The sequence below is a fragment of the Carcharodon carcharias genome, chromosome 11 (genome assembly GCF_017639515.1).
Source record: "Carcharodon carcharias isolate sCarCar2 chromosome 11, sCarCar2.pri, whole genome shotgun sequence".
In the NCBI taxonomy this organism is placed as follows: Eukaryota; Metazoa; Chordata; class Chondrichthyes; order Lamniformes; family Lamnidae; genus Carcharodon; species Carcharodon carcharias.
The window spans coordinates 101063725-101207903 of NC_054477.1; the positions used below are offsets into that span (position 1 = coordinate 101063725).

General features: G+C 46.8%; 2 protein-coding genes across 2 annotated transcripts; both read right to left on the minus strand.

Moving 5' to 3' along the window:
* Positions 1-11886: 11886 nt before the first annotated feature.
* Positions 11887-50508, minus strand: LOC121284369 (collagenase 3-like). Its single transcript, XM_041199794.1, has 10 exons — positions 50357-50508; positions 49980-50218; positions 49743-49891; positions 31049-31174; positions 29866-30027; positions 19182-19302; positions 18940-19073; positions 18465-18624; positions 12431-12534; positions 11887-12174 (listed from the first exon to the last, which is right to left on the minus strand). The coding sequence occupies exons 1-10, from the start codon at positions 50471-50473 to the stop codon at positions 12074-12076; spliced, it is 1413 nt and encodes a 470-aa protein (XP_041055728.1). The 5' UTR covers positions 50474-50508; the 3' UTR covers positions 11887-12073.
* Positions 50509-130053: 79545 nt separating this feature from the next.
* On the minus strand, positions 130054-140624 carry LOC121284097 (collagenase 3-like). Its single transcript, XM_041199172.1, has 9 exons — positions 140446-140624; positions 139500-139648; positions 135748-135873; positions 135083-135244; positions 133600-133717; positions 132849-132982; positions 132250-132409; positions 132054-132157; positions 130054-130154 (listed from the first exon to the last, which is right to left on the minus strand). Exons 1-9 carry the CDS (start codon positions 140595-140597, stop codon positions 130054-130056), a joined length of 1206 nt encoding a protein of 401 aa, XP_041055106.1. The 5' UTR covers positions 140598-140624.
* Positions 140625-144179: the final 3555 nt, after the last annotated feature.

Sequence of the window (144179 nt, forward strand, 5' to 3'; positions counted from 1 at the left end):
AGGTCAGTGAGCCAGACAACAACAGCACCACCCTTGTCAGCGGGTTTGATGACAATGTCTGGGTTGGACCTGAGAGAACTGAGTGCAGTAAGTTCAGAGAGAGAGAGCTTAGAATGGGTGAGAGGATCAGAGAAATTGAGACGACTAATGACAGTTCTCAATGAAAAGATCAAGAGAAGGTAAGAATCCAGAAGGAGGGGTCCAGGTGAGGGAGAATATTGGAGGTGGGTAAAAGGATCCTTTGAACGGGGAGAGGACTCCTGCCCAAAGAAGTGAGCCCAGAGACGAAGACGGCAGAAGAAGAGTTCAGCATCGTGCCGAGCCCGAAATTCATTGAGATAAGGGCGTAAGGGTATGAAACTAAGTCCTTTGCTAAGCACTGAACGTTCAGCGTCGGACAGGGGAAGGTCAGGGGGTATAGTGAATACACGGCTGGAGCTGGGATTGGAAGATAGGGTGGGGACGGAGGGACAGGCAGGGGTGGAGGGTCCTAGATTGTTGTCGATGAGTTGTTGGAGCTTGCGTTCCTTAGCAATTGAGAGAAAGAGAAAAAGTTTCTCGTTGAGGTGTCGGATGAGACGAAGAATAAAATGAAACTGGGGGCACGTGCAGCTTTGAAAAAGGGTACGGCATTGCTGCTGGAGGGAGAGGTCGAGAGTGTTCATATGGTGGCGCATGGCACTGAGTGTGGATCTCAGAATGTGACGGGAAATGGATCTTCCAGTTTTCCATGTATCTTTTTCTGAGAGCATAAACTGAAGATTTAAACATACGTATCACAAAGGCTAAATTGCTTGTTTAACTTCTTTCAATAATCTCTGGGATTTATTTCTTTATTTTAATTGACAGCATCATTCCATTGATGTAAAATATCAAAAATGGAACCCTTGTTACCAACAACTTTTCTATATCTGGCATAAAATCTTTTGTATTTCCATTGTCTTAGGTCCCCATTTCAAAATCCATTCCCTAGCCGCCAACTTCATCTTTCTCTCTGGCAGTTGCCTAAGTTTTAACTAGCATGTTCATAACTATTTGTTCCTGAGATGAGCTGCTGATCTGAACCAAGTTCCTGTCTCTAATTGACCTTGAGAAAGTGGTGCTAAGCCATCTTCTTGAATACAACCGACTGGTTTTCTAGGACATTTCAGTGGGCAGTTAAGAGTCAACCACATTGCTAAGGACCTAGCATTGCATACAGACCAGGCTGGATAAAGACAGAAGCTATCCTTCCCAAAAGGACATCGGTAATTCAGATGGGGTTTTACAAAAATTTGAATCATAATTACTGGCATTAGCATTTTAATTCCAGATTTATTTAGTCAATCAAATTTAAATTCCTCTCTTGCTATGGTGGAATTTGAACTAATATCAATGGATTTTTAGTCCAGGTCTTTGAATTACAAGCCTAATAAAGGTAAACACTCTGGGGAGAATTTTCCCCATGTTGGATGGGCTGAGCTGGAGCAGGCATGGGCGGGCATGGGCTCGATTGCCGGACGCAATAATTTTACACAGGCCGGCCAGTTAAGGCCCGCCCAGCATATTCCTCGACTCCTGAGGGCAGTGGGAGTGAGCAGGCAGCGGTGGGCCTGCATAGTGGCCCAATGGGGACCAGGTGGCCTGTTTAAATGAAAGCCTGGCGGCCTTTACAAGGCCAGCTGGGCAGGCCAGGCCAGAGGGTAGGGCTACGGGGCAGTATGTCCCCCGTTTCTCAGGTGAGTGCCTGGCTGCCCTCCTGGAGGAGGGTGGGAGATCCTGATTCGAAAGGATGGGAGGTGGAGGCCTCCCCGCCTGACCAAACGCACATGGGAGGAGGTGGCCGAGAGCTCCCATGATGTGGTGCGATGCACATGGGTCCAGTACCACAAAAGATTCAACGACCTCCTGTGCTCGGGAAGGGCGAGTACTATGTTGTCTGAAGTCACTTAATGCAGCCGTCACCCTTGCTCCCAACCACCAACCCCTCCCCACCCCCACAAGTCTGAGTACAATAATGGCTTTGAATCCTTCCTGGCGTGTATCCCTCGCTGGGTGAGCCAGCGGGTATTACCCACGGCCAGTTCACCCTGAGAGGGTTGAGTATGGATGGGTTCTGCATCCGCCGCATGTGTGACACTGACACCCAGAGTATAGAATGTGGGTGAAACTCAAGGATCTGCACCCAGGTAAACTGCTGGAACTGGGAAGCATGTCAAAGTCAGGGTGCTAACATGCTGGGATGAGAGCTTCCAGGTGGCAGGGCACTAATCCATCTGCTGGCCTTTACGCTCCATGTGCTTGTGCCTCCTTGCTTAGCAAAGTAACATCTTGTGGTGCCACATGTGAAGGAGGCAGCATTTGGGCAAGTGGGGTTCAGCCCTGGCTTCTTTGTGTGAGTGTGCGGCAGCTGCAGGGTTGCGAAGAATTGGAGCCCTGCAATGTCCCACTCTGACTGGGTTGGCAGGGATGTGATGGGAATCCAGTTGCAGGGTGGACTAATCAATGCTCTTCTCTCCTTTTCAGGAGAAGACTGCACACAATTCTGCTGAGCAGATGCAGACTGGCGGAGGCCAGGCCCAGTTGACGATTCTGACTCCTTTTGAACAGCAGGTCATAGATCTGGAGAGGCGCCATGCGCCCAGGTCCACCAGTGGCAGTGAGGCTGGGGTGCTATAGGGAGGTATGTTTGCCGAGCACTCAGGGCACCACGTGTGTCCCAGCAGCCATGGCACTGCTGAATGCTCCGTGAAGTTTGCAATATGGGTCGACCATTTATTATGGATGGATGGATGAGCGCATAATAATCCAGGGGACCGGCATGCACCTTAACATTGTCAGCAATGTAACTTATTAAATGTCCTTGCTCTTCCTTTCAGCATCACCGGAACAGGGCCGGGAGGAGGAGACAGTGGGGCTACCTCTCACAAACGCTGGAGGTGCAGCAGGATATGTGTGAGGATCTGGCAGGGATACATGAGGCTATGCGAGGTATGGTCCCCGTGCTGGAGGAGTCCACGCAGAGCATCGCCGAGGCAATAAGCCTCATCGCCGAGCCCCATGCTTCCTCCATAGGGAGAGTGGCAACTCTGTTGGAGAGGCTCCTCCAGGAGACCAATCAGGGCCTCCTGGGGATGCGCTCTGACCAGCAAGCCCTCGCATTGGCATTGACCTCAGCTGGTCATTGCCAGTGTGGAAGATGGTTGGGCACCAAGTATGCCAGCTTGGTGCCCATCCATCCAGGATGAGCAGGGAGGTCTGAAGCAACCTCACATCAGCACAGCAGCTGCCTGTCGTCTCTGCAGGCTCCTCCCAGGGCGCACAGGGCGAGGGCAACAGCTCCTCCGCCCCTCTGGCAGTGACCGTGGCATCCGATGAGGCTGCAGCGACTGGGGAGATGCCAGCTGTGGAACTGGCCGCTCCCTCCCAGGTTCCCTCCATCAAAGGCTTCATGGGCCAGAGGACAGCTGCCAAGGTTTTGAGGCCAACAGGACAGCAGAGTGAGCAGGCCTGCCTCAGATGCCAGTGCCAGTGAGGGGGGAGCACCTAGACATAGCACCAGTAAATGTAAATTTAAAGCACCTTAGGCACACAATGGGTTTCTCACTGGGGCTTTTATATTATCCCATAGTAGTTTATTGAAGACTTGGTGTGATGTACAACACCTTTTTGCTTTGGTTTATGAAGTTACATTTGTTGTCTCAATAAATTTTGACATGTTACCATGCCTCAAGCTAATTCCTTACTTCTGCAATGGGCGGAAACCCGTGATGTTATGAGTGAATTGTTTGACATTGAGCTTTATTGACAAGGATCTTAGTTAATGTTATTATCCAGGCAGATTTTGCTCTCAGGTATCGAGTATGGAGCCTGCAGCCCTAGTGTGTGTTGAAGGTGCTTATGTGGTGTCTAGCTAAAAGTTCTTTGGATTAAAGCCTCCTGGGTGTCCTTGCCTCCCTGGAGTATGCCTAGGTCAGTGTCTACCCTCTCAGCGTTCTCCTGTGCATGCTCATCCTCGGACTCACTGCTGGACTCATCATGTGCATCCGGAGCAACTGTGTCCACGTCTTCCTTGTCCACTGTGTCGTCCTTTTCTAGCACCAGATTATGGAGAGCGCAGCATGCAACCACCATCACCGAGACACGATCTGGGGAGGGTGTTGGAGTGCGCCCCCTGAACAGTCCAGGCATCAGAAGCGCATCTTAAGAAGACCGATGGCTCTCTCCACCATAGCCCTTGTGGTGCCGTGGCTCCTATTGTACCGCTGCTCAGCTTCTGTTCTTGAATGGCAGAGAGGCATCATGAGCTACCTTCTGAGGGGATAGCCCTTGTCACCCAGCAGCCATCCATCCAGCCGGGCTGGACCACTGAAGAGCCCCGGCACCTGGGAGTGTCTGAGGACGTAGGCATCGTGGGAGCTGCCTGGGTACCTTGCACAGACTTGTAGAATCAGCATCCTGTGATCACACACTATCTGCACATTCATGGAGTGGAAGCCCTTCCTGTTGATGAAGGCACCAGGCTCACCTGCTGGCGCCATGATGGCCACATGTGTACAGTCTATTGCACCCTGGACGCAGGGGAAGCCAGCAATGGTCGTGAAGCCTCTGATTCACTGTGTCTGACTGGCCTCGTCCAGCGGTAGTGGATGAAGGTCAATACACACCTGAACAGAGTGTCTGTCACCTGCTTGACACAAGGGTGGACAGCTGACTGGGAGACTCTGCAAAGATCACCTACCGACCCTGGGAAAGAGCCAGAGGCATAAAAGCTGAGGGCAACTGTGAGCTTCAGAGCCACTGACATGGGGTGCCCACCCACACAGTTAGGGGAGATCTCAGGCCCAATCATCTGACAGATATAGTTGACTGTCTCCCTTGAGAGACGGAGCCTCCTTCGGCACTGCACTTCAGACATATTGAGGAAGCTGCTTCGCCGCCTGTAAACCCTGGCAGCAGGATAGTGACATCTTCTGCGGTCCCTACCTCCTTGGACTTCCTGTTGGCCCTGCACCCCTTGTGCCTGCGCCTATCCTCCCAAAGGTAACTCCCCTGGAGGCTCAATTTGGACTCCTGGCCTCCTCCCCCTTCTGGCCCTTCCTTCCTCCTCATAGGAGGTGCCTCCACTGGATAGCAAAACTCCCATTCCCAGGCTAAGGGGAGGCTCCCTGAAAGCTGCAGGCCCAAAAATGATCTTTACTGTAGATTCCTGACCTGAAGGCTGTTACCCCTGTCCAAGCAGCTGGTATGAGTTTTGAAGTATTCCTGCTCACTCAGGCAAGTATAGGTAACTTTCATACTTAAATACCTGAACGATAACATTCTCGACCCCACTCACCCCTCTTATCCCACCCATGGATGAGATTTATACAAATGTCTCCTACCCGCCTGCCCGTTGCGCCCATGCAATGTCCTGAAGATGGCACAAGCCCTGAAAAATTGCAGACAATTGCTGCCTCAAGGGCCTTAACTACATGAATAATTAATGACGGGAAGCGTCCAAGAACATCGTGGCGCGTGGTGACGTCGGGACGCTTGCCTGATGTCACTGTGCGTCATTTTACAGGTCGGCATGTGGGGCCCGCCCCAGCATGTCAACGGGAAAATTCTGGCCTATCGTACCGTTCCCATTTACAACTTCCTCAGGATGAATGAGTCATGTACTGACCCACAGTCATATATTCGTATTTTTCTGTAATGCATTTGCTGTTTGCTTTTTTAATTTCAATCTTTCTGCTCTTTTAGTCCAACTCCCAGCTTTCTAATAATGTTTGGATTTGGACAATGCTGGCAAAGCTTCAGTTACCAATCACTAGTTTGCCTAATATTGTGGTGAACCTTATCCATGAACTGCTGTACTTGTGATTGTCAGTGCTCTGACAGTGATTTTAGATAGGGAATTCTAGAACTTTGATTCAGTAGTAATGAAGGATTGTCAATGTATTTCCAAGTCTGTGTTGGTGGGAGAACTTGGCCGTTACACTGCTCACATGATGTTGCTTCCCTTATATTCTTGGCGATAAAAGACATTGAAGTGTGTCTCGGTGAATTGTTACAGCTCATCCTGTTCTTATGGACAGGAGAGAGGCAAGCTGAACTTCTTTATCCTTTCACCATCTATTCGTAAGCAGAGGTGTTTTTGAATTATTTTTAAAGTAGGCTGTGGCATGTTTCCACAAACCCTCAGATTGTGTGATCCAATTTTAAAGGTAACACACAGCAAACTATCTTTATAATTAACTCAGGTTAGTTTATTCACATTCAAACACACACACACACACACACACACATACATACGCACACACATACGCACACATGCACACACACACAGATACATATGCACACACATACGCACGCATACACACACACGCACACACATACGCACGCATACACACACACACATACATATACACACACAAACACACATGCACACACATACGCACGCATACACACACACACACACACACACACACACACACACACACACACAAGGAAGATTTATGATTTATGATGATGGCCAACAACTGTAAAATTGGTTCATGTGATTTCCAGAATACAGATGGTCAAAGTCCAGAATGAGTTTCCTTCAGGTAAGTCCTTAGTTGGAGACAGGAATGCGACAGTCATTTTGCAGCGAATTATGTTGATACACTTGGGGATTTCTATGCTTAGATGCTTGACAGGCTTTGATCAGATAAAGGCTTTGAGGAATTGAGACACAGTAAGCAGCTGCTTGGTCAGCTGGGAGTCCTGCTATAGAACTGTTTGATTAGTTGGTAATTCAGTAGGCTGAGGGTTTCTCAGTTCTCAAAGGAAGTATAGAGGTTTCAAAATTGTCTCTCAAACATGACCTTTCCCCACAATGATTTCAAAAGGGATGTTTAGCTAGTGTCTGGGAGTGGCTTTGGCTTCAGGACTGATAATGTCTCAGCCATTAGCTTTGAAAGAGTCACCTTCCATATTGAGGATCTTGTGTCAGAAAGACATTGCCTGGGCAGACCCTCTGATTCCGCTAGAGGGGTCAGCTTATGAAGATGCAAATGACAACCATTGTTCCTCAACGCTCCCTCTTTGAAATGGACCTTGGCAGTTCCAATTGCAAGATGGGTCTGTTAGCACCTTGGAAAGAATAACAAGTTTTGATCCATGTAAATCCCCTGGCTTCATGATTATAATGTCTTTACAATTAGGTGTGAGATTCCATAATGACGAGAACAGAATCATTTTGTTCTTGTAATTCCTGCTGGAAGCTTCCAGAACAAAGCGTCAATTTTGATGTCATATGACTTGTAGCAGCCATCTTGGGTTCAGCAGAAAATCCATTTTAAAAATAACAAAAAGAAGAGTAATGTCTGATGTATAGTTTGGATTTCTTTCATGCCTTATTAACATAACACTGTGGATAGGAATTACTGTAGCTATAGCATGTCAGTATTGGAAGGGATAAGTATTGAGTTCAGGGGAAGGAACACTATTCAAGAAGATTGTGTTGTGTTTCTTAAATGTTGCCCAAAATGACTTGGACCTTAGATTTGGCAGAGAGGCTTTCAGCTGTCAGTAGGTGAGACTTTCTTTACAGATTAGTCAGCTTTTATCTTGCCCTTGTAGTAACCATGTTGATACAATTGGTCCAGTTAAGCTTCTGGTCTATGGTGACTTCCAGGAGGCTAATGGAAGGGGATATGGTGAGCATAATGATCATGTCCAGAGGAGCCAAGAGGAAGTGATTAGGTCTTTTTTTGGTAGAGGTGGCCAATTCATACCATTAAAATGGTATGATTATTTCTGCCAATTGTCAGCCCAAGCCTGAATGGTATCAAGCCCTCCTGTAGGGAGACATGAGCCATTTCTTTATCAGAAGAATTAAGAATAGAACTGACCACTATGGAATTTCAATGAACAACCCGCCTCTGAGATTATAACAGTGTAAAGGTCATTGATGAAGCAACTGCAGATAATTGGGCCAAGGAATGTGACAGTGAAATTGTGACGATGGCAACCTGAGGATGTAATAATTGTCCTTTGACATAATGCTCATCTTTCTGTTTGTCAAATATGATTCCATTGGAGGATTTCCCCTTTCAGCCCTCTTCACCTCAATTTTTCTAGGGATACTCAATTGAAAGTTGAATTGATGTCAAGGAAAACTACTCTCACATTTGTTCTGACACTCAATCTCTGCATCCACATTGGATTGAGGCTATGATATGTTTTATAACTGAGCGATTCTGGTGAAACCTAAGCTGAGCCTCAGTCAGCAGGTCATTAATGAGTAGATGTTGCTTGATGGCACTATTGGTAAATTCATCCATCAGTTTGTTAATATCTGGCAAAACTGTTAGTGCCGTTATTGTCCTGGTTGAATTTGTCCTGCTATTTCTGGCTAGAACAAAACTAGGATTTTTTTTTACCGTTTTAGGTATATGCTCATGTCGTGACAACAAAGAAATAACTTGTTCAGGAGACAATTTGATCTGGTTTATAGATACTGAGGATTACTGTTTGGCTGTTTTCAGAACCCATAAGCTTTTCTGTACCCTGGACAGTCAGCTGCTTTTAAAATGCAACACATATTCAGCGGATCTTTTTTGTTTTGCATTCCTATGCTTGAGGAGAACTCCAGAAGGAGCTAAATAGGATTGTCCATTTGGCACTTCTGGCTGAAGATGGTTGCAAATATATTGCAGCCTAGGCTCTTGCACTCATGTGTTTAGATTTACCATGGTTGAAGATGGGGATATTCATGGGGACACGTCCTCTTCCCATTAGACTTTCTATAACCATTATCAACTGGATATTTTAGGGCTACAGAGCTTTGCTCTGATCCAATTGTTCTGGGACTGCTTAGCTCTGTCTAAATTCTGTTGCTTTTGGCGTTTAGAAAGCGGGGAGCTCTGTTGGAGCTTTGCCTCAGTCTAAGACATGCTTTATAGACAAGTGCCCTAAAATCCCAAGTAACTTTTTCTATTCATTCATGGGATGTGGGTGTCACTGGCTAGGCCATCATTTATTGTCCATCCCTAATTTCCCTTGAGAAGGTGGTAGTGAGCTGCCTTCTTGAACTGCTGCAGTCCATGTATTGTTAGGGAGGGAGTGCCAGGATTTTGACCCAGTGACAGTGAAGGAATGGATATATTTTATACACTGCTGCCACTGTGCATCAGGAATGGAGTAAGTGAATGTTTGCGGATGGGGTGCCAATCAAATGGTTGCTTTGTCTTGGATGGTATCAAGCTTCTTGAATGTTGTTGGAGCTGCACTCATCTAGGCAACTGGAGAGTATTCCATCACACTCCTGACTTGTGCTTTCTAGATGATGGATAGGCTTTGGGGAGTCAGGAGGTGAGTTACTTACCACAGGATTTCTAGCCTCTGACCTGCTCTTGTAGCCACATTGTTTATATGGTTAGTCCAGTTCAGTTTCTGGTCAATGGTTACCTTCAGGGTGTTGATACTGGGAGATTCAATGATAGTAATGCTATTGAATGACAAGAGGCAATGGTTAGATTCTCTCTTGTTGGATGCTGTCATTGCCTGGCACTTGTGTGACTTAAATGTTACTTGCCACTTGTGAGACCAAGCCTGGATGTTGTCCAAGTCTTGTTGCATTTGGACATGGACGGCTTCAGTTTCTGAAGAGTCGCGAATGGCGCTGAACATTGTACGATCATCAGCAAACATCCTCACCTCTGACCCTATGATGGAAGGAAGGTCACTGATGAAGCAGCTGAAGATGGAAAATAGAAATAGTTAACCCTGAGAACCGGGGATTTCAAGTTAGTGTATATACTGTGAGAAAAGTTACCTCTCTTCCAGTTAGCATCTGAATGCAATTGTGTACTGGAACTAAAAATGCTTAACTTGTCAAAGGAGAATACAAGGGGGTTATGTGCTGATGACCACAAGAGTAGTGATCGTTTACTTTTACCCCCTTTTGTTGAATATGGCATTAAAAAATAAGTGATTTCCGCAAATTGTCTTGGGGACTTGACTCTTATCTATAGGAATTGATGATCAGACAAAATAAACAGGTTGCAATTTAAGGGTCAGTCTGGCTTTTCTCCCCAAGCAATGTTCATTCTAACTACTTGACATGGCTATGGTATCCTCCATTGAAAATGGAATCACCGCTATAAAATATATCACTATTATTAGCCAGTAAATAAACATTGAAAACGAGTACATCACAGAAATTGGTTGACACGGAATTGAAGGGATTTATTTTGAAAATCAAGTATATAGAAGCTTGTGTTTTTGTCACAAAAGATCAGAACAATCAGTTGGGACATGGCTGGGTTGCAGTCAAGTAGAGGAAGGAAACCATCCAGAAGGGAAAGATTGGATGGAAAAAAACAGAAGGGAAGACATTAACCCTGCCAGCCCAGCAGATTCCAAGTGCCATGCCCACCTGTGCCAGCCCTGCTGATCAGATAGGACAAAACCAGGAATGGTGGTAGAGGAATCTGAGAGGGTTGATTATAATCAATCATAGGATTGATTCCTCATGGACCTCATATTATCACAACTTTGTGGTGAGGAACTAAAGATTTGCCGAAATCTATGAATTATAAGGTATCTTTCCATCTGGCGATTGCCGCTGCCCACAAAGATTTCTGTGCCACGGCCATTTTGAGTTATGTCAGTCAGGACATCCGATCCCAGCTGCAGCAGTGATGGGTCAAACCAGACATCCCCATGGAAGGCCCACCAGCGCAGGGCAAAGAGAGGACATGTCCCATTTTAAAGACATTATCTGCCATATTCCATTAGGCTATTAAAGGTCTCAAGTCTTTCAGTGGGTTATTGAGTGGATGAGTGGGTGGATCTGTAAGTGGGTCGGTGAGTGGGTGAGTGAGTGGTAGGTGAGTAGATGGGTAAATGAGTGGATGAATGAATGAGTGGGTGGTTGGATGGGAGCAGGTAGTCAGGTCAGGGGGCAAATGTGTTGGGTAGGATGGGTAGTCAGATCAGGTCAGGGTGGGGGTGATTGGGGGCCAGTTGCAGTTCTCAATGCAGTTATGCTGGCTAATCACTTAATTATATTAAATGTTAACCAGTGTAACATTTCCAGGGTAAGTATCCAAGTAAATCCAGTGTGTCTAGCCTACGTCTGCTACCCTGAGCTCAATGTTAGAGACACTTGCCAAAATCAGCCCAGTATATTTTTAAATTTCCCAGGCAATTTCAGTGCATGGTCTTCTGCAGGGTTCTGACACACAACAGCAACTGAAGTCTGGATTTCGCTGCTCTGGACCTCGGATGATTTGGGCCTTTGTTCCTGCCATTTGCACTAAGGCCAACATGCCATTGTTTTCCTTAATTGCTTGTTGTACCTGCATGCTAACTTTCCATGTCCTTGATCCAAGTCCACTAAACAGCAACATTTACAAGTTTCAAACCTTTTAAAAAATATTCTGCTTTTCTATTCTTACTACCAAAATGGATAACTTTACACTTCCCCACAAGTTGCTCCATCTGTCACCTTGTTGCTCACTCACTTAACCTGTCTTTATCTCTTTGCAGCCTCTCTGTGTCCTCTTCACAGCTGTATTCCCATCTAGCTTGGCTGCATCAACAAATGTAGATACATTACCCTTCATCTCTTCACCTAAGCCATTAATATAGATTGTAAATAGCCAGGCCCCAGTTCCGAAACATTTGCAACACTGCACTAGTCCATTTTTGGGTGCAATTGAATTCCAGGTCTTGGAATTGACAATAAATGAAAGATTTTCTTAATAGAAAAAGGAAATGGTTTGAAAAATACAATTTAGGACGAAAGGTACTGTTCAGAGAGAAGAACCCAATAATGAACAAAGTCTCCAATCCTACTTTTGCTGTATTTATATGTGTTGAAATCTAGCAATAAACTGAAAGGCCATTTCCCAGTCCATGCTTTCTAATATATTTATTATTGATTAATCATTTCAGTTAAAGTGCTAAAATGTAAGATGCAGTAAAAAAAACTTGTAGCATTCAGGTATCATTTAATTATTTCAAATCCTATAGCAGCATCTCTTTTTCGAAGGTCTAACCTAGAAATTTGGATTTTAGCTTAAAATGTACATTCTGTAGTGGGTCAGAATTCAGATACTTAACACCCCAGCCAGATGTTAGAATTTAAAATGCGAACAGTTTCTTTTCTCCAGTTGTCATACTCATACACTCGTGGTCCACTGAAGAAGTAAAATAATTCTAGGAAGAAACAGAAAAGCACTGCTTTAATAAATTTGGAATGAGAATACAATTGGTCTTTTAATCCTATTTGCAATGATCTCTGTGTTTCATCAACCGTCCAAATGGTTATCATACCATTTATTGAGCTAATTATACAGAACTCTCAGTTATCCAGCAGAATTTAATTAACAAGTGGCAATTTTGAATACATGACAGATTATCCTATTGTCCATTTTAAGTTTTAAGAAACTCTTGCTACTATGGATACACTTACCATTATTCTGTAAGACAGCATCTATTTTGTCATTGATTCCTGGCCAGTTACTACTTATCCATTTTGGATAGCCATAGTCCATAGTCTTTATTTTTTCATTGTAACTGAACAGCAAAAAATAAAATACCTTTAGTAAAAATGTCTCAAAGCATATTGTGTAATATTACTAGGTAGATAAATAATATTACACATGATTATTTGAAGACCTATGCTCGAGAAAGCTCTACTACTAAAACTTGGCATTCCACTTCACAATTAATACCATTCAAGCTTTGGTTTGTACATTGATCTACTCTATTAGAACAATGCAGAATTTCTGAGCTTAAATTTAATGCAGGAGTAATACTGTATTTATTTGAATTTCCAATTCAACAATAAGGGCAGGGTGCATCGGTTTTGATCCCACTTCACCTATCATACTACTTCCTTCTTATAACCATTGTCTAAATACAGTGATTCCCAGGGAGCAAAAGTCATAGAATTAGCTCTGCAGCATTGTAGTATATTTGCAGCCCATGCTCCTTTTGAGTGCAGCTCTCCATTGGGATCACTGAATTTATCTTTGCTTTTTTTTAAATACAGTTGTAAAATAGTAAACATAATGGCTGAGGTTCCATTGTTTCATGGTTTCCGCTGTATCTTCGACAAAGCGGAATTTTCACGCTTTACAAGGATGCATCCTTGACTCTGCAAATTCATTAGTGGGAGCATAACATGGAGTTCAGGTATCATCTTTGAGTGTGCAAGGGATGTATAGACCAGAAATTGAAAATGATTGTACTGTGGATATTGGAAATCTGAATTCAAACATAAAAAAGCTGGAAATACTCAGCAGGTCAGCCAGCTTCTGTGGTGAGAGAACAGAGTTAATATTCCAGGTTGATGACTTTTCATTAGAACGGGGAATAGTTAGAGCTAAGGGTGGTTGGCAAAAGGGACAAAAGGAAGGTCTGAGATAGGGAGAAAGACATGCTTACTCAACATACTGTATCATATTATTTGCTCTACTTTGCACATGTGCACATAAATGGAAACAAGTATTCATAATGGAATTCCAGGGACTTATGGGGCAGAGTAAATCTGGTCTATACTCAACATTGAGCACAATAATTTCAGCCTTCCTCCCATTCTGTTTCCTTTTATTTGCATGTTTCGATTTTGCTCTTATCTTTTGCTTTCAGGAAGCAGCACACCTGCTCTTAGCACATCTTTTGTTCCTTTGTTTCTTTTCCTGTCCCATCACCACTCACTTTGGCCTTGGAAGACTAACTCCTGTCATTCATCCTCATTTGTCTTTCACCCTATCTCAGACCTTCCTTTTGTCCCTTTTGCCAACCACCCTTAGCTCTAGCTATTCTCAGTTCTGATGAAAAGCCATCAACCTTGAATATTAACTCTGTTCTCTCCCCACAGATGCTGGCTGGCCTGCTGAGTATTTCCAGCTTTTTTATGTTCTGGTGTCTTTCATTCATCCACTACCAAATCCAGTCCAATGACTCTGCAAAAATTTAGATTGCATCGCTGTAGTATAAAATGAGTTTATTATCAGGAGTGCCAAGGTTGCTTCGTGAGGAAGAAAGGAATTAGTGCTGCTAAGCGCGGTAATACAAGTCAGATCATTTTTCACTTTGATTTAGAGCTTTTTGCCAGAAGGTTCCTTTTATACACAAGCTATTGAAATGTACGTCTATGTCTAAAAACTGTTTCATTTTGTTAACACTTATAGGAAGGAGAGAATGCACAAGAAGCCAGTCAGAGGAACAGAGATACTGGCAGAGATTGTAGGGCTGGAGGATGTGGAAAGCTGGAGGGACAAGGCAATGAAGGGATTTAAAAACGAGAATGAGCATTTTAAATTTAAGACAGTGGAGGATCAGGCCAGGATTTTACAGCCCCTCTTGAGCAGCGGAATGTAACAGTCCTGACAAACTGAAAGGAGATTTAAAAGGCTCACCGCATCTGCCAGGGGGAAACATGCCACAGAGGGGCCATAAAATCCATGCCCTAGTGTATATTAGCAAGGGCAGGGGTGATTTGTGTGTGAATTAGATGGTGAATAGAGACAAGAGGCATTGTTTTAGATAAGCCATTGTTTCTGGTGGTTGAAAATGATGAATTGGCATTGAATAGTCGACTCTGGAATTAACAAAGACATGGGTAAAAATTTTCCCCTCATAGGGGGGGAAGTGCGGGAGCGGGCGCGCCTCCGATCGGAGCCCCCAATCGGGGGCACACCGCCATTTTACGTGAGTGGGTCAATTAAGGCCCACCCAGCATGACATCCGCCAGGAAGCGCTATGTGCTTCCTGTGTGGGTGAGGGGGGATGCCCTCAGCCGGGAGTGCGCTCTTTCATGCATGCTCACAAAAGAGTGCACTGATCTCCCTGAGGCTAAGTGCTGCCTGAGGGAGATCAGCTCCAAATTAAAATTTGCAATAAAAATGATAGGAAAATTTTCCTGACATGTCCCCTTATGTGACACTGTTACATGAGTTGGGACATGTCCATAACTTTAACTGAAACCTTTAGTAAGAATGTAAATACCCTCATGAAACCTCATCCTGCCCATGGATGAGGTTTCATGCTTTTTCTGAAGCCCGCCAGAGCTCCCAGCCTGCCCACCAACCTTAAGGTTGGACGGGCAGGTCCACTAATGATTTTAATTAGTGTCTCAATGGCCTCAATAAGCCATTGACAGGTCGGCAGGTTTGCAGCTGAAAATGGAATTGACGTGGGGTGATGTTGAGAGTGCCACCCAACGTCATCCCACATCATTTTATGCTTCGGCAAGTGGGCCCCGCCCCCGCTCACCAATCGGAAGATCCAGCCCATAAATAAAGGTTTCAGCAGCAGGTGGGCTGAGGTGGCTGATGTTATGCAAGCAATCATTGTGGTGAACAGGATATGAGGTCAGGAGCACAGCTTAAGTTAAATAGAATTGCTAACAATATGGTTTAAACTGAAGCAGCAGCCAGAGATGGAGATTGAATTAATGGCGAGAGAAAACAGTTTGTGGCAAGACCCAGAGATAACGCTAACAAAGAGATTATAGCTCATCCCAGACTTCATGTCAGACAAACAGCCTTACAGCACAGATCACACAGAATCACAGAATCACACAGTGCAGAAGAGGCCCTTTGGCCCATCGAGTCTGCACCGACACGTGAGAAACACCTGACCTACCTACCTAATCCCATTTACCAGCACTTGGCCCATAGCCTTGAATGTTATGATGTGCCAAGTGCTCATCCAGGTACTTTTTAAAGGATGTGAGGCAACCCGCCTCCACCACCCTTCCAGGCTGCGCTTTCCAGACCATCACCACCCTCTGGGTAAAAAAGTTTTTCCTCACATCCCCCTAATCCTCCTACCCCTCACCTTGAACTTATGTCCCCTCATGACTGACCCTTCAACTAAGGGGAACAGATGCTCTCTATCCACCCTGTCCATGCCCCTCATAATCTTGTACACTTCGATCAGGTCGCCCCTCAGTCTTCTCTGCTCCAATGAAAACAACCCAAGTCTATCCAATCTCTCCTCATAACTTAAATGTTTCAGCCCAGGCAACATCCTGGTGAACCTCCTCTGCACTCCCTCTAGTGCAATCACATCTTTCCTATAATGTGGTGACCAGAACTCCACACAATACTCCAGCTGTGGCCTCACCAATGTTCTATAGAACTCCAACATGATCTCCCTACTTTTGTAATCTATGCCTCGATTGATAAAGGCAAGTGTCCCATATGTCTTTTTCATCACCCCACTAACATGCCCCTCCACCTTCAGAGATCTATGGACACACACACCAAGGTCCCTTTGTTCCTCAGAACTTCCTAGTATCATGCCGTTCATTGAATACTTCCTTGTCAAATTACTCCTTCTAAAGTGTATCACCTCACACTTTTCAGGGTTAAATTCCATCTGCCACTTATCTGCCCACTTGACCATCCTGTCTATATCTTCCTGTAGCCCAAGACACTCAACCTCACTGTTAACCACCCGGACAATCTTTGTGATTTCCGCAGACATAGTGGAGGAGTGGAGAAGAGATGATGGAGGTAAAGCTGTGTGTTGTATCGGAGGATTTTATGGAACCTTCAAGAGTGGGAAGCATGGCGTGATGGGTGACTGGATTAAGTGGGAGCTGAAATTTCCCAATAGCGTGTTGAGACGCCGAGATTACATCAGCAGCATGTTTGTGGCGTGTCAACCCTCATGCCGGCCTGTGGTAGGTTCAAACTAGTAATACATTTGCAGCCATGAATGTGCAATCTTTAGCGTGAAACATTTTTAATTACATCCTACCTTCAAAATAAAATCAGTGGCGCACAAGAATCTCAGGGCACCCGGTTCATCTTTGTTTCATGGTGGTGTGCACCAGTCAGCTTTGTGCAGCTGTGTCTGAGGTCAACGGTTTTCCTTGTTGAACACTATGGCACAAGGGAGGGACCAGGAAAATGGCAATTTGCATGAGGCTTGGGACCCGCAAGGGCAGGTCAGGGGGTAAGGGCAGTGTGGTTGTTGTCTGAAAGCTTGGGGTCTGGGTGCATGGAGGAGTGGAAGTGGGGTCCAAGGGAGGACAGAGGGCTGTCCAGGGCATGGAGGAATGAAGTGGAAAGGGCTTGGCTTCCTGGGTGTTGGGGTGGGGTGGTGGGACAGTCAGTCAAGATTCATATGTGGGTCCATCTCAGGGTGTTAGGTTTCTTACAGGACTTTGAGTTCACCCACAAAATTTCAATCAGCCCCAATGAGAGTGATCTTGGACAATGTCCTTTATAATGCATAGAATTTAAATTTAAATGTTAATTGTATTTGTGTGGGAAACAAGAAAAAGCAAGAAAGCAGTAATGGTACACAGTTCCAGGTCCAATGTCAGGGATGGTATACCATAGTTAACATTCAGCCCTATATGTGCAAGATGCCTTCCCCCATCCATCCCTCGCCATGTCTTTGGATGATGTTGCCAAGGGGCAGCATGTAAAAGAAGATGAGGAGAGGACCAAGGATTGATTCTTGGGAGATTCTAGAGGCAAGGGCGTGAGAATGCAAGGTGGTCTGGCTATGGGCAGTCCCACTAAGATGGAAAATGAAGGAGAGGCACTGGAGAAAATGATGCAGGTGAACAGTCAATGAATGCAGAGAAGTAAATGTGGATCATGAGGAAGAAATAAACACACCTGGCGTGGAAGGGATTTGTGATTTTATTTAGGGCCATTTCAGTGCTAAGGCTGGAGGAGAAACTTGATTCAAAAGACTCAAACATGGAGTTTCAGGGAAGATGGGCACAGGTTTAAAAGTGATAAAACATTGCAGAATTTAGAAAGGGAAGGCGGATTGCAAATGGATGGTTGTTTACAAGAATGGAGGGATTGAAAGTAGATGTTTTTGAAGAGGGATGTGCTCATACCATTTTTGAAAGTGAAGTATAAAGTACCTGAGGAAAGGGACTAATTTATAATATCACCCAGCATGGGGCCAGAAAGGCAAGGGCGATGGTCAACAGTATAGTGGGAATGGAGTCAAGGAAGCAGGATGGTTTCATAGATTAGAAAAGTTCTGAGAGATGGATTCTGATAGAGACTATCAGAGTGACAAAGAATTCCATGAGCTCCTTGTACTTCTTGTGGAAGGTGAGGATAGAAAGAGGAAGGGAGAGGCGTTTAAGCAGACAGTCATGGAGACAAGAAAGTGCAGGGTTATTTCTACACTACAGGATAGCCCTGGGGGAGCAGTTGGTTTTAACAGACGATAGTGAGGCTTGATTAGCTCTTGATTAGTTCAGATGGATCTAATAATAGATAACTAAACAAACTGTGGCCGACATGCTCAGATCTGTGCCCCTTGCGTGTGACAAAACAAAGTTGGGGTCACACCACAGAGAATAACCAGGAAATGAGAGAGTAAATGTTTTACTGGGGACAAGAGCATCAACAAGGAGTGGGAGCGATTGAGGACATTGATAGCTGCAAATGTTTCCTGGTCAATGCAAGACTAAGGGCTAAACAGCTAAAAGCAATAAAGTTAATAATACATGCCTCCAATACATATCTCCTACAAAGAATATTATTTTCTTTGTCTGTTGAATATATATTACTGCATCTATTTGCTTCACATATGTTGGAAGTCCAAATAGGTAAATAGGTTGAGATGAATTTTGGCCAAGTTCATAATGGGTGTAGGTCCAAAATTTTGATCCTGCAAATGAAAAAAATATATATTTTAAGAAATATAGGGTGGAGTGTATATCAGTTAGGTACAACAGCCAACACCCATCTTGTATCCCAAGATAATTTTTTTTTAATGTCATTGTATTTTTTGATCTTGGAATTAGTCAGATGGACCACAATAGTCTTTGCCACTACTTCATAGTTGTTTCATGCATTGTAGAATTAAATAGAAATTCTTACATAATATCCTGTGATCACAGTCTCAATCTTTCTAAGTGCTAGCTTTATTACACTGTTTCAATTCATCACTAACATGAAAGCAAAATAGAATAACTTGCATCACCTTTGAAAAAATAAATAGTATCGTCTTCAGGAATTTCACAAACAGCATCAATATTTGATGGGAGGCTGAGCCAGACATCTTGGATAGAGGTAAACTTGGCATCTGCCATTTGTTGGTATGTATGCCAGAAGTATCTAACCAAAAGTCAAAAGACAAATGCCAACAAATTAACTACTTGGATTCAGTTACAGTGTGAATGTCCACATTATGTGAAGTAAATACATAAAAAGTAAAAACTTTACTCATTTTTGAAGAGCAAAATTTCTCCATGTGCCTTTGTGACAGCATCAAATGATATGGAGGGATCACATTTATCTGGTATTTGTGATTCTGCAGATTTTTGGTTATATATTTGCATGGTTCCTGAAGAGGAAATGAAGTGTTTAGAACAATGGAAAAAAATAAAGTTACTACCAAATTATTGAAAATGGTGATACGACTTGGATTTATATCACCATTCCTTCACTATCACTGAGGTAATATCCTGGACTTCCCTACCAAACACCAGCATCATTGCAGCTAGGGCTGCAGTAATTCAGGAAGAAGGCCCAGCCCCATCTTCTCAGGAAAACTAGATGGACAATAAATTTGGTCTTGTCAACATCACCCATATTCAGAGAAGAAATATTTAAAACATTTTCCCACCTATTATAACTGACGGATGCATACATATGACAGTCATTCTGGATTGTGTGCTGATGCTTTGTTATTATTGCATGTCATCTTAACTTCTCATTTCTTTAGTTCTTCTTATTGGGATAGACAGCCCATAATAACCATGACAGGCTCTAAAGGAGAAGGACCTGCTAACTTTAAAACATGAGGAACAAGTCCTTTAAATCTTGGGAAGATAAATAATAAAGCAGAACAGTATAGGAAATAGCAGATTTGTTTCAAAATCAGGCTTCAATATCAAACTCTGCTGCTCTGCCTTATCATCCTCATTTTTCATTGTTTAGTTGCCATGAAGAAATATACTGAAGCTCTTTACCACATCATTTCATCTGCTCAAAGTTATATATGGAGGTTGTTCATCAGGGCAAGATGGTAAGATGCCTTCCTCTTTTCTTTCTCTAGGTGTAAAAGAAGGTTCACTCAACTAAGTTCTGTGATGAGGAGCTTATCTTATGAGGAAAGGTTGAACAGGTTGGGCCTATAACCATTGGAGTTTAGAAGAGTGGGAAGTGACCTTATTGAAACAAAAAAGATCCTGAAGGGACTTGATAATGGAGGGTGGGAGGGTGTTTCTTCTTGTGCAGTAGACTAGAACTAGGAGACATGGTGTAAGAATAAGAGGTCCCCCTGTTAGGACAGAGTTAAGGACAACTGTTTTCTCTCAGAGGGTCAATAGTCTGGGGATTCTCTTCCGAACTATTGGCCAACATTTTTACCTCAGCAGGTGGTCATGCACCCAACCCACTCAAGCGTAAAATGACGCACATTGACGTCAGGCAAGCGTCCTAACGTAACTGCGCAGCACATCTGCCCACAATTCAAAGGCCTATTAAGGCCATCAAAAAGATAATTAATTTAAAATATTCACTGCCTGTCCAACCTTATGGTTGGCGGGCAGGCAAAAAGGCCAAGTGGCCTTTGCACTTTTTGGGAAACCTCATCCATGGGTGGGATGAGGTTTAAAACAGCGCAGTGAGTGCCCTGATAGATTCCAGCATCTCAATAGTCTGGATTTTGCAAGTGTAATGTTGGCAAAATTTGTAGTGTTCAACATCATTACTCCTCCGAAAGAGACAGCAATTTCTGGAGCCCGCACATGTGCAGTTAAATGTGGAAATCCAAAGGTTGCTGTTAGTGATTCTACACTTCTCCAAGGGGTATGCTGCTGAACTCATTGCAGAGTACAATCAATAATAAATCAGTGAACTGATGAAAACTCTGACCATTACATTCTTAATCTCAATGTAAAACCGTTGGAAAATTTAATAATTATTGCTCAACAGCCTCACGGCATGATTGCACACCTATGTGTTTCACAACAGCATATATAAGGCGTGTACTTGGCATGCTGCGCTTTGAGGGGAACTTGGAGGTGAGTGCACAGTAATGTTGCACAGTGCTCATGAAGGACGCCTGAAGTCGTTGGACTTCAAGGTTAAGGTGTGTTGCAGGGAGGGGCGCAAGGGCTGCCCTGCGGTTGAAGGTAGTGCACAAGCATGTGTGGGGTGGGGGGGGAGGGAAGCAGCCAGGCATTAAAGAAACCTTGTATAAAATGACCATTCCTCCACAGCTGAGACAGTTGAGGCAGAGTTTATCTACCCACTCAAGCAATGCAGAGGCATGAAAGTGCCACCGAGTGCTCCAGGGTTTTTCACCCCTTGGGCACAGACTGCAAACTAAAGAACATTTTAGTGGACTGCTGAACAATTGGATGACTGGACACATTGCACAATCTCCTTGCTAAAGGCAGCCATGGAGCAGTCACTAGTGGAGGCGTTCATAGCCCCTTATAATGTCATCATCCTAGTTTGGACCAGTATTCCCCCATGGTTCAAGCTAACAATGCAGCCTTGCAATGTGGGTTAGGAGAATGCCTGTGCCTGAGCTGAGAGCACAGCATGCAGTCCAGTGGGCAAAGCTGCTGCCAATTGGTCGGGTGGAGTGGGGCAGAGGTGGGTGGGGTTTCGGGCAGCCATGCAGCACACTAAATCTCTGCTCATCCAAGAGGTGGCCAACACTCTCCATGATGCATTAAGAGGCCTTCAAACTTAACCAAGAGAGGTTCTTAGAACACCCACGTGTCTCTAACCCACCTGTCTCTCTCTCTTTCATCTTGCAGGAGGAGTACATCAGGAGCATGGAGCCTGGTGAACTAGCTATATGCCTCGTGGTGTACAGAGAGCGAAGACGATGGAAAAGAGAGCAATGGAGGCAACTGGCTGCACAGAGGGAGGAACAGCACCCTCAGGAAGAAGGGGCAGCTGGGGCTCCCGCACACGCCACTGAAGAGCCACAGTGAGCCGTCGCTAGTTGGCGCCTAACTGGACTCACAGTCTATAGACACCGACTTTCATTCATGCAGATGACCAAGAACCAATGTTGCCGAAGACTGGTCAGTCACGTCTGCCAGCTGCTGCAGAATTTGGTGCCAAGGGGGCATGGAGAGCATCCACTGCCAGTGCCTGTGAAAGTGACCGCAGTGCTCAATATTTATGCCAGTGGCTCCTTCCAGGGATCCACAGGTGACATCTGTGGGATATCACAAGCCTCCACCCACAAATGCATCCATGAGGTCACGGATGCCATCTTCTTGAGGGCGCACAACTTTGTGCATTTTGCCTGGGACCGAGACAGCCGGGATGCAAGAGCAATTGGGTTTTCCCAGATCTCGCGTTTCCCACAAATGCAGAGTGCAATTCCCTGCACTCATGTGGCAGTCAGGTCTCCATCACAACACACAGTCAACTATGTCAACCTCAAGAGATTGCATTCGCTGATTGTGCAGCTGGTATATGACCACCACAAATGCATCCTGCAAGTCTGCGCACAGTTTCCAGGGAGTGTCCATGACTCCTACATTCCCAGTCAATCAAATATCCCTGATGTCTTCCAGGCTCACAGAGGCTGCAGGGATGGCTCCTCAGGGTCAAAGGCTACCCGCAGAGGAAGTGGCCAATGACACCCGTACATTGGCCTCAGACTGCAGCAGAGTGAAGGTATAACAAGGCTCACGCTGCAGCTCGCAACTTAGTGGAACAAACCATTGTGATGATTGAAAATGAGGCTCCTATGCCTGGACTGGTCTGGTGGAGCCCTGCAATATAGTCCAGAGAGGGTGTCATGCATCATCGTCGTTGTCTGCTATACCCTTTACAACCTGGCGCTGCAACAGGGAGAGGAGGTGGCTGAGCAGGAGATAGAGGAGCTGGATGTCTCCTCCGATGAGGAGGAAGTTGACGGTGATGAGGTCCTCGAAGGCAATGATGACAGTGATGATGCCCTTGCCTTGGCCAGAGGAGGCAGGCATATTTGGGAGGCCACATAGCTGCTAAATTTGTGGAAGATGATGACGACGACATGCAGTGAGGAGACACCATAGATCCTCGCATTGCATCTGTGAATGTTTAAATCCAGTCTGGCTTATGGCAACGCACACAATGCTCCTGTCATGGAGCATTAATAGTCGCTTGATCGCAGGAGGATGATGATGACATGCAGTGAGGACGCTCCGTTGATCTTCATATAGCCTCTGAGACTGTCTGACTCCTGACTGGCCGAGGGCAGCTTGCTTGCGCTCTGTGATCAGGGTTATATCATAGAGACACAGCCATTAAACTTTAAAAACATCTGATCCTTTGTCCTTCAGCACCTGACCCCTTCAGGAGCACAGTGTCACTGGTCACAAATGCTGAAGAGATGGGGGGAGCCAGCCCCACATTAAAGGTGCTGAGAGTACACAGAGAGAATGATGGAAATCTGTGACGCCTGCCCATAATATTCTGACAGCAATGACAAGCACCATCGAGTGCAGGCATCAGTAATGTTTCCAGTGAGTGTGAGGTTGGACTATCACTTTGATCTGAAGGCTGCACAAAGCCCAGGGAAGAGGCCCTGGACTGAGACTTTATCTTGTGCAGAAAGGTTTCACATCTGAGTGACACGAGCAGTGCTCATCAGAACAAGGAGCCATAGGCAGGGAGACATTGTTGCAAGTTTATTGACAATAGTGAACATTATGTACAAGTGATTAACACTCGTGCCCAGGCTGTGTAATTACATCTTCTTAAATGGTTATGGTACTGGGTTTGTAACTCCAAGATCAAGAGTTCAAATCTCACAATGGCAAACTATGAAACAATGTAACTTCATCTGAAACAGATGGAAACGGGTTTGTACTTGAAAGAGTTACATCTTCTTATACTTCCTAACCCTACCGCCACCTCTTGGTACTCTGCAGAAATCCACAGCAGAGGTGGAGGCAGCCTACTGGCTGCTACAACCTGTCTGTGATGACTGTCATGGGTGTCCTATGGAAGGCTGAGACCTGGAGGGCTCAGGCCTGCTTTTGGGGTCCTGCTGTGTGGCAGTGGCACCCTCCTCAGCCTGTGGAGCTGGAGCTGCTGGGGTCACAGGGAGGGGGGATTCGGATAGGCAGGACACTCCTGGGCCAGAATTTTTAGCTTGGCCCAGATAGCCAAGTGGTTATGGTACTGGGCTTGTAACCCCAAGATCAAGAGTTCAAATCTCACAATGGCAAACAATGTAACTTCATCTGAATAGGAACAGATGGAAACAGGTTTGGCCTAAATAGCCAAGTGGTTATGGTACTAGGTTTGTAACTCCAAGATCAAGAGTTCAAATCTCACAAGGGCAACCTATGAAACAATGTAATTTTTTTATCCCAATTTTGTTGATTTGGTTTTCATTTAAAAGATTATCAAGAGTCCAAATCTTACAATGGCAAACTATGAAACAATGTAACTTCATCTGAAACAGATGGAAACGGGTTTGTACTCGAAAGAGTTACATTGAGAATAGGGGCTTGGCCTAAATAGCCAAGTGGTTATGGTACTAGGTTTGTAACTCCAAGATCAAGAGTTCAAATCTCACAATGGCAAACTGTGAAACATGTAACTTCATCTGAAACAGATGGAAACAGGTTTGTACTCGAAAGAGTATCAAGAGTTCAAATCTCACAAAGGAAAACTATGAAACAATGTAACTTCATCTGAAAACAGATGGAAACATGTTTGTACTCAAAAGAGTTACATCTTCTTAAATGGTTATGGTACTAGGTTTGTAACCCCAAGATCAAGAGTTCAAATCTCACAATGGCAAACTATGAAACAATATAACTTCATCTGAAACGAATGGAAACAGGTTTGTACTCAAAAGAGTTACATCTTCTTAAACTTCCTAACCCTACCGCCACCTCTTGGTACTCTGCAGAAATCCACAGCGGAGGTGGAGGCAGCCTACTGGCTGCTACAACCTGTCTGTGATGACTGTCATGGGTGTCCTTGGGAAGGCTGAGACCTGGAGGGCTCAGGCCTGCTTTTGGGGTCCTGCTGTGTGGCAGTGGCACCCTCCTCAGCCTGTGGAGCTGGAGCTGCTGGGGTCACAGGGAGGGGGGAATTGGATAGGCAGGACACTCCTGGGCCAGAATTTTTCCCTTGTCAGGCAGGTTCGGGGGTTGCAGGCAGAGGTGGTCAGGAAGCCGACTGCCAGCCGCGATCGGCTCTGCACCACGATTTTACACGGGTGGGTCAATTAATGCCCACCCAGCATAAGACACGGCTGTGGAACGAGCGAGAAGGGGCAGGCGGGGGCAGGTGCTCACTGTCCACCAGGTCCAATGGCAACCCAGCAGTCAATTCAAAAGCGGCCACAGCAGCGGCAGCCATTCCAAGGTTGCCAGTGAAGGACATGGACTTCATGATGGAGAGCGTAACGGGTGGACACGGCAGGCAGGAGAGCAGGTTGATGGGGCAGTCAGCTCCACATTTCTCTGAAGAATGTCTTGCTGCCCTCCTGGAGGAGATGGCAGCATGGAGACAGATCCTTGTCCTCACCTTACCAAAAATGCCTGGGAGGAGGTGGCATCCAGGGTGAGCTCCCATGATGTGGTGAGGCGCACATGGGTGCAGTGCTGGAAGCGCCTCACTGACCTCCTGCGATGGGGAAGGGTGAGTACTGTGTTGGATTGGGTCACTTAGCACAGCAGTTAGGAGCACCCCCCCTCCTCCCCCTCCCCCCAACCCCCCACACACACACATACGCACACACACACACACACACACACACACACACCCTGCCCTGCTGGACCTCAGAGTTCTTAGAGTGTGTGGCAAATGTCAATGAGGCAGCATCTGGGCAAAGGGGTGAGCCCTGGCTGCTTGGAATGAGTGTTTTGTGGCTCCAGGGTCATGAATCGACTGCAAGGCGTTCCTCAGGTGGGGTTGGTCAGGCTGCAATGGCGCTGCAGGTACAGGGTGGACTAATCAATGCTCCTCTCTCCTTTCAGAAGAAGACATCCCATAACAATGCAGAAATGTTGCGGACTGGTGGTGGACTGTCTGACCTACTCATCATCAGTCGACAAGAGCAAGAGGCCCTGGTGCTGGAGAGGCCCCGTGCGCCTAGGTCAACTGGCCGCAGTGAGGCTGGGGTGCCACAGGGAGGTAAGAGTGCAGTGCACTGAGGTCAGAATGTCTGTCACAGCAACCATTCCACTGTATTCTCTATATTGATGGAATCCCCATTGATAATGGAAAGACGAGGGCACCCTGATCTGGGTGCCAGGCATGCATAGTAACAGTGGAATGACTTCAACTAATGACAGGTCCTTGTTCTTCCTTTCAGGCTCACCGCAGCCCATCAAGGTGAGGAGCCTGAAGGCCCATCACTGACCCCAGAGGACAGCAACCATCACAACGCGCCTGTGTCACACCATCTCAGCCAGGCAGGCACCAGCGCAGATACCAGCACCTCAGTGGGCATTAGATCAGTGGCTACTATCTTGGTGCACATTGGTGAGGGCACTTCAAACTCGCCTGAGGTGCTGGCGGAGGCAGAGAGTACCCAGGGCACCGGCAGTTGGAGGACTGCTGTGGACCAGGGACGTGCTCAGTCGGTGGCTGATGATGAGCCTCTGGAGTCGTCCCTGAGGCAGCAGGGTGTGTGGGGGGGATCTGGTGGAGATACAAGAGGGAATGCGTGCCATGGTCTCCTTTATGAAGGAGTCCTTGCAGAGTGTGAGCAATGCAATGACCCTCATGGCCGAGCGCAATGCCTCCTCCATGGAGAGAGTGGCGACCTCATGGAGAGGCTCCTCCAGGAGAACAATCAGGGATTCCAGGGGATGCGCTCGGGTCTGCAAGCCCTCACACCAGCAATGACTTCAGGTGGTCAGTGTCTGTGTGAAAGATGGATTGAATACTCAGTATCCCAGCTAGGTGTCCACCTATCAATGGTGAGCAGGGAAGTCCAAAACAACCTCATGTTGGTGCACGATCTGCCTGTCATCTCTACCGGCTCCTGTCAGGGTGCTCTGGATGATGGCAACCACTCTACTAGTGGTACTGGCTGCTCATTCCCAGGTAGGGCCAGCACAGGCTCCACGGGCCAGAGGACATCCGCCAAGGTAATCAGGACCAACAGGACAGCAGAGTGAGCAGACTGTTCCCAATGCCAGTGCCAGCAAAGGGGGAGCACCTAGACATAGCACCCGCAAGTGAAAACTTAAAGCACCTTAAGCACAACACGGGCTAAATATTCATTGGTGTGATGTATAACATCCCTCAATTTCATTTGTATTATGTATGCCAGGGACCATACCATTAAATGTGTTTTTGTACAACAAGCCTCTGGGTGCTTTATTAGCTCTGCAGGTGAACGGTAACCCATGATGTTATGAGTGACTTGTTTCTCATTGAACTTTATCGAAATGGCACATAGTGCATGTTGTTCACAATGCAAATGTTCCTGTCAGGTATCGAGTATGGAGCTTGCAGCCTTGGCATGTAGTGGTGGTTCTAATATGGTGGGCTATCTGAAGGAGCATTGGATCAAAGTGTCCTGGGTATCCCTGCCTCCCTGGAGGTTGCCCAGGTCAGCAACTATCCCCTCAGCATTCCCCTGAGCATGCTCGTCCTCGGACTCACTGCTAGACTCATCGTCTGCTGCCACAGCAGCTGCACACATGATCTGGGGGTATTGGAATGCGCTCCCTGAACAGTCCAGGCATCAGAAGCACATCCTGAGAAGACCTATTGCTTTCTCTACCACCGCCCTTGTAGAGGCGTGGCTCCTGTTGACCACAGCTCAGCCTCTGTTCTTGGGTGGCAGAGGGGCATCATGAGCTACCTTCTGAGGGGATAGCCCTTGTCACTCAGCAGCCATCCATCCAGCCGGGCTGGACCACTGAAGAGCCCCGGCACCTGGGTGTGTCTGAGGATGTAGGCGTCATGGGAGCTGCCTGGGTATCTTGCACAGAGTTGCAGAATCAGCATCCTGTGGTCACACACTATCTGCACGTTCATGGAGTGGAAGCCCTTCCTGTTGACGAAGGCACCGGACTCATCTGCTGGCGCCTTGATGGCCACATGTGTGCTGTCTATTGCACCCTGGATGCAGGGGAAGCCAGCAATGGCCGCGAAGCCTCTGGCTCGTTCTGTCTGGCTGGCCTTGTCCATGTGCTAGTGAATGAAAGTCAATGCATGCCTGTACAGAGCGCCTGTCACCAGTTTGACACAACTGTGGACAGCTGATTGGGAGACTCTACAAAAATCACCCACTGACCCCTGGAAAGAGCTAGAGGCATAGAAGTTGAGGGCCACTGTGACCCTCAGAGTCACTGGCATGGGGTGTCCACCCACACAGTCGGAGCTGATCTCAGGGCCGATCCTCTGACAGATGGATGTCACTGTCTGCCTTGAGAGATGGAGCCTCCTTCAGCACTATAGCTCAGACATATTGAAGTAGTTGCATCGCCGCCTGTAAACCCTGGCAGCAGGATAGTGATGTTTTCTGCGGCCCTTCCTCCTTCGACTTCCTGTTGGCTTTGCTCCCCTTATGCCTGCGCCTCTCCTCCCACAGGTGGCTCCCCTGGAGGCTGAATAGGGACACCTGGCCTCCTCCCCCTTCTGGCCCTCCCTTCCTCCTCAGAGGTGGTGCCTCTGGTGGAGACCACAATCCCCATTCCCAGGTAAGGGAAGATTGTCTGACACCTGAAAGGCCCCAAGTGGTATGACTCCTCCAGAATCCCGAACTGAAGCCTCTTATTTCTGTCAAAGCAGCTCTGAAGCGAAATGAAGATGTCCTATTCATGCAAGCAAACAGCAGCCATTGGCAGTTCATTGCCTGTGGAAAACTTAGACCGCAGGTCTGGTTGGAGCATATGATAACATTGCATCGTCAATCAGTTTCCATAAGCACACTTCCCCTAACAAACTCATTCTGTAGATTCTGTTGTGAGGAATTGTGGAAGGATTAGGGTGAAAAATCATTCCAGTATAAACTGATCCTATTATTCCTACTCCAAAAAAGCACATTTACAAGGGAATTTTTTTTATATATACTCGTTCATGGGATGTGGGCATCACTACCTAGGCCAGCATTTATTGCCCATCCCTAATTGCCCTTATTCAAAGGGCATTTAAGAGTCAACCACATTGCTGTGGGGTCTGGAGTCACATTTAGGCCAGACCAGGTAAGGACATTCCCTAAAGGACAACCAGATGGTTTTTACAAAAATTGACAATGGTTTTGTAGTCATCATCAGACTTTTAAGTCCAGATTGCTATTGAATTCAAATTTCACCATGTGCCACAGTGAGATTCAAACTTGGGTCCCCAAGAGCATTACCCTGGATTACTAGCCCAGTGACAATACCACTATGCCACCACCTCCCCTTGGTACAAGGGAATTCCTATGGGAAAGTGCATTTTGGACTACGGAGCAACTGAGGGAAAGGCAACACCATAACAATTGTCACAAATGCATTCAGGAAGGAAAGCAAAGAGAAACAGTTGAGATATAACCAGGCGATTTGACAGCCTTCTCACTGTGCTTCTTTAAACTCACGTTCATATATAATTCAGCGTCTAGAAACTCTCAATGCTCAGTTTATATGGGTGAGTAATGGGAATAGTGATAACCAAGTAAAAATGACAGATAATGAGTCCATGATATTGTCATGTTATTTTCGCATCAAGCACATGAATCAGTCCTCAGATAAGGGACATGTGCAGCATGTATTTTGGAACCATGAAAATTATGACTGCAAGTTGAATAAATGTTAGGGATCTTTTGCAACAGATATCCAACTAGCTTCCCTATTAGTTATGCCTACTCAATATGCAAAAATCAGGAAGTAACAATTGGAAAATCAATAGTTTTGAAAAATAGGTATTCATTTAACAAGCGTTATAACTTTTCAATTTGTTATATCACAAAACTATTTGGTCATACCATACAGGTTTTGTATTGCTCTTATATCATCCCATGAAAGAGACAACATATTTGATTGATGGTATTTATATGTGGGATACATCACAGCAGATCGATATCTGGAATGACCAAGTCCCAGTGCATGACCAAGTTCATGGGTAGCAACATGAAATAAGTTGACACCTGCAGAGGAAATAATTAATTGCATTATGAACAAATTCAAAATATATAAAGGTCGATAAGAAGTAATAGCCTAGATAAGGCTTATCCAAATCAGCAGAAGAATATGTAACATGTTGATATGACATTTCTCAGTCTGCTATATTAACACAAGCATTTATTTGAAAATAATTAGTAAAATCATGCTGGCAATAATTTCTGGGTGAGTTGAGGTGATAATCAGAGTGCACATTTTTAAATATACCTTTACCAAGAAAATATTCTAATTTTTAAAACACATCTATGCACAATTATTTATATCCTTGCAAAAACTGAAGCTTGTGTGTTATTTTCTCACAGTCTCACATAGTATATAGAGCACAGAAACAGCCTATTTGGTTCAACAGGTCCATGCCAGTCTTTATGCTTAACACCAGACACCCATCCCCCCCTCCCCTTAACTGGATCAATGCCTTAGCTGCTCCTTGTGATAGTGAGTTCTCACAATATCTTTTGCTCATGCTGCACTTTAGTTATATCATGTTTAATGTGTGACTTGCACTGAATAATAATACATCTACAGCTTGGAATTTTTACTGCCTTTGTTTCCTTTATTTCTTCCACAATCATGGCATCTGCTCCAATTAGCATTCATCAAAAGAGCTGCAATGCAAAACTGACATAAAATCAAAATTTCCAAATTAACAGAAATTTGCTCCTAACAAGATCAGACCCAACTAAAAGGGTTTCAAATTAGACAATAAAGCAATTTGAGAGTGAGAGCCACAGATTAAAGGAGGCTGGGGAATTCAGATTGCTTCTAGCACTTGGCAGTGCTTCCAAGAAAGAAACTTTCCACTCATCTGGGCAAAGGATCAATGCACATTTTATTGTGGAGGTACTTAGCTAAAAGAAGACTTAAATAGATTAGCAGAATCAATTAGATTAGTCTATACCTGTGCAAGTTGGTTAGACCCCAAAATATTTAGCCCTCACTATAAATCCTAGATTTCATCTGCCTTTAGTGAATATTCAGTATCTTTACCATAGCGCCTCACTGTCCAATTTTCCTCCCGGTCAAAGTGAATATTCCCTCCAATACCCGGTCCAGGTGAAAACGCATGAGCCAAAGTCCCGCCATGCCCATCAAATGGAAAATTGTCACCATGAACTAACAAAGGGGTGAAATAAGAACAGAGCAACGTCAGAAAGTAAACAGCAGTTAGGATGGTCTATAGACCAAGACATTGCCTTGAATCACTATACGGTTTGATTGATGACAAGGAGAAAAATGTTAGTATTCATTCATTTTCAGTATTACGGTTGCATTCAGTTTATTCTGCCTCAAACTGCATAGTTGTATTCATTTGGTGCAAAAACTAAATGGACAGAACCAAACTACTTAGGAATAAGTTTAATAACAAAAGCAACTTATATTTACATAGCATCTTTAACTTAACTAAACAGCCCAAGGTGCTTCACAGGAGCATTATATATAAAAAAAAACACCAAGCCACATAAGGAAATATTAGGGTGAATGACCAAAAACTTGATCAAAGATGTTGATTTTGAGGAATGTCTTAAAAGAGGAGGTGGAGAGTTTAGAGAGGACATTCCTTGACTTATTTCCCAGGAAACTGAAGGCATGGCCACCAATGATGGAGCAATTAAAATTGGGGTTGCTCAAGGGGCCAAAATTAGAAGAAGTCAGGGAACTCAGAGGGTTATGCAGCTGGAGGAGATTACAGTGATAGGGAGGGGAAAGACCATGGAGAGCTTTGCAAGCAAAGAAGAGAATTTTAAAATCAAGGCATTGTTTAATCAGCAGTCCATGTAGGTCAGCGAACACAGGGGTGATGGATGGGTGTGAATTAGAGATTTGGATGGCTTCCAGTTTATGAAGATGAGAATGTGGAGGTCTAGTAGGCAGTGCTTTGGAATAGTCAAGTCTAGAGGTAACAAAGGCATCGATGAGGGTTTAAGCAGCAAAGGAGCTGAGCTAGAGGTGAGCTAGACAAAGTTGAGGAAGTGGAAATAGATAGTCTTGGAGATCTATGGGTCAAAGGGCCAAATATGACATCAAGTTTGTGAATAGTCTGTTTCAGCCTCAGACAGTTGCCTGGGAGAGGGATGGAGTCAATGGTTAAGGAGCAAATTTTGTGTTGGGGACCAAAGATAATGGTTTCTGTCTTCCCAATATTTAGTTGAAGGAAATGTCTGCTTATCCAGCACTGGATGTCTGACAATTTAGAGACAATGGAAAGTCAAGAGATGTCATGGGGGGGTGGGGGGTGGAACTGGGTATTGCAGTATACTTGCAGTCTAGATGTCACTGTGTTTTTGATGTGCTAAGGGGCAGTGTACACATGGAAATGGAAGGATAGATCCTTGGGGAAGACCAACAATAACTGTATGGGAGCAAGAAGAAAACCCCTTGTTGGCTATTCTCTGGCTACATTTAGATAAATAAGAATGGAACCAGGTGAGAGCAGTCTCACCAAACTGGACGTGCATGGAGAGATGTTGGAGAGGGATGGTATGATCAACCATGTCAAAGGCTCCAGACTGGTGGACAAGAACAATAGGGGTTCATTTAGTGTTCAAATAGGGTCACTTTTGACTGTCACAATCAATAGAATGTCATTTGTGAATTTGATGAGGGCCAGTTTGACTGTGGCAGAGGTGAAAATTTGATTGGACAGATTCAAACATGGAATGTGAAGAAACAATGAAAAAGTTGATCTTCAATTGTGATGGGATAAATGCAGCTTCTTTTTGCATTGCTGTATTGCGAACACAGTTAGGGTTTTAAATTAAAAATGTCTCTATGAATAAGTCTAACATTACCAAAATTCTGATGAAGACCAATGTGGAAATGGGGCAGATCTCAGTTTGGCTGTAATTCTGCTCCATTTGTACCCATAGGCAAAACTCCTGTGGGGTGAGAAATGGGTGTATCTTCTGGTTATCACCTGATATCTACAGGACATGATGAAGAAGTTCCCAGGATCCTGCTGGAATTCAGTCCAGTGTGTCCTTGGTAGGCCTCAATGGACCTCCCATTAGCTCAGTGTGGGCATAAGTACCATAGACACCTTTTGAAAGAGCCCAATTGTTCAGCATGAAAAATTAAATGATCTTAGAGGGAATCAATTATCCGCACCACATGTGCCCCCAGCTCCATTCCAAAGAAGAACCATTGGACCTGGATTATTGGTCTCTTCCTGAACCTTTCTCCCATCATTGGGGCAGAATTATTTTATAAGTTTCTGATGAGAAGGATGCAGACATCTGGCAATGAAACACCCAAGAATGTATATAACTCCATTACGGGATTTGGAACAGGGTCGTGTTGTAGAACTTGGCTGGATACAAATACATCCACTGGGAATCTAGCTCCAGCAGATTTTTTTGGGTTGGTAGCAGATTTCTCATTTATCTGTCATTAATGTTTGTCCAGGCCCTAGAGACACAGAGTGGGTCTTCTACATTGTGAATCCACACTGTAGGTGGCTGTGATTGTGAGCCCTTAGTGTGCCTGACCACCTTTGGAAGTCTATTCTATGAATCACTTCCACCTCTTGTCAGGCAATCACAAACCTGGGCAGAAGGCAAAGAGCTGAGGAAGCCCTGCAGGGAGTTCCTGTTCCTGATGTTGCCTCACCATATTGACAATGGCCATATTGGATTCAAGCCATGGTGAATGTCCCAAGAAATTCAGTGTAAGGCTGGGGCCAATGCATTTTTGGTTCCTGGAGTTAATTTTGAGGAAGTTAAGTGAACTCAGAAGCATGCTGGAATGAGCTGTTGATTTTCAAGGTTGATGTGATACAAATGTTCTCCCAACATTTCCAGTTGAATAATTTGTATTTCTTTCTTTACCGTCCTCTGTTTCTCTTTGCTCTTCATTTTTCTCCTATTGTCTTCTGTTCCCATCAAGCAGTTCAATCTGGCCCAATTTCTGCACGTGGGGGGAATTATACCCATGTAGTGTCTCCAGCTAGTCCAATATGACTTTGGCAGAAGATCCATGTCAATGCTGGAGAAAGGACTTAAAGATTGTTTGAGCTGTTTGCCTGAGATTTCTGCAAATCCTCTGTCAAAGTTACAATGGATGAACAAGAAAGCCCTTTTGTAAATTCACACCCTTAAGTGCTTTAGTTGGTCTGCTCCTTTAAAAATAGGGCAACATTCAATTGTTAAGGGACAATTTAGGCAAGGTTTTCCATTTGGGTAAAACCCTTAGCAAAGGTACATAAAAATTCAAAGGCAGGTGGGCTGTCTTCAATGTTGCTTTTGGAATCAATATAATTAATGGATTGGACACAAACGCCAGGCATCAGGAATGTTAGGAATTCAGAATTTTCCTTTTGGGGTGGGCAGGACCAATAAAGTTTTGTAGGATTTAATACCTGCAACAGGCTAAGGTAAGCTTTCTAAATAAGTGGCTTGTGAGCATAGCAGCAAGCTGGCTGGCAAATTTTGGAAGCCTAAGGCAGGTCAGGAAGCCCATAGTGCTCAGATGACCTATCAAATTACTACTAGTGAAGTAAGACCAAAGAGGTCTGGTTTTGTATCCAATGATGCAGGCCTCAAAGAGCCCGCCTCTCAAATCCTCCCTGAAAGCCAAGACACGGATTAGTGTAGTGGGAGGAGGATACCTGTCTGTCCCCTTCCATTAGATCCATCTACAGTGAGGCCTGGTCTCGGGCCCAGTGATCATGGGAATCATCCCCGAACTGCCAGTGACTGGAATTGACTTCCTACTCATGAACGATTTGGCTGGTAAGGGTAGCAAGGCGGTCATCTCCTCTATAATTTTAGACCAGCCAAATGAAGAGAAAGAAACCGAATGGCTACAGGAGGACATCTAAGGGATTTTCCCAGGCTGTGTAGTGAGTGGATCCAATGGCAGAAGTCAGGCTAGCAAAAACATTCTTTAGAAGTCTGACTGAAGGGGAGGATGTGCTTAGCCGAACCTCCCTGACTAAAGCCCAGCAGATGGATCGGAGGTCAGGCACATAGCACAGACTGCCTGCTCAGAAGCAGAAGCCACCCAGGTCCCAGAGTGAGATAGTAATGCAGAAGTGGAGACCCCGAGGGAGGCCTGCAGATGGAGAGTGGGCAGTGTTCCACCAGATTGCTTGCCCCAGAATACTGCCAGGAAATTCTAAAAATTTCCCATGCCATCCCAATGGCTGGACACGTTGGCACCAGTAAAACTTTAGCCCGCATCAATAAGCATTTTCACTGGCCACTCCTGTGGTCCATTGTGGCGGAATACTGCAAAACATGCCATGCCTGCCAGTTTGCAGGAAACCCCCAGGCCGCTATTAAACCAGCCCTCCTCAAGCCCAACCCATCATTCGGTGAACCCTTCGATCGAATACTGATAGATTGTGTGGGTCCCCTACGCAGAACCAAGACCATTCCCCTCTGGAAGATCGCAGTCAAGGCCGTGATTGAAGGGCTGATCCAGTTCTTCACCTGGTACAGCCTGCCGAGAGAGATCCAATCGGATCAGGACACTAACCTTCGGCCCCAAGTGTTCCAGGGAGTTATGCACAGCTTAGGTATAACCCAGCTGAGGTCCTCAGCATATCACCCTCAGTCCCAGGGGGCACTAGAGCAATATCACCCAAACCCTGAAAACCATGAATAATGCCTACAGCACTGAATATTCCCATGACTGTGATAAAAGTTTGGGCTTCCTGTTGTCCACCACCCAGGACTCCCCAAATGAATCCACTGGCTTCACTCCCTTTGAATTAGCTTACGGGCATGAGATGCGGAGCCACCTAAAACTGGCTAAAGGAGAAATTCCTGAACCCAGGGAGGACACCTCCATGTTGGAGTGTATCTCCAACTTCCAAGAAAGATTTTTCAATGCCTGTGCAATGGGTAGAGAGCTTCTGAAAGTTTCTCAACAGACAATGAAAAGGTACGTGGACAGATGTGCCAAAAAAAATTATTGAAGTAAAGTACCTGATCCACACCCCAGATAGGTGGAAAAAGCATTGGCTATACCACATTAACCTGTTAAAAAGTTATTGCAGTCAGGAGCCTGTGGGTATTTGCCAGTAGGTGGAAGAACGCGAGGACAGTTAGGAGGTATCCACTGAGGAGGAGTGACTGGAGGGTCTCCCAGTTGATCGCCTGACTGCCAGGCTGGCAAATACAAGGGTCTTGAAGGGCCTAATGCCCAATCAGTCCACTTGACTCAGGAACAGGGAGAGAAGGTGGGAGTCCTGCTAGAACACTTTAGAGAGCTCTTAAGGGACCAGCATGGGCATATTACCCTAGCATTCCATGACATGCACATGGGAAACACCCCACCAATCAAACAACACCTTGCTGGCTGACCCCCGACAAGCTGGCTTAGGTCTGACAGGAAATCCAGTACATGGTGGACAATAGCATAATTGAGCCCAGCCAGAATAGTTTGAGCTCTCCCATTGTGCTCATCCCGAAGCCAAATGGGTTAAAGCGGCTTTGCATCGATTACTGGAAAGTCAGATCGGTAATCAAGGCTGACTCCAACCCAATCCTATGCCTTGAGGATTGCATAGACACCCAGCCTACCTGAGCAAGATTGACCTTTTAATGGGGTACAGGCAAGTCCCCATGACACCCAGGGTGAGGGAAATCTCTGCATTTGTTAACCCAGATGGCCTGTACCAATGTAAAGTCAGGCTGTTCAGCCTTAAAAATGCCCTACTACCTTTCAGAGACTGACCAACATTTGTGGCCTCAACAATTGTGCAGTGTACCTGGATGATATGATCATCTACAGTGATACTTGGAGAGATCACATGATCCACTTGGAGGCAGTGTTCCAGGGTCTGAAGAGACCCAATTTGGTGGTGAACTTAGAAAAGAGTGTTTGCCCAGGCCAAGGTAACTTACCTGGGAAATGTGTTGGGACAAGGGAGTGTGCTACCTTGTGAGGTTAAAGGGCGGTCCCTAATCGATTTCCCCGCTCCCAAAAACCAGAGGAAAACCAGGTGTTTCCTAGGAATGTGTGGGTTCTATAGGGAGTTCGTTCCAAACTTAAGCACTCTAGTCGCCCCCTGAACTGATGCCCTAAAAAAGCACTCAGAGGTGGTGTGGACAAAGGCTTCCTAAGGGACTTTTGAAAAACTGAAAGCTGACCTGATAAATGAGCCAATACTAGCAGCCCCTAACTCCAGTAAGCTTTTCGGAGTAGTCATAGATGCCAGTGATCCAGGGGTGCAGGTCATCTTGCTCCAGGAAGTTGAGTTTGACATCAAGTGTCCCATTGGCTGTTTTTCAAAATATTTCAACCCACACCAGAAAAGACGCTCCACAGTGGAGAAAGAAACCTTATGTCTCCTCAAAGCACTCCAGCGCTTTGAAACTTAGGTTCACCAGGGCTCCAGGAGACCTTAGTCTACACCAATCACAATCCTCTGAAATTTTGGAGAAAATTCAAAGCCACCAGTGTGTGGCTGTGTCACTGGAGTCTGCTCTTACAGCCATTCAACCCATGATCACCCACATCGCCAGAAAGGACAATATCCTTGCGGATGCCCTCTCAAGGGTTTTAACCTCAAAAGAAAATGCAGCACGGAGCTGCCATTGTCCTTGCCAGCTGTGTGTCTGATGTGCCAGTACAAATGAGAGAATGTATGTATACTTCTTCACTTCCTATTCTTCCTTCATAAGAGCACATAAAAACAAAAAAGGAAATAGAATTCATTTTATTCCTCCAAGGCAGTGAGTGATGTCACAGAGCTAAGACTTCACATTATATTCTTATGAAATATACATTCTTCAACAGGGCTACTTCCTAAAATTTCTAAAATGGGACAAAGGCTATAAAAAGGCTGAAGCTATGTCTGCCTGAACAAAAGGAACTTTCTGGTAAAAGGTTTCTGAATAAACAGCTTTCTGAAAAGCTGACACCTCGTTATCTTGAAGAGATGCTAATAGCCTCCTGTGGCTGCAGAGGTCAATTTCACAGGGAATTATGCAAAGGTCATCGACATTTCCTGAGCCTGGCCTGGCCAATGAAGACAACCAATGTGCTAGGACAAAGGATCCAGTGCCTTTCCTTTCAATGCTCTGGGCAATGCAATGTTCTGGGGACCTGGGTACGAATCCCACCATGGCAGAGGGTGGAATTGGATTTCAATAATTATCTGGAATTAAAGTCTAATGATGACCATAAAACCATTGTCAATCATCATAAAAACCCATTTGGTTGGCTAATGTCAAGAATCCAGAAAAAGGAATATACATCCTTTGTCAAAGCCAAAGATGACAGGTATGAGCCATGTGACATGACTCCCAAGCTGGAGGAACTTGTAACACTGTTTTACTGTACTGCCAATTAGTCTACCATCTTCCACCTAGCAAGCAGCAGCTCAGAACAAGGGCTCGGTCCAGGAGAATGCATGGCCCTCATCTGTACTGTTTCTACTGGAACTTCTGTACCAGCACCTAGAATACTAATTCATCTCTATGTGCCTATCCCATCATGGGAGTCATCTCTACTCAGTACGTGGATTATCTAGCATCAGCCTTCAGCCTGCTGACCTCTGTGAAAGAATACACCATTGGATTTAATTCTGGACTCTTGACTTGCATGAAACAATAATTCTTTGCTCTGTGGTCTTTGTCCTGTAAATCTTTCTTTCTCTAGCCCTCTCTTATTGTATGAATGCACCAGAGACTATGTACTGACACATCCTCTCCTGTGTTTTGAGTGTGCTCAAATAAACATACACTATAAGTTTACCCAACTTGAGTTTGCTGTGATAGAAATTGGATCACATCAAAACTAAGGGGTTGGTAAATACACCACCACTTATAAAGGGGGAAATCAATACACCTTCCTGTTTACGGATGGGTGGTGAGAGAGGAAATCAGGGCTGTTTAAATTAAACCCCCTCCTGTCCGGAACGCTTACACAATAAAAGCAAAATATTGCAGGTGCTGGAAACCTGAAATAAAAACAGAAATGTTGGAAAAACTCAGCAGGTCTGGCAGCATCTATGGAAAGAGAAACAGTTAACGATTCGAGACCAGTATGACTCTTCTTCACTTACACATAAATTAACCCAGTGGAAGCCCACATGAAATGTAATTGCTGTCTGCATACTTCAAAGCTAGGATGAACAAGATGGATGTAAAACAGTCCAAGATCATTGCGAAGCAGACCGGGAGGTGGTGGGAGCAAGTCAGAATTACTCTGAAGCAGACTTGGAGGAGTGTGCAGCAGGACAGGCTCACTATGAAGCAAATGAGGGTCATTGTGAAACAGACTAGGAGCAGTGTGCAGCAGGTGGGGAACACTGTGAAGCAGACTGGGAGGACAGTGAAGTAGGTCAGGATCACTGTGAAGCTGGTCAGGATCATTGTAAATCAGTTCAGGATCACTGTGAAGCAGGTCAGGATCATAATAAAGAAGTTCGAGATCACTGGGAAGCAGGTCGGGATCACTGTGAAATAGGTTGGTAATCAGTGTGAATCAGGTCGGGATCACTGTGAATCAGGTCGGGATCACTGTGAATCAGGTCGGAAATCAGGTCAGGATCATTGTGAATCAGGTTCGGAATCAGTGTGAAGCAATTAGGATCACTGTGAATCAGGTTGGGAATCAGTGTGAAGCAGTCAGGATCACTGTGAATCAGGTCGGGAATCAGTGTGGAGCAGATCAGGATCACTGTGAGACAAGTCTACTTACGCTCATTCAGAGGGAAAAATTCTGTCCTGGGCTTCGGATCCTGAGCAGCAACTGATGTCACTGCAGCACATCCGTGACATTGAGAACTTTGTGGATAGCACAGTTATAGATGTGGTCGCCCCTTAGCTTAAGAGAAGGTAGGGACAGAGAGAATGGGTGACAACCGGACAGTCAAGAAGAAATAGGCAGGTAGTGCAGGTGTCCCCTTAGTGCATCTCACTCTGCAACCAGCACTCAGTTCTGAATACTGATGAAAGTGTTGGTTTGTCTGGTGATTGCAGCCAGAGTCGACTCCTTGGAACTACAGTTGGCTCAGCTGTAAAGGGGGGGGTAAAAGGAAAACTGGAGGTTTGATCATTAGGTGAACAGACAGGCGTTTCTGCAGCCACAGACGTGAATCCAGGGTGTTATGTTCCCTCCTTGGTGCCGGGTTCAAGGATTTCATTCTGTTCAGAGGTGAACAGCCAACAGTCGTGGACCGTTTCAGTATCAACACCATAGGAGGAAAGCAGGATCTGGTCCTGCATTCAGAATTTAGAGAGCTAGGTAGGAAGTTAGAAAGCAGGGCCTCAAAAGCAATCTCCAGGGGCAAAATTTTCCCCCTGTCAGGGAGGATGTGCAAGAGCGGGCGTGGGCGGGTGGCCCTCCAATCGCGCCCGCAATCAGGGGCACACCGCCACTTTTTGTGGGCAGGCCAATTAAGGCCCGCCCAGCATGATGTCCGCACGTAAGCGCTATGCGCTCCCTGTGTGATTGGGGCAGGAATGGCAAATGTGGATTAAGTGCTACCTCAAGGAGATCGGTTCCCAAGGTGAAGAAATTATTTTGAAAATTTCATTTACCATCCATGTCCCCTCATTTGCCAATGTCACATGAGTTGGGACATGGACATAACTTTAAGTAAAAGTTAATCTTAACTTTTTAATTCAGTCATGAAACCTCATCCCGCCCATGGATGAGGTTTCATGCTTTTTCAGGTAGCCGCCAGTGCTCCCGGCCTGCCCATCAACCTTAAGGTTGGATGGGCAGGTCCATTAATTGCTTTTTAAATGGTCTCAATAGGCCTTTGGCAGGTTGGCGGGCGCACAGCTGACTCAGCTGCACCCCCGCCAACCTGAAAATGCAAATGAGGCAGGGTGACGTCAAGAGTTCCGCCCGACGTCATTCCGCATCATTTTATGTGTCGGTGAGTGAGCCCCGCCCCCCGCTCACTAACGGGAAAATTCTTGCCCAGATTGCTCCCGGTACCTCACATGTGAGTATAAAGATAGAAGCATAGAGCAGGTGAATGTGTAGCTAAAGAGATGGTACAGGAGGGAGGGCTTTACGTTCTTTTGACATTTGGGTCCCTTTTCAGGAAGATGGGACTTGTACAGTCCAGACCTAGACAGAGCCAGGATGATTTGCAAGTGCTATTGGAGAGAATTTAAACTAACTTGGTAGGAGTGTGGGGAACCAGTTGGTAATGTTAGAGGGAGGTACCAAGGTGTACAGAATACCAGGAGAGACTAATAGTACTGAAGTAGGAAGTAATAAATTATTAGGTGGGTTCAGCAAAAGAGTGAAAGGAATAAAGCCTAAATTAGGATTACAGTGTCTGTATATGAATGTACAGAGTGTGGTAAATAAGATTGATGAGTTGCTGAAACAGATAGCTAAGTGAAAATACGATGTTTTGATGATAACAGAGACCTGGCTCAATGAAGGGCAGGGCTAGTTATTAAATGTTCCTGGGTGCAGGATGTTCAGGAAAGATGGGAAAGGAATAAAAAAGGTAAAATGACATTGCTCGGTGTAGCCTATAGGCCACCAATTAGTGGGAAGGATATAGAGAAACAAATTTGCAAGGAAATTACAGCAAAGTGCAGGAATTATAGGAGGAGTTATAATGGGGGAACTTTAATTATCCAAATATAGACTGCGATAGTAGTCATGTAAAAGCCAGAAATGGAAAAAAGTTTCGAGAGTGTGTTCAGAAGAATTTTCTACAGCAGTATGTTTCCAGTCCAATGAGAAAGGCATTGCTAGAACTGGTTCTTTAGGATGAGGAGCAGGATGTCATGTCTCGTCAGCGGGCGTAAAAATGCGAGATGACGTCGGGCGAGCATCCCAACGTCATCACGCACTTGCGTGGTATTTTCCTCTGTGGGCCCGCGCAGAAGTTGGAAGCACAACCACTGACAATTGAGAGGGCAATTAAGCCCATTAGCGGCACAATTGCCTCTGGTTTTTCATGGCCTGTCCAACCTTCTGGTTGGAGGATGGGTGAACCAGCCAGGCGGCCTTTGCATTTTTCATCAAACCTCATCCAAGGGTGGGATGAAATTTCCGTTATGAAATAAAATAAAAATAAAAATAAATATCTGCGGACAGCATTTTTATCAGCTATATTTTCAGGTGATTGCGATGCATGGACAGTTTTTTAAAGAATGTGATGGAATACCCCCCACTTGCCTGGATGAGTGCAGCTCCCACAATACTCAGGAAGCTTGACACCATCCAGGACAAAGCAGTCTGCTTGATTGGTGCCCCATTCACAAACATTCACTCCCTCCACCACTGACGCACAGTGGCAGCAGTGTGTACCATCTACAGAATGTACTGCAGGAATTCACCAAGGCTCCTTAGACAGCACCTTCCAAACCCTACCATCTAGAAGAACAAGGGCAGCAGATAGATAGGAACACCACTACCTGGAAGTTCCCCTCCAAGTCACTCACCATCCTGACTTGGAAATATATCACCGTTCCTTCACTGTCGCTGGGTCAAAATCCTGGAACTCCCTCCCTAACAGCACTGTGGGCATACCTACACCACACTGACTGCAGCAGTTCAAGAAAGTAGCTCACCACCACCTTCTCAAGGGCAAGTAGGGATGGGTATAAATTCTGACCCAGCCAGCGAAGCCCATATCCTATGAATGAATTTTTTAACAAACCTGTATTTGATGATTTTCAGGCCTGCAGCTCCCTGAGGCAGCTGTCTGCCTTCAGGGAGCTTTCTCACCTACACCCGTAGAAATGTCATCGCCTGCCCTCTCCCCTCCCCCACCCCGGCAACGCAAAGCTTTTAAGTGCACATTTCACGCTGGCTGTTAATTGGCCAGCCAGCTTGAAATCACGGTCGGGGGCTGATCGCAATCAGGCACTTGTTTCCTGACCGCTCCCAGGCCCACCAATCGCATGCAGCCACCAAAGGTAAAATTCAGGCCGAGGTGGGCAAGTGGATCAAGAGACAATAGGGAAACATTTAGGGGACAGTGATCATTGTGTTATAAAATTTAACTTGGCTATGGAAAAGGACAAGGCAGAATCCACAATAAGAATAATTAACTGGGAAAAAGCAATCTTCAATGGGATAAGAATGGATCTGCACCAGATAAATTGGAATCAAAGATTAGCAGGCACAACTGTATGTGAACAATGGCTGCCTTTAAAGTAGAGATATACAAATAGTTGTTTGGTAGTACTGAACTTGAGTATTGCTGATAAAAGAGACATGTCTAAGCGAGTGTCCTGACAAGTGCAAGACAAAAAGCTTAGACAAGTCTCTTTTTTCAGCAACACTAAAGTAGAGATAATTCAAGTTCAGCGAAGGTATACTCATATGCAGGGGAGAGGTAGGGCAAACAAATCCAGAGCTCCCTGGATGATGAAGGAAATAGAGACTGAGATGAAACATAAAAGTGTCCTTATGACATATGTCAAACAATATAATGGAGAACCAGACCAAATATAGAAGATCCAGAGGAGAATTGAAAAAGCAAATAAAAGAATCAAAGAGAGAGCATGAGAAGAGACTGGCAGTGAACATAAAGGGGAATCCAAAAGTCTTCTATCGGCATGTAAGTAGGGAAAGGGTGATAAAGGGTGTGGGCTGATTAGGGACCAAAAAGCGTCTTTATCTATGGAGGCAGGGGGCATGGCTGAGGTATAAAATTAACACTTTACCTGTCTCTAATCAAGGAAGGAAATGCTGCCCAGGTCATAGTGAAAGAGGAAATAGTTCAGACACTAGAATCTTTTAAATCCAATAAGGAGGAGTTATTGGATAGGCTGTACTTAAATTTGATAAGGCACTAGCCTGTAATAGATATATCCAAGGATACTGAAAGGAGAGAGAAAAAGAATTGCAGAGGCACTGCTTATAATTTTCCAGTCTTCCTTAGGCTCAGGCTGGTGCCAGAGGAAGGGAGGATTGCAAATATTACACCCTTGGTTAAAAAAGGGTGTAAAGGTAAGCCCAGCAATTGCAGGCCAATAAGTTTAACCTTGGTGAGACGGCAGCTTTTAGAAATGATGGGTTAGATTTTAGAGGGCGCCATATTCCCCACTCCCTCATCAGCCCACCTGAAACCCGGCTGCCCAGCAGTAATATTGCCGTAGATGCAACCTTAATTGTTCCAAAGTGGGACTTCCATCGCCATCTGGGAGAAAGTTCCACCTGGAGAGCTGCCAGCCAATCAAATTGGACAGCAGCTCTATAGTTGCAGCAGCACCAGGGTCAATCAGTGACCACTGCTGGTATTACAGGTAGTCCCTGAGAAGAAGTGATGAAAGCCTAAGGTTTTGGACAAACCCGGTTCCAGCGATGGAGGAAGCAGGGCCAGGAGGGCCACGTTTGTGAGGTTGGGGGTACAGTTAAAGACGGGGTACAATCTTGGGGGCGGGAACCCCCTTCCTGCCTGACAACAGTTCATGCAATGAATGTTGCTGGGCTACCCGCCGTGCCTCTGCTTTTCCTTGTCACATGTTAAATAGCAGTGGAGGTGGAATGAGGCCCATAAAAGCCATTAATTGGCAACTTAAGGGCCTCATTAGGCCTAAGGGTAGACTAGCTGCCTGATGCCTTCCTCGCCCACAATAATATGGGGGAACAGGTCAGGGGTGGGCAGGAAGATGGTGGGAAGGGCATCAGCTTTATTTTACAAACCTCCTGCCTTCAAATACCTCCACGATGAGCCATAAAATCAAACATGATAATTCAGGTTAAAATTACTCGTTATTGGGCAAATACAGTTTAATTAAGGAAAGCCAGCATGGATTTGTTTGAGACACATCATGTTCAACTGACTTTCTTGAGTTTTTGATGAAGTAACAGAGAGTGTTGATGAAAATAAAGCTGTTCATATGGTGCCCATGGACTTCCAAAAGTCATTTGATAAAGTGCCGCATGATAGATTTATGAGGAAAGTTGGAGCTCATAGAAGAAAATGGACAGTCACAACAGGGATATGAAATTGGGCTGAGTGACAGGAAACAGAGCAGTGGTGAACGGTTCTTTATCGGACTGGAGGAAAGTTTATAGTGGAATCCTCAGTGGTTGGATTTTGGACCCCGGACCAGAATCTTTGGGTCAGCGTGTGATGATGGGCCCCACTCGCCGATGTGTAAAATGACATGCGGCGATATCAGGCCTGCATCCCGACGTCGCCACACATCATTCTGGTCTTCAGTTCTGCAGGTGCGCACCAGTGTTGGTTGTGCATTCTCTGAACTGTCAAAGGCCTGGTTAAGGCCATTTAAAAACTAATTAAAATAATTAACGAAGCTGCCCATCCAACCTTAAGGTTGGCGGGCAGGCAAAGAGCCCAGGCGGCCTTCGCATTTATCATGTAACCTCATCCATGGGCAGGTTGAGGTTTCATGAAATGTTTATAAATTAAATAAAAATTTTTATTGAAACTCTTTAACATGTCCCAGCTGATGTGACACTGTCACATGAGCTGGGACATGTCTTAACGTTTTTTTTCCTTTATTTAAATTTTTAAATATCAAATTGATCTCCCTGAAGAAGCTCCGAGCCTCAGGGAGATTTCTGCACTCTTTCACCCACATAAAATGGCGGTACGCAGCCGATCACGCTGCCCACTCCCCCTCAGTCCCCACTCAGCCCCCCGACGGGGAGAAAATTCTCCCCCTGGTCTTCATGATATATATTAATGAATTTGATGCACAGGATACAATTTCAAAATTTGCAGATGATACGAAATTTGGGAGCATTGAACTGTGAGGAGGTTAGTGTAGAACTCCTAAAGGACATGTTGATGGAATGGGTCGACAAGTAGCAGATGAAGATTAATGTAGAGAAGTGTGAAGTAATTCATTTTGGTAGGAAGAAAGCAAAGAGACAATATAAAATAATGGGTACAATCTTGAAGGCACAGGAGCAGAGACCTGGGTATATATGTGCATAAATCACTGCAGGCAGCAGGACACTATGAGAGAGCAGTTCATAGAGCATACTTCACTCTGGACTTTTTCAATAGGGGCATAGAATACAAAAGCAAGGAAGTTATATTAAAACTGCTAAAAATGCTGGTTCAGCCTCGACTGGAATATTGCATCCAATTCTGAGCACCACACTCTAGGAAAGATGAGAAGCATTAAAGAGGGTGCAGAACAGACTCATGGGAACGGTTCCAGGACTGAGGAATTTCAGTTACATAAGAAACATTGAAGAAGTTAGGACTGTTCTCCTTGGAGAGGGAAAGGTTGAGAGGAGATCTGATAGAGGTATTCAAAATCACGAGGGATCCAGATGGAGTAGATAGGGAGAAACTTGTAGAAGGATTGAGAACCAGAGGACACAGGTTTATGCTAATTGGCAAAGAAGCAATGGCAACACAAGGAAAATCACTTTCACCCAGCAAGTGGTTAGGATCTGGAATGCACTGACTGACAATGTGGTGGAGGAAGGGGCAACTGAGGCTTTCAAAAGGGATTTGGATCATTATCTGAAAAAGAGCACTTGCAGGTTATGGGCAAAAGGCAGGGGAGTGGCACTAGGTGAATTGCTCCTTCAGAGGGCCAGGACAGACATGACGGGCCGGATGGCTTTATTCTGTACTATAACCATTCTGCGAGTCTGGATGTTTTACTGCATTTTGTGTTAAACAAAGATAATTCTCACTTTTTGTTTCTTTTCAAGGAACAGGCAGCTCATAGTAGTTGAGAAAGTGGGTTTTGCCATCTAAACCTTGTCTTTCTCACTCCCATGAGGCAGAATCTCTTAAAATCTTGGGGAAGGAGGATTCTGGAGTAAAGGACGCAGTTAGGCAGGTGGCAGCTGCAGATTGCCAGAAATTCAGTTTCTTTTTTATGCTTAGCCCAGCTTCCATGACCTGTAAGTAAACTCTGTCATGAAATCTTTATTCCAAGGTTGAATATTCAGTGAATTACTTAAAAACTTAGCAAATTGGACCTTGAAACTATACATCCACATCGTGTTGCTGCCGGGCTGATTGACAGGAACTAAGTTTGAGTTATCCTGCATGACAGGATAGTGAGAAATGATGTGCAGGATGCCTCAGACCAACATATTTACGTTTTGTTTCAGTCTTTTTGAGATCAGAACATCCCTTGCCACCAGAAATGGGAGCTGAAAATGGGATGGGGACTCAAGTGGGTGAAGACCGAATGTCACAGATCTCCACCCCATTTCCCACAGATTCCTGTCTGATTACGAACCTCGGGTAGATTGTAATAGAAAGTCTTGACTAATATCCATAATTTTCCTAATCCCGGTTCAAATTTCTGCATAGTTTCTAGTGAACCAGTAGCTGTTACAATAGTGACGACAAAAGACTCCACAATGGGCGCAATCAACAAACTGGGGCCATCTTCTGTAGTAAAGTTATGGTGCAGATTTCTGCTCAAGTTTCTTGCTATAATCACAAGTATAACATCTTCCTCGGATCACACAATCAGACAGCATTTTAGAACATAATTGTTTTTCTCCCTTTCATTAAAAAATATTCCATCCTACAATTATTTTCATATTTTCAAATTACTTTCATTATTCCATTATATAACTAAAATTCATAACCTGGTGCATTTTTTATTAATAAAAACAAAAACAAAAAACTGCGGATGCTGGAAATCCAAAACAAAAACAGAATTACCTGGAAAAACTCAGCAGGTCTGGCAGCATCAGCGGAGAAGAAAAGGGTCATGAGGACTCGAAACATCAACTCTTTTCTTCTCCGCCAATGCTGCCAGACCTGCTGAGTTTTCCAGGCATTTTTTATTAATGCAGTTGAAATTAGGTTTATCACAAAAAATAAGTATGAAGGCAGGATTTTCCCAGAGGCTTTGGGATCCCGATGTCCGGTCTAAATGAGGGCCCCAAGCCTGCACTTGCCGGAAGCCAAACCAGGTTGTTATTTCCCGGAGCAGGCTCCTAATTGGCCTCCTCCGAGCTCACCATCCAATTAAGGACAGCAGGCAGGCTCCCGAAGCTGTGGGCCCAGTCATAGGGTGGGCAGCTCTAGATCCTCGGCAGCCCCACTGAGATGCTGAGACAGAGGTGCCCCTCTGAGGCATAAAAATAATTAAATGTTACAAAGGGACCAAGGAGGCAGGCCTGGCTGATCCAGCAGCAGCATATGGAGTTGGCAGATCCTTCTTTATGGGATGGACCTTCCAGCTCCAAAGGCCCTCTCAATTGACATAAGTAGGCCACCTCCATTAAGTGGCTGAATGCTGCCAGGTGCTCTAAATGGTCTATAAATGTTGAGGGCTTGAAAGTGCAGATTGGCTTCCCACTGCCTTCCAACAGGAGCAAATTTGCATTCTGGCCCGCCCTGGGGCTACAGCTCCACTGGCAGAGATTCATCGGGAGGCCATCCAGACATGGATCCTACTATTTTCCCGGCCCCTTCACCCATATCCACTCCGCCACCCGGATCCTGCAAAATTCCTCTGTTGGATCCACCAGGTTAAATATCCTGATTTAAAAGATTAAAAATGACTTTAAGAAATATACAGCACCATTTACTAATTTAATTGGTATACATTAGTTAGCACCTCAGTGAATTGAATATATTTTAGCATTTATTTTTCTTCAAAAAAATGGTTGATACAATACCTTCATGCCTAAAATAAACCAGTTTGAAGAAACTTCTCAAAGAGCCACAAACAGGCACAATTGGCAAAAACTCGCCCAACTCATTAATTCAAACTAGGGGTGTGGCCAGTTTCATGGACGGAGCTGGATTCCAGCACAATGTTTTTTAAACCAATGGAAGAAACCACAGAAACTCAATCTGCACTGGATGTAACACCCTTTTGAAATTCAGTGACCTTTCACACTAGTTTGGTCAATTATGGGTGAAGAAAGTGTGACCTTTGGGTGATAGCTCTGCCCAAAAGTTTTTATTATTGTCATTAATTAGAAAATACCAAAAATGATGCACAACAATCCCAATTTCAGAGATGATTTATGATATGGTATGATACGGCTTTGTGTGTGATTTCAAATGATCACTTTCAACTGCTAAGAGGACCATTATGAAATCTATCAGCTATTAACAGCAGGAAGCCAAAGTGTGCTCTCATCTCCTTAAAAAGTGTCATCATTACTACCGAGGGTGCTATTAAGGTCCTTAAAAATTAGTATTTGGGGAAGCGAAATAGTTTAACAAAGCTATAAATTATTTTTGTCCATTATATCACAAACAACCAAAAACACTCTAGGCTTTTGGCAATGTCAGAGTGAATATTGTCACTATAATTATTAAAAAATGCTGTGAGTGCATTAAACAGGTCTGACAATGCCTCTATAAGAAATTCCATTATTAGTAAATTACTGGTAATTTCCCTAGTCTTTTATTCAAAGGTTACCATTTTCTTCAACAAGATCATCACAATGATCCTTGAAATTATTGCACTGTGCTTGAGGTAAATACTCCAATCACATAGGGCGAGCCTTTGCAACTACCAATGAATCCATAATTACCCTCTCAGATGACATTGTTGTTTTTGAAAATGTTGCTAGTTTCCTCAAAAGACACAAAGTACTCAAATTTAACTCAATTGTGACAAACACCGAACAAGGATATACACTATCAATAATAATAATACTTACTATTAAATGATAACTAAATTTCAGATAGACTCAGTCCATAAGATATATATGTTTTACTAAACAGTCTATGTTACTGTGAAGTGAATTTAAAGAAAATGAATAAAAAATGAAAGATAAGTTACTCCCTTGCTAATGAGCAACAAGTTTAAAAACAATAACATACCACGTTGTTCAAATGAAATCATGATATCAGCTTCAATATGATGGACTCTGACAAAATTCATTGGAATTGCTTTTTGCCAAACATTCACAGCCCTCCATATGGCATCTTCTATTTCAAAGTAGCTTAGTTGAGGTACATAGTTCACTATTCTTTAGGAAGGAAAAACATAGTTTTATCATTGTAGTTTTTTGTTTGTTAATCTAAAATAGAAAGAAGTACATTGCTTGAATTCTTTACCTGTATGTGACAAATGGTTTTCTCCATCGAGGTCTTCCTGGATAGAGTCTATATTGAGCAAGATCAGGAGACCCACATCGAGGCATTTTCATTATTTCCATAGTTTCCTGGTTCAGTTTCCCTGTTTCCTGCAGTCCATAGAATTGTTGCACTTCTTTAATCTTTCCAGATAGGGAGTCCTTACTTTCTAAGAGACCTTCAGAGCCATCTCCCAAGGTATAAAACTGTTTAATATATTTCTGTTTGAAAGAATAAAAGATCAGATCAAATCTATTTCATCGATCCCTCTCTTCTGTGTTTTAAAAAGCAAAATTATCACAATATAAAACTCATCAGCCTCTCAACACATTTAAAAATGTTTGCTAAATGTTACAAACCTGTGCATAGTTCAAGTCACTTTGAGATATTTCATTAGTTTCACTTTGAGGAAAGACAGGCAAAGAGGAAACAATGTTCACAAAAAGAAAAGAAAGTGAAAAACAAAGACTTTTCATCTTCAGAGCTGTTCCTAATGAACTAAACCATTTCTTACTGAGGCTGGAAATCTTCCTGCAGTCAATTATTTAAAACCTTGATGATTCATTTCTTGTTAAAGAAAGTTTACAATTTAATTGGGAGGGGAATGATGTAAGAATAATTGGGTGTATAATTCATTAAAAAAAGCATTGGCCCAGGCTGACATACTCTTGAATGCAGGTAAGTCCCCTAAATTGGGAAATATCCTACACATATGATAATTATAAACATTGTTCATGTGCAATTAGATGGTTTTAATAAAGCCAAGTTGATGCACTGATGCTGCAGTACTGATAAAACTTTCTTATCTGTAGGACAAGCATTCCTTTTCAATCAGTAAAAGCAAGTTGGCAACAGAAGAAGCCAGAAAGGATTTTTTTTTTAAAATGACCAAAAGGTACACAAAAGAATCTTTCTTGATTCATCATTGAGTAGTTGAACATTACAGCCAAGATAAGTTCCAGATTTGACCCCCACTCTTTCTTTGCTTAACTAGTTAACAGCAACCATAAAGGCCTCAAAAGGCCAAAGTGAAGGAAGGAAAAGACAGTCAGGACTCTTTCTGCTCCAGATTGGAAATGTGTATTTGTTGAATGAAGACAGAATCAAGTTTAGCTGCAATATCTCCCAGGGGAGAACAGCTTACCAAAGCGCACTGCGAATATTTGCATTTGGATGATAATGCTTGGGTAAGGCACTGTACCCCAGAAGGGAATCAACATTTTCTTGCAAGGAAAAATAGTTGCTGGTGAATATTTGGCAAATGAATTGTAGGCTTTATTCAGCATTAACTAACTGTGAAGTAAGCATTGTGTTAATTCATTATTTAAATGATACCCAAGCAGCAGAGTCTCAGGAGTGACAACATTTGGACACACCCTCCCATCCCCAGCCCCTTGCAGCTATATTTCTGTATGCACAAATAATAAGGCCTGAAGGTTTTGAACCCCAAACATTGGGTCTTAGATCTTATCATAATGAAGGCAGAGCTCTGATAGGAAGTGGATGCTCCAAGTTTAAGCATGGGCCTGGGGAGCAACTCACAATCCACAGCAGGGCATGTGGGAATGGGAAACTTCAAATTTTGGATTGGGGCCTCTGAAGAGGGATTGGAGGACTGGGGTGTGAATACCCTGACCTCAGAATGAGCATCAGGAGCTGGGGGAGAGTGATCACTGGGTTAGTGTCAGCATTAGGTGCCATAGTGGGGTGGGTGAGTTGTATCGGGCAGGATTGATTGCATGGGTAAAGAATGCCACTTGTTTGTCCTTATCCAATATGGAGGGCAGCACACTTCTGGCCAGATGGGCATTATATGCATGTCATATGAGAAAATGGGCCTTTCACTAAACATCTAGAAAACTAAGGTCCTCTTTCAACCAGCTCCCACAGCACACCTCCCTGCATCAAATAAGATCGCAGATCCTGCAAAATGTGGGCCATTTTCCGTATCTTGGGAGCGTCCTCTTGATAAATGCAGACATAGGTAACAAAATTCATCATTGTTTCCAATGTGCCAGTTCAGCCTCTGGCCACCTGAGGAAAAGTATATTTGAGGACCAGGACTCAAGTATGAGATTAAGGTCAGCTTCTCAAGCAGCAGTGAACACAGTGCACCTATATACTTTGAAGACTTGGACAGCTTATAGCAGGCACCTCAAAGCATTGGAGAAGTACCATCAGAAGTGCCTTTGCAAGATTCCTCCAAGACCAGTGGCAAGAAAGGTGGTCCAACAGGGTTTTGTCCTCTCCCAAGGCAACATGCACAGTATCGAGGCACTAATCACTGAAAATCAGCTCTGCTGGATGGGACATGTCGTTCATTTGCCTGAAGCCAGACTCCCGAAGCAACTATTCTACTTTGAATTTGGTTGGTACAGGAGACCATCAGAAGCAATTTAGGGATGTCCTCAAAGCATCCTGAAGAGATCAAACATCCCTGCCTGCTGACCCATGGGAGTCCCCTGGCTATATTTATTCCAGAAGGCACTGAACACATCAAGAGACTTCATCAGGCAGAGATGAAGTTGACGCATTGGAGGGAGTGCACAAAACTCCAAATGCCTCATCAGCCCAACCTTTCTGCATGTGGCAGAGTCTGCAAATCATGCATTGGACTTTTCAGCTATTTCAGAACCCATCCAACTGGAGTGAAAGTAAATCATACAGAATCCCAAGGGGCTGCCTAAGAGAAGAGGCTATGCACAATTCCTGCCTGTCATTTTGTGACCCTAGGAATGTGGGTGATTAAATGGCCTTTTTAACCTCTATCTCTCATGTTCAGGGTTCTATCTTATATATGTTAAAAAAGATAGTGGATTTGCAACATCACATGTCACAATGTGCTGAGATGGAGTCTGTGGCATCAAAGAACAAAGAACAAAGAAAAGTACAGCACAGGAACAGGCCCTTCGGCCCTCCAAGCTTGCGCCAATCATATTGCCTGTCAAATTAAAACATTTTGCACTTCCGGGGTCCATATCCTTTTATTCCCATCCTATTCATGTATATGTCAAGCTGCATCTTAAACACCACTATCGTACCTGCTTCCACCACCTCCTCTGGCAGCGAATTCCAGACACTCACTACCCTCTGCGTAAAAAACTTGCCCCGCATATCTCCTCTAAAGTTTTCTCCTCTCACCTTAAATCTATGTCCCCTAGTAATTGACTCTTCCACCTTAGGAAAAAGCTTCTGACTATCTACTCTGTCCATGCCACTCATAATTTTGTAAACTATCAATCAAGTGCCTTCTGAAAGCCCATATAGACAACTACCATTGACACTTCGAGCTAGATTTTCACCATCGAAGCGGGAAACTTGGCAGCCCCATCTCTTTTAAAAGGGCACCCACCTGCCATATTTTCATTCTGGGGAGGCAGGGTTGGAATGGAGTCTGGCCTGCTGCCTCCAGAGTCAGTTCAGAGGCAACCACAGAGGCGGGTGAGTGCTAAAGCGAGCTGGTTAGAAAGGAATGTTGGAATTGGTCCTGCCTGCCATTTTTAAAAGCCTGGGTGTCCTTTCAAAAGAGATGGGGCTGCTAAGACAGGAAATTTCCTGACTCAACTTTCCGCTTCGATGGTGAAAATCCAGCTCGAAGTGTCTATGGTTGTTGTCTATATGGGCTTTCAGAAGGCACTTAATTGATAGGGTTACAAATTCAACTGGGGAGTTGGCCCAACTCCACGAAAATCTGGCTGTCTCAGGGTAAGGGGTTGATCATTTAGAATTTAGGTGAGGAGAAACTTCTTTAATCAGAGGGTGTTGAATCTTTGGCATTCTTGACCCCAGAGGGTTGTGGATGCTCCATCGTTGAATGCATTTAAGGCTGCGATAAACAGATTTTTGATCTCTCAGTGAATCAAGGAATATTGGGAGCATTGACTTGAGACAGAAGGCCAGCCACGATCATATTGTACGGTGGAGCAGTTTAGAGGGACCATATGGCCTAGGCCTGATTCTATTATTTATGTTCTCCCCTGCTCACATTGCTTATGGTTGCCTCAAAAAATTCAACCAGGTTAGTCAATCGCAACTTATATGGGGCCAGAAAGATCAAGGAAACTTGAGGGAAGAGATTTAAAGGTGCACAAGTGGAAGAAATTGCTTCCACCCATATCTTCCTCATTTGAAATCAATTTTACACATTCGAGCAGAGTAAGTATAACAGAAACAGTGAGGAAATTTGCATCCAATGTTTTCATGGCTCCAGCAGGACTCGATCCACCATGTTCTCCAGAGTTGTTATTTATACTTACCTGGAGATCTTTCAGTCCCACGCATAAACTGAGGATATTTAACTCTTTCTCAAGTAGCTGTTTGATATAGCATGAATTACTTTTAATGAAAGTGCCTTCCACAACTATGCCACGCTGGGAATCTAGGAACTAATTCTCAACTTCACCACCCAGCCAATGGAATGAAAATTGGTCAGATCCTCTAAAAGGCAGGCGCCTGAATGATGAAGCTAAAAATTACCCTCCAAAATTACCCTCAAGTCTCACTTGAGGTTTGAGGCTTCCTAATTTGTATTTGTATCTTCTAGTCTGCAGTCGTATTTTAAATTATGCAACCAAATTGCATCTGTATTATTTTATTTTTCAGCATTTTACAGGCTTGGATTATTATACTCATCAAACTTTTATCAAGAGAGTATAAAAACTGTGAGTCTTTGCTCTTAAATACATTTTTAAGTCCCAGAAACATTCTCATCTGAATCTCCTCCAGTGCATTGATGTCCTTTTGAAAATAAAAGCCTAGAAACTCTGGAGAAAGGCAGGTCCCTGTTCCTGCCATGACACCATTATAAATCCCAGGGATATGAACATTAAATAACAGGGTTAGATATATGTGCTTATTATGATGCAACAAGTGTGACTCCTCAGCATGAATTTTCGAGCAATGCCCTATCACTTTTGAGGGCGCCTAGGCTGGTCAGGACAAAGACTACAGGCACATCATAAACAGTAACAAAGTTCCCAAACTGATAGGAGCAGATCTATGACATTGGGTTTAATTAGACCAGCTTGAACTTAACAATGAGAAATCAAAGGTTGCCCTGATGGGGCCCACTTGCAGCCGAGAGCAGCACCGTGTCTAAACCTAGCATACTTAGGAACCAATGGGCCAATCTGAAGAATATCTGGGAAGATTCCCAGGGTAGTTTGAGAATAGATTAAAGACACAGTCCTAAGCTGCTGTTGGGAATTGGAGAGGAAAGGCTGGGATACTTGCACTATGGGGTTAAATTACTGTGGGGGTCAACAGATTCCGGCATCTGATTGGATCAGTTGCCAAAACTCTATCACTATTTTGTGAATAATATTGTGTAAAATATTCTTGGCTAATGTTACAACATGGTCCACTTCCACATGATAAATGATGGTTTGTGTCTCATGAAGAAAAGCTTTCCTGGTTCTTTTGCATGTTTGCTGTTTCAAATATCAATCTGCTGAACCTCATTAAATTTTGGTAGCCTTGGTATATTTGAAATACTAATGTAATAATTTTATGAATGAAGACTGGATGGTATTCACGTCCTCCTGTAGGCTTCCTATTTATCAGAAGAATTGAGAATAGGGTTGATCACTATAGAATTGGCATTTGATTGCCTAACATCAGACTCCCTAAAACAACTGCTTTGCTCAGAGCTCCGTTGCAGCAGGGCCCTCCCAGGAGGATAGCAGATTCGCTTTAGTGTTCTCCTCACAGCACCCCTGATGTGGTCAAACATCTTCACCGACTCATGGATGTCCTTGGCTTTTGAACAACTGAAATGGAGAAGGTTCATTAGGGAAGGCACCGAGCACATCAGGAGTCTTCACTGAGAACAGGAAGGGGCGAAGACAAAGTGCTAGAGAGAACATGCAAATATCCAAACACCTCGTCTGCCTGGACCCTTCAAGCAGCAGCTGCCCTGCATGTGGTAGAGTCTGCAGATTGTGTATTGAAATTACCAGTCATCTCAGAACCCATTGAACCAGAGTAGAACCAAATCATCCTCAATCCTGAAGGACTGCATATGAAGAATGAGAGAACTGACAATGGACAACCAACTTCTGAGGTTATACCAGTGCAAAGGTCATTGATGAAGCAACTGATGATAGTTGGACAAAGGACACTCTCCTATGAAACTGTGGCAACAGCATTCAGAGACTGCAATAATTGTCTTCTGACATAATGAGGATCTTCCTGTTAGTCAGATATGACTCCATTGAATGAATTTTTCTTTGACCCCTATTAACCTCTATTTTTCTAGGCATACTGGATGCCATATTCAATTGGAAACCACATTGGTATCAAGGGAAACTACAGTCACATTCTTCTGGTGTTAAATCCCTGCATCCACACTGGATTGAGGACGTGATGAGTTTTATAACTGAGTGGAACCCAAACTGAGCCTAAGCAGATTATTAGTGGGTAGGTCTTGCTTGATGGCACTACTGATAATATTTGGTGAATGTCCTGGTTGAATTTATCTTACTTTTTCTTGCTAGAACAAAATTGGGATTTTTTTTTTACATTTTTGGATAGATGCTCATGTCATAACATCCATTAAATAGCTTGGTCAGGGGGCAGTTTGATCTCGTTTAAAGACATTGAGCACTACAATCTGGCTGTTACCCAAACCTGTACCCAGGGCAGTCAGCTGCTTTTAAAATGTTACATACAACCAAATTAGGTGGACATGCATATGATCATGGGGAACTCAGGAAGGGGCTGAAGAAGATTGTCCATCTGTCACCTCTGGCTGAGGATAGTTGCAAATATTATAGCCTAGTTTCTTGTGCTGGTGTTTGGTTCTACCATGGTTTAAGACAAGGATATTCATGGAGCCATCTCCTCCTCCTGCTAGTTGCCTGACTTTCTATAACCATTATCGACTGTATATTGTAAGGCTATGAGAGCTTTGCTCTGATCCATTCGTTAATTTGTCACCCAGTACATAAACATTGAAAGCCAGTGTATTAGAGAAATTGGTTGAAATGCAATTGAAGGAATTTATTTTGAAAATCAAATTATAAAAGGTTGTGCTTTTGACAATCAGTTGGGACATGGCTGGGTTGCAGTCAAGTGGAAGGAGGAAACAATTCAGAAGAGTAAGATCAGATGGAAAAAAAAGAGAAAGGAAGGCATTAGGTGGAATTTTCCATGCCCACTGGTAGCGGGTGTGATAGGTGACACGCACGGACGATATGGCACCATCAGTTTCACAATGGCGGGAAGGCAGGTCACGATCGTCCGCTCAGTCCACCAAAGGAGGGCCGCGTTTCCCAACCATTGCCATCAGGGAGCTCATTGTAACACTGCACATCGATGTGTTTCACAACAGCACCCTGGTGATGTGCACTTGGCGGCCTGCACTTTGGGTGAACTGGAGGTGAGTGAACAGCATCGTTCTGCAAAGCTCGCCAGGGTCGCCTGTTGCTTTGCAGCCTTCAGGCGAGCTAGGAGGTCGGTGTGAAGAGCGGCCCTGCTACAGAGGCGGCTGTTGTCGAGGCGGGTGTCCGGGGGCAACTGCTGCCCAGCCGCAGAGGTGACTGTTGTCAGGTGGGGTGTCTGGGGGCAACTGATGCCGAGCATCGGAGGCAACAATTGTCAGGGCGTTGTTCGGGGGCACTCCCCCGGAAGTGTTAAGGGGCCGTCGCACAGGGCCAGGAGAAGTGTTAAGTACCCCCATGCTAACCATGTCTCTCTCTTTCATGCCGCAGGAGGACCACGTCAGGAGCATGGAGTCTGGTGACCTACCTGTGCACCTGATGGCCTACAGAGTGGAGAAGTTGGAGGAGAGAGCAACTGAGGCTACTGGCCACGCAAAGGCAGGAGCAGCAACCTCAGAAAGTAGGGGCCACTGGGGCTTCTGCACACATTGCCCAGGAGCAATAGCGAGCCATGGCTGCTCGGCACCCAGCGACACCCAGGATCTAAAGCTGTCGCCTGTCATTCCTGCATATGACCAAGAACCAGTGTCGCCAACAACTGCACATGTTTAGGGACCTGGTTGTTCACATCTGCCACTTACTGCAGGACTTGGCACAAAGGAGACATGGAGGGCATCCACTGCCAGTGGCTGTGAAAGTGACAGCGGTGCTCAATTTCCATGCCAGAGGCTCCTTTCAGGGCTTCACAGGTGACCTCTGTGGGATCTCACAAGCCACCACGCACAAATGCATCCATGAGGTCACGGATTCCATCTTCTCCAAGGCACACAACTTTGTGCATTTCGCCCATGACCGGGACAGCCAGGATGCAAGGGCCATTGGCTTTGGCCTGATCTCAGTGTTCCCACAGGTGCAGGGTGCGATTGACTGCACCCATGTGGTGCACAGATCTCTATCACTACAGTCAGTGGACGTCATCAACCTCAAGCAATTCCACTCACTGAACATGCAGCTGGTATGCGGCCACCAGAAACACATCCTGCAGGTGTGCACACAGTTTCCAGGGAATGTGCATGACACCTACATCCTCAGTCAGTCACAGATCTCTGGAGTCTTCCAGGGTGTACAGAAGCTGCAGGGATGGCTCCTCGGGGACAAGGGCTACCCACAGCAGCCATGGCTAATGACACTTGTGCAGTGGCCTCAGACTGCAACAGAGCGACGGTATAATGAGGCTCATGCTGCAGCTCGCACCTTGGGATGCTGAAGATGAGGTTCTAGTGCCTGGACCAGTCTGGCGGAGCCCTGCAATACAGTCTGCAGAGGGTGATCATAAGACCATAAGACCCTAAGATGTAGGAGCAGAAGTGGGCCATTTGGCTCATCGAGTCTGCTCTGCCATTCAGTGAGATCATGGGTGAACTGATAATCCTCAACTCCACTTTCCTGCCTTTTCCCCATAACCCTTGATTCCCTTACTGTTTAAAAATCCGTCCATCTCTGCCTTGCATATACTTAATGACCCAGCTTCCACAGCCCTCTGCAGTAAAGAATTCCATAGTTTGACTACCCTCTGAGAGAAGAAATTCCTCCTCATCTCTGTCTTAAATGGGTGACCCCTTTCTCTGAGATTATGCCCTCTGATCCTAGACTCTCCCATAAGGGGCAACAACCTCTTAGTATCTACCCTGTCAACCCCTCTAAGAATCTTATATGTTTCAATAAAGTCACTTCTCATTCTTCTAAACTCCAATGAGTACAGGCCTAACCTACTTAACCCCTCCTAAGAAAATCCCTCCATACCCAGGATCAACCTAGTGAACCTTCTCTGGACTGCCTCCAATGCCAGTATATCTTTCCTTAGACAAGGGGACCAGAACTGTTCACAGCATTCTAGGTGTGGTCTAACTAGTGCCTTGGAAAGTTTTAGCAAGACTTCCCTATTTTTATACTCCATTCCATTTACCATCCCTGTTACCTGTTGAACTTGCATGTTATCTCTTTGTGATTCATGCAAAAGGATTCCCAAATCTCTCTGTGCTGCAGCTTTCTACAGTCTTTCTCCATTTAAATAATATTCAGCTCCTCTATTCTTCCTGCCAAGGTGCATAACCTCACATTTCCTCACATTATATTCCATCTGCCACTTTTTTGCCCGCTCACTTAACCTGCCTATATCCCTCTGTAGACTCCTTGTGTCATCCTCACCACTTGCCTTCCCACCTATTTTTGTATCATCCCCAAACTTGGCGATAATACATTAATTTCCCTCATCCAAGTCATTAACATATATTGTAAATAACTGAGGCCCCAGCACTGATCCTTGTGGCACTCCACTAGTTACAGGTTGCCATCCTGAAAATGCCCCCTTACCCCAACTCTCTGTCTTCTTTTAGTCAGCCAATTCTCTATCCACGCTAATATACTACCCTCATCACCATGGGCTCTTACCTTTTAAAGTAGCCTTACATCCGGTACCTTATCAAACACCTTTTGAAAATCCAAATATATTACATCTAGCGGTTCCCCTTGATCTATCCTGCCAGTTACACTCCTCAAAGAGTTCTAATGTCATGCATCTTTGCCATCTGCTGTGCCCTTTATAACCTGGCATTCCAATGGGGAGATGCGCTGGCTGAGGAAGAGATGGATGAGCTGCACGTTTCCTCTGATGAGAAGGACGTCAACGGGGATGAGGGTGAGGAGGTCTTTGGAGGCGCCGATAATGGGGATGAGACCCTCGCACTGGCTAGACAAGGCAGGCTCGCTTGGGAGGCCCTCATAGCTGCTGGATTTGTGGAGGATGATGATGACATGCAGTGAGATGATACCATAGATCCTCACATGGCATTTGTGTGCGTTTGAATCCAGTCTGGCTTAAGGCAGTGCAAATACCCTCTGTGAGAATGCTCCTGTCATGGAGAGGCGGTGGAGGCCCTAATAGTCGCTCGATTGCAGGAGGATGGTAACAACATGCAATGAGGACACTCTATAAATCTTCATAGAGCCTCTGAGTGAGTCTGACTCCTGTTTGGCTGAGGGCAGCTCACTTGCGCTCTGTGATCAGCATCATATCATAGAGACGCAGCCATGAAACTTTAGAAGTTCTGAAGCTTTGTCCACCTTCAGCACCTGAGCTCTTCAGGAGCTGGAGCATAGCGTCACTGGTCACAGATGCTGAAGAGATGGGGGACAGCCCCTCTTTACAGGTGCTGAGAGCACACCAAGAGAATGAGAGAACTCTGTAGCACCTGGCCACTACATTCTGGCAGCAATGACCAGCACTGCTGAGGTGCAGACATTAGTAACATTTCCAGGGAGTGAGGCTGGACCATCACTGTGGTCTGAAGGCTGCACAGAGCACGGGGAAGAGGCCCTGGACTGAGACACCTGCCTTTATCTTGTGCAGAAAGTTTTCACATCTGAATGACAAGAACACTGCTCATCAGAACAAGGATCCACAGGCAGGGAGACATTCTTGGGAGTTTATTGACAATGGTGAACATTATGTACAAGTGATTAACACCCGTGCCCAAGCTGTGCAACTAATTCTCCTTAACTGTCCTAAACCTGCTGTTGAGTCTTATTCCTCCCCTGACATCCACAGCGGAGGCGGAGGTAGCCTGCTGACTGTGACACCCTGTCTGTGATGACTTTAGTGGGCCTCCTCTGAAGGGCCTACTCTTGGAGGACCCTGGCCTGCTTTTGGGGCCCTGCTGTGTGGCAGTAGCACCCCCCTTGGCCTGTGGAGCTGGAACTGCTGAGGTCACAGGAAGAGAGGAGTCAGATTGGCCGGACACTCTTGGAGTCACCTGGATGGATGGGCCTGGAGTGTGCACCTGCTGATCCTCCTCCCTATGGGTGCCCTGGGGCCCCAGGCTGACTCCTTGAGGAGCAGGGGTGATTGGCATGAGGTCAAGCTGCCCACCGGCCCATCACCTACACACTGATGAAGGCCAAATATGGCATCAGCAATGGAGTTAAGCACGTGCAGCAGTGTAGGAACAAAGTCTTGGACCAAAGTGTCCATGGCGGCTGCCACCCTACCACTGTTGACCTCAGTGCATTGCAATGTGGGCGCCAACACCTCATGTTGAAGACGGACGGACTCCTCCATCGTGCCTTGCAATCTGAGGAGTGCAGGGGACATCCTTTCCTGGCATTCCCGAGCTTACCTTTGCAGCTCCAGCAACTGTGACATGACCGAGTCCAGAGGCTCGACTTCTGACTTGGACTCAGCAACGTTCTGGCCTCCAGCAGTCCTCCGAGTGCCAGGGATCTGGGAAGTCCCAGTCGCCGCCTGCTGTGGATCAGACTGTGCAATGTGCTCACCAGATTGTGGTCCCAGGGCTACTCTAAAGCTAGGTCCCACCGAGGTGTGTGTCTCTGCGCTGGTGGAGGGTGTGGGTGTGCGCTGTGATGGGATTTTAGGGAGGGCGCCTCCAGATTTCTTTGGGGCTTGACTGGAGGCCCTGGGTCATGGGCCCTGTTAGTTGTTTGGCAGATTTGCCTGAGAAAGCAAAGAGAGATAATTAGTGCATGGCAGTGGCCTGTGAAACAGGACACATCATTCATGGCCTGGTTGTCTGATGGATGTTACACTGCTGGATCCTCAGTTGGTTGAGCGCCACTGACCTCACCGTCAGCACAGGACTGGTCCAGATCCCCACTGGCCAGCTGGATGGCCCTTTTTTCAAAGTCCTGGCCGGCCAGGCCAGAGGATAAGTATGACGGGCATGTATGGGTGGTGAATGGTCCCATGGACGGGATGAAGACAATGAAGGTGTATGAGAGAGAGTGAATGGCGATGCCCCTTGACCTGGCAGTGAGTGAAGGCCCTGTGGATGTGTGCTGGGTTTGTGAATGTGTGAGTTGACAGTGATGAGAAGAGTGGAACGGAGGAGATCATTCATCCTCTTGTGGCACTGGATGGTTTTCCTCTTCTGAAGGGCGTTGGTGCTGACCACCAGGCTGGATTGGTCACATTGCTGCCCATCCTGCAGCCAGAGCGAGGATACAGGACATCCCAGTGGGTCTCCACAGCATCCAACAGTCGCTTGAGGGACCCGGTGTTAAAGTGGGGGGATGTGGTGTTTTTTCCTTTGCTGACCATGTCTTCTGTGCAGCAGTGGTGAGCTGGAAACAATAAGGGCTGTGCTTGTGGTAGGGCTTCAAACATGGCACCCAGCATGATGTGGAGGCTGGGTGATGGTTGGTGGGCGAATGAGAGCCTGCCCGCCATGGAAAAGGCTTGTTTCCCAGGAGTGCATAAATAATGAGTGGGCTTGAGACGAAACAGCGTGAAAACCCATCATCGTGGTTGGCAGGTAAAATATCATTTTACCCACCCGCTAACACACTTAGTGCAAATCTGGGAAAATTCCGCCCATTAATTCTGCCAGTCCAGCAAGTTCCAAGTGCCATGCCCACCTGTCTCTTTATCACTGTGTGCCAGCTCTGGTAGGTCCACCCTGCTGATCAGATAAAACAAAACCAGGAATAGTGGTAGAGGAATCTGGGAGGATAGGTACATAGGATTGATCCCTCATGGACCTCATATTAACACAGCTTAGTGGTGAGGAACTAAAGATTTGTTGAAATCCATGAATTATGAGGTGACTTTCCATTTGGTGAGTGAAATGTTTCCTTCACAGAAGATAGAAATTAAAATTAATAACCTTAAAACCTGACTAAACAAAGTGTGAACTGCAAATTCCTGTTCACCTGATCATTTTGGAAAATCATAAAATATAGTCCCCACTGCTATAGTCATCATGCTAAGTACTTTATAAGCATCATCTTTGCAATTGATGATGTGATCAGTGACATTTGTCTGATATAGATGGTTGTCCATAATAAGCATGGAGGGTTCAAGTGCTGGAGACGGTCCAACTAAACTTGCAGTGAAGTAGCACCTTAATGGAAAAACAAGCAGCCCAAAGCACTTCACAGAGAAATAGGATAAAAAAATCATTTGGGGAGATATTAGGATGTGTATTAATCACAATTGGCCCAGATTGTGCTGGAAAATAATGCAGTCTTAAAAAAAGACAATAATTTGTGTTAAGGAAGTGATACGCCACGAGTTGCAAATTGGCACATATTGCTGGATGATTTGTGCTGCTCTGCTGCTTGTTTCACCAAAAACTACTTCTGAGTGAGAAGGAATAGTTCCATAACCACCAATAAATTCCAGGCACACATTTGGGGCTTTTTCTTTCATGCCATAAGGATCCTGTAATGATGTGATTTGTGGTTCTGGTGTGAAACTCGATCCTGGAAACTCAGAATTGGAACAATTGAAACTGTGGACCCTAACTCCATTAAGTCAGCCCTAGAGGTTGTTTAAGTTTAAACCTTTCAAAATATTTTCCTTCCTTTCGTTTCTGTCTCTTTGTTTTTCTCTCTCTTAATCCAACCTCTCCCTTTCTTTATTTTCCTATCTAATTTGACTCTAATTCATCCTATTTCCTTCTGCTTCCTTCTCTCTGTCTCTTTTTCCATTCTTAAATTTAATTGATTAAGGAGATGGACCACTGAATCAATGTTCCGGATGCCCCAAAGACATTGCTGCATTGTTACCAATTCACATTTTCAAATATATGATCTGAAGGGTGAGATAAAGGGCCAGATTTTTACCATCAAGAAGGGAACCTCAAGATGGGAAATCTCCTGACTCTGCAGACCCATCTCCACTGAAAAGACCCCTGCAAACATGATTTGTGCTCTGGCAGGAGATGGTTGCTCTGGCAGGAAATGGGTGCATGATCAAGTCAGGCCTGCTGCCTCAGGAGCAGTTTGGAGGCAATCATGGAACAGGCAAGAGCCAAGGCGGTCTGGCTAAAAGGACCATCTTGGTTATCTGAGACATTGGCCCTGTTGCATAGAAGGCTGTTAGACCCTCTAGCCCTCACCCTCACATCACCACCCACTATAATGCCACTTCCATGCTCCATACCTCCCTTACAACTCCAAGCCCCTCACAAACTCATGCCAGCTCCATGCCCACTCATACCCTCATGCAGCTTCTATGCTCCCATATCCCCATGGCACCTCCATAGCCACTCACCCTTTATGCATGATGGGCAGACCTCAGGATCCATGTGGTGATGAAAAAAATAAACGTCGAACAATCTGAGAGCTCTCACTCATACACACTTGATACAGAAAAAAACTCTCATTCATGGAACAAATTCAAAAAATTTAAATCCTCTCAAATGGTCAACCTGTTGTTAAAAATAACCAAACTTCTATTAACTAACCACATCAAAGACAACAAATCCTTTAGTGGCCTCTTAAAAACTGTCAATCAAACTGTGAACTCAGAACCCAGCTGAGATCAGTATTTCAGAGCTTTTGAAACTCAGGCAAGCATTCATAATGGGCTCGTGATCGGCAACAACAGCCCTTGGGAAATATTAACAGTCTATTGAAGTGGCAGGAAAAGATGGCTTTTTTTCTAGTCTACACTAGATGGCCTGTCAATCAATACACTCTAGCAGGAGCTCTCTGCTTTTTTTTAACACTGGCTGACAGCTGCAGTCTGATTTTTTATTTTATTTTTAAAGGCCTGATCCAAATAGCTTTAGATCATGACAATTAAACAGACCTCATCCACCCTTCACAAGCGTTTATGCCTCCTTCATAAACTTTTGACTTCCACACTGTGGGTTAAGGCCCTTGGAACAGGGAAAATGGGATCTGTTTGAACTCAGCACTAATTTCATATAGCCCTGTTGAGTTCAGGTTACCTGTACCCTTCCCCTGACAGTAAAAATGGGATCTGCCAGAAATGGGGCGGGACTTCCTCATCTGAGTCCCACCCGCCATTTTTAAAGGCCACTGGAGTCAGCCTGACTCCACAAAAATCTGGTCCAAAACTCCAATTCATGATACTCGATATGAGATGACCCACTTCACCATTTTCTGGGTCAATATGTTAATATTTCAATTTTATAGTTCAATTGTAAAAGTAACAATAACTACACTAATATCTGAACAGTAGCTCTTGTTTATTTTCCATAGATGAGCCACTTTCAGTTATCCATTTTTACTCTAGTAATTAATTGTTTGTCAGGGAACAGTCAGCACTTTACTGGTTTATCAGTAGATCAATCTTACATCAGTTTCCATTGAAACAGGATTGACAATTAGAGACCCTACTTAGAAATTGTGACTGATATTTTCTGTAGCTAGAATTATTTTGATCAGGTATACATGTCACACATTTAAACCTTTTCCACTTTGTACCAGACTCCAGGCATTTTACTCTCTTGCCAGCTATCTCCACTCCCTTCAAAAGGGCTTACCCTGGCCTCCTCCACAGAAATATTGCCTCTCTCCTTGAGTGCACTGCCAATGCCATTGCCTCCAGTACAGCATCACTGAAACTTCGAGCCCTCTCCTTGGGCAGGTGCTCCATTTTTCTTCAGGTTCAACTAAGAATTTTTTGCAGCCTTCACTTTCCTTCAAGCAGGACAGTCTAGCTTTATGATCCAGAGGTGATTTGGAACACACGATAGCCTCACATGTTCTTAGGTCCCTCTTGTGCGCATACATCCAGCCAACACCTCAGGATGCCCTTGGCTGCATTGCTGCTATCATGGAAATGAGGAGGCAGCAAAGAATTTACACGTTGCCTAACTCTACTGGGACCGTTACAGTCCAATTGTGAATCATGACTCTTGTGCCCGAATATCAACACAATCCAATTTTGAGATCCTAGTGTTTTTAATAGTTTAACAGGCAAGGCTGATTGTTGAAGAGTGGTTCTTTGTGATGGTTTAATTTTAATTAAGGTTGAATCATAGTTTTTTGACAGATCATGAATCATAGCTATTATTTAAATTATCTATAATCTGTACTCAGGATCACTCAGCTTCAATTCAGTCTCTGGTCTAATCTCTGGCATTTACTGGTTATAATTTCTAAGACTTCGTGCAGACAAGATGTGCCTTCACCCATCTAGACTACATAACATAATATTGGTCAACATTAGTGTTATCATAAGTAAGAAGGTACGTTAAAATAAATAATTCAGATGATTTGGTTTTAAAAATCTAACTGCTTCTAGAAAGGGATTTTTTTCTCTGACAGCACTGCATGACTTACGTTCATCCATTCAACACTGAGTTTACAAGTTTCTGACACTTGATCCTGATGTCAGGAATGGGCAAGTGATCAGAGAAATATCAATTAAGTTAATCAGCTGAGCGGGTTGAAGGTTTTTAATCAAATTAAAGCAGCTGCATTGAATTTTTAGAGACTTGGTAAATCTTTGCTTATAGATCTTGATGATTCTAACCAGCAATGTTCCCGATAAGATGCATGGGTTTATGGCCATGCAACAGCCTGAAAGGTATCACACAGGCCTTATTCTGGGATAAATAATGTGAGTGCAGGCTACTGCACACAAAGAAAAAGTGCTGTTCACAGCAACTAAATTTTAATGGGCACATTGCTGACAGTTTATGACAGGATAACGTTCTGTTAAACCCATCCCAACAGCACCACCACCACAACAACATTATCCCGCCAATGATTACTGCTCTATGATAGCTGCTATTATCAATGTGAAAAACAAGCAGAACAAAGGGCGGAAGGGGAGGCTATTGAGAAAACCTGATCGTTGCTATTTCAGTTAAGGAAGTCTGTGCCAAATGAAAGATATTGTATTCTGGTCAATGCTATGACCAAATCACATCTAGCCACCAACATGGCTTGTTTAAATTACAGTGACAGGATGCCTTAAATTCTCAATTTTAGGTTAAGCTGGGCATTTAGCTTTAGCCCTGTCAGGATCCATTGCCAGTGTGTAGACCTGCCCCTTCCTTAGTCCTGATAAGAAATTCATGCAACAGAGAGGAACACAAACAAACACTCCATGGGAAATGCATCCCCGCTGATCACAGCATCTCCACATCCACTTAATGGTGGGCATCATGTCTCAGAGAGCTGCCAGACAGTCTGATTGGCCAGCCTTCAGCAGTCCAGCAGCACAACTGGCAGAAATGGCCAGGTCTGGGACTACAATCAATTCCCAGATTCTAATTCCTGCAGTCCAGGACCAGGTAATTGCGGGGAGGGTGTCTCATGGCAGGGCTGGGGTTGGGGGGGGAGGGGGGGGCGGTGGGCGGTGGGTGGCGGTGGTGTGGTGGAGGGGGACGGGTGGTGGGGCCTGGGAAGTTGAGAGATGGGATGGGGGTCTTGATGAAAAGGTAGGAGCACAGAGGGAGCACTTGTGGGAAGGCAGACAGACTTTGCGGGGAGGGGTCCCCAAAATGGAAAGGGGACCTAAGGCCCGAGCAGCAAGACCTGCCAGGCTTTCCCGCTGCCCTGGAACTTCTCTTTCCACCTTCAAAATTGAGACTGGGCAGAAAGTGGCAATTACTTGGCCAACAATTGGCCTTAAGTGCCTCAATTGGCGTGAGGATGTGTGGACAGCCCTAGGCCTTACTTGCCCCATTGTAGTAACAATGGTTTTATTTAGTGTGTAACATATCTTTAAGAATAATACATGTTAGGAAGATCACATGATCTGCAGTAACGAACAGGAGTCAGTGTAGAGATAGAGTTGGAGTTGAAAGCAATGTGTAGTTGCTGCTGAGTGTTTTGTAAATAAACTTAAAGTTTCCACCCAAGAAGTATCTACAGATCAACTCTATCATTAATAGCACAACTCAGCCACCCTACAACAAACTGGCAATGAGGATAAAACAGGATTGAACAGAGGGAATCAAGTTAAAAAGAAATAGGCACTGTTCATTGCCCTGTAATTGTAAGTAGCAAGCTCCATTAGAATGGAAGAAGTTACCCCCTCTCAAAATGCCACAATTTGGGAGAATTGATTCTTTTGAACCAGCCACAGCTGATTGGTCTCAATACATAGAATGCCTCATGTTTTTTTTTCCAAGCCAACAAGATTACAGGGGAAAAGAAGAGGCAAACAACCCTCTTGAGCACTTGTGGGAGCAAAACCTACAGTCTGATTCATAGTTTGATGGCACCCAGTGCCCCAGATTCGAAAAATTTTGATAAATTGGTGGACCTCGTGAACTGTCTCTTTCAACCAAAGCCTTCAGTCACAATGTAGATGTTCAGGTTCAATTTGCAAAACAGATCCCAGAGACAATTGCATGCTATGTGGCAAATTTGAAGCAGCTAACAGAACATTTTGAGTTTGCTAAGACTTTGAACGACATGTTCAAAGATCGTTTGGTGTGTCGTGTGAAGGAGGACTCTATTGAGAAAAGGTTATTGTCTGAAGTGAATCTGGATTTCAAGAAGGCGCTGGAGATAGCGCTGGCCATGGGAAGTGCAGTGAGAGATTCAAAAGCAATATAGGGTGCGCAACATTGCGCCGTCCTCAACAATGGGCGGGAAATCTCAGCTGAAAGAGACACAAAAAAGTGAGACTCTGCCGAGGAGCAGTAAAGAGCCCCCGCTAGCTGAAGAGTAAAGAAAAATAACTTAGCAGCGAAATCAAAGAGGTGCAAAAAATCAGTCTTTTAGTGCTTGGCAGTTTAAAAAAACAGAATGCTACTATTGTCACAGACATGGACATATGATGAGGCAGTGCAAGGAAAGATTCAAGCAGGCTTGTAAACAAAAAAGAAGCCCAATGAAACCTACAATGTAGAAGAGCCTGAAACAACAAATTCAGACATTTACTCGTTTAATCTTAAAGTTGGAAAGACAGAACCAATATTTGTCACAGTGAATGTAAATGGCAAACCTGTTAGAGTGGAAGTAAACATCAGAGCTTCCACTGCAGTAACTTGGGAACATACCTTCAGATATCTGAATAATGGTGAACATCATTAAGTTTAGAAGAAACAGCCACCAAGCAAAAAACATATACGGGTCAAGATATTCAGGTAAAAGGCATAAGCAGAGTAACTGTTCATTATGGAAGCCAATCGGCAAAGCTACCCTTGATGGTGATAGCAAGTGAAGGGCCAAATCTCCTGGGGCAAAATTGGTTAAAGAAGATTAAATTAGAATGGACTGAAATTTTTCAGTTGAGAGCAAGTGTTCTATCAGGGCTACTTAGAAAGTACACCACCATCTTTAAGGATGAACTGGGAAAAATTCAGGGCCTGCAGGCCAAGATTCATGTGGATCAGGAAGCAACCCCTCGCTTCATGAAGACGAGACCGGTGCCATATGCCCTGTGAGAAAAAGTCAACATTGAACTGAACAGACTAGAGAAGCTGGGCGTTACACAACCTGTTCAGTTCTCAGAATGGGCAGCACCCATAGTCCCCGTCCTTAATCCTGACCAAAGCGTCCAAATTTGTGGAGACTACAAACTGACGGTGAATAAAGTAGCTAAGCTAGGCAGTCATCCCATTCCAAAAATCGAAGACCTGTATGCCAAGCTGGCAGGAGGGACAACGTATACAAAGTTTGACATGAGTCATGCTTATCAACAACTAGAGTTGGATAATGCCTCCTGGGAATTTATCACAATTGATACCCACAAAGGGTATCAATATACATGATTGCCTTTCGGTGTCTCCTCCGCTTGTGCCATCTTTCAGAAATCAATGGAAAGCTTACTACAGGTACTGCCCCCAGACTGTAGTCTATTTAGATGATGTTTTGGTGACAGGATTCACTGATAAAGAGCATTTGGCAAACTTAGAAGAAGTCTTAAAATGTTTCTTGCAAGCTGGAGTGCATTTACAAAAAGAAAAGTGCGCATTCCAGGTGAGGGAGGTGATCTATTTGGGTCACTGGGTAGATTTACAGGGCCTCCACCCAGATGAGGAGAAAGTGAGGGCCAAAGAACACCTCAGAGCTCAAATCATTCCTAGGAATGATCAACTATTATGGGTGGTCCTTACCCAATTTGTCTACAGTGTTGCCTTTCCTGCACTCTCTACTCAAAAAGAACCAACGTTAGTCTTGGGAGGCGCCCCAGAAAGAACCTTTCATAAAGGTGAAACAATTGCTGCATGCATCCAATCTATTAGTGCATTATGACCAAACGAAATAATTGGTGCTGACATGTGATGCATCTTCCTACGGAGTGGGAGCAGTGCTCTCTCATCGGATGGACGACGGCACAGAATGGCCTATAGGCTATGTATCAAGAATGCTCGTCACAGCAGAAAGGGACACATACAGATAGAAAAAGGCCTGTCCAACATCTTTGGTGTCAAGAAATTTCACCAGTACATACACAGCCAACATTTTACAATCGTTTCAGGCCACAAACCATTGCTAGGATTGTTTAGTGAGGACAAGACTGTACCACCCATAGCCTCAGCAAGAACACAATGACAGGCCTTAATTCTGGCAGCATAATGAATACACTTTCATACATAAGCCTGACAATCAAATCACAAACACCGATGCCCTTAGTCATTTGCCTTTACAAGAAAATGGTGAGCACACCCCAGTTCCACAGGAACTTGTTAAATTTCTTAGATTCCTCGCCGGTTTGTGCTCGACAGATCAGAGACTGGACAAGTCCAGGCCCAGTCCTATCTCAGGTACAAGAACAAGTGCTACATAGTTGGTCACAGGAGCCCTTATCTGATTAAATGAAACTGTACTTCAACAGAAGACATGAAATAACCAGCCAGGATGGCATCTTATTTTGGGGAGCATGAGTGATAGTTCCTCCAAAGGGAAGGGACCCACTTTTAATTGAACAACACAGTGCCCATCCAGGAATTTCCTGAATGCAGACCACAGCACGCAGCTATTTATGGTGGCCTGGAATGGATGGTGAAATAGAGAGTTTAGTAAAGCGCTGTGTGCAATGTCAGCAACTGCAAAAGTTGCCAGTGACATCTCCGTTACACCCATGGGAGTGGCCAGGTAGACCTTGGGTGCGGTTACACATTGACTACGTTGGACCTTTCCTGGGAACAATGTTTCTGCTCATTGTCGAGGCCCATTCAAAATGGTTGGACGTATATAAGGTGAAGTCACCAATGTCAGCCGCTAGAGAATTGAGAAACTACATTCACGGACTGCCAGCAGTAGTCTTTTCCAATAATGGCATGGCATTTACAAGTGCTGAGTTTCAATGGTTTATCAGCCTCAATGGTATCACTCATGTGAAAACTGCACTGTACCGCCCTTCTTCAAATGGACTGGCCAAAAGTGCGGTTCAAACATTCAAGACAGGCATGAAAAAGTTAACTGGTGATTCCTTGGCAACCAAACTAGCACGCTTTCTTTTTCATTACAGGACTCCCCTTATACAACAATAGGTGTCACACCTGAGGAGTTATTGTTGAAATGCCTTCTCAGGACAAGATTAAGCTTAATAATGCTGAATTTAGAGGGTAAGGTAGCTAGGAGTCAGGGAAGCCAGAAAATTAGACACAACTGGCATTGTTGTGAGAGGAAATTTACTGTGGGAGAGCCGGTATTGTGCAGAAAACTTTGGGGAAGGACCAAAGTGGTTACTGGGTGAAATAAGTGCGGTGACTGGACTTCTATCTTACCATGTGGAGGTGGAAGGCCGAATCATCCATTAACATGTGGACCATTTAAGGAAGAGAGAGACAAATTACCAAGATTTGGTTACACCAGTGATCATGACCAAGTCTGTGTTTCCTGTTGAGGATACTCAACCCAGGACTGACATGTCTGATGTTCCCGTAAGAGTTGAGGATACAGAACTGCAAGTCCCTACCGAAGTATCTGACATTCAGGCAACTCTGGAAAAGCAGGTTTCTGACAAAGAATTTGAAGTTGTGGAGCTGCAACATTCCACATGTACCAGGAAACCCCCTGAAAGACTGAACTTCTAAATTCCTTAACCTACTGTAAATACTATGTTGTCTTGAAAAATGTGTACTTGTAAATATAATATGTATAGCCGAGTTAAAGGGGGAGGAATGTAGTAACTATGGTTTTATTTAGTGTTTAATGCACCTTTAAGAATAATACTTGTTAGGAAGATCACATGATCTGTAGTACCCAATAGGAGTCAGTGTAGAGATGGAGTTGGAGTTAAAAGCACATGTATAGTTGCTGCTGAGTATATTGTAAATAAACTTAAAGTTTGCACCCGAGAAGTGTCTACAGATCAACTCTATCATTAATAGCACAACTCAGCCACCCTACAACACCAATGTAAAATTGCAGGTTGGTCAGGGTGGGTGGGAGAGCAGTGGGAAAGCCATTAGGGGAATTTTATGGGGGCCCCACACCTGTAACCCACCAGTGGGGGCCTGTAAAACTCTGCCCATTTTTACTTTAAGGCCAGGATATTTTGGATGGTGGCGTTTCCCTTTCTGCCACCCGAAGAGTCAGCGGGGAACACATCCCTGCCAACACTGCCCTGCAGTGAGTTCACACTCCAACAAGCATTAATTGGCTGCAGGCTGGACTTCCACCTCTCACACGGGGGGATGTGGAGAGCTCCCAGCCAATCTGATTGACCAGCAGCTCTCTAGCCTGCAGTGCCAGAAGCTACAGTGGCCAGGACTGGGATTGCAAGCAGTCCCCAAAATCTAAGTCCCGCGAATCCAGGATGAGGTAAGCTTTGTGGGAGTCTCATAGTGGGGAGGGTAGAGCAGGCCTGGAGGGATAGACAGTGGAGGATTGGGATGTTAGAGGAGAGGCCAGGGTGGGCTGGGAGGTCGTGTGGTTACCAGACCTTAACGGGATGGTGTCCCCTTAATTTTATCACATTTCTACTTCTCTTTAACTCTGAAGAAAGGTCATACAGACTCAAAACATTAACTGTTTCTCACTCCACAGATGCTGTCAGACCTGCATTTTCCCACCATTTTCTGTTTTTATTTCGGATTCCAGCATCAGCAGTATTTTGCTTTTACCACAATTTCCCTATTCTTAAAAAAACTTAATTTGACATTAACTGAATAACCCCTTTGAAGTTTTTTAAAAGTATTTGAAGAAAATTTACTTAGCTACATAAAAATATCCCATCAGTCTTCTTGCGTTGTCTGTGCAAAGACAGGTCCTTGGTGATTATTTGCTGAACCACAACAAAGTGCTGCGATTTTTGCTCTGGCTGAGGCAAGGAAGCAGGCCCTAAATCTACCTCAGCCAGAATGGAGATTGAACCCTATTCTGTCGGCACTAATCTGATCCACATGCTAGCTATCTAGTCACCTGAGCTAACCAGCACCCCATTCCAGTGGTACAGCTGACCAAATGAAACAATACAAAGTATATTACAAATGCTCTGACTGCATAATCCAAACTGAGCTATTAGATTCACTGTTCTGGGCAAAATTTCAACTTTTAGAAAAAGCTGCGCCTTTCAAGTTAAAGATTCCAACGAGGGCATTAAACGGTGTGAAGGGAAAATGGCATGAAGAATAGAGAGCTGGCATTAGTTTGAACCTCTAGTCTCCATGGGTGGGATTTTCCCACCCCGCCCACTGCCGGGATCGTCCCGTCCCAGCCGAAAGTCAATGGACTTTTGGCTGGGTCACCAAATCTCCTACAACGGCTCCCAACACGACAGGGCCAGATTGGAATCATCACGCCTGGGGATAACAAAGGCATGAGTGAAGGGTTCAGCACCAGAGGAGCTGAGATGGGCAAAGTCCGGCGATATTGCAAAAATAGAAATAAACCATCTTAGTGATGGTGTAAACATAAGGTGGAAGCTCACCTTGGGGTCAAATGTGATTGATTTAATCTCAGACAGTTCCCAGGAAGAGGGATGTAGTCAGCAGCTTAGGAAGTTGAGTTCGGAGTGAAGGCCTAAACAATCACTTCTGTCTTCCCAATATTTAATTGGACAAATTTTCTGCTCATTCAGTACTGGATGTCGGATAAGTAGCCTGATAATTACCAACAGTGAAAGAATGGATGGAGTTAGTGGTGAGTTGGAGCTGGCTGTCATCAGCATACATGTAAAAACTAATGCTATGCCTTCAGCTGATGTCACTGAGGGGCAACATGTAGATGAGGAATAGGAGGGGCCCAAGGACAGATCCTTGGGGACATGAGGTAATGGTACGGAAGCAGGAAGAGAAGCCATTGTAAGCGATATCCTGGGTATGTTTAGATAAATAAGAAAGGAACAGAGTGAGAACGTTCCCACCCAGCTGGATGACAATGGAGAGGAGTTGGAGGAGGATGGTGTGGCTAACTGTGTCAAATGCTGGTCAAGAAAGACAAGGAGGGAAAGTTTATCTTTGTCACAGTTACATAGGATATCATTTGTGACTCTAATAAGAGCTGTTTCGATACTGTGGGACAGAAACCTGATTGGACGGATTCAAACATTGAGTTCCAGGAAAGGCAAACTGCTTGCAAAACATTTTGTACCTATAAGATTTTAGAAGTTCCCTTTCATGACTGACAATATTCTTTCATTGAGATTATCTATCCCCAAACATGCCTTTTATGCAATTAGCCCATGTTGAAATAGCAACAGACATTACAGCCCATTTTGCTTAGGCTCTGGGTTAAGAAGAGCTCCACTGCAGTCACTATCTTGAATGATGCCTGCTTCATGATAGACTGCAATACAACAAACCATTTGTCCAGCACATTTGGAATTTCTGAGTTGGAGCTATTCATTTCCAAGAGAGGTGTTTCTATTCTGGTCAGGAATGGCATTTACTTCTGATTGTATTCAGTATTACTCTAAGTCAGTTAATCTTTTCTTTCCAAAGCTTTAAGTCACCTTTAACATCCGAAGAACTTAATTCTAAAAGTTCATCCCAACATCGGGAAACTGATTTTTGACCTCACGTCAATCCTCTGAAAGCACTTTGTCATTGACATAGAAAGGAAAGCTACTCAGAAATCCAAACAGCTAGTGTTTTTGTTTGCCTGATAAAAATCTGCACAATCTGTGCCTGAAGGAACACACTCTAGATATCCAAATCCTCATAGTGTAGCTGTGATTTGGCAGGATTCAGATGTGCAGAGGAAAACTATGGGAGTTTAACCACCTGAAACCTGTCAGTTTACCAACACAGAGCCCTGGAAAGCTTCATGCTGCTCTTCAATAAGTTTGCAGTGTTAGTTGAGTGGGAAGAATCCTCCTAATCTTCAGTGAAATTTCTACCCTTCCAGATCCCACTAATGGTCAGAGCCAGGAAACAGTGCTTACATGTAAGGAGGAGATAATTGGCTGTAAAGCACCTTGGGACAGAATGTTTACAGCTCAGAAGGAGGCCATTTAGCCTGCTGTGTCCATGCCGGTTCTCTGTAAGAGCAACTCTGCAACTTCCTGCACTCCCCTGCCTTTTCCCATTAGCTCTGCAAATGTTTTCTCTTCAATAATTATCCAAACTGCTTTTGAAAGCTACAATTGATTCTGCCCCCACCACATTCATAGGCAGCATATTCCATGTTTTCACAATTTGCTGCATAAAAAAGTTTTTTCCTCGTATAACCTATGGTTCTTTTGCCATTCACCTTAAATTAGGGCCCTCTGCTTCTTAACTGTTCTGTCAATGGAAACTACCTACTCCGTTCAGACTCCTCATGATTTTGAACACCTCTATCAAATCCCCTGTCAGCCTTCACTTTGTTAAGGAAACAGGCCCAGTTTCTCACATTTATCTACATAACCAAAGTTCCTCATCCCTGGAAACGTGCTTTTAAATCTTTTCTGTACCTTCTGTAATGCCTTCACATCATTCCTAAAGTATGGTCCTCATTATAGAACACAATATCCCGGTTAAGGCTGAACCAAGGTTTTATAAAGGTTTATAATACCTTTCATAACCTAAAACATAACTTTTTGTTTTTGTAATCTATGCCTCTATTTATAAATCCCAAGATCCCTTAAGACTTAAGGAAATTAAAGCCCTCCCTCCAGCAACATCTGTCTTGCCATAGCAGTAGGAGTAATCTAGCAATTACCACCTTTGAGGTCCTGCTTGCTAGTTTCTTTCCTAGCACCGTAGGCACCTCATTCCTCTTTCTATCTATGTTGCTGGTACCAACCAATATGGACCATGACCTCTGGCTACTCATGCTTCAACCTCAGGGAACTCTGCAGCCACTCGATGACACAGGCACCAGGGAGGAAATATACCTTCCTGGATTCAAGCCTACAGCTGCAGAAATGCCTGTCTACTCCCCTAACCCAGGTTCTGAGGTTATGCAAATAAGAGCAAGCTTATTCTTTCTTTCTAGCTGGCCAGCCAATCATCATTAAAGTCCTGGAATACTATAGATCCGTCTGGATCAAGTATGGTATGACCAGGTTTTCCACAAAATGGTGGTTTGGTTTCAGTCTTCCATCACCAGGCTTATCGTCTCAGAGTCAAAGAGACCTGGAAGTGATTCCACTTATCTTCCTCCCGAAGGGTATAGTCACTGTTTCAATATTAAAAGGCATTTGTTAAAGCTCCACATGAAAAGTTACTACTGAAGTTTAAAGCTCTGGGAATCCAAGATAAATCTTGGGAATAGATCAAAAGGGTAGAAAACAATAGGCAATTATGACAATCGTTCAAGGAATTACTTCACAAAGGACCTGAGGGTGTGCCGTAAAGTTTGGAGCTGGGTCCACTACTATTCAGAGGCCTTCCAATGTAGCTTCTTCTGGTTCTTTAGCTTCCTTCTTGTGATGATGTGCACATTGTCTATGCAGAACAGTAGCTCCCCCAACTGCACTTCACTACAATCCTTGATACTCCCAGATCTGTACTGTAGGGAACCCACAGGCTAGTCCAACCAACAGATTAAGGACACCTATGACTGAATGACCACTCTGGTTGAGTGGTAATTTTTTTTTTAAATTCTTTCACGGGATGTGGGCGTCTCTGGCTAGGCCAGCACTTTTATTGCCTATCTCTAATTGCCCTTGAGAAGGTGGTAGTGAGCCGTCTTTTTGAACCGCTGCAGTCAGTGTGGTGTAGGTACACCCACAGTGCTGTTAGGAAGGCAGTTCCAGTTTTTTGACCCAGCAACAGTGAAGAAACAGTGGTATAGTTCCAAGTCAGGCTGGTGTGTGGCTTAGAGGGATACTTGTAGGTGGAAGTATTCCCATGCATCTGCTGCCCTTGTCCTTCTAGATGGTAGAGATCGTGGGTTTGGAAGGTGCTGCCGAAGGAGCATTGGTGAGTTGCTGCAGTTGCTGTCATATCCGATCTTCATAGGTGTCAATGGGTTTTGGTTTGAGGTCAATAGACTGGTTATGGAGGGAATTTCTCATTTCCAGCAGCCAGCCTGTGATGCATTGCATCTCATCAAAGAGAAGAGGAATGCTAATCTGGTGCAGGATGTAGGCATCATGAGGGCTGCCCAGGAAATAGGCACAAACATGCACAAAATGCACCAGCAGGAAATTAAGGGAGTGAAAGCATTTCCAGTTCTTGATGGTGCTGAGCTTTGGTAAGAGGCCTGACAGATCACATAAGTTGGCACCCTGAACCTGTGGGAATCCTGCGAGGACTGCAAAACCCATAGCTCTTTCATTCTAGCTTCTGGGACCATGGAACATTTGATGAACATTCGCAAGAATGATTCTGTGACCAGCCTTATGCAGGAATACACTCGGCTATGCCCCCGCTGACCTGAAGATGGAAATGACGCGCAGGGTGACGTCGGGAGTTCCTGACCCCACTCGCCGACTGGAAGGTCCTGCCCATGAGTTCAACAACTTCAGACCATGAACTCTCTCCTCCATCCCCAACCTCTTTTTATTTCCTTTCTTCTACATTCATTTTTATTTTTTATCCACTTATTTTATTTTTATTTTTATTCATTCATCTGTAGTTTTATCCCCTTTTATATACCATTTTCTATCCATTTTTTGTTTTTGTTTCAGATTTCCAGCATCCACAGTATTTTGCTTTTATCTTAGTAATTATATTAAACCTCTGTTTTAAAAGTATTCTGGGTGCATGTTGAAGGTAGTATCTTCTCTGCTGGAACTGGAATAGAATGGAAAATTGTCCTACCGACAATGCCAGGTGATATATAATATGCATGGCCATATATGGGAGGGCATATTTAAATAGCATGCAAATAACAGAAATACATCTTTCAATGTATTTTCCATCTTTTATATGCTAGCAACTCTGTATGTAAGGATGGTTCAGTATCCAGTGCGTCGTGCTTGTGGAGGAGTGATTAAAAGTTTAAACAGACATAAAGCAAAAGTAATCAATCACAGGATAATCAATGCAAGGCTGAGATGGAAAATTCAAAGAATCTATTTTTGTTTGAAACAACTTCACCTGACAGCTCAGAGTCCACTGGCCAGGATACTATTCACCCACCAACCAATCAGGCAGAACCACTGGTGGAAGCCAAGCAGCCCATCAACTTCAATGGAAAAGACATTGGGAGACATGCATGTCGGACAGCTGAATCGACTTTGTTTTACGCATGAGCACCCATTAATGTAGTGTACAAGCATCCCACACACTGAGGTTTGCTGTGCATTGCATCCATTAAAAAAAGGTTGTTTCCGGCAAAGTGTCTGCATATCTTTAGGTAGATACCCATCCACCCAACTCCCAAACAGTTCAGTCCACATGTGCACATTTTGGAAAGCCAGATGCCAACCAACAGTTCTCTCTGCTCTACCTTAATTACCATGGATACGAACGCATCCAGCCGCCCCATTTGGAAGTCAGTTCATAAAGAACGGTTGTTGAGTGATGCAGGGGAATGTTGAATACCTCACAACATTTCTGCTTTTGGATTTCCAAGGAACCTAAAGGAACAGAAAAGAATCAATGTTAACTGGTGGCAGAAAAATATCCCTTTACACAAAACTTTTATGGCAAGATAATGCGAGGTCAATTTTATGAACATGTGTACCCAACAGGGAATTTTGTCCATTGGGAGCACATATCACAAAATCATGAGCACCCTTTGTGCAATTTTGCATTGCTTAAAATTAAAATTGATGGGTGGAAGATCATGGAGAGTATACCGACACTTTGCTAATATTTCTTTCTGGTGGGCGGGACTTCTTACCAAAGGTTTCAGTTTAGTAACATTAGCCCTTATGTGTCTGGTTGTTATGGTGTAGTGGATTCTTGTATGGTGATGAGTTAGTGTCTGAGTGAGTAAGGCGAGAAAGAATGTGTGCAGTAACAAGATTTTGCATTAATTGCTTATTTCGTAACAATCTTTGAGTGGTTAGAGCAGTTGAATTTCTTTTAATCATGTGTGTTGGTATAAATCTGAGAGACAGCACAAACACAGGAGCAGCAAAGGAAAAAAATGAATGGCATTTTTTTTAGGGATAAAATGAAGGTCAGGGAGACCAATTTCAGGTTATGACCTCCTATGTCAAATTCTCTGCCAGATTGGAACCCAGTGATTTATAGGTGTGACAGCACCTCCTGAAGCAGACAATAGGTGCCTTTAATATGCAAGTGAAGAGCTAACAGCAATTAGAACCATACAGCATAGAAGAAAGCCATTCGGACAATGATGTCTGAACCAGAGACAAAAACAAAAAACTGCGGATGCTGAAAATCCAAAACAGAAACAGAAATACCTGGAAAAACTCAGCCGGTCATGAGGACTCGAAACATCAACTTTGCTTTTCTTCGTCGATGCTGCCAAACCTGCTGAGTTTTTCCAGGTATGTCTGAAGCAGTTTTTGAAAGAGCTATTCAATTACTCTCAGTTAACTGTTCTTACCCCATAGACCTGCAACTTCTTCCCCTTCAAGTACTTATCAATTAAATCTGCTTTTGCCATCCTTTTAAGCAGTGCATTCCAGATTTCAATAATCCATTGTGTAAAGATCTCCTCTCTGCTTCTCTTACTGGTTAATTTAAGTTTGTGCCCTTACAACCCTCTTGCCAGTGAAAATAGTTTCTCCCCATTTACTTTATCAAACACACCATAATTTTAAACACCTCTATTAAATTCCTCCCTAAATCTCTCTTCAAAGGAGAACTACCCCAACTTCTCTGAAGTCCCTCATCTCTGCATAAAAAATCTTTTAATAACTCCCTAGATATTTTGCCAATTATCGTAAATCTGCCTCCTCGCTGAATCTTCTTCAAGTTCTGTCGAAGGGTCATGAGGACTCGAAACGTCAACTCTTTTCTTCTCCGCCGATGCTGCCAGACCTGCTGAGTTTTTCCAGGTAATTCTGTTTTTGTTTCTTCAAGTGGAAACAGTTGCTCCTTATTTACTCCATCAAAACCCTTCAAAATTTTGAGCATCCCTCTTAAATCTCTTTTTAACATTCTCTGCTCGAAGGAGAACATCCCCAGCTTCACCACAAAACTGCAAACCATCTTCACTAGCACCATTCACTAAAACTTTCCTGCAAACTCTTGAAATCCTTCTTAAAGTGTGGTGCTTAAAATTGAACACAATCCTCTGGCTGAGACCTACATAGTAGTTAAAAGCAAAATACTGCAGATGCTGGAATCTGAAACAAAAACAAAAATAGTTGGAAAAACTCAACAGGTTTGACAGCATCTGCGGAGAGGAATACAGTTAAGGTTTCGGGTCTATATGACTCATCAGGAGAGTCATACGGACTTGAAACATTAACTGTATTCCTCTCCACAGATGCTGTCAGACCTGCTAAGTTTTTCCAGCTATTTTTGTTTTTGCATAAATAGTAGTTTATGAAGGTTAAGCAAAACGTATTTACTCTTGTACTCTATGCCTCTATTTATAACGCCAAGGATCACATATTTATTTTTAACCCTTATTAATTTGTCCTGGTTGGGTCAGTTTTAGAACCCTATCGATACTGGTCAGCAGGTGGTCAAATCTTACATCAGGCATGCCCTATCCAGTTGTTCCAGGTCTTGAGTGGCATTACTAGTGATTATTAAAGGGGCTGCTCCAAAAGAGTAAAAAAGAACTGCAATGATAGGATTACTTTTGTGGAAAGGAAGAAGCAGAAGTGCTCCTTCTTGTTCCACAAGTAAAAGTGCAGGTGGCTGCCACCCTAGCCAATCCCCTCTGCTTTACCTTCCCACTATCCCATCTGGTGACCTACCTATAGGATGGGTGTCAGGGTTGGCCCAAAATCCTGAGGCCACTAACAACAAATTTCATTCGGACTCATCATCGGCATGTGCCGTTGCTGATTCAATGTCACTGAAGTTCAAGGCCCAATTTCAATCAGGCCTGAGGCTAATGTTTTCAAACTCCTTTTGAGCCCACACTGCCCATCTCATGCAGGAACCTGGCGTGATTTGTATTTCTTCCCCAAGACTCTTAGAAGGACCTATTATTGTTCAACATGGAACATCTGTGTTAATACTCCTCTGTTGAGCTGTAATATGTAATAATTAATGCAGTTGCAAAAACATTATTGAAGAAATGTTGTGAGGTAGATTAAAATTTTCTTGAGTTCTGTGCCATTGGTTTTCAGTAACATAAAAACAAACACCATTTAGTTCCATGGATCAGTATTTATTCAATTTTGAAAGTAAGTATAATTGTGCATTGTTTTTGGAATGTCTTCATTTGCATTAATTTTGTTTAGAAAATGTTATTTTATTATTAAGCATTAAAAAGCAAGATGTGTTCAATTTTTGTGGTGAGACCAATTTGATAACATCACCTCAGTAGCAACTAAAAGTTCTTTTTAATCACATATGACCGACTCCTATTCCCTACTAAAGAAGAAAGAGAGTAACTGGAAGCTGGCAACTTCTGGATTTGCTTGAAAGAGAAACTTGTATATCCAAATCGGATTCTAACCATGGTTGTAGGACCCCAGTTGAAATTTGTCAATAATCGGGTGAAACTTACACTCCACTTGCTCTGTCTAGTTGTTTGCTTCTTAGTTTATTTTTTTGAAAAATATACTTTATTCATAAAATATCTGGAAGAACATTCCAAACCATTTCAAAATCACCATCACAAAAGTACAATCAGATTCAATTTTTACGCATAGATCACAAGGTGCATCAATACAATCAATGAATATTACAATCATTTCAATATGGTCAATGCAGACAATCAGACAAATCTATTGGAGTTATCAACATACATCATTTTGCACTCTGAGATGCTTCAATACATTTATAATACACTTAGTATTCACTGTTTCCTTGTGATCTAACCGGGGTGTAGTGCTGCCGGAGTGTACCGGAGCATCACTCCAGCACCTCCTATTTAAAGGCTTTAATATCTACCACTGGATGGTAAGCTCTCCTTTGCTGATTGGCCATCCGTTATACGCCTCACTTGATTTTTCTTTCCACTGACCTTGCTAACATTAGTTAAGAAACCTAATTTGCATCCAAAATTAATCTTGATGAAGTTAATCAATCGTAACTTTCTAATGTCCCCCAGAGTGGCAATAATTAAAGGTTTAACAGTAGAAAAAAAAGCTTGTCTGTCTGCAGCCAGACATCGTGAATACCTACCTCACAGGTGAAAAGATAAAAGACTGAACCCATGACGATGATGTTTTATAATTTGCAGCAAAGGGGAGCAGTTTGATGCAGTCAACTGGAGCCAGTGTTGCGGAAATGTAGGTAGCTTTCATTTGTCAACGTTCTCTGGGATTTTCTGGCCCCGCTGAGGTGGGACCCACCACAGGGGATGCGGCAGACCACCAAAAGCCCATCGACTTCCAGTGGGACCAGAAGATCCCGGTGGCAAGCAGGGCCCGTTGCCTTGGAATGGAAGAAATACGAAATACGAACAAATGAAAGCTTCTGCCAACGCCGCAACACTGGCTCCAGTCGACCGCATCAAACTGCTCTCCTTTGCTACAAGTTATAAAACCTCATTGCCATGGGTTCAGTCTTTTATCTTTTTTACCTGTGAGGTATTCACAGTGTCCGGCTGCAGACAGACAAGCTTTTTTTTCTGCTATTAAACCTTTAATTATTGCCTCTCTGGGGGACATTAGAAAGTTACAATTAAATTACAGTAGAAACAGAATGAATGCACCCTACTTCTGGCTGTTGTTTAATGAGGTGTGGGAGTATTTCACAGCAAAAAGGTATTCTGGGCAGTATTTTCCGCACTCGCTTGTCGCCAGGATCTTCCAGTCCCGCCGCAAGTCAATGGGCTTCTGGCTGGGCACCGCCTCACCCGCAGCGAGTCCCTCCCACAACGGGGCCGGAAAGTCCCGACCCATGTGTTAGAAATGTTTTTCACATCAATCAAATTACAAGACCCAAACTTCCATTCTATATTTGAATTGAAATGACATTTGCACATTGACTTATTAACTTTCAATAAAATGCAAATTAAAAGGTAGTGTACCTCAATCTTAAAAGCATATTGTGTTGTATATGCAAAATAACTGGTCACTACTCAGCAATTAATTGTGCTATTCATTCTCCATAAGTACAAATGAGTGTCTTGCTCTTTGGCTCTCTTTTTTGACAAGCAGCGATATTTGCTTGCTTTTAGTGCAGCATATTTTCCACTCAACAGTCATTTGTACTTGTGCACTGTTTTAAAATTTTGGTATTGTATATTAGAAAAAGGTGTTGCAGAACATTTAACACAATTTAGACATGAAATTTTGTAACATGGTACATACGTAAATGTATACCTTTGTTTACTATAGATACACTTTCAAGCAAGTGTACTGCATAATACCAGTATTGAGACTCTAAGCATATCAATAATCGTTATTGTTCAGCCGTAGATATAGGGTGGGATGGTCCTGCCCCTGTCTGCCGCCAAGATCATCTGGTCCTGCCGAAAGTCAATGGACGTTTGGCTGGGCTGCCAAATCCCCGTGGCAGATCCCACCACAATGGGGCTGGAAAATCCCAGCCATGGTTTTTTGAATATCAGTGACTTAATATGACGTTTTATAAAGATGGTACAAAATTACAGAAATAATTCTACTTTCCAAATAAAGCCTTAGTTGAAGCAAGCTCACTTATGTGCAGGAAATATAAGCAGTATGTGTGTGTGTATGTGTGTGTTTCTGGTGTGCGTGTGTGTGTGTGTGTGCCTGTGTGTGTGTGTGTGTATCGTGTGTGTGTGTGTGTGTGTCCGGGTGTGCATGTGCGTGTATGTGTGTGTGTGTGTGTGTGTGTCTGTGTATGTGTATGTGTGTGTGTGTGTGTGCGTGTATGTGTGTGGTGCCTGTGTTTGTATCCATGTCCGTGTGTGTGTGTGTGTGTGTGTGTGTATGTGCGCGTGTATGTGTGTGTGTATCGTGTGTGTGTGTGTGTGTGTGTGTCCGTGTGTGCATGTGTGTGTATGTGTGTGTGTGTCTGTGTGTGTGTCTGTGTATGTGTGTGTGTGTGTGTGTGCGCATGTATGTGTGTGGTGCCTGTGTATGTGTGCATGTCCATGTCCATGTGTGTGTGTGTGTGCGTGTATGTGTCCATGTGTGTGTGTATGTGTGTGCGTATGTATCTGTATGTGTTGTCATGTAATTTTCTTCAATCCTGTTTGGTGAAACAGCACGTCTTTTTGCTTTTGCCCCCGTTTGGTGAAGATTTTGACTGCAAGGATTGTTCGACAGGTACATACATGGCAGAAACTGCTCTTTGCAAGATATGTATGATGGATAGTGATATCCAGGCCCAGTGGAATACAAGGACCTTGTATGTTGTAATTGGTTAGATATGGAGTGAGCCATTTCTCAGCTCCTCTCTTGTTTTGCCCCATTTGATTTTTCTTTCCACTGAGCTCAGTGGAATCCACTCCATTAATTGTCTCACTAGATTTTCAATCTGTATGACTGGTGCTGATTTTAATCTTCACTGTCTCCAATATTGAAGCTATTTGTTTCCGTGAGTAACACATGCAAGGGGATTTGACTTATTGATGGCAATGATCAGAACTGGAGGGAAATCCTCTTGCAACCACATAGGACTGTGTGATGTGTGGCACAGGGAGGACTGGTGCAGGGACCATGCCAAGTGATTTCTGCCTGGGTTATTATGTGAAGGCACAAGGGCAAGTTTGGCACGAGTTCCTGGAGTTGAGTTCAGGCCAGATGGTGAGTGTTGACCAGAATATCTGGAGCTCATGATGTGGTTGCGAATCTGGAGCCTGGGGAGGTTAGGGGGTGGCTGAGGGAAGGCCAGGCCCAGGCTGCCAGGCCTCACACTGTTGCTGTTGAATGTATCTGAATCAATGTAAAAACAACATAGAGATCTTACAACTCCTTGCACACAGCCTTTTCATAAACAGGCCCCATTTCAGAGTCTTTCAAGCTCAAGGTTACCAGGATCTAAAGCAGCACCTGTATTCTACTGATAGTTTGCCAGCTGAACATTAATTCCTTGGCTGCAATGGCCTGAGGATGTGAAATGTGGTATAATGTTTGTATTCCCTGCTGGCAGTTTTACATGGAACTTATAGCACAGAAGCATGCCATTTGGCCCAACTCATCTATGTTGATGTTTCTGTTCCACATAAGCCTCCTCCCACCCTTCTTGATCACACTATCAGGGTAACCTTCAGCTTCTTTCTTCCTCATGGGTTTATCAAGTTCCTTGAATGTATCTATGCTAGAATCATAGAATGGTTACAGCACAGAAGGAGGCCATTCAGCACATTGCCTCTGTGTCAGTTTTCTGCAACAAAACTCAGCTATTTCCACTGCTCTGCCTTTTCCCTGTAGCCCTGAAGAACTCTTCAGATAATTATCCAGTTCTCTTTTGAAAACCACAATTGAATCTGTCACCACCACACTCTCAGGCAAGGGATTCTAGATCCAAACCACTTGTTGCATAAAGAAGTTTTTCCTCATGTCGCCTCTGGTTCTTTTGTTAATCACCTTAGGGATCTTGACCTTCTGCCAATGGAAATAGTTTCTCCCCATTTATTCTATCCAGCCCCCTCATCATTTTGAACACATCTAATAAATCTCCTCTCAACCTTCTCTTCTCCAAGGAGAAAAGCCCCAGCTTCACCAATCTATCCACATAACTGAAGTCTCTCATCTTCAGAGCCATTCTTGTAAATCTTTTCTGCACCCTTTCTAAAACCTTCACATCTTTCCTGTTGAGGGTGAACCAGTGTTTTATGAAGGTTCATGACGCACTTGCGTTTTGTAATCTGTGCCCCTATTTATAAAACCCAGGGGCAAGACTTTTAGGTCTGCAGAAGGGTGTAATTGGCGGATGGGCGTGACCGGCAGATGGACGTGACCGGCCGATGGGCGTGATCGGCAGATGGCGTGGTTGGAAGATGGGCGTGACTGGCGGAAGGGCGTGATCGGCAGACGGTGTGATCGGCGGAAGGGTATGATCGGCGGAAGGGTATGATCGGCAGAGGGTGTGATCAGCAGAGGATGTGATCGGCGGAAGGGTGTGATCGGCAGAGGATGTGATCGGTGGAAGGGTGTGATCGGCGGATGGGTGTGATCAGCGGATGGGTGTGATCGGCAGAGGGTGTGATCGGCGGAAGGGTGTGATCGGCGGAAGGGTGTGATCGGCAGAGGGTGTGATCGGCAGAAGGGTGTGATCGGCAGAGGGTGTGATCGGCGGAAGGGTATGATCGGCAGAGGGTGTGATCGGCAGAGGATGTGATCGGCGGAAGGGTGTGATCGGCAGAGGGTGTGATCGGCAGAGGATGTGATCGGCGGAAGGGTGTGATCGGCGGATGGGTGTGATCGGCAGAGGGTGTGATCGGCAGAGGATGTGATCGGCGGAAGGGTGTGATCGGCGGATGGGTGTGAACAGTAGATGGGTGTGATCGGCAGATGGTGTGATCGGCGGAAGGGTGTGATCGGCAGATGGTGTGATCGGCGGATGGGCATGATCGGCAGAAGGGTGTGATCGGCAGATGGTGTGATCGGCGGATGGGTGTGATCGGCAGAAGGGTGTGATCGGCAGATGGTGTGATCGGCGGATGGGCATGATCGGCAGAAGGGTGTGATTGGCAGATGGGCATGATCGGCAGATGGGTGTGATTGGCGGATGGGCATGATTGGCAGAAGGGTGTGATCGGCGCAAGGGTGTGATCGGCGGATGGGCATGATCGGCAGATGGGCGTGATCGGCAGACCCAGGATCAGGCGGACAATGGACTGCCGACAGCAATCAGCCCCTGACCGCGATTTCATGCTGGTCAGCTAAATAATGGCCAGCCAGCATGAAGCGCACACTGAAATGCTCAGCGCTGCCAGGATGAGGGTGGGTGCTGAGGTCAGCGCGGGCAAGCGCTGAATGAAAGCTCCCTGTAGGCAGAGAGCTGCCTCAGGGGGCTGAAGATTTGAAACAATTAAATACATTTTTTTAAATCAGGAGAAAAGTATCCAAGCGTCACAATCAGTCACCTGAATATATACATGATAAAAATGTTGTCCATTGATTTTATTTTTATTTAATAATAGAAATCTCATCCCGCCCTTGGATGAGATTTTATGAAAAATGCAAAGTCCGCCTGGCCAATGTGCCCATCTGCCAACCCTAACATTGGACAGACCACAAAAAGTTGGAGACAATTGCAACTTTAATTCCACTAATCAGCCTCTTAATTGTCGGCGTGCGTGCTGCTGACTAATGCGCACACCTGCCGACTGAAATATCGCACGAGCACGGGATGACGTTGGGTCACTCGCCCGCGTCATTTCATGTGATTTTGCATCTGATTGGGTCAGGCGCACACCCGCATGGTGACCTAAATATTCTGCCCCAGGATTCAGTATAATTTACTAACTGCTTTCCCAACCTGCTCTGCCACCTTCAGTGAATTATGCACATACATACCCAGGTCCCTCTGCCCCTGCATTCCCTTTAGAATTGTGTCCTTTATTTTATGTTACCTCTCCTCATTCTTCTGACGAGAATGTATCATTTCACACCTTCCTACATTAAGTTTCATCTGCCATGCGTCTGCCCATTCCACCAGCCTTTCTATATCTTCTTGAAGTCTTTCACTATCCTCCTCACAGTTCACAATACTGCAAATTTTGAAATTGTGTCCTATACACCCAGGTCTAGGTTATTAATATAAATCTAGAAAAGCAGAGGCCCCTCTATATACCATCCCCCAGTCAGAAGCAAGCAAAATTTTCTGTAATTCATTTTTTTTAACAGGCTTGAATTAAATAATTAAACTGTTGCATGATGAAATTCTAACTATGCTAAAGACTAGTGATTCGAAATGCCACATGGGTTCAAAATAAAATGCCTACCAGAACTAATATTTTTCATTTAAAAAGCATAGTTTTACTGACTTTTGGGGACTCAAATGACTAATACATGGGAAAACAATGGAATAATAGATTAAGAAATGATATGTCACCACATTTGGAACTCTGGCATCTCAAAATTTGGCACTACATCCCTGGATCTAATCAGTGATCCTTAAAGGAACAGCTGTCCCCACTGTAAAAAGGAAGCAAAATTGTCAATATTCTTACTTCAATGGAACTGGGAAGAGTAGAATAACGGGTTAACCTGAAATCAAATGGAATTGGTCAGATCCCCATCCACGCAGCCAATTCAGGATGGCCAATTGGTGTCCACAGCTCACCAGTTCAATGCTAATGAAGCCCTAGGCCCAATTTTGTTTGGGCCTCAAATCAACATCTCTGGGCATGTTTTGAGATTGTTCCAACCACCACTAGTAATTTCTCCCGCCCAGTTTCACAAAGTTTGCCACAAGCCACAAAAATTTTAAAAGCTACTATCCATTAAAATTGGTGACTGGCCTCAAGAAATGAACCTGTAGGTGGCATTGTAAATGTAACATTGCATGACTAATTGAGTATAATGGGCTGACACTTAACATTGCATAACCGTCAATCAACTGGTATTATTCTATTTACAGTAGACCATGACAATTCCCAACATTCACCACCAGATGTCACTGCATCAGTGGAAGTACTGGAGGAAGATGGACATCCTGGCAAAGATAAACAAGGTTAAGTGATTTTACTTTTTCTCTCTATGCTAGTCATCCATGCCACAAAAATAATGACTGACATTAAGTCTAACTTAATATTGTCATTTTACAGCAAAACATCAACATTTTGGAAACTTCAATTCCCGCCCCATTGATCAACATTTTGATAAAATGATGAAACCTTTCTTCCCTCACCCCACTCCTCAGATTTCCCAGATAACCCCTACTCTCGCTTCCTATGCTGCGCTCCTTCCCATTCCTGCCTTTCCATCCCTTTCTTCCTCCTCCCCTTTTCACAATTTTGGGGTCTTTCTCCCTTCACTGTTAAGATGTTTCAAACACTAAAATAAGGAAGTTCAATGAACCAGAAAGCCATTTCTCATCCCTGACTTCTCTAGTCAAATTTATTCCCAAATAATATTCTTTCTAATATTAATGCAAAGAAAATTTAACAGATAACTTACAGTTATTGCTGAGTGTTATTCCTTTTGAAAATGTTTGGCTCCACATTAAGAATTATCTTAGTAGTCAACTAATTCTCCCACCACCACCACCCCCACCTCTGACCCAGGCACCATGTTGGTGATATTTCATCAATTATTTTTCCTCTTCCTTTAACAGCTATGCTTATACCAGGCATCCAGGTGTTCTTAAAATGTAAAAGGCCTCAATGTTCTTAAAATGTAAAAGGCCTGGCCTACTATCATTTCTTTAAGCATGGTTAATTTTTGGGAGGGAAATTAAATATTAAGTTTGATTGCACAATTCATCAGATGAGAAATTCTTCAAAATTGCATAGAACCATGGAACACTACAGCACAGAAAACAGCCCTTCTAGTCTGTGCCGAAATATTATTCCACTAATCCCATTGACCTGCACCCAGTCCATAACCCTCCAGACAAACAAAAATAAAAGTTAGGGTCTACCAAACTAGGTTCCATCCCGGGTCAGGCTTGTCCAGTGGCAACCTCAGCTGGGGATCATCACACAGTCTCAACATCAAGGGCAACAGAGAGGCACAGTGCAGGTTCCAGACTGCTCAGTCCTGAGAGACAGGAAGTATGCGGTGTACTTCCTACAGGAAACTCATACTATTCCAGGAAACTCATACCATTCCGGGAGATAAAACTTCTGGGGTGGCGAAGGGTATCTACATGAGCCACCTAGCTGCAAATTCTGATGGAGTGCCATCTTGTTAGCCTCACATTTTCAGCTGGAGATCTTGGGGGTCAAAGAGCCTGTGCTGCACCTTACTGTGTGCTTCCCAGTAACAAACAAGCTTCTTTGATGAAGTATCCATTCATCTTGCCTCCATCGATGCAGGCGAGTGCACTGTCCTCGGGTGGATTTCAACTGCACCCATGGGGTCAGGGACCAGCTTGGTGCACTGCCGCGTATGCTAGGTGTGAGGAAATTGAGGGACCTAATCAGGACCTTAGACTTCGTGGACATCTGGCAATGTCTCCATCCTGACTCCAGCTTTCGTGAGGCCCAGAGTCTGAGCGTCCAGGCTTCACCGCCTATACTTTTCTAAAGTGTTCGGGTCCTGAGTTCCGTCAGCCTCCGTGCAGCAGGTGCCATGCTCAGACCACTCTCTGTGGGCAGAACTCGTTCCATTCTGTGCTCAGACATGGTCCACATACTGTCACTTTAACAACCTGAAGGACTTGTTACGTCATTTCTGGGCTGGCTGGAGAAGGAAATGGGGAGGCCTCCCCTCCTTGAGACTATGGTGGGGCGTGGGCAAGACTCATGTCCACTTTTTCCTGTCAGTACACGAGAGGGTCAACAAAGAGGCGAAAATCCAAGATCGAGGAGTTGGAGGAGGAAGTGCTAGGCCTGGATGCACGTCTCGGTCAGCTCAATCAAGACGTGGCCCTCCAGATGGCGTACAAATAGAAGGGTGCACTGCGAGACCTGAAATTTGTTGGGTCCTGTGGCACGTACGTGAGCTTGCGGATCCAGTTCCTCAAGGGCCTGGACCATGGCTCCCCCTTCTACTCAATGGAAAAAAGGCACATGGTCCATCTGCAGCTCCTCACGCTGCTGGTCAATGACGGATCCCTTGTCCTTGATCCAGAGGGCATCAGGGCTCATGCCTGAGACGGCCCCACTGCTCTGCTCTCTCCGGATCCAACCCTGCGAGAATCCTTGCTGGACTTGGGGGAGGACCTACCGCAGGTTAGTCCACAACGCACCGAAAAGCTCGACTCCTAAATAAGTCTGGGGTGGTGGTGGTGGTGGGGGGGGCGGGGGGGGGCGGGGTGGTGGTGGGGGGAGGCAGGGAGGCCCTGACTGGCCCCCTCGACAGCATCTCTAGGGGCAAAGTCCCCATGGTTGGACAGGCTGGCCATGGAATTCTTCAAGACATTGTGGGGAATGACTATGCAGGGGCCCTAGTGTCAGCATGGTGACCGGGAGATGCCCTTCTCATCACGCAAGGCTGTGATTGCCCTGCTACCTAAGAGGAATGATCTCTGCCTATTTAAGAACTGGCTCCCGGTCTACCCACTCAGCATGGTTTACAAGATTTTCGTCAAGGCTATTGTCATTTCGCCATGGCACCATGCTGGACCACATGATCTACCCTGACTTGTCCTGACCACTTTGAAAAGGATGCATAGAGGAGAGACTTCAATTTGAAAAGGACACAGAGAGCGGCAGGCATTTCAGTTTCAAACAGACATAGAGAGCAGGAGAGACTTCAGTTTGGGTACCTTGCTGGGAGTCAAGGCAGGAACGGAGCAGACCTGCAGGAGACTGTCGGGAGCTGAGGAGCATGCTGGTCACAGGAAGTTAGTAAATTGATTGGCTGGTAAGTGCTCACTTTAAGGGACAGTGTGTGAGAAACCAGCTTAGGACAGGCGAGTTAAGGTAGATCTGTAAACAAAAATAACTCTTTATTCCATTCAGTTAGAATATTTATTTATAGAAATTCACTCTCCTAGGCTTGCTTTAAACCTGGAGTGTACCTGAACAGCAGGACCTAAGCATCCCTGTAAACCTAACCCCATCTAATCCTTGACTAATATTGATACAATTGTCAAAGTTTCTTATTACCAGAATAAAGATGACAAGAAGTGACCAGCTAAGTCACATCAATTTGTTACAAAGTATTTTTCAGAATAAACTGTCGAGACAACAGAATTTAAATTATTCATAATTTTACAGCCATTTTCTTGTTTATTATTTTAATGGCTATATGATTCTATCAATGAGTTGTAAGATTTGTATGTTATTATCCTTTCACCAAATGATTAGGTTCAGTCCATTTTGAATGCTCAATGTCCAAGTCCAGAGGCACTTTGAAGGATTAGCAAAAAATAAGATCATTATTTGTAAGGAAATATAATTAATAAAGTAAATAGCTCCCTCTTATGGCTGTTTTTAATACACTTTATTTTTATTTTCCGGGGTGTGTCGTGGGGTATAGGAAGTGGGTCACATAGAAAGCCATAGGGACCATAGGGATAAAATGAAGACTGGCATTCATTTAGCGCTTTTCACATCCACTGGACATCTCAAAGAGCTTTACAGCTGTTGATGCTGAAGCAATGTCACCATTGTACTGTAAGAACCACAGCAACCAAATTGCACACAGCAAACTCCCACAAACAGCAACGTGTGAAGTCATTTACCTCGTGAATCCACCAAGCTCTCACCTCGATGAAGCTGCCGCATTTCCCTACACTTGGGAAACCCAGCCGACAGCCGTTAAAGTCAAAAATCTAAATGACAATGAGGCTCGCAGCCTTACTATCACGTTCAAGTTCCAAATCATCTTCTTGGAGCAGACTGGTCACCTGCCCACCTTCCAGCCTCAGGTAAAGATGGAGATGGGTGGGTTGGAGGCAGGTTGGCTCAAGAAACAGATTTTCCAAACTTCAAACCTTACTCATGATTTCTGATCCTTATTATTCATAATCTCCACCCAAATTGATTCTACTTCCTGATATCTGGGACAAGATCCTTTCTCACTACTGTTCTTGTGTTATATTTTATTACCAGGGAAACTTGTCTTTCTTCCCCATTCTGGCCTTGTAAAATGTTGGGTACTCTGAAATATTTATTTCCTGACCTTGGTCACCTCCTAACCATGGCTGGAATTTTATACAGCTCCCCCCTCCCCAGGTGTGGAATGGCAGGTTGGGGGGAGGGTTTGGGTGGGGTGGTGGGCTGTAAGTTTGATCACCATGCCAAATGCATTGTTCCTGGTGTCCACCAGCTCCTGGCACCTGCTGCTGGAGTCCACCTGCCTGTGGATCAATTGAAATCCTTAAGTAGCCAATCAGTGGTCACTTAAAGGCCTCCTCCCACTGCTGCTGGAATTTTACCCACGGCAAGAGAGGCCAACGACCGGTCACCAGGTTGCCAAGTAAAACTTGGTGAGCCAGAGGCCCACCCAAAGTGTAAGATCTCCAGCCTCACTTTCCCCCTCCCCTTGCCCTTTCTAACCACGCACCCGACCCTGTTAACTGGACCTGCCTACCTGACCCAGCAATGTCCCATCGCTGAATGCCCTCTTCTTGGCCTTGCTGCAGTGCCAGCAGTGGTACTGCTGGGGCATGAGAGCTGCCGGCTCTCTGTTGGCTGCCAGATCTCTGAGGCTGGACTTCCCCTTGGTGAGGGGCGGATGTCTGGTCTCAAACCAATTAAAGGGCCATTTGCTGATTAAGGCTATGAAGTGAGCTAGCCAAGCAGAGGCTGGTTCACCCCTGACTTTTATGAGAAGGGGCAGAACCACTGCCCCCAGCATGACATTCGGCCCATGGGCTGAATTTTATGGCTGGCGAGGGGGAGGGGGGGTGGGGGAGGAGGGGGGGTGCAGAGAGGGAATGGGCGGGCGTGGACCCAATCACTGCCTGCGATCGGGTCCACGCCGGCATTTTACATGGGCAGGTCAATTAAGGCGTGAATCGCAGCTCCCAAGAACAGCAGGAGCGGGTGGTGAAGAGATGGGTTCTGCCCCCACAGCATCTGGTACACTGTGACCCACATGACTGGTTTGGGGGCAACCTGGAGGAGCTGCACCTTGGCACAGTGCTGGAACTTCAGGACATATCCAATTCAGGGTGATGACATGCTGGGAGGGGAGCTTCAAGGTGGTGTGGCACTAATCGATCTGCTGTCTTCTGCGCCTCTTGCTATGGAAGGTTAGACCGTGTGGTGCCTGATGTGATGTAGGCAGCATTTGGCCAAGTGAGGGGTAGGGGTTGGGGACAGGCCTAGCATCTTTGTGTGAGTATTCGGCAGCAGTGGAGTGAGAAGACACTGGAGCCCTGCAATGTCCCACTCTGGTTGGGGTGGGTTGTCTGCGAAGAGAGTCCAGGTTCAAGCAGCACTAATCAATGCTCTTCTCCCCTTTACAGGAGAAGAATGCACATAATGCCACCGAGCGGGTGAGGACTGGTGGCGGCCCAGCACAGTTAGCGATTTTCATCCATTTCGAGCAGGAGGCCCTGGATTTGGAGAGGCGCCATGCACTGAGATCCACCGGTGTCGGTGAGGCTGGGGTGCCATGGTTAGTTATGTTTGCCCAGCAGTGGGGTCAGCATTGTTCACCCAGCATCCATGGCAGTGCTGAATGTTCAGAGATCGAAGTTTGCAACACGGCTTGACCATTGCATATGGAAGGTTAAACGCATAATGATCTGGGGGACAGGGATGCGTGTTGACATTGTCTCCACATTAACTGATCCAATGTCCTTGTTCTTCCTTTCAGCATCATTGGAGCAGGGCAGGGAGGAGGAGCAGCAGAAGCCCCCTCTCACACCTGAGGGCCCTGAAGCCTCACCAGCGTCAAACCATCTCTGCCAGGCAGGCACCAGTGCAGACACTGGCACCTCGGTGTGAATTAAAACAATGGCTAGTGTCCCAGGGCATAGCGGTGAGGGCACTTCACAGTCGCTGGAGGAGCTGGCAGAGACAGAGAGTGCCCATGGCACCAGCAGTCAGAGGACTGCAGGGGACCAGGCACATGCTCAGTCGATGCCTGATGATGTGTATCTGGAGTCGTCAGTGACGCATCAGGAGCAGGAAATGGGGCCAGGTGTGCGGGAGCATCTGGTGGAGATACATGAGGCTATGGTTGGCTTGGTGTCCATGGTGGAGGAGCCCACGTGGACACTCGCTGAAGCAATGAGCCACACGTCTGAGTGCCATGTGTCCTCCTTTGGTGACTGTCGTGGAGAGGCTCCTCCAGGAGACCCATTAGGGCTTCCTGGGGATGCGCTCGGACTGGCAAGCCCTCATATTGGCATTGACCTCAGCTGGTCAGTGCCAGTGTGGGAGATGATCTGGGCACCAAGTTTCCCAGCTCGGTGCCCACCTATCCACGGTGTGCAGGAATATCTGAAGCGACCTCACATCAGCACAGTAGCTGCCTGTCATCTCTGCAGACTTCTCTTAGGGTGCTCTGGATGAGGGCGGCAGCACCTCCACCCCTCTCCCAATGACCGTAGCATCCAGTGAGGATGTGATGACTGGGGAGATGCCAGCTGTGGAATTGGCAGCTCCCTCCCAGGTGGGGCCAGCACAGGCTCCATGGACCAGCGGACGACTGCCAAGGTCATCGAGGCCAACAGGACAGCAGAGTCAGCAGGCTGTCTCAGATGCCACTCCCAGCGAGGGGTCAGCACCAAGACGTAGCCCCTGGAAACATACACAGAAGGCACCTTAGGCACACCACAGGTTTATCACTGGTGCTTTTGTGTTGGCCCGAGAAGAGGTTTTTATGAGTTGGTGTGATTTTTAACACCTTTGTCATTTTGTTTCAATAAGTTTCTTTGGTTACAATAATAAATTCAGACATGTCACCATGGCTGAGGGTGCCTCTTTTGTTCTACAGGTGGATGGTTTCCAATAATGTTATGAGTGGCACATTCAGCTTCATTAACAAGGCCCTTAGTTACTGTTCCTAACCAGGCAGATTTTGCACTTAGTTTCAAGTATGGTGCCTACAGCCCTGGCATGTGTTGAAGGTCCATCTGCGGTTTGCTAGCTGAAGATTCATTGGATTAAAGCCTCCCGGGTGTCCCTGCCTCCCTGGAGTATGCCCGGGTCAGCGTCTACACCCTCAGCATTTCCCTGTGCACGGTCATCCTCGGACTCACTGCTGGGCTCGTCGTGTGCAGCCGCAGCCAATATGTCCACATCTTCTTCATCCACAGCGTCCCCCCTTTCCAGCGCAAAATTGTGCAGAGCGCAGCATGCGACCACTATCACCGACACACGATCTGGGGGGTACTGGAGCGCCATCTGAGCAGTCCAGGCATCGGAAGCGCATCTTGAGAAGAACGATGGTTCTCTCCACCACAGCCGTAGTGGAGACATGGCTCCTATGGTAGTGCTGCTCAGCTTCTGTTCTTGGATAGCGGAGAGACATCATGAGCCACCTTCTGAGGGGATAGCCCTTGTCACCCAGCAGCCAACCATCCAGCCAGGCCGGAGCACTGAAGAGCCCCGGCACCTGGGACTGTCTGAGGATGTAGGTGTCGTGGGAGCTGCCTGGGTACCTTGCACAGACTTGTAGAATCTGCATCCTGTGATCACACACTATCTGCACGTTCATGGAGTGGAAGCCCTTCCTGTTGATGAAGGCACCGGGCTCACCTGCTGGCGTCTTGATGGCCACATGTGTACAGTCTATAGCACCCTGGATGCGGGGGAAGCCAGCAATGGCTGCGAAGCCTCTGATTCACTGTGTCTGGCTTGCCTGGTCCAAAGATAGTGGATGAAGGTCAATGCACATCTGAACAGAGCGTCTGTAACCTGCTTGACAGAAGTGCGGACAGCTGATTGGGAAACACCTCAAAGATCACCCACCGACCCTTGGAAGGAGCCAGAGGCATAGAAGTTGAGGGCAACTGTGAGCTTCAGAGCCGCTGGCATGGGGTGTCCACCCACACAGTTAGGGGAGATCTCAGGGCCAATCATCTGACAGATATAGTTGACCGTCTCCCTTGAGAGATGGAGCCTCCTTCGGCACTGCACCTCAGACATATTGAGGTAGCTGCTTCACCGCCTGTATACCCTGGCAGCAGGATAGTGGCATCTTCTGCGGACCCTTCCACCTTGGACAACCTCTAGGCCCTGCGCCCATTGTGCCTGCGTCTGTCCTCCCAAAGGTGGCTCCCCTGGAGGCTGAATGTGCACTGCTGGCCTCCTCCCCCTTCTGGCCCTCCCTTCCTCCTCAGAGGAGGTGCCTCCAGTGGACAGTTCAGCTCCCATTCCCAGGCTAAAGGAAGGTTTCCTGAAACCTGCAGGCCCAGAAAAGATTCCTCACTGCAGAGTGCTGACCTGTTGTGAGTCGAGACAAAGCAGCTGGAATGTGTTTTGAAGTATTGCAGATCACACAGGCAAGTATCAGTAACTTTGAAAAATCAATACTTGAGAGAGCATACTCGCGGCCCCAGTGAGCCCTCTTCTCCTACTTGTGGATGAGGTTTATACAAATGTGTCCTACCTGCCTGCCCGTTGCACCTGTGCGCCGACCCGAAGATTGCACGGGCGCCAAAAACTTGTGGTCGATTGGAGCCTCAAGGCCCTTAAGCGGCCCGTTAATTAATGGCGGATGTGCATCGGTGATCATCGCGCCCACTCAAAATATCGCAATGGTGCGCAGTGATGTTGAGATGCTCGCCCGATGTCACCATGCCGTCATTTTACGTGTGTGCATGTGGGACCCGCCCCCACATGCCAACGGGAAAATTCTGCCCCATGACTCTGTAATGGTCATTAGATCAAGCCAATTATCTGTTTTAGTGCCGCTAGTTTGTCTATATTGTTACAAATACTTTGTTCATTCAGATAAAGAGCCTTTCTTTAAACACTTCTATTTGCATGGACCTTATTTGTTGATGCACTATTACCTTTAAACTCTCTGACACTTCCTGTCCCACTTTGTTTGTCTTTACCCAAATCGTAACCCTGCTCTATTGCTTTGAGCTTTTTCTTTAGTTTTCTAAATCTCCCTTCACCTGACCCCTCCTCCACTCTGTTAGATTAAAGCCCTGTCCACACCCTAGTTATACAATTCACCAGGACACTGGGCCCAACCTAGTTTAAGTGGAGCCCACCCAATGGAACAGCTCCATTTTCCTCAGTATTGATGCCAGTGCACATGAATCGAAACTCCATCTATCCACACCACCCTTTGAGCCACACATTTAATTCCCTAATCTGCTTGACCCAATGCAAATTGGTGTGTGGTTCAAGTAACAATGTCGAGATTATTACTTTTGATGTTCTGCGATTTAATTTGGACCCTAGCTCCTCAAACACAATCAGGAGAACATCATTCTGGTTTCTATGTATATTGTTGGTTCCTACATGGATGACAATAACTGGATCCTCCTGCTCCAAGTTTGCCTCCAGCCTTGAGAAGATGTCCTTAATCCTGACACTTGGCAGACAACAGGCTTCAGAACTCTCAATCGCAGCCTCCTAGAAAAGTATCTACCCCCCAGCCCCCGACTATACTGCCCCCTATCACTACCACGTTCTTTATCATTCCCCCATCCTGAACTATGGCACCATGGTTAGTTTGCTCATCCAGACAGGTAGCAACTCCCTCATGCCTGTTAATCAAGATCAAAGGCTGAGGCTGCTCCATGACCATATCGTGGATCCTTATACCTGCCTGACTCACAGTCACAGCAACCTGTCCCAGACCATTGTCCAACTCTAACGTTCTACTTGACTTAAAGAGCGTGAGTGCCTACTGAAAAAAAGGCCGGGATTTTCCATACCCGCCAGGGTTTCCGGGGGTGGGGCGCTTGGGAAGGGGAAAGGTGTGCAGAGGGGGAAAGGGTGCAGAGGGGGAAAGTGGTGCGGAGGGGGGGAAGGTGTGAGGAGGGGGAAAGGTGTGCTGAGGGGGAAAGGGTGCGGAGGGGGAAAGGGTGCGGAGGGGGAAAGGTGTGAGGAGGGGGAAAGGTGTGCTGAGGGGGAAAGGGTGCGGAGGGGGAAAGGAGTGTAGAGGGGGAAAGGAGTGCGGAGGGGGAAAGGGTGCGGAGGGGGAAAGGGTGCGGAGGGGGAAAGGGGTGAGGAGGGGGAAAGGTGTGTGGAGGGGGGAAGGGGTGTGGAGGGGGAAAGGGGTGCGGAGAGGGAAATGGGTGTGGAGGCGGAAAGGGATGTGGAGGGGGAAAGGGGTGCGGAGGGGGAAAGGGGTGTGGAGGGGGAAATGGGTGAGGAGGGGGAAAGGGGTGCAGAGGGGGAAAGGTGTGCAGACGGGGAAAGGGGTGCAGAGGGGTAAAGGTGTGCGGAGGGGGAAAGGTGTGTGGAGGGGGAAAGGGGTACGGAGGGGGAAAGGGGTGAGGAGGGGGAAAGGTGTGCGAGGTGGAAAGGGGTGAGGAGGGGGAAAGGTGTGTGGAAGGGGAAAGGGGTGTGGAGGGGGAAAGGGGTGCGGAGGGGCAAAGGGGTGCGGAGGGTAAAAGGGGTGCGGAGGGGGAAGGGTGTGCGGAGGGGGAAAGGTGTGTGGAGGGGGAAAGAGGTGTGGGGGAAAGGGGTGTCGAGGGGGAAACGTGGGTGGAGGGGGAAAGGGGTGCAGAGGGGGAAAGGAGTGTGGAGGGGGAAAGGAGTGTGTAGGGGGAAAGGGGTTGTGGAGGGGGAAAGGGGTGTGGAGAGGGAAAGGGGTGTGGAGGGGGAAAAGGGTGCGGAGAGGGAAAGGGGTTGTGGAGGGGGAAAGGAGTGCAGAGGGGAAAGGGGTATGGAGAGGGAAAGGGGTACGGAGAGGGAAAGGGGTGCAGAGGGAGAAAGGTGTTCAGAGGGGGAAAGGTGTTCAGAGGGGGAAAGGTGTGCGGAGGGGGAAAGGTTTGCGGCGGGGGAAAGGGGTGCGGAGGGGGAAAGGTGTGCGGAGGGGGAAAGGTGTGTGGAGGGGGAAAGGTGTGTGGAGGTGGAAAGGGTGAGGAGGGGGAAAAGGGTGCGGAGCGGGAAACATGTGCGGAGGGAGAAAGGTGTGTGGAGGGGGAAAGGGGTGTGGAGGGGGAAAGGGGTGCGGAGGGGGAAAGGTGTGCGGAGGGGGAAAGGTGTGCGGAGGGGGAAAGGTGTGTGGAGGGGGAAAGGTGTGTGGAGGTGGAAAGGGTGAGGAGGGGGAAAAGGGTGCGGAGCGGGAAACATGTGCGGAGGGAGAAAGGTGTGTGGAGGGGGAAAGGGGTGTGGAGGGGGAAAGGGGTGCGGAGGGGGAAAGGTGTGCGGAGGGAGAAAGGTGTGTGGAGGGGCAAAGGTGTCCGGAGGGGGAAAGGGGTGAGGAGAGGGAAAGGGTTGTGGATGGGGAAAGGGGTGTGGAGGGGGAAAGGGGTGACGAGGGGCAAACGGGTGCGGAGGGGGAAAGGGGTTGTGAAGGGGGAAAGGGGTGCAGAGGGTGAAAGGGGTGCGGAGGGGGAAAGGTGTGTGGAGGGGGAAAGGGGTGCGGAGGGGGAAAGGGGTGAGGAGGGGTAAAGGTGTGTGGAGGTGGAAAGGGTGGGGAGGGTGAAAGGTGTGCAGAGGGGGAAAGGTGTGCGGAGGGGGAAAGGTGTGAGGAGGGAGAAATGTGTGAGGAGGGGGAAAGGGGTGTCAAGGGGGAAAGGGGTGCAGAGAGGGAAAGGGGTGCAGAGAGGGAAAGGAGTGAGGAGGGGAAAGGGGTGAGAGGTGGAAAGGGATGCGGAGGGGGAAAGTGTTGCAGAGAGGGAAAGGGGTGCAGAGGGTGAAGTGGGTGAGGAGGGGGAAATGGAGCAGAGGGGGAAAGGGGTTGTGGAGGGGGAAAGGGGTGTGGTGGGGGAAAGGGGTGTTGAGGGGGAAAGGGTTTGTGGAGGGGGAAAGGGGTGCACAGGGGGAAAGGGGTGTGGAGGGGGAAAGGGGATCAGACGGGGAAAGGGTTGCGGAGGGGGAAAGGAGTGTGGAGGGGGAAAATGTGTGGAGGGGGAAAAAGGTGTGGAGGGGGAAAGGTGTGCGGAGGGGGAAAGGGTGTGGAGGGGGAAAGGGGTGAGGAGTGGGAAAGGTGTGTAGAGGGGGGAAGGGGTGTGGAGGGGGAAAGGGGTGCGGAGGGGGAAAGGGGTGCGGAGGGGGAAATGGGTGAGGAGGGGAAAATGGGTGTGGTGGGGGAAAGGGGTGTTGAGGGGGAAAGGGTTTGTGGAGGGGGAAAGGGGTGCACAGGGGGAAAGGGGTGTGGAGGGGGAAAGGGGATCAGAGGGGGAAATAGGCGAGAAGGGGGAAAGGGTTGTGGAGGGGGAAAGGGATGTGGAGGGGAAAGGGGTACGGGGAAGGAAAGGTGTGCAGTGGGGGAAATTGGTGTGGAGGGGGAAAAGGTTGCGGAGAGGGAAAGGGGTGCGGAATAGGAAAGGGGTGAGGAGGGGGAAAGGGATGTGGATGGGGAAAGGGGTGTGGAGGGGGAAAGGGGAGAGGAGGGGTAAAGGTGTGTGGAGGTGGAAAGGGGTGTGGAGGGTGAATGGTGTGCAGAGGGGGAAAGGGGTTGTGAAGGGGGAAAGGGGTGCAGAGGGGGAAAGGGGTGCGGAGGGGGAAAGGTGTGTGGAGGGGGAAAGGGGTGCGTATGGGGAAAGGGGTGAGGAGGGGTAAAGGTGTGTGGAGGTGGAAAGGGGTCAGGAGGCTGAAAGGTGTGCAGAGGGGGAAAGGGGTGCGGAGGGGGAAAGGTGTGAGGAGGGAGAAATGTGTGTGGAGGGGGAAAGGGGTGTGAAGGGGGAAAGGGGTGCGGAGTGGGAAAGGGGTGTGAAGGCGAAAGGCGTGTGGAGGGGAAAAGGGGTGTGGAGGGGGAAAGGGGTGTGGAGGGGGAAAGGTGTGTGGAGTGGGAAAGGGGTGTGGAGGGGGAAAGGTGTGTGGAGGGGGAAAGGGGTGCGGAGGGGGAAAGGGGTGTGGAGAGGGAAAGGGGTGTGGAGGGGAAAAGGTGTGCAGAGGGGAAAAGGGGTTCGGTGGGGGAAAGGGTTGCGGAGGGGGAAAGGGGTGCGGTGGGGGAAATGGGTGAGGAGGGGAAAAGGGGTGTGGAGGGGGAAAGGTGTAGTGGAGGGGGAAAGGGGCGAGAGGTGGAAAGGGATGCGGAGGGGGAAAGCGTTGCAGAGGGGGAAAGGGGTGCAGAGGGTGAAGTGGGTGAGGAGGGGGAAACGGAGCAGAGGGGGAAAGGGTTTGTGGAGGGGGAAAGGGGTGCACAGGGGGAAAGGAGTGTGGAGGGGGAAAGGGGTGCGGAGGGGGAAAGGGGTGTGGAGGGGGAAAGGGGTCTGGTGGGGGAAAGGGATGCGAGGGGGAAAGGGGATCAGAGGGGGAAATGGGTGAGAAGGGGGAAAGGGTTGTGGAGGGGGAAAGGGATGTGGAGGGGAAAGGGGTGTGGAGGGGAAAGGGGTACGGGGAGGGAAAGGTCTGCGGAGGGGGAAAGGGTTGCAGAGGGGGATAGGTGTTGTGGGGGGGGGAAAGTGGTGTTGTGGGGGAAAGGAGTGTGGAGAGGGAATGGGGTGAGGAGGGGGAAAGGTGTGTGGATGGGGAAAGGGGTGAGGAGGCGGAAACAGGTGCGGAGGGCAAAGGGGTTGTGGAGGGGGAAAAGGGTGTGGAGTGGGAAAGGGGTGTGGAGGGGGAAAGGGGTGTGGAGGGGGAAAGAGGTGTGGAGTGGGAAAGAGGTGTGGAGTGGGAAAGGGGTGTGGAGGGGGAAAGAGGTGTGGAGGGGGAAAAGGGTGTGGAGTGGGAAAGGGGTGTGGAGGGGGAAAGGCCTATGGAGGGGGAAAGGGGTGTGGAGGGGGAAAGGTGTGTGGAGGGGGAAAGGGGTGCAGAGGGGGAAAGGGGTGTGGAGGGGGAAAGGTGTGTGGAGGGGGAAAGGGGTGAGGAAGGGGAAAGGGATGCAGAGGTGGAAATGGGTGTGGAGGGGCAAAGGGGTGCGGAGGGGGAAAGGGGTTGTGGAGGGGGAAAGGGGTGCAGAGGGGGAAAGGTGTGTGGATGGGGAAAGGGGTGTGGAGAGGGAAAGGGGTGAGGAGGCGGAAACAGGTGCGGAGGGCAAAGGGGTTGTGGAGGGGGAAAAGGGTGTGGAGTGGGAAAAGGGTGTGGAGGTGGAAAGGGGTGTGGAGGGGGAAAGGTGTGTGAAGGCAAAAGGCGTGTGGAGGGGGAAAGGGGTGTGGAGGGGGAAAGGTGTGTGGAGGGGGAAAGGTGTGTGGAGGGGGAAAGGGGTGTGGAGGGGGAAAGGTGTGTGGAGGGGGAAAGGTGTGTGGAGGGGGAAAGGGGTGTGGAGGGGGAAAGGGGTGCGGAGGGGGAAAGGGGTGCAGAGGGGGAAAGGGATGTGGAGGAGGAAAGGATTGTGGAGGGGGAAAGGGTTGTGGACGGGGAAAATGTGTGGAGGGGGATAAAGGTGTGGAGGGGGCAAGGGGTGAGGAGGGGGAAAGGTGTGTGGTGGGTAAAGGGCTTGCGGAGGGTGAAAGGGGTGCGGAGAGGGAAAGTGGTGTGGAGTGGGAAAGGGATGCGGAGGGGGAAAGGGGTTCAGAGGACGAAATGGGTGTGAAGGGGGAAAGGAGTGTGGAGGGGGAAAGGGGTACGGAGGGGGGAACGGGTGCGGAGGGGCAAAGGGGTGCAGAAGGGGAAAGGTGTTCAGAGGGGGAAAGGTGTGTGGAGGGGGAAAGGGGTTGTGAAGGGGGAAAGGGCTGTGGAGGGGGAAAGGTTTTCGGAGGGGGAAAGGTTGCGGAGGGGGAAAGGGGTGAGGAGGGGGAAAGGTGTGTGGAGGGGGGAAGGGGTGTGGAGGGGGAAAGGGGTGCGGAGAGGGAAAGGGGGCGGAGAGGGAAAGGGGTGAGGAGGTGGAAAGGGATACGGAGGGGGAAAAGGGTGCGGAGTGGGAAATGGGTGAGGAGGGGAAAATGGGTGCGGAGTGGGAAAGGTGTGTGGAGGGGGAAACGGGTGTGGAGGGCGAAAAGGTTTGCGGAGGTGGAAATGGGTGTGGAGGGGGAAAGTTGTACGGAGGGAGAAAGGTGTGTGGAGGGGGAAAGGGGTGTGGAGGGCGAAAGGGGTTGCAGAGGTGGAAAGGGGTGTGGATGGGGAAAGTATGCGGAGGGGGAAAGTGGTGTGGAGCGGGGAAAGGTGTGTGGAGGCGGAAAGGGGTGTGGAGGGGGAAAGGGGTGAGGAGGTGGAAAGGTGTGTGGAGGTGGAAAGGGGTGAGGAAGGAGAAAGTTTTGTGGAGGGGGTAAGGGGTACGGAGAGGGAAAAGGGTGAGGAGGGGGCTGGGATGCGGAGGGGGAAAGGGGTGCGGAGGGGGAAATAGGTGAGGAGGGGCAAAGGTGTGCGGAGTTGGAAAGGGGTTGTGGAGGGGGAAAGGGCTGCGGAGGGGGAAAGGTGTGTGGAGAGGGAAAGGGGTGCAGAGAGGGAAAGGGGTGAGGAAGGGGAAAGGGATGCGGAGGTGGAAATGGGTGAGGAGGGGCAAAGGGGTGCGGAAGGGAAAGGGGTTGTGGAGGGGGAAAAGGAGTGCGGAGGGGGAAAGGTGAGTGCAGGGGGAAAGGTGTGTGGAGGGGGAAAGGGGTGCAGAGGGGGAAAGGTGTACGGAGAGGGAAAGGTGTGTAGATGGGGAAAGGGGTGTGGAGGGTGAAAGGGGTGTGGAAAGGTAAAGGGGTGTGGAGAGGGAAAGGGGTGAGAAGGTGGAAACAGGTGCGGAGGGCAAAGGGGTTGTGGACGGGGAAAAGGGTGTGGAGTGGGAAAAGGGTGTGGAGGGGGAAAGAGGTGTGGAGGGGGAAAGGTGTGTGGAGTGGGAAAGGGGTGTGGAGGGGGAAAGGGGTGTGGAGGGGGAAAGGCCTATGGAGGGGGAAAGGCGTGTGGAGGGGGAAAGGTGTGTGAAGGCAAAAGGCGTGTGGAGGGTGAAAGGGGTGCGGAGGGGGAAAGGTGTGTGGAGAGGGAAAGGGGTGCAGAGAGGGAAAGGGGTGAGGAAGGGGAAAGGGATGCGGAGGTGGAAATGGGTGAGGAGGGGCAAAGGGTTGCGGAGGGGGAAAGGGGTTGTGGAGGGGGAAAAGGAGTGCGGAGGGGGAAAGGTGAGTGCAGGGGGAAAGGTGTGTGGAGGGGGAAAGGGGTGCAGAGGGGGAAAGGGGTGTGGAAAGGTAAAGGGGTGAGGAGGGGAAAAGGGGTGTGGAGGGTGAAAGGTGTGTGGAGGGGGAAAGGTGTGTGGAGGGGGAAAGGGGTGCGGAGGGGGAAAGGTGTGTGGAGGGGGAAAGGGGTGCAGAGGGGGAAAGGTGTGTGGAGGGGGAAAGGGGTGCGGAGGGGGAAAGGGGTGAGGAGGGGGAAAGGGGTGAGGAGGGGGACAGGGGTGTGGAGCGGGAAAGTGGTGAGGAGGTGGAAAGGTGTGTGGAGGGGAAATTGGTACGGGGAGAGAAAGGTGTGCGGAGGGGAAAGTGGTGTTGTGGGGGAAATTGGTGTGGAGAGGGAATGGGGTGAGGAGGGGGAAAGGAGTGCTGTGGGGGATAGGGGCGAGGAGGGGGAAAGGGGTGCGGAGGGAGAAAGGTGTGCGGAGGTGGAAAGGGGTGTGGAGGGGGAAAGTGTGCGGAGGTGGAAAGTGGTGTGGAGCGGGGAAAGGGGTGAGGAGGTGGAAAGGGGTGAGGAAGGGGAAAGGTGTGTGGAGGTGCAAAGGGGTGAGGAAGGGGAAAAGTGTGCGGAGAGGGAAAGGGGTACGGAGAAGGGAAAGGGTGAGGAGGGGGCTGGGATGCGGAGGGGGAAAGGGGTGCGGAGGGGGAAATAGGTGAGGAGGGGGAAAGGGATGCGGAGGGGGAAAGGGGTTGTGGAGGGGGAAATGGCTGCGGAGGGGGAAAGGGATGCGGAGGGGGAAAGGGGTTGTGGAGGGGAAAATGTGTGCGGAGGGGAAAAGGGGTGCGGAGGGGGAAAGGGATGTGGAGGAGGAAAGGGATGTGGAGGAGGAAAGGATTGTGGAGGGGGAAAGGGTTGTGGACAGGGAAAATGTGTGGAGGGTGAAAGGTGTGTGGAGGGGGAAAGGTGTGTGGTGGGTAAAGGGCTTGCGGAGGGTGAAAGGGGTGCGGAGAGGGAAAGTGGTGTGGAGTGGGAAAGGGATGCGGAGGGGGAAAGGGGTTCAGAGGACGAAATGGGTGTGAAGGGGGAAAGGAGTGTGGAGGGGGAAAGGGGTACGGAGGGGGGAATGGGTGCGGAGGGGCAAAGGGGTGCAGAAGGGGAAAGGTGTTCAGAGGGGGAAAGGTGTGCGGAGGGGGAAAGGGGTTGTGAAGGGGGAAAGGGCTGTGGAGGGGGAAAGGTTTTCGGAGGGGGAAAGGTTGCGGAGGGGGAAAGGGGTGAGGAGGGGGAAAGGTGTGTGGAGGGGGGAAGGGGTGTGGAGGGGGAAAGGGGTGCGGAGAGGGAAAGGGGGCGGAGAGGGAAAGGGGTGAGGAGGTGGAAAGGGATACGGAGGGGGAAAAGGGTGCGGAGTGGGAAATGGGTGAGGAGGGTAAAATGGGTGCGGAGGGGGAAAGGTGTGTGGAGGAGGAAACGGGTGTGGAGGGCGAAAAGGTTTGCGGAGGTGGAAATGGGTGTGGAGGGGGAAAATTGTACGGAGGGAGAAAGGTGTGTGGAGGGGGAAAGGTATGTGGAGAGGGAAAGGGGTGAGGAGGGGGAAAGGTGTGTGGAGGGTGAAAGGGGTGTGGAGGGCGAAAGGGGTTGCAGAGGTGGAAAGGGGTGTGGAGGTGGAAAGGGGTGAGGAAGGGGAAAGTTTTGTGGAGGGGGTAAGGGGTACGGAGAGGGAAAAGGGTGAGGGGGGGCTGGGATGCGGAGGGGGAAAGGGGTGCGGAGGGGGAAATAGGTGAGGAGGGGCAAAGGTGTGCGGAGTTGGAAAGGGGTTGTGGAGGGGGAAAGGGCTGCGGAGGGGGAAAGGTGTGTGGAGAGGGAAAGGGGTGCAGAGAGGGAAAGGGGTGAGGAAGGGGAAAGGGATGCGGAGGTGGAAATGGGTGAGGAGGGGCAAAGGGGTGCGGAGGGGGAAAGGGGTTGTGGAGGGGGAAAAGGAGTGCGGAGGGGGAAAGGTGAGTGCAGGGGGAAAGGTGTGTGGAGTGGGAAAGGGGTGCAGAGGGGGAAAGGTGTACGGAGAGGGAAAGGTGTGTAGATGGGGAAAGGGGTGTGGAGGGGGAAAGGGGTGTGGAAAGGTAAAGGGGTGAGGAGGCGGAAACAGGTGCGGAGAGCAAAGGGGTTGCGGAGGGGGAAAGGCCTATGGAGGGGGAAAGGGGTGTGGAGGGGGCAAGGCCTATGGAGGGGGAAAGGGGTGTGGAGGGGGAAAGGTGTGTGGAGGGGGAAAGGCCTATGGAGGGGGAAAGGGGTGTGGAGGGGAAAAGGGGTGTGGAGGGGGAAAGGGGTGCGGAGGGGGAAAGGGGTGAGGAGGGGGACAGGGGTGTGGAGCGGGAAAGGGTTGTGCAGGGGGAAAAGGCTGCGGAGAGGGAAAGGGGTGTGGAAAAGGAAAGGGTTGAGGAGGGAGAAAGGGATGTGGATGGGGAAAGGGGTGCGGAGGGGGAAAGGGGTGACGAGGGGCAAACGGGTGTGGAGGGGGAAAGGGGTGCAGAGGGGGAAAGGGGTGCAGAGAGGGAAAGGTGTGTGGAGGGGGAAAGGGGTGAGGAGGGGTAAAGGTGTGTGGAGGTAGAAAGGGGTGTGGAGGGGAAATTGGTACGGGGAGAGAAAGGTGTGCGGAGGGGAAAGTGGTGTTGTGGGGGAAATGGGTGTGGAGAGGGAATGGGGTGAGGAGGGGGAAAGGAGTGCTGTGGGGGATAGGGGCGAGGAGGGGAAAGGGGTGAGGAGGCGGAAACAGGTGCGGAGGGCAAAGGGGTTGTGGAGGGGGAAAAGGGTGTGGAGTGGGAAAGGGGTGTGGAGGGGGAAAGAGGTGTGGAGGGGCAAAGGTGTGTGGAGTGGGAAAGGGGTGTGGAGGGGGAAAGGGGTGTGGAGGGGGAAAGGCCTATGGAGGGGGAAAGGGGTGTGGAGGGGGAAAGGTTTGTGAAGGCGAAAGGCGTGTGGAGGGGAAAAGGAGTGTGGAGGGGGAAAGGGGTGTGGAGGGGGAAAGGTGTGTGGAGGGGGAAAGGGGTGTGGAGGGGGAAAGGGGTGTGGAGGGGGAAATGTGTGTGGAGGTGGAAAGGGGTGCGGAGGGGGAAAGGGGTGCAGAGGGGGAAAGGGGTGAGGAGGGGGACAGGGGTGTGGAGCGGGAAAGGGTTGTGCAGGGGGAAAAGGCTGCGGAGAGGGAAAGGGGTGTGGAAAAGGAAAGGGTTGAGGAGGGAGAAAGGGATGTGGATGGGGAAAGGGGTTGTGGAGGGGGAAAGGGGTGTGGTGGGGGAAAGGGGTGTGGAGGGGGAAAGGGTTTGTGGAGGGGGAAAGGGATGCACAGGGGGAATGGGGTGTGCAGAGGGGGAAAGGGGTGCATAGGGGAAAGGGGTGCATAGGGGGAAAGGGGTGCGGAGGGGGAAAGGGATGTGGAGGTGGAAAATGTGTGGAGGGGGAAAGGAGTGTGGAGGGGGAAAGGGGTGAGGAGGGAGAAAGGTGTGTGGAGGGGTAAAGGGCTTGTGGAGGGTGAAAGGGGTGCGGAGATGGAAAGTGGTGTGGAGGGGGAAAGGGATGCGGAGGGGGAAAGGGGTTCAGAGGGTGAAATGGGTGAGAAAGGGGAAAGGGGTGTGGAGGGGCAAATGTGTGCGGAGGGGAAAGGGGTACGGAGAGGGAAACGGGTGCGGAGTGGGAAAGGGTTGTAGAGGGGGAAAGGTGTTCAGAGGGGGAAAGGTGTGAGGAGGGGGAAAGGGGTTGTGGAGGGGGAAAGGGGTGAGTAGTGGGAAACGTTAGCGGAGGGGGAAAGGGGTGCAGAGGGGGAAAGGTGTGCGGAGTGGGAAAGGTGTGCAGAGGGGGAAAGGGGTGTGGAGGGGGAAAGCGGTGCGGAAGGGGAATGGGGTCAGGAGGGGGAAAGGTGTTGGAGGGGGAATGGGGTGAGGAGGGGGAAACAGGTGCTGAGAGGGAAAGGGGTGCAGAAAGGTAAAGGAGTGAGGAGGGGGAAAGGTTTGCGGAGGGGGAAAGGTTTGCGGAGGGTCAAATGGGTGAGGAAGGGCAAACGGGTGAGGAGGGGGAAAGGGGTTGTGAAGGGAGAAAGGGGTGCGGAGGGGGAAAGGAGTGCGGAGGGGGAGAGGTGTGAGGAGGGGAAAGGGGTGCAGAGTGGGAAAGGTGTGTGCAGCTGGAAATGTGTGCGGAGGTGGAAAGGGTTGCGGAGGGGGAAAGGGGTGCGGATGGGGAAAGGGGTGCGGAGGGGGAAAGAGGTGCGGGGGGGAAAGGTGTGTGGAGGAGAAAACGTGTGCTGAGGGGGAAAGGCGTTGTGGAGGGGGAAAGGTGTGTGGAGGGGGAAAGGGGTGCAGAGGGGGAAAGGGGTTGTGGAGGGGAAAATGGGTGCAGAGGGGGAAAGGTGTGTGGAGGGGGAAAGGGGTTGTGGAGGGGAAAAGGGGTGCAGAGGGGGAAAGGTATGTGGAGGGGGAAAGGGGTTGTGGAGGGGAAAAAGTGTGTGGAGGTGGAATGGTGTGCAGAGGGGGAAAGGGGTGCAGAGGGGGAAAGGGGTTGTGGAGGGGAAAAGGGGTGCAGAGGGGGAAAGGTGTGTGGAGCGGGAAAGGGGTGCGTAGGGGGAAAGGGGTTGTGGAGGGGAAAAAGTGTGTGGAGGTGGAATGATGTGCAGAGGGGGAAAGGGGTGTGGGGGGGGAAAGATGTGTGGAGGGGGAAAGGGTTGTGGAGGGGGAAAGGTGTGTGGAGGTGGAAAGGGGTGTGGAGTGGGAAAGGTATGTGGAGGTGGAAAGGGGTGTGGAGGGGGAAATGGATGCAGAGCGGGAAAGGCGTGAGGAGGGGGAAATGTGTGTGGAGGGGGAAAGGGCTGCAGAGGTGGAACGAGGTCAGGAGGGGGAAAGGTGTGTGGAGGGGGAAAGGGATTTGGATGGGGAAAAGGGTGCAGAAAGGGAAAGGGGTGAGGAGGGGGAAAGGGATGCAGAGGGGGAAAGGGATGTGGAAGGGGAATGGGTGCGGAGGGGGAAAGGGGTGAGGAGGGGGAAAGATGTGAGGAGGGGGAAAGGGGTGTGGAGGGGGAAAGGTGTGTGGAGGGGGAAAGGGGTGTGGAGGGGGAAAGGGATGCGGAGGGGGAAAGGTGTGCGATGGGGGAAAGGGGTGTGGAGGGACAAAGGTGTGCGGAGGGGTAAAGGTTTGCGGAGCTGGTAAGGGGTCAGGAGGGGGAAAGGTGTGTGGAGGGGGAAAGGGATGCGTAGAGGGAAAGGGGATCAGAGGGCGAAATGGGTTGAGAAGGGGGAAAGGGTTGTGGAGGGGGAAAGGGGTGCGGAGGGGAAAGGGGTACGGAGAGGGAAAGGGGTGCAGAGGGGCAAAGGTGTTCAGAGGGGGAAAGGTGTGAGGAGGGGGAAAGGGATGCGGAGGTGGAAAGGGGTCAGTAGGGGGAGAGGTGTGTGGAGGGGGAAAGGTGTGTGGATGTGGAAAGGGGTGTGGAGGGCGAAAAGGGTGCAGAGAGGGAAAGGGGTGCGGAAAGGGAAAGGGGTGAGGGGGGGAAATGGGTGAGGAGAGGCAAACGGGTGCAGAGGGGAAAGAGGTTGTAAAGGGGGAAAGAGGTGAGGAGGGGGAAAGGGTTGCGGAGGGAGAAAGGTTTGTGGAGGGGGAAAGGGGTGCGGAGGGGGAAAGAGGTGAGGAGAGGGAAAGGTGTGTGGAGGTGGAAAGGGGTGCGGTGGTGGAAAGGGGTGCGAAGGTGTGAGGAGGGGGAAAGGTTTGTGGAGTGGGAAAGGGCTTTGGAGGGGTTAGGGGTGCGGAGAGGGAAAGGGGTGCAGAGAGGGAAAGGGGTGAGGATAGGGAAAGGGATGAGGAGGGGGAAAGGGATGTGGAGGGGGAAAGGATTGCAGAGGGGGAAAGGGGTGTGGAGGGGGAAAGGTGAGTAGAGGAGGAAAGGGGTGTGGGGGGGAAAGGGGTGTGGAGGGGGAAAGGTGTGTGCCAGGGGAAAGGGGTGTGGGGGGGGGTAAGGTGTGTGGGGGGGGAAAGGGTGTGGAAGGGGAAAGGGATGTGGAGGGGGAAAGGGGTGAGGAGGGGGAAAGGTGTGCAGAGGTGGGAAAGGGTGCGGAGGGGGAAGGGCTGAGGAGGTGGAAAGGGGTGCGGAGGTGGAAAGCGGTGTGGAGGGGGAATGGTGTGTGGAGGGGGAAAGGGGTGTGGAGGGGGAAAGGGGTTGTGGGGGGGGGAAAGGGGTGTGGAGGGGGAAAGGGGTTGTGGAGGGGGAAAGTGGTGTGGAGGGGGAAAGTGGTGTGGAGGGGGAAACGTGTGCGATGAAGGAAAGGAGTGTGGAGGGGGAAAGGTGTGCAGAGGGGGAAAGGGCTGCGGAGGGGAAAAGGGGTCAGGAGGGGGAAAGCTGTGTGGAGGGGGAAAGTGGTGTTGAGGGGGAAAAGGGTGCGGAGAGGGAAATGGGTGAGGAGGGGCAAACAGGTGAGGAGGGGGAAAGGGGTTGTAAAGGGGAAAGGGGTGCGGAGGGGGAAAGGGCTGCGGAGGGGGAAAGGGGTGAGGAGGGGGAAAGATGTGTGGAGGTGGAAAGGGCTGAGGAGGGGGAACGGTGTGCGGAGGTGGAAAGGTTTGCGGAGATGGAAAGGGGTGCAGAGGGGGAAAGTGCTAAGGAGGTGGAAAGGGGTGCGGAGGGACAAAGGTGTGCGGAGTGGGAAAGGTTTGCGGAGCTGGTAAGGGGTCAGGAGGGGGAAAGGTGTGTGGAGGGGGAAAGGGATGCGTAGAGGGAAAGGGCATCAGAGGGCGAAATGGGTTGAGAAGGGGGAAAGGGTTGTGGAGGGGGAAAGGGGTGCGGAGGGGAAAGGGGTACGGAGAGGGAAAGGGGTGCAGAGGGGCAAAGGGGTGTGGAGGGTGAAAGGGTTGCAGAGCGGGCAAGGGGTGTAGAGGGGGAAAGGGATGCGGAGGGGGAAAGGGGTTTCGGGGAGTGAAATGGGTGTGATGGGGGAAAGGGGTGAGGAGGGGGAAAGGGGTGTGGAGGGGAAAGGGGTACAGAGAGGGAAGGGGTACAGAGAGGGAAAGGGGTGCGGAGGGGGAAAGGGGTGCAGAGGGGGAAAGGTGTTCAGAGGGGGAAAGGTGTGGGGAGGGGGAAAGGGCTTATGGAAGGGGAAAGGGGTGCAGTGGGGGAAAGGGCTGTGGAGGGGGAAAGGTGTGCGGAGAGGGAAAGCTGTGCAGAGGGGGAAAGGGGTGAGGAGGGGGAAATGTTTGCGGAGTGCGAAAAGTATGCGGAGAGGGAAAGGGGTGCGGAGGGGGAAAGGTGTGTGGAGGGACAAATGTGCGGAGGTGGAAAGGTTTGCGGAGCTGGTAAGGGGTCAGGAGGGGGAAAGGTGTGTGGAGGGGGAAAGGGATGCGTAGAGGGAAAGGAGATCAGAGGGCGAAATGGGTTGAGAAGGGGGAAAGGGTTGTGGAGGGGGAAAGGGGTGCGGAGGGGAAAGGGGTACGGAGAGGGAAAGGGGTGCAGAGGGGCAAAGGTGTTCAGAGGGGGAAAGGTGTGAGGAGGGGGAAAGGGATGCGGAGGTGGAAAGGGGTCAGTAGGGGAGAGGTGTGTGGAGGGGGAAAGGTGTGTGGACGGGGAAAGGGGTATGGAGGGCGAAAAGGGTGCAGAGAGGGAAAGGGGTGCGGAAAGGGAAAGGGGTGAGGGGGGGAAATGGGTGAGGAGAGGCAAACGGGTGCAGAGGGGAAAGGGGTTGTGAAGGGGGAAAGAGGTGAGGAGGGGGAAAGGGTTGCGGAGGGGGAAAGGTGTGCGATGGGGGAAAGGGGTGTGGAGGGACAAAGGTGTGCGGAGGGGGAAAGGTTTGCGGAGCTGGTAAGGGGTCAGGAGGGGGAAAGGTGTGTGGAGGGGGAAAGAGATGCGTAGAGGGAAAGGGGATCAGAGTGCGAAATGGGTTGAGAAGGGGGAAAGGGTTGTGGAGGGGGAAAGGGGTGTGGAGGGGAAAAGGGTACGGAGAGGGAAAGGGGTGCAGAGGGGCAAAGGTGTTCAGAGGGGGAAAGGTGTGAGGAGGGGGAAAGGGATGCGGAGGTGGAAAGGGGTCAGTAGGGGGAGAGGTGTGTGGAGGGGGAAAGGTGTGTGGATGGGGAAAGGGGTGTGGAGGGCGAAAAGGGTGCAGAGAGGGAAAGGGGTGCGGAAAGGGAAAGGGGTGAGGGGGGGAAATGGGTGAGGAGAGGCAAACGGGTGCAGAGGGGAAAGGGATTGTGAAGGGGGAAAGAGGCGAGGAGGGGGAAAGGGTTGCGGAGGGAGAAAGGTTTGTGGAGGGGGAAAGGGATGCGGAGGGGGAAAGAGGTGAGGAGGTGGAAAGGGGTGCGGTGGTGGAAAGGGGTGCGAAGGTGGAAAGGTGTGAGGAGGGGGAAAGGTTTGTGGAGTGGGAAAGGGCTTTGGAGGGGTTAGGGGTGCGGAGAGGGAAAGGGGTGCAGAGAGGGAAAGGGGTGAGGATAGGGAAAGGGATGAGGAGGGGGAAAGGGATGTGGAGGGGGAAAGGGTTGCAGAGGGGGAAAGGGGTGTGGAGGGGGAAAGGTGAGTAGAGGAGGAAAGGGGTGTGGGGGGGGAGGGGTGTGGAGGGGGAAAGGTGTGTGCCAGGGGAAAGGGGTGTGGGGGGGAAAGATGTGTGGGGGGGAAAGGGTGTGGAAGGGGAAAGGGATGCGGAGGGGGAAAGGGGTGAGGAGGGGGAAAGGTGTGCGGAGGTGGAAAGGGGTGCGGAGGTGGAAAGGGCTGAGGAGGTGGAAAGGGGTGCGGAGGTGGAAAGGGCTGAGGAGGTGGAAAGGGGTGCGGAGGTGGAAAGCGGTGTGAAGGGGGAAAGGGAGTTGGGGGGGAAATGTGTGTGGAGGGGGAAAGGGGTGCGGAGGGGGAATGGTGTGTGGAGGGGGAAAGGGGTGCGGAGGGGGAAAGGGGTTGTGGGGGGGGGAAAGGGGTGTGGAGGGGGAAAGGGGTTGTGGAGAGGGAAAGTGGTGTGGAGGGGGAAACGTGTGCGATGAGGGAAAGGAGTGTGGAGGGGGAAAGGTGTGCGGAGGGGGAAAGGGCTGCAGAGGGGGAAAGGGGTCAGGAGGGGGAAAGCTGTGTGGAGGGGGAAAGTGGTGTTGAGGGGGAAAAGGGTGCGGAGAGGGAAAGGGGTGAGGAGGGGGAAATGGGTGAGGAGGGGCAAACAGGTGAGGAGGGGGAAAGGGGTTGTAAAGGGGAAAGGGCTGAGGAGGGGGAACGGTGTGCGGAGGTGGAAAGGTTTGCGGAGATGGAAAGGGGTGCAGAGGGGGAAAGTGCTAAGGAGGTGGAAAGGGGTGCGGAGGTGGAAAGGACTGAGGAGGTGGAAAGGGGTGCGGAGGTGGAAAGGTGTTCAGAGGGGGAAATGTGTGCAGAGGGGGAAAGGGGTGTGGAGGGGGAAAGGGGTTGCGGATGGAAAGGGGAGCAGAGGGGGAAATGGGTGTGGAGGGGGAAAGGTGTGCAGAGGGGGAAGGTGGTGTGGAGGGGGGAAAGGTGTGTGGAGGGGGAAAGGTGTGCAGAGGGGGAAAGGGGTGCGGTGGTGGAAAGGGGTGTGGAGGTGGAAAGTGGTGAGGAGGGGGAAAGGGGTGAGGAGGGTGAAAGGTTTGTGGAGTGGGAAAGGGCTTTGGAGGGGGAAAGGTGTGCAGAGGGGGAAAGGTGTGCGGAGGGGGAAAGGGGTGTGGAGGGGGAAAGTGGTGAGGAGGGGGAAAGGGGTGAGGAGGGTGAAAGGGAGGCAGAGGGTGAAAGGGGTGCAGAGGGGGAAAGAGTTACAGGGGGGAAATGGGTGAGGAGGGGGAAAGAATTGTGGAGGGGAAAGGGGTTGTGGAGGGGGAAAGGGGTGTGGAGGAGGAAAGGGGTGTGGAGGGGGAAAGGGGTGCAGAGGGGGAAAGGGGTGTGGAGGGGGAAAGGTGTGTGGAGGTGGAAAGGTGTGCGGAGGGGCAAAGGGGTGTGGAGGGTGAAAGGGTTGCGGAGAGGGAAAGGGGTGAGGAGGGGGAAGGGATGTGGAGGGGGAAAGGTGTTCAGAGGGGGAAAGGTGTGAGGAGGGGGAAAGGTGTGAGGAGGGGGAAAGGTGTGAGGAGGGGGAAAGGGCTTGTGGAAGGGGAAAGGGGTGCAGTGGGGGAAAGGGCTGTGGAGGGGAATGGTGTGCAGAGAGGGAAAGCTGTGCAGAGGGGGAAAGGGGTGCGGAAGGGGAAAGGTGTGTGGAGGGTGAAAAGGGTGCAGAGAGGGAAAGGAGTGCGAAAGGGAAAGGGGTGAGGATGGGGAAAGGGATCTGGAGGGGGAAAGGGGTGCAGAGGGGGAAATGGGTGAGGAGAGGCAAATGGGTGCAGAGGGGAAAGGGGTTGTGAAGGGGGAAAGGGGTGAGGAGGGGGAAAGGGTTGCGGAGGGAGAAAGGTGTCTGGAGGGGTAAAGGGGTGCAGAGGGGGAAAGATGTGTGGAGGTGGAAAGGGGTGCGGAGGTGGAAAGGGCTGAGGAGGGGGAAAGGTTTGTGGAGTGGGAAAGGGCTTTGGAGGGGTTAGGGATGCGGAGAGGGAAAGGGGTGGAGAGAGGGAAAGGGGTGAGGATGGGGAAAGGGATGAGGAGTGGGAAAGGGATGCGGAGGGGGAAAGGGTTGCAGAGGGGGAATGGGGTGTGGAGGGGGAAAGGTGTGTGGAGGGGGAAAGGGGTGTGGGGGGGAAAGGGGTGTGGAGGGGGAAAGATGTGTGCCAGGGGAAAGTGGTGTGGAGGGGGAAAGGTGTGTGGGGGGGAAGGGGTGTGGAGGGGGAAAGGTGTTTGGAGGGGGAAAGGGGTGTGGAGGGGGAAAGAGTTGTGGTGGAGGACATGTGTGTGGAGGTGGAAAGTGGTTGTGGAGGGGGAAAGGGGTTGTGGTGGGGAGAAAGGGGTGTGGAGGGGGAAAGGGGTTCTGGAGAGGAAAGGGGTTGTGGTGGGGAGAAAGGGGTGTGGAGGGTGAAAGGGGTGAGGAAGGGGAAAGGGGTTGTGGAGGGGGAAAGGGGTGCGGAGGGGGAAAGGGGTGCAGAGGGGGAAAGGTGTTCAGAGGGGGAAAGGTGTGAGGAGGGGGAAAGGGGTTGTGGAGGGGGAAAGGGGTGATGTGGGGGAAAGAGGTGTGGAGGGGGAAAGGTGTGTGGAGAGGCAAAGGTGTGCAGAGGGGGAAATGGGTGAGGAGGGGGAAAGGGGTGTGGAGGGGGAAAGGTGTGCGGAGGGGGAAAGGGGTGCAGAGGGGGAAAGGGGTGCGGGGGGGGAAAGGTGTGCAGAGGGGGAAATTGGTGTGGAGGGAGAAATGTGCCTGGAGGGGGAAAGGTGTGTGGAGGTGGAAAGAGGTGCGGAGGGGGAAAGGGGTGAGGAGGGAGAAAGGGATGCGGTGGGGGAAAGGGGTGTGGAGGGGGAAAGGTGTGCGGAGAGGGAAAGGTGTGCAGAGGGGGAAAGGGGTGAGGAGGGGGAAAGGGGTATGGCGGGGGAAAGGGGTGCGGATGGGGAAAGGGGTGCAGAGGGGGAAAAGGGTGCAGAGGGGGAAAGGGGTTGTGAGGGGGGAAAGTGGTGCATATGGGGAAAGGGTTGTGGAGGCGGAAAGGGTTGCAACGGGGGAAAGGGTGCGGAGGGGGAAAGGTGTGCGGAGGGGGAAAGGGGTGCGGAGGGGAAAAGGGGTGCAGAGTGGGAAAGGGGTCTGGAGGGGGAAAGGGGTTGCACAGGGGGAAAGCATTGCGGAGGGGTAAAGGGGTGCGCAGTGGTAAAGGTTTACGCAGGGGGAATGGAGTGCGGAGGGGGAAAGGGCTGTAGAGGGGGAAAGGGATGCGGAGGGGGAAAGGGGTGTGGCGGAGGAAAGCAAGGGATTTGCGGGCTAATATGCACAGGAGGGGTTGGATGCATCCATGACTGCCTCCTGTGGAGTGAACTGTGGGTGGGTCTGGTATATCGGAATGGTGAGAATGACTGAGGGCAGAATGAGGCGATAGAGTGGGAGGGTGAGGGTTCAACTGTAGCAATAGAAGGGACAGCGACGGATTTTGGTGGGGACTCGGAGGCAGACACGGACCCTGGGGGTGGGAAGGAGGAGGTCAGGGAGGTGAATGTGAATGGGTGTAGGATTTTCAGGAAGGAAGGGAACATACACGTTCAACTGTACAACCCCGAAGGACAAGGGTTGTGGCTGGTAGGTCACAGGGAGGTGGTGGGATGTAATGCCATGAGCCAACTGTGATTGGGGAGAGGAAATGGGTGACTGGGGGAGGGTAAAGGCCGGGCGAGTGAAAATGAAACCGAATTAGCACCATGTTGTCTAAGTCGAAAGTGAAGCAAGAGTCGTGTTGGGTAAGATCAGGTGCTGCACGGAAGTGTGATCAGTGGGTGGACGGAGATGCAGGTCAGCTCAGATGGACAACTGAAAGCGAACCCCAACAGACAGCATTGAAAATACTCAGGACATTGAGATGAGTGTGAAATGTGAAGGATCCCTATGTATGGGAGAGTGCTTGCACGAGGCTCCGAAAGGCGCTGTCACACACACACTTTTCCCTCCAGAATCACTCATGGGCCGGCTGCTCCCTCTACGGTGACAGATCTTCTGGGCTGCTTATTTCCAGCTCTTCACTGGAGGAGGAATCCTCTTCACTGCAGATAAGGACGAGGATGTGGACGTGGACATCCCACAGAGCTCTGCAGCTAATGGTGCTGAAGCAAAATCACCATTGTAATGAGGGACTGGCTGGCTGAGGGTGTCAGTCCCTTGGCAGAGTTCCCTGTGAACCAAAGTAGAGATAATTAGTGCATGGCAGCAGAGTAAAAATCAGGAGAGGGAGCGCTCACAGTTTCACTGAGGGAGCGATAATGTGCAGGATCCTCAGGTGGGTGTTCACCACCGACCTCAGTTTCCCCGCAGGCAGGGTCCACATCCTCACCAGTCAGTGCAATGGCACGCTCCTCAAAGTGAGTGAGGTGCCTAATGTGAGGGACCTCTTCCTGCTGATGTGAGCCAGCTACTTTTGCATGGAAACAGATGGAGAGAGTATGAGCAAGCCACATGGCACTGAGTGGAATGTTTGTGTGGTGAGTGGAGCCATAGATGGGGTGAGGACGCGAGCTAAAGAGAGTATGAGCCTGATGGAGATGTGAGGATGTCTGTGAGAGTTAGTGGTGTTGTCCCTTGAGATGTGAGATCCCTGTGGATGTTTGATGGGTTTGTCAGTGTGTGAGCTGAGAGAGATGAAAAGAGTGAGTTACCCTGGTGGAACAGATGAGATCACTCATCCTGTCGTGGCACTGGGTGGCTGTCCTGTTTTGCAGGGCATTGGCACTGACCACCGCTGCCATCACCTACCATGCTGGATTAGTGATGCCACTGTCTAGCCTGTGGTCAGAGTGGGCCTCCGCGGCGTCCAAAAGGCATTCGAGGGATGCATCATTAAAGCTGGGGACTGCAGTCTTTTTGCCTTTCTTGGGCATCTTCCCTGCACTAATCGTGGGCTGGAAGCACTGAGATGTGTTCTCGCAGCTGGACTTTAAATATGGCGCCCTATGCAGAAATGGTGAGGGGATGGTGTGGTGGGTGAATGAGAGCCCATCCACCATGGAAGTGGTGTGCTTCCCAGGAATGCATAAGTAATTTGGCGGGTTTGGGACAATCCCGTGTGAAAACCCATCATCTCAGCCAATGGGTAAAATGTCATTTTACCCACACGCTACAGAACTTAGTGCAAACCTGGGACAATTCTGCCCAATGTGGTCAGGTAATTCTCCCCATCCCTGGCGCCCCAAAATATCTGCAGCTGAACAACTCTGAGCCAACATTGCTCAAGCTGCAGACACTTGCCATAGATATGGTTGTCCAGGATTGCAAGACTCTCACCAACTTCTTCATGCTGCAGTTACAGCTCCCCACCTGCCCTGCCATATCTGTCTACCCTTATTTGGTTCATTAACCAGTTAATAATTCAATAAAAATAATAGCAAGTTACATTCCCCTAGCTTAGAGACAAAAGAAAAACACTCACCAGCTGTTGGAGGTAGCACAGAAAGATTAAAAAGCAGCCCCTCCTTCCTCCTCAGCACCAAGTTCCCACTTGCACCAAATTCTCGACTTTCACACTTTGATTTCTTGAGACACCAAAAACCTGTCTATCCTATCCCCGTCTCAAGTATATTCGATAGTAGAGCATCTACACTCTCTAGGGTAGAGAATTCCGAAGATTCACAATCATTTGAGTGAAGACATTTCTCCCCACCTCAGTCTTAAATTATCATCCCCTTGTCCTGAGACTGTGCCCCCGCATTTTAGATTCCCCTCCCAGAGGAAACAACCTCTCTGTATCTACCCTATCAAGCCCCTTCAGAATCTTGCATGTTTCAATGAGATCACCTCTCATTCTTCTAAACTCTAGAGAATATGGGCCCAATTTACACAGCCTCTCATCACAGGACAACCCTCTCATCCCTTTGCTAAATTACCCCTATACAAGTATATCCTTCCTTAAATATGGAGACCCAAGATACATACACTACTCTAGATGTGGAGTACTCACCAAAGTACTATACAACTGTAGCTCATGTTCTTTATTCCTGTACTCCAATCCCCTTGCAATAAAGGCCAACATGTCATTTACCTCCCTTGTTCCTTGCTGTAACTGCATGGTAACTTTCTGTGTTTCTTGGGCGAGCATACCAAAACCTCTCTGAATATCAACATTTAAAACTTTCACACATTTATAAAGGTATTCAGCATTTCTATTCTTATGGCTAAAGTTAATAAACTCACACTTTGCCACATAATATTCCATCTGCCATTTTGTTGCCCATTCACTTAATCTGTCTATATTTCTTCTCAGCCTCTTTGTGTCCTCCTCGGAGCTTACATGTTCACCCAGCTTTGTATTATCAGTAAACTTAGACTTGCTGTCTCTTCATATAAGTTATTAATATAGATTGTAAATAGGTGAGGCCCCAGCACTAATCCTTGTAGCACTCCAATAGTCACCATCCACCAACTTGAAAGTGCCCCATTTATGTCTGCTCTTTGCTTCCTGTTGGCTAACCAATCCACTATCCATGCTAATATATTATTCTGACTGCATGAACCCTTATCTTCTGAATTAACCTTTTGTGTTGCACCTCATCGAAAGCTTTTTGGAAATCCAGGTACACCACATCTACTGGTTCCCCATTATCTATTAGTTGCATCCTCAAAAACTCTGATAAATTTGTCAAACACAATTTCATTTTCGTAAATCTATGCTGTCTTTCTCTGACCATCCTATCCCCTTAGCACCCTTGATGATACGGTCTGCTGAATAATCGGGACAAATGTCACAGAGCCAGTGACACTCAGTGATGCTGAGGCCATAAAGGATGATGATAAGTTGCTGCCTTAAGCAACTTCTCTACTCACTTCTCACCCTCACCCTGAAGGCGTCATGAGTTGGAGACTGCAGATGGAGTGACCATGGATCTCCAACTTCCCTCTCCACTTCATTCATTGGTTCCTTCCCCACTTCACTCACTGGCACCCTCTCCTTTGCCCACCCTACTCTGCCCTTCCATCACTGCTACCCTCCCCTTATTCTTTTTGCTTTCAGACATATAAGGACTGAGGGATGCTCAACCTCCAAAGAGTCATGAAGAAAAGCAAACCCACAACTGTGAAGAGGAGGCACAGTCACTTCACCTTATACTCATAGCCACAAGCTCAGATATTTGCATTGTACAAACTTTAGATATTTGAATAGAATTGGGATCAGTGCATACTGAATCACGAGGCATGACTAGGCTGCAGCCATGCCAGGGAGGTAGGACAGCTTATTTGTTCACTCCTCAGAGGGTGAGATCTCAAATGAGTTCTGCAGAGATCGGAACCCATCCTTTCTACTCCAAGGTAGAAGTGCCAGAGCAACCCATGACAGAGCGTCCACTGCTCACTATCTCAGCTTTCACTGCAGCACATACGGACGCCTCCAGATGTCTCTCAGTGCTACACAGTGGAAATTGGATGGAGGTCATGAGATCCATGGCTGCTGCCATGCAAGCTCTGAATGCTGCCATCATGGATGTGGTTGTTAGTGCTCAAAAGGGCATGGAGACTCAAACAATCCAGCAAACCATACCCCAGCAGATTAGTAGGATTGTTGAAGTCCACCTCCCGGGAATGGCAGTGGCCCCCATGCAGTATAAACCTGCTATCCTCTATCAGGATGACAGCATTCATGCTCACACAAATGCAGCTCTGCCAATTTAAAAGCAAAATACAGTGGATGCTGGAAATCTGAAACAAAAACAGAAAATGCTGGAAAAACTCAGCAGGTCTGACAGCATCTGTGGAGTGAGAAACAGAGTTAATGTTTTGATCCATACAACTCTTCTTCAGAGCTCTCCATGCCATCATCTCGCCGCTTCAGCAAACCGAGCGCCTTTTATAAAGTCCACACCTCTCAGTGCTTCTAGACCACAACTGCTGCTAAGAAGACATGGCTCTGAAATGCAAAAGGATGCAGCCCCCAGGTTCAATGACACATCTCTCGAGCGCCCTTTGGATGCAGTGGAGGCTCACCGTGATTTTCTTTACCCCCGCTCTGGCTACAGGATGGGCAGTAACACATTAATCCAGCATGGGAGACGGTAGCAGCAGTGGTCAGCACCAATGCCCTTCAAAAGAGGACAGAAACCCAGTGCCACAAAAGGATGCATAATCTCCTCTGTTCCGCCAGGGTAAGTCACTCTTCTCATCGCTCTCAACTCACAAACCCATTACACATCCACAGGGCCCTCACTCACTGCCGGTTCAATGGACATCCAGACTGATGTGTCCTGGTTTCACAGGCCACTGCCATATACTAATCCTTGCTTTTGCAGGCACATCTGGGAAATAGCCAATGGAGTCCACAACCTATGACCTCCAATCAAGCCCCATAGAAACCACTGAAGAATAATCTGCTCCAGCTCCACAGGCCGAGGAGGGTGCCACTGCCACACAGCAGGACCCCGAAAGCAGGCCGGGGCCCTCCAGGTCTCAGCCTTCCAGAGCTGCCCATCAAGGTTATCACAGACAGGGCATAGCAGTCAGCAGTTTGCCTCCATCTCTGCTGTATATGCCCGGGGAGCACCAAAATGTAGCGGCAGGTTTAGGAAGGTTAAGAAGATGTAGTTGCACAGCGTGGGCACAGATGTTAATCACTTGTACATACTGTTCACTATTGTCAATAAACCCCCAAGAACGTCTTCCTGTCTATGCCTCCTTGCCCTTATCCAACAGGTTCAAGATTCTTGCTCCCTGTGTGGACGAGAGCGGGGACTGTAGGGAGGATGAGCAAACTGACCATATCATCGTGGTACAGGGAGCCATTCAAGTGGGGGAAGAAAAGAGAAATGTAGTTGTAATCGGGGATAGTATAGTTAGGGGAATGGATACTGTTCTCTGTAGCCAGGATCGAGAGTCCTGAAGGCTGTGTTGCCTACCTGGTGCCAAGGTTAAGGATATCTCATCTGGGCTGCAGAGGAACTTGGAACAAAAGATTCATACACAAGATAAGATCACATGGAGTTAGGGGTAATATATTAGCTTGAATAGAGGATTGGCTAACCAACAGAAAGCAGAGAGTCGGGATAAATGGGTCTTTTACTGGATGGCAAACTGTAACTAGTGGGGTGCCACAGGGTTCGGTTCTTGGGCCCCAACTATTTACAATCTATATTAATAACTTGGATTCAGGGATAGAAGGTACTATAGCTAAATTTGCAGATGACACCAAAATAGGTGGGAAAGTAAGCTGCAATGAAGAAATAAGAAATTTACAATGGATATGGACAGGTTAGGTGAATGGGCCAAAATTTGGCAGATAGAGTTTAATGTGGATAAGTGTGAGGTTATCCATTTTGGTCAGAAGAATAAAAAGGTGACATTATTATTTAAATGGAGAGAAACTTCAGAATGCTTCAGTCAGAGGGATCTGGATGTCCTTGTGCATGATTCACTGAAAGCTAGTAGGCAGGTGCAGCAGATAATAAGGAAGGCAAATGGAATTTTGGCGCTTCTTGCTAAAGGAATAGAGTATAAAAATAGGGAAGTGTTGTTGCAACTGTACAAGGCATTGGTGAAACCGCACCTGGAGTACTGTGCAGAGTTTTGGTCCCCTTACTTGAGGAAGGATGTAGTTGCATTGGAGGCAGTTCAGAGGAGGTTCACTAGATTGATTCCAGAGATGCAGGAATTGTCTTATGAGGAGAGAATGAGCAGTTTAGGCCTATACTCGCTAGAGTTAAGAAGGATGAGAGGAGATCTAATTGAGGTATATAAAGATGCTAAAAGGGATGGACAAAGTAGATGTGGAACAGATGTTTCCCCTTGTGGAGCATTCTAGAATGAGAGGCCATAGTATTAGGCTAAGGAGTGGTAGATTTAAATCAGAGATGAGGAGGAATTACTTTTCTCAAAGGGACTTGAAGCTGTGGAATTCACTACCTCAGAGTGCAGTGGATGCCGAGACGCTGAATAAATTTGAGGAGATAGACAGATTTTTAATTAATTTAACGGGTTGAAGGGTTATGGGGAGAGGGCGGGAAATTGGAGTTGAGGCTGAATTGAGATCAGCCAAAATCGTATTGAATGGCGGGGCAGGCTTGAGGGGCTGAATTGCCTGCTGCTGCTCCTAGTTCTTATGTTCTGATGAGCAGTGTTTGTATCACTCACATGTGAAACCTTGGTTCCTGCACAAAACAAAGGCAGGTGTCTCAGTCCAGGGCCTCTTCCCTGTGCTTTGTGCAGCCTTCAGACCAAAGTGATGGTCCAGCCTCACACTCACTGGACACATTACTGATGCCTGCAGCTCAACGGTGCTTGTCATTGCTGCCAGAGTGTCGTGGGCAGGCATCACAGAGTTCCGTCATTCTCTCTGTGGTCCTCAGTGCCTTTAAGGTGGGGCTGGCCCCCATCTCTTCAGTATCTGTGACCAGTGATGCTACGCTCCTGAAGGAGTCAGGTTCTGAAGTTGGACAAAGGATCTAGTGCTTTTAAAGTTTCATGGCTGCATCTCTATGATATGACCCTGACCAAAATTTGCAAGCGAGCCTATGTGAAAACATATGGAGTGTCCTCACTGCATGTCATCATCATCTTCCTAATGAGCCGAGTTTCCACTATTAGGGTCTCCACTGCCCCTCCATGACAGAAGCATTATCACAGAGGGTATATGTACATTGCCATCAGCCAGACTGGAGTCAAATATTCACAGAAGAGGATCTTATGGTGCCTCCTCATTGAATGTTGTCATCATCCTCCACAAATCTAGCAGCTAAGAGGATCTGCCTTGTCTGGGCAGTGTGAGGGCCTCATCCTCATCATCATCGCCTTCAAGGACCTCATCACCATCAACATCCTTCTCATCGGAGGAGACCTCCAGCACCTGCATCTCCTCCTCAGCCAGCTCCTCCCCCCATCGCAGCGCCAGATTGTAAAGGAGCAGGCGACAATGATACGTGGAAATCTCTATGCAATATAATGCAGGGCTCCACCAGACCAGTCCAGGCACTGGAACCTCAGTTTCAGTGTCCTGATGGTCTGCTCCACTGAGGTGCAAGTTGCAGCATGAGCCTCATTGTACCTTCGCTCTGCTGTGGTCTGAGGCCACCGCACGGGTGTCATCAGCCACATCCTCTGCGGGTAACCCTTGTCACCAAGGAGCCAACCCTGCAGTGGGGCCTGTGACTGACTGAGAACGTAGGAGTCACTCTTGCATCCTGGCTGTCCTAGTCCCAGGTGAAATGCACAAAGTGTGTGCCATGGAGAAGATGGCACCCGTGACCTCATAGATGCATTTGTGGGTGGCGGATTGTGAGATCCCACAGAGGTCACCTATGGAGCCTTGAAAGGAGTCATTGGCATAGAAATTTAGCGCCGCAGTCACTTTCACGGCCACTGGAAGCAGATGCCCTCCATGTCCCCATGGTGCCAAATCCTGCAGCAGGTGGCAGATATGACCAACCAGTTCCCTAGACATGTGCGGTTTTCGGCGACACTGGTTCTCGGTCATCTGCAGGAACGAAAGGCGGCACCTATAGACCCTGGGTCTATCTAGGTGCCGACCAGTGATGGCCCTCTTCAGCGGTGTGTGCGAGAGCCACAGCCGCCCCTTCTTCCAGAGTGTGCTGCTCCCGCCTCTGTGCAACCAGGAGCCTCCGTCACTCTCTCCTCTGTCATCTTTGCTTTCTGTATGCCATGAGTCAACAGCTAGGTCACCAGGCTCCATGATCCTGATGTACTCCTCCCGCAGGTTGAAAGAGGGAGACACATGGGTTAGCATGGGTGTTCTTAAAGCCTCTCTTGGTTAAGTGTGAAGGCCCCTTAATTCATCCCAGAGATTGCTAACCGCCGCTTTGATGGCCAGAGATCAGAGCACTGCATGATTGCCCAAAGCCCCACCCACCTCTGCCCCCCTTCACCTGACCGATTGACAGCAGCTTTGCCCATTGGACTGCATGCTGTGCTCTCAGCTCAGGCGAAGGCATTCTCCTAATACACACTGCAAGTCTGCACTGTTAGCTTGAACCATGGGGGAGACTGGCCCAAACTGGGATGATGATATTGCAAGGGTCTGTGAGCGCCTCCATCAGTGACTGCTCCATGGCCAGCTTTAGCAAGGAGTTTGTATAACATGCCCAGTCGTTCTGCAGTCTGCTAAAATGATCATTAGTTTGCAATCTGTGCCTGAGGGGCGAAAAGCTCTGGAGCACTTGGTGGTTCTTTGATGCCTCCGCGTTGCTTGAGCATGCAGATAAGTTAGAGGCCCGACTCCACGCATGTCAATGTGGATGCTCCTGAACTCTCAGCTGTAGAGGAATGGTCACTTTATACAAGGTTTCCATAATGTGTGGCTGTTTCCCTCACCCAGTAACCCCCCACCCCGCATGTGCTTGTGTGCTACCTTCAACCGCAGGGCAGCCCTTGACCCCCCTCCCCCAAGTTGCCTCAACTGCAGGGCAGCCCTTGCCCCCCAACCATCCCCAACGCATCCCAACCTTGAAATCCAACAGGTGACCCAGTCAAGCACTCCGCAATGTTACCATGCACTCACCTCTGAGTTCCCCTCAAAGTGCAGCCCGCCAAGTGCATGCCTTATATATACTGTTGTGAAAGACATTAGCATGCAATCACGACAACATGGGCGAACAATCCAGCCAGGGGGACAATTCCAGCAGGCTGGGCTTATAATGATATGGAGTTGTATTACAATGAACTTCCCAGTGCCCAATGGTGGGAAACATGGCATGCTGTCGGTGGGCGGAGTGGACAATCATCAACTGGTTTCACAATGTCATGAAACTGATTTTTGACCTTCTCGCCATATTATTGGCTCACGCCACCAAACACGCATAACGCCAGTGGGCACAGATGATTTTACCCTGTATGACAACACATTCAGAGAATCCTACATGTCAATGCAAGATGTGTTTGAATGTGTCACATATTTTGAAATGTGGCCCTCCCATACTTCTGGAAGAAATACAGTGGCCAGAATTTTGCACTTCCGTTGGCGGCTTGAGTGGACAATATAGTGAGAAGGTCAAAACTCATTTTTCCTGCCACTACTCACTGGCAACCTAATTTCAACACTTTAGCATCTTATTATAAGCCCAGCTCACCGCAATCATCCCTCCATACTGGATCATCCTTTTTTTTCATTCATTGGATGTGGGCGTTGTTGGTTACACCAACATTTATTACCCATCCCTTAATGCCCTTGTTCAGAGGGCATTTAAGAGTCAACCACATTGCTGTGGATCTGGAGTCACATGTAGGCCAGACCAGGTAAGGACAGCAGATTTCCTTCCCTAATGGGCATTAGTGAGCCAGATTGTTATGACAGTCAGCAATAGTTTTGTGGTTATCATCAGACTTTTAATTCCAGATTTTTATTGAATTCAAATTCAAACCCAGGTCTCCAGACCATTACCCTGGGTATCTGGATTACCAGTCCAGTGACAACAGCACTACATCACCACCTCCCCCTGAGCATCATGCTGGCATGTTTCACAACTCTCCATAAGCAAAGTGAACCTGGCGAGCTGCACTTTGCTTGGGACTTCGAGATTTGTTTGCCTACCTTTCTTTGGGCAGCACTCGTGGTCATCAGCGCCAGGCATCGCAAGCAGCACTACATCACTTTTAGGGGGTGCTCACAGGCATGTCTCTACCTACCAGACCAGCCATATGTAGGTAGCTTTTCAATAGCTACAGCACTAGGTTTGCTTGGGGAAGAGGGAGAAGTGGCCTCAGGCAAGAGAAGTGGGTACAGGGCGAGGGCTGTACTGGAGCAGGAGTGTAACCCAGGGCGTGTGTGGAGTCACATGTTCATCTGTGCAAGTGGCCTCATGATGGTGAGGGCTGAAGAGGCTGGAGATGTGGGGATGTGTGTGAGAGAGTGATTGGTAATGCTCCTTGAGCTGGCAGTGAATGAGATGCCAATAACACTGATGACCACTGCCACCACCTCCTAAGCTGGAGTTTTGAGATTGCTGGACCTCCTGCAGCCAGAGCGGGGATGGAGGACATCACAGCGAGCCTTGAAAAGGCATTCCAGTGATTGGTCACTGAACTCTTCTTGGCTTTCAGGGCCATGCCTTCACCGGAGCAGCCCTGGGCTGCAAGCATTGAGAACTGTGTGCGCGGCTGCAGTTTACATAAGGCATCCGGAGTGAGGAAACAGTAATCTAAAGGCACGCTGGGCGATTCAGAGGCTGCCCGCCAGCGAGATGGCGTGTTTCCTGTGATTGTATAATTAATGAGGTGGTAAGCAGACGATATGGTTCAAAAACCCACTACTGCAGCCGATGTGTGCTTTCCAAACCTGCTACTGCACTTAGTGCAAACCTGGGCTAATTCCACCCATTATCAAATGATGGCTTGACAAACCACACACCCTGCTCCCATGGATAATGATCTCACCTAATGTGGCTTAAACAATTGCAGAGAAGCATTACAATGTGCATTTAGAAGAGGTTTTAGGCTTGGCCTAAATAGCCAAGTGGTTATGGTACTGGGTTTGTAACCCCAAAATCAAGAGTTCAAATCTCACAATGGCAAACTATGAAACAATGTAACTTCATCTGAAACGGGTTTGTACTCAAAAGAGTTACAAGAGGTTTTATTGAACAGATAAAAAGGCACATTTGCTTCCTGGACAGATCTGAAGAGGCTCTGCACCTCATATGCTATGTATCATTTTAGCCCACTGTGTCTTTCACAACTTCAACACAAGGATGTGTACATGGAAATTCCTGAGGAGGTGACCTAGCTGCTTTGCACATAGAACTACATGGAAGAGATTATCATGAAAACTTTCACTCAGAGGCCTCCTGCAAGGGGAATCTGGGTCATCCCAGCACTGAAATTACAGTCTATTACAAACTATCATTGATAACAGTTAAGCCTGTATGATTAAAGCCAACTTCAACATCTGTATGAGTGGGTTTGAGAGATGGGACAGCTCCTTGACACTGCAAGAGAAATGGTTTGTCTGGGATTGTTGGTTCACTGAGATGGAAGTCACTTCTGCCTCTAATATTTCATGGCAAGTGTCATAGGCAGCCATTTCTCAACCTTGTCTCATCCAGGGAATTTCTTGTAGAAATAGCTAATCAGGTGATCAGCACATAAGGCAGTTGACTCCAGGGGAAGAATTAGTTCTGTTGCAGTTAATGGAACTGACTATCAGACACTGTGTATAATGGGGGCCAACCTGATACTGCCCATAGTGCCAGTTTTGTGCCACCACCAGAAACAAATCTCTACACTGAACATCACTATGTGTCATTGTAAGAAACATTTACATACAGCAATAGAAAGAATGCAGCAGGAAGACAGTAGGGGAGGTGTTGGTGGCATAGTGGTATTGTCACATTGTCCAGCCAACCCAGGGTTGTGCTCTGGAAACCTGATTTCAAATTCCACCACAGCAGTTAGTGAAATTTGAATTCAATAAAAATCTGGAATTTAAAGTCTGATGGTGAGCCATGCCAATTATTGTAAAAACCCAAAACAAAAACAGAATTACCTGGAAAAACTCAGCAGGTCTGGCAGCATCGGCGGAGAAGAAAAGAGTTGACGTTTCGAGTCCTCATGACCCTTCGACAGAACTTGAGTTCAAGTCCAAGAAAGAGTTGAAATATAAGCTGGTTTAAGGTGTGTGTGTGGGGGACAGAGAGAGAGAGAGGTGGGGGGGTGTGGTTGTAGGGACAAACAAGCAGTGATAGAAGCAGATCATCAAAAGATGTAAAAAGATTGTAAAAACCCATCTGGTACACTAATGTCCTTTAGGAAAGCAAATCTGCTGTCCTTACTGGTCACAGCAATGTGGTTGACTTTTAACTGTCCTCTGAACAAGGGCAATAAAAAACAAACAACAGGATTCTGGTAATAGGAGAATGATAATTTCTGGATTCCTGAGGATTCTAGGTTCTAAAAGCCTTAAATTGAAAACCAATAGCTTGAAGAGAAGGTTCAATGTGCTATAAAAATAGTTTTACATTCATTTATCCATCATCTGATGGCACCAAAAGTCAAACGATGCGTGACAGAAACTACAGAGTATCAGGAAGCAAATTGAATTTCATGTCATTTTATCTTGTTTCTAACATATGAGATGACAAATGATAATAGAGATTTTCTATATTCCTACACTTCATTTACTCATGACAATGTATTTTGCCCGAGCTCAGAACCTGCATTCTTCATAAATATGCATAATGGGATCATTAACGCTTAAGTATTACCACATATACAGATGTACTGCAGCATAGATATGAATATAAATACATCAAATTTTGAAGCATAAATATGAAAAATATAAATATTAAATCAAGAAAACAAAGCATGCAATAGCAATACAATGAATAATAAATACAAAGCAATAGATTATATTAAATTCTTTCAAATAGTTCATCTGTTTGCAATAATTATAATAGGTCTTCAATACAATGTTATTTGGAACCATATAAATAAGTTATTCTAAGAGGCATGTTATGTATAATCTATTTAATAGTGTTTATCATTAGTGGACCACCAATTTGATAGGGCGTGTAATTAACAGCCCACCCATGAGTTGGTTCTGCCAGTCCGAAGTACTTGCTTCTCCCTGATGTTGAACTGGAATTTAATTGGTCCACGGAAGAAGAAAATATTTCCTACAAAACAGAATAGAAACTCAGTTCAGGGCCCACAAATGGCTTCAACCAATGCAAGAGAAAAAAAATACATTTATTATTGCTACATTTTAGAGAGACCGTTCTGCAACCTTTACAAATTGCTGATAAGCTGATGTAATGAATTTCAAAGTCACAAAGTAAATTTGAATTAAGAAAATTGGCTGAAGACACCAATTGAAGAAATTAGTTCGGGAACAGAATAGAGTAAGGTTGCTCTAGGATTGGTCTTAGGAACAGTACTGTATCAAATTTGCATCACAACTTGGATTCAAAAACTCAGTGCAAAATGAATAAATTTGTAGACGATACCAAAACAGGAAGGGCAGTGAAATCAGCAGAGATGGCTAAGGAATTACAAATGAGTGACAAAATATCACAGTGAATAAACCAATAACAGACAAAGTTCAACAATGTAAATCGTAATCAACAAAGCCAACAGAATGCTGAACTATATTGTCCAAACAGCTGAATACAAGCTAGACAAGATCATAATCAAACTGATTCGATACTTTGAGCTTTTTTTCAGTTCTGATAACTGAAACACACAGAAGACATTCAAACACTTAAGTTGGTGAAGAAGAATCAAAAGACAAATAAATATGTAGTATCTGGGGAATGAGGAAAACCAGAGAAAATTGAGGCTTTAGCCTCAAAAGGAAGTAGCTAAGAAGTGATCATAAGGAGGGATGCTGGAGGGTAGGCAGTATAAATATGGAAAATTACTTCAAAATAATTTAGGAAACTAGGTGAAAAGGACAAACGCTCCAACAGGCAATCGGCAAATTTAGGGCTGATATCAAGAAGCTCTTACAGAGAATGATTCATATCTGAAATGGATTGAGGGGCAAATAGGCAGAGACAGAAAGCCTGAAATTGTTTAAGAAAGAATTGGATACAACATGACGGAGAGGGATTGGGGGAAAGAGTGGGACAATGGAGAGCATTAGGACCTTTCTGGATGGATGAAAATAAATGGAATGAATGGTCATCCTCACTATCTTTCCATGTTCTTAGAAAGATGGCTTTGGACATCCGACCATTGTGTTGTCCTTTTTGCTCAACAATGAACTATGGCTAAAGTTAAACAAATCAACCTGAATTGAATAGACAATGATTGTTTCAATGTATGAGTACCTTCCTCAGAGCATGGAGGAAAACCCTTCTAAATTGAAGCCACTTTATTCAAATTATTTGCCCTATCTCGTTCCTTGTTCCCAAGTTTCTATCATAGAAGTGAAGTTACTGCCACCAGGTATTTCTGCAGGGCTGCTTCTGATACCCCACCAATAGATCGGTGGAAATCCCAGTGAAATGACATAAATAGTCATTTACATCATTCCTCTCAGGTTGCCACTAATATCCACTCAAGTACTACTCCTACTGACAGGAGATGAGGAGCTGCTATGAAATTCTATTCTTATATTGAAACAAAAAACTAGGAATAAAATAAACAGGTCCACTTCAGAGTTCAGGGACAAACGTAAGACCAGTTCAGGTCAGCTAACCAAGCATGGCCACACCTACACACTTCCAGGGGTCAATGAAGCTATTAGGAACAGGAACAATGATTGATTTTACTGTCCATGAACCAGAAGCATTCACTGTGACTATACTGACCCCATTATTACCCAACCTAAGACCACATCCCTGTACAGACCAGAGATCAATCTAAGACTTTATGGTCTGCATGATTCATGTACTGATTGGGTTAACGTCCTGAGCATTTAGAAGCTCTGTGCAGTATTTACTGAACAAAACAAAATATGTGTATTTATTATTGCAAAGACAGTTAAATATATTTTTTACTTGGGGGGAAAAAAACTGCATAAATACTTTGACTATCTCAATACTTCAATGAATAATTGCTTTTAAATTTACCATGGTGTTCAAATGCTGCATCCACGCTGCGAGGGATTCCTGGCCAGTCATCTGCTATCAGGCGTGGGTACCCTTCATCCATAGCTTGTTTACCTTCATCATAACTAGAAGGAGAAGCACATACTTTATGTAAACAGTGACATGTCAGTGATGAAAAATATTTACATGAATCTTTATATAAAGAATGAACCATTACCTCCAGTACTGATCTCCTGAGAAGAATAAGGTCTTTGAAGTTTCCCTGATATGAACAGCTGCATCTATGTTCTTGACTGATCTTGGAATACCAAATCGGTAGATATTCTTTGGGTAACCTGGCATAATATCATAGCCACTGATGGCCCAGTATTTATTCCCTATAGGATTACAGAAATTATGTTACCATCTTCATATTAGTAAATATGTTTTGTTCTTAGCCTCAACGTCCCCTCATGTGGGCACAATTTCTTAACTAAGATGCTGGACAGCCAACCTAGTTCCAATCCTCTCCTAATCTTGCGATCACATTGATTCCTTTTTGCAAGAGCTGCAGTTGTAGAGAGGTCCTTTTCTGTCTCATCTTGGCTCTGCCTGATGAAACTCAGCCCATTGCACATAGCATAATGCAGCACTACAGGCATAATCCTAATGAAGAGTCTTAAGCTTCAATCTTGAAACACGCATGCTAAAATGTGAACTTAGCCCAAGTTCCAGAAAACTCTGTCCCTCTTCCCAGTGGCATTGCTGTTTCCAGCAGTAAGCTATCAGAAGATCCTAGTCCCCTGTTCTTTAGCATGAAAAGTAACTGTACTAAACCTTTAATAACAACAAGAAAATCTCTGTTCAGATTTTCATACGCAGCATCAATCCTTGTGGGAATCTTTGGCCAGAATGATCTCACTAAAGTCAGTTCAACCTCAGACATTTGTGGATGTCTTCTCCAGAAAAACCTAATAAATAACAAGGGTTTATTAGAAAATATTAAACATAATCCATGTATGTTATACTTAATTATTTTCTAAAACAACATTAGTAAACTGTTCATCAAAAAAGAATTATTTCCTAGGTACATCACATGCCTTAAAATTATTCCCTGGACAAAAAGAGCAGGTAAATGATGTATTCCGGGGATGTGCAAATGCTTGTCCTGGGGTACAGCAGTAAATACACTTTATTGGTTCTAAAGCATTTTGGGACACCCTGAGATAATAAAAGGCATGATAAAATGCAAGCTCTTGCTAAGTGCTATTACTCTATAACCGGTCACTGGAACCTATGCCAGATTAGCCAGGTTGGACTGGTTTTCATTGTCTCACCCAATGAAGCATTTTGGTTTAAATTATCATCATTTCCGTAAATCTTGATGCATCAAGAATCTGACATATGGAGAACTGTAGACAAAAAACCCATTCCTACTATTTGAAGGTAAAAAAACAGGAACATTTACCAAAAATGTACTCAAATATTTGAGAAAAAAATCCCCAATATGAAACTACCAATATTATCAATAAAGCTAACCAAAAATAATTCTTTAAAAATGTTCTGAAATGTTAAACATGGTTCACACCTGTCTTTGAAAATAAACATCTCTCCTCGAAGACTAGCAATTGCATCAAAGGACAACATAGGATCACATTTCTCTGGTGTCTTTGGTGGTGGTGGTCCATGGTGTCGATCTGATTTACCTTAAATTAAGTAACCACACATATTACTAAACAATGTAGAAAATACTGTTCAAGGCAGTGTTAGTAATCCCAGACTATTGTGGATTAGTGCTGGAGTCCAATTCTAATTAAAGTAATAAGATTTACTGTATTTCAATGGTGAATCTCACAAAACACCAGACTAGAAGGGAATTGATCCTGGAGTGAGCAGCCAGGGTCCTAAAGAGGTAGGAAGAAATGAAGGTAGTTAATTTCTAAAGAGTTCGCTGACTTGCCCCAGTGTCTATAGAGGGAGAGAAATGGAAATTCCAGAAAACAGTGCAAACAGAATTTGTGCTATTTTCCTGGAGTTTCCACAGCTCTTCCATCGAAGTTATGGCACATGATTGGAATAAACATCAGAGAAATTCACCCTAATGCTCTTTCAAAGAATGAGGCAGTGAAATTTAATGCAGATACTAGTAAAGTAATGTACATTTGAAGACAAAATGAGTTACACACTTTTTTTAATCGGTGTGCACTAGCTAATGGTAAAATTGAAAACAATCTGAGTCTTTTGTTTGATTTGGTGCTTAATTTGTTAGATCAATGTGCAGCAACAATCAATACATTGTATAGAATTCTGATAACAATGTTAGGTCAGTAGCGTTTTGGTTTACTCTGTCCAATTTTAATTATCTACACTCATGGTGAACATTCCAACCCTGGAGGCAATTCAAAAAGCAAAACACTGACCACTCAGGGACTGAGTTCTAAGGATAGCCTGAAAAAACTTAGAAAGACAGCAATTTGAGAAGGAAGCACGGAACTGACTTAACATCATCCAAAATATTAATCGAGATCAATATCCAGGTCAGCCAAAACAGTCAGATTGACAAGTATTCTTCATGCAAGCTGAGCCTTTGATAAGCTTCCTTTTTATTGCAGGGATAAATCTGATTTGTGCTAGTCCACCTCTTGAACAGTCAGGTTGGTTTGTTGTCAAGAACTATTTCTTTGTACAACATTCAAAATAGATTTCTGGGTCAGATAGTGGATGCTACAATGTAGAAAACTGCAGAGTTTTATTGCTGAATTTATTTCCAGGGCTTTAGCATCATTTAAACAATAAACAAGATAAAGGTATAAGCATTAAAAGATTGCTGCAAATGTTTCAGCCCCATGTGCAATCAAAATGTCTAAACGCAGTAAGCTAAACACAACACAAGTAAGCTTTAATAATTTATTTTACAGCAACCAGCTTGCTCTGAATAAATTACTAGCTATTAAAATAATTCATTCTTTATCCGCCAATCACATCACATGATGTCATTACCTTGATAGAGTAACAGCTCTTTCATCACCTGTATTGACACTAATTGTTCAGGAAGTAATACTTCAACCTACCATACAGAGCCTGGATTCCATTCACATCATCCTGAGGAAGACGGAACTTCTTCACCCTTGTAAATGTATATATGGGGTACATCAAAGCCCCAGGATCACGAGAGTGAGCGAGTCCGAGTGCATGGCCAAATTCATGGGCAGCCACAAGGAAGAGGTTATATCCTAAATAAAACAGTCACAAAGCAGCAAATTTAAAATCTGTTAAATATGCATTAGAGGGTCTAGAGTTTTAAAATTTTCATAAGTCAACAGCTAAATGTCTAACTATTTGTTAAAAAACTTTAATCCTGAAGTTCATGTAAATGCCTTGTCTGCTATCTCAGATAGGAGTGGTTCAAACCTTTAAAACCTTTTAAACATGCTTCCAACTCTTAATTTTATCAAAGGTATCTGGGCAAATATTAGCATATGATGCAAGTCAAAATGAAAAGCTTTAACAAATTATTAGTGATATTGCATTTCTCAGAGACTGAAAAAGAATTTCTAATTCTTAAGGCTGCACATATGTAGGCATCAAAATTATGATCATTTGTTAAAATTTTGCAAAAAGAATCTCTCAAAATTGACATTGCTAGCCAACTACGTAAACTGTTTTCTAACTAGAAACATCATATTAGTTTGTTCACATTTTCTCCACTAATTACTACATTGGTCAGTTTTTGTACCATTTGATCCCATTGTCCAGGTTTCATCTTCATCAAAGTGAGTGTCTCCTCCAAGGCCTGCTGCAGGAGGAAAAGCGTGGGCCAGTAATCCATTAGCTCCATCAAATGGATAATTGTCCCCATGTTCTGGAAATAATGAAACAAAGAATCATTAAAATGAGTTCAGAAGTTGGGCAAAATATTACAAATTGTAAGGTAAATAAACCAAAGAAAGAGCTTTTCACTGTACAGCAAATTTCCCTCCTCACAAAGGGCACTCATGGTAGCCAGCTTTGAGAATGGATCACCCAGATGGTAGGATGTCCTTTCTATGGTCCACCTTCGTATATTGCTCGTGAGTTGTGAACACCGTAAGAGTTTAACATTGCAGCTTAGTGTGCCCGGCCAATATAATACTCATGATTTGGAAGCATACTCAGGAAAGATGAACACAGAGCAGGAGGAACATGTGGTGGCTATGTCCCATTATTATTATGGAGGCTGAAAGAGGACTCTTGGTCCTCCTGGCCTCATCACAGAAATACGTTTAAACTTAGCTTTTTGTTGCCACTTCTGCTGAACATCCTGGTGAAACTTGGTGAAGCCTGCAATGGAACCCAATTTGCAAATTAAAATAACCTAAACTGGGCCATGGCCAGCCAGTGGAAGGCCCCTTTGAGATTGGTGATGGCCACATCACCAGTGAAAATGGGCCCATTTTCTGGTCATTACCGCTCCATCTATATGGGGTAGCTGAAGTTATGATCTGCCCACTGGTTCTTGCTGTGTTGCACAGGCACCAGTACTCAGACCTATGCTTCATTTGTTACCAAACATTCACTGATACACCACCATCTTCTTAAACAGAGGTTGCTTAAGCAGAATCCCTGGATGAGTTTCTCCTTTTTTCCACCTTCTTAAGCCAGATGCAATGAAGTGAATCACAGTGTTACAACTAACATCTGCTTTGACAGCACTGGCCACTAACTGAACCTGAGATGCTACAGGTTCCAATGTGCTAGTCTGCACTTTCCACTAAACCATCTGGGGGGTCCAACCTCTTTCTTCAAATGGGAAGACTAACTCCTGCAAAAAAAAAAAATGATGAGCTGCATATTCAGAATGATGTTCTGAGATCTACTCCATGTGTTTACTTCCATTCTTACAAACTGTGAATGGTCCTACAACATCAAAGGCCGGGATTTTCCGTGCCCGCTGGCGTCAGGCGTGTTTGGTGGTGTGAATGGACAATATGGCAAGAAGGCACAAAATCAGTTTCATGACGTCATTAAACCAGATTGTAATCGTCCACTCAGCCGTCGATGGCGGGCCGCACTTCTCACCATCCGAAGTCAGAAACACCATTGTAATACAACTGCATATCATTATAAGGCCAGCTCACCCTATTAAACCACCCCACTGGACCATCTGCCCACCCGCCAATGTGGTTCACAACAGCTTATATAAGGCATGCACCTGGTAGGCTGCACTTCGTTCGGGAATTCAAGGTTTGTTTGCCTACCTTGCATTAGGCAGCACTCGCAGTCATCAGCGCCAGGCTTCACAAGACAGCACCACATCACTTTTAGGGGGACTCACAGGTTGGTCTCTACCTACCAGGTCAGCCATATGTGGATGGCTTTTCAATGGCTGCAGGGCTACGGCTTGCTTGGGGAAAGGGGAGAAGTGGCCTCAGGTAAGGGAAGAGGCCGCAGGATGAGGGCTTTATTGGGGAAGGAGGGTAACCCAGGGTCTGTGTGGGGGCACATGTTCACCTGTGCCAGTGGCCTGAAGATGGTGAGAGCTGAGGAGGCAGTCTCCAGAGGAGATAAGGCCAGATGGAGATGTGAGGATTTGTGTGTGAGAATGGGTAGTGATATCCCTTGAGCTGGCAGTGATTGAGGTGACAGTGAATGTGTGATGGGCTTGAGTGTGTGAGTTTAGAGTGCTGAGATAGTTGCCGTACCCTGGTTGCACAGATGGGATCATTCTGCTCTATCTGCATTGGATGGCCAACCTCTCAGTGCAGCATTGGCACTGATCATCACTGCCAATGCCTACCAAGCTGGAGTGGTAATGTTGCTGACCCTCCTTCCGCCAGAGCAGGGGTAGAAGACATCACAGCGGGTCTCCACAAGAAGGCCCGATACATGGGTGCTCCTCCTTCGCTGCCTTTCACCGCCACCCAAAAATGTGTTACGTACCCCATGGTATGGGGCTCGACTGGTTATAACCATCGCTTCACGACTACACTTTATCTTAGCCAAAAGGCCGAGAAGCCACTTACACAGATCAACATGTGCCCCCACACACACCCTGGGATACCCTCCTTCCCCAGTATAGCCTTCGCTCTGCGGCCTCTTTCTTTGCCTGAGGCCACTTCTCCCCCTTCCCCAAATAAGCCCTAGCGCTGCAGACATTAAAAAACCACCCCCATCTTATGGCTGGTCTGGTAGGCAGAGACCTGCTCGTGAGTCCCCCTAGAAAGTGATGTGGTGCTGTCTGCAAAGTCTGGCGCTGATGACTGTGAGTGCTGCCCAAAGCAAGGTAGGCAAACAAACCTCAAAGTCCCAAGTGAAGAGCAGTTCGCCAGGTGCATGTCTCTTATGTACAATTGTGAACGTGCCTGGATGATCCAGCGTGGGGGGGGATGATTCCGGCGAGCAGGGCTTATAATAATATGCAGAAGTATTACAATGAAGTTCTTGATGACCAATGGCAGAAAATGCAGCCCACCATTGATGGGCAGAATGGACGATTGCAAACTGCTTTCATGATGTTGTGAAACTGATTTTTGTCCTTCTTGCCATATTATCCACTCACGCAGCCAAACATGCCTGCCACCAACAGACGCAAAAAAATTCTGCCCCATGTGTTCATGTGAAAAACAATTTTTTGAGCCATGCATCCTAATTTCGCTTCAATGTTTTACTCACATGCATCTCTTAATTCTCTCTCCTGATTTAATTTCTTCACATCTTTTGGTTTTCCCTTTGCCTGTAGTGCCTAACACAATTTCTGTCTGTTACTCCACTGTCTTTCCTTTTCTTTGTTTTTTGACTATTATTTGTTACCATTTCCACTTGAGCTCTCCCTCCATTTAAAGTCCTTAGTTTAAAGAGCTTCTGACCATCCTATTTATCCTTTCCTCTAGGACCTGGTCACAGCCTGCTCTCAGCCTAGTTCAGGTAGAGCTGGTCCCAATGGTACATTTCTTCCCAATCCCAGTATGGGTGCCAGTTCACACACTACTCCTTCAGCAATATGTTCACCTCCTTAATCAATGTATCCCTAATGTGAATCTGGACGTAGGTTGGGTAAAATTCTAAAGGTTATAACCCTTGAGGTTTTGTTCTTTCATTTGGTTCCTAGTTCTCTCCAAACAGAGAAACTCTTGCATTCTCTTCCCAATATTGTTGGTCCCAGCATGGACGACAATGACTGCATGCTCTCCCTCCCTCTTCCCTCAAAGGTCTTGAACAAATTGGAAATCTAATCCCAGCAAAAATTGATTAAATGCATTTTCAGAATATTACTAGATCTACTGTATGTGTTCAATTTCATTCTTACTAAATTGTGAATGGCCTACAATATCAAACAACCATTAAACCATCATGACTAATAAACTAATAAACAGTATAAATAGAATTCCAGTGGAATACTGCATTCATAGTTTGTTCTTTTGCTGTAAGTTTGTTCACAAAGTAACAAGAGATCTTGATTCCTAAGTTTACACTGAAACCAGCAATAGTGTGAATGATTGTTTTTGGTACCTCGAGCCCCAAATGAGATCATGATATCAGCTTCTCCTTCAAAGATTCTTCTAAACTTCAAAGGTGTGATGTCACTCCAAACCTTCAAAGCTTGCGAAATCGCTGTGTCCACATCAGTAGATGGAATATCCGGTGTATAGTTTAAAATTCTTTATTGAAGAAAACAGAATGTAAGATTTTGCACGAAATGTAATGGACTAAATCTTGCTGGAGCAGGGCATCTTGCAAAGCCTGTCATTAGTTAGACTTTCTCCAGCATATTTCAGCTCAGGAATTTCTTATGCTGTTGGAAATGATAATTCCACAGTGAAGGCAGTGGGGAATCTGGGACCTCAGTGAACAGACAGACCAACAAATCCATCCCCATTACCAATGAGTTTTAGGATTGAGAAAGGGACAGAGGAACGGAGGAGAAGGACAATGAATTGGAGTCAAATCGGGTACAGGAAATAAATAAAGGAAGGAAAATAGTGTTGGATTAAGAGAGAGAGAGAGAGAGAAAAACAAAGGGATTGTATGAATTTAAAAAGGAAAAATACATTTAGCATTTTTAAATCTATAAGTAGAATTTACTGCTGGGGTGAATGAGGCTGAATAGTTTCAATTGTTCCTTTCTAGGGACACAGATGATTGGCACTGAATTAACAATGAACAGGATACTTAAACTCTTAATTACCAGCCTTAAACTTTGGCAGTGAATTTAATAGGCAATTCATCTGCAAGTCCAGCAAATTCATTAAAATAATGATGAGGCAAATGGTGAAGTACTGAGAATCAAGCAGCAGTTCAGGAGGTTCACAACTCAAAGCCTCTTCATCCCCTGAACTTGCTGACCAATTTGTGAATTAATAACAGCATACATCGTTAACACACTTTTACTTTTCCAGCAAAAGTTTACCTAATCATCTGTGGAAATGATGTTATGAAATACCATGGACAATATTACCTGTATGTTATTTTGTTCTTTTTCCATTTCATCATTTCTGGAAAGTGATTATATTCAGCAATGTCAGGGACTCCACATCGAGGTTTCTCCATTACTTCCATAGTAGCAGAATCCAAATTTCCAGTTACCTCAAGGCCAAAGAATTCTTGCATTTTCCTAACCTTATTGGATAGGGAACTCTTTGATACAAATTTTCTGGCCTTTCCCGCACTTTCTGGTGAACTGTCTTCAAGTGTGTAAAGCCGGTTCAAATAGGTCTTCGAGAAAAAAAGTATTAACGTTATTAACCTTGATTTTATCTGTGAAAGAAGAAAGATTAATCTGTTTAAATTAATTTAACTGTTTCTTTGTTGTTAGTTGCATTCCGCACAGTACCTCTGCAAACTGCAAGTCCTCATTTTTCTCTATTTCTGAAAGCAGTGGAACAGCAGAAGAAAATGTTACATAAAGTAGAACAAACAAAACGGAAAAGCAAAGACACATCATCTTTCTGTTCTCAACTGAAGATTGAGAGAGAAACTTCTGCCTCTGATTCTCTCCTTGAGCCTTTTATACTATTGTGTATCGTCCCACATTCTGTTAACTACAGAATGATTCAGATTTGAGTAAGCTAAAACAACAGGCAGAGCCAGGAAGTCCAATAAAGGGCATGCTTCTCTTGCCTCTTTTGCAATTTCCTTGAGGTTAGTTTACCAAGAAGTAGTTTAAACCATGTTCAAATTATCCAATATCAGTAAAATTAGTGTAAGTGTTCATCTCATTACAACACGCCATGCTGAGTTTCTATGAAAACTATTATTTTGTAAATGTACACGAATCAGAGATCATTCCCTATGGATTATTCCTCTGGCACTGTCTCTATAATGAATCTCAGGGAGCTTGCTGTGACATATTAAGAGACACAAGGGGCAGCTTGTCGAGTCATCGGTAGCTTCCAGGTAAGAGCGCAGTCATAGATGCTTTGAAAAAGATGCTTTCATAGGGCTCCCAGGGCTGGAACCTTTCATTCTATAACAATCCTGGTAGTTAACTCCTCTGAGCTTGTACCCAACAACAATGAACTGCAAGGAGTCAATGCAAATGTCACCACTGTGGAGAGTCGCATTCAGTCTGCTGCCCTCTTGCCAAAAGTACTAAGAACATCTGAACATAAGAGAACTTCACCTTAGGCCAGGGCAACAAAATCTGTCACCACCCAACATCCACATAACCCTGAGGAACTGCCAGTAAATGATGGTCTGGAGCAGAAAAACGCCTGGCTAATTTTCCCCCCTCCCAGTCCTAAAGAGGTAACCTATACAGCTCATATCACCATCCTGGCTGAGGTCAGTTAACAACAACTTGCATTTATAAGGTTCCTCTGAAGTAGGAAAATGGCCCAAAACACTTTACAGAGATGAAGTCAGAAAATTATTGAGGAGATGAAACTGGCACTGTCTCTATAATGAATCTCAGGGAGCTTGCTGTGACATATTAAGAGACACAAGGGGCAGCTTGTCGAGTCATCGGTAGCTTCCAGGTAAGAGCGCAGTCATAGATGCTTTGAAAAAGATGCTTTCATAGGGCTCCCAAGGCTGGAACCTTTCATTCTATAACGATCCTGGCAGTTAACTCCTCTGAGCTTGTACCCAACAACAATGAACTGCAAGGAGTGAATGCAAATGCCACTACTGTGGAGAGTCGCATTCAGTCTGCTGCCCTCTTGCCAGAAGTATTAAGAACATCTGAACATAAGAGAACTTCACCTTAGGCCTGACACCCCTTGTACCTGCAAGAAAAAGGCTGTCAGAAATGGATTCCTCCAAAATTACTGCTTCCTTGAGATTGGAGCCACTTCAGATATCTGAGGCTCTGAAAGGTTTACCCTTCAACCTGACCAATCTCAGAAAGCACAAAGGTAAATGCAGTTGTAGATAGGATAATTAGATTTTTAGCATTTCTTTGGAGAATATATTGGTTTGTGAAGCAAACATAGCTTGTTTGTATACAAATTAGTTTTTCATTTCTGGACATGCATCAGCTTTGAGGAATCGGGATGTTAGGGCAGGATACATCGGCTTCTGACTAATGATAGAACTTTGGAGAAGTGTTTGATAGTCAGGGATTTTGCAACTTGCGCCTCATCAAAATAGGTTAGTTGGAAGAGGGTTTGACTAAAACCCACAGGTCCCAAGTTCAATCCCCATTTTCAGCAGTAGTTATTCATATTTTTTGTGCGTTGGGGCATTTTATTATATTAAAGGTGCTACATAAATATAAGTTGTTGTTGGTGTGAGGAGAAATTAAACAGATTTGAAGCGGCTTTTTAGTAAGTGAGCATTTATTTGTTGAATGCCCTGTGCTGTGCATTGTGCTCTTCTTTCTCTGGTTCTTGCCTGTCCTGCCCATGTTCTTTCATTCTTATACATCCTCTTCATTCTCTGCAGTGGGAAATCCATATATCTGCTCTTGATTATCAACTTCAATTTCATGCAAACCTGAGGTAGTTATTGCAGTTGGTGTTTTAAGGTTTGCAAAATCATCTGAGGTGTGTTAATCTTCCTGGAATGTCTTCTTACATTATTAATGCATTAATAATAATGTCAGAAATACAAAAACAGCATCTTGTCAATGATGCTTCACAGAAATTATAGCAAGTTCCTTCGAACTTTGCTAAGAGCTTTTGAATCTATGGAAACTCACGTTATAAGTCAATGTATAAGACAAAAAGAGAACACTGGACACAAATAAAGCCAAATTGTGTCACGTGATTGTCCTTGGAGGTTCCGACCAATGAGGCCTGAGCGTGTGTAACCCGGAGGGCGGGGCTTCTTGTCGAGGACAAGGTTCAAGCATGTAGCATCCGATAATCTCTCTGTAATAAAGTTATCTGTTTTTGGTTGAAACCTGTCCAGTATGTCAAGTCATTACATTTGGCAACAAGGGTATAATAGCTCAGACGCTGTGCCTCACCTTGTTAACGTGAGTACATCAGACCTTAAGAAAAAAAGGAAAAGAGTACTCACCTGTCATATCAATCTTTGGCAGAATCAATCCTTACAATGCGACTAAGGGAGACTGGAGCCACTATGTAGACCGTCTTGCTTTTTACTTCATAGCGAATGAAATTACCGCAGAGGAGAAGCAGAAAGCCATCCTTTTGAGTGAATGTGGTAGCAAGGCATACAAACTCATCTGCAGCCTGACGGCCCCAAATGCGCCCAATTCTAAGTCCTTTAATTAATTAGTAGACCTCGTGAAAATGCATTTTTACCTGAAGCAATCTGTAATAATGCAGAGGCTTAAGTTTAATTTCAGCGTAAGAGCCACAGGAGAATCCATCGATTTGGAGTGCACCTTGGAAGTAGCACTAGCCATAGAAAGTGCCGCAAGAGACTCGCAAGCTTTACAACACGTACAACATGGCATGCCCTTCACATGGGGCAGGAACCTACCGCCAGGCATGGCGCAAAAAACCAGGGACACAGTGAAGCGAGAGTCAATGTCCGCTGTTAGAAAACGAAAAGGCCTAGTAGAAAGAATTCAGCAGCAACTCTAAGGTTAATCTGTTCCAGGTGTGGGTTTGGCAACATGTACCAGATAGCTGCAGATTTAAGGAGGCAGAATGCCATTACTGCCGTAAGAAAGGTCACATAGTAAAGCAATGCAGGACAAAATCAAAATAACCCATAGGCAGCAAATCAATATGATTGAACTGAATAATGCAACAGAAACTGAAGCTGTCGATACCGACA

Excerpts from the sequence above, each read along its gene's own strand:
- LOC121284097 (XM_041199172.1), bottom strand. The coding sequence starts at position 140,597 with ATGCAAGAATTCTTTGGCCTTGAGGTAACTGGAAATTTGGATTCTGCT. Across the intron at positions 139,649-140,445 it reads AAGAACAAAATAACATACAG|AATTTTAAACTATACACCGG; the intron begins GTAATATTGTCC and ends TCTTCAATAAAG. Across the intron at positions 133,718-135,082 it reads TGGAATCCAGGCTCTGTATG|GTAAATCAGATCGACACCAT; the intron begins GTAGGTTGAAGT and ends ACTTAATTTAAG.
- LOC121284369 (XM_041199794.1), bottom strand. The coding sequence starts at position 50,473 with ATGAAAAGTCTTTGTTTTTCACTTTCTTTTCTTTTTGTGAACATTGTT. Across the intron at positions 49,892-49,979 it reads AAACCATTTGTCACATACAG|AATAGTGAACTATGTACCTC; the intron begins GTAAAGAATTCA and ends TCCTTCCTAAAG. Across the intron at positions 12,175-12,430 it reads TGCTGTCTTACAGAATAATG|AATTATTTTACTTCTTCAGT; the intron begins GTAAGTGTATCC and ends GTTTCTTCCTAG.